General features: G+C 38.8%; 2 protein-coding genes across 4 annotated transcripts; one reads left to right on the top strand and one right to left on the bottom strand.

The window, feature by feature from the left end:
* The first annotated feature begins 987 nt into the window (after nt 1-987).
* Nucleotides 988-79,745, top strand: LOC131439227 (E3 ubiquitin-protein ligase SMURF2). 2 transcript variants are annotated; one of them, XM_058609992.1, is made up of 13 exons: nt 988-1,222; nt 1,920-2,755; nt 13,671-13,709; nt 55,942-56,184; nt 62,290-62,998; nt 63,057-63,763; nt 63,828-64,300; nt 64,364-64,569; nt 64,635-64,831; nt 64,896-65,085; nt 65,146-65,345; nt 65,408-65,571; nt 77,868-79,745. In XM_058609992.1, exons 2-13 carry the CDS (start codon nt 2,701-2,703, stop codon nt 78,150-78,152), a joined length of 3,468 nt encoding a protein of 1,155 aa, XP_058465975.1. In that variant the 5' UTR covers nt 988-1,222; nt 1,920-2,700; the 3' UTR covers nt 78,153-79,745. The 2 variants fall into 2 exon arrangements, with proteins under 2 accessions (XP_058465975.1, XP_058465974.1); XM_058609991.1 differs by having other exon boundaries at nt 988-1,387.
* A 14,826-nt stretch (nt 79,746-94,571) lies between these two features.
* Nucleotides 94,572-109,661, bottom strand: LOC131435288 (microtubule-associated protein futsch-like). Of its 2 annotated transcripts, XM_058602987.1 has the most exons (6): nt 109,394-109,661; nt 109,038-109,175; nt 108,584-108,977; nt 95,937-100,080; nt 95,682-95,868; nt 94,572-95,604 (listed from the first exon to the last, which is right to left on the bottom strand). In XM_058602987.1, the coding sequence occupies exons 3-6, from the start codon at nt 108,960-108,962 to the stop codon at nt 94,990-94,992; spliced, it is 5,325 nt and encodes a 1,774-aa protein (XP_058458970.1). In that variant the 5' UTR covers nt 108,963-108,977; nt 109,038-109,175; nt 109,394-109,661; the 3' UTR covers nt 94,572-94,989. The 2 variants fall into 2 exon arrangements, with proteins under 2 accessions (XP_058458970.1, XP_058458969.1); XM_058602986.1 differs by having other exon boundaries at nt 108,584-109,175.
* Between the last annotated feature and the right edge of the window lie 12,235 nt (nt 109,662-121,896).

The following is a 121,896-nucleotide window of genomic DNA, read 5'->3' as shown; positions in this document are numbered from 1 at the left end:
GATTAAATGAGATTAGAGAAGATTATTTTGAAATGAAATGAGTTTGTTAGTATGAGATTGTCTAGAGTTTAAAGTGATTTGCCCCTTGTATAGATGTATATATATATATATATATATATATATATATATATATATATATATATATATATATATATATATATATATATATATATATATATATATATATATATATATATATATATATATATATATATATATATATATATATATATATATATATATATATATATATATATATATATATATATATATATATATATATATGTATATATATATATTAGCGAATGAAATTAACTGTAAATACATATATAAGTATGTTGTTTTTATTTTGAAGGATAAACCTCTTATTTAAAATATTTCTGCTATTTCCAGATGTCCCGGGTTGGCGGTTCAATGCATAGGACGCTGGTCTTACAAGCCAGTTGTCGTATGTTCGAGCCCCGATCTGGAAGGATTCTTAGTGTCAGTAGGATTCATAGTACTAGCCATGCAATGATTCCGTACACTAAGAATGGGCTGCGAAGTCTGTTGAAACAGAAAGGCCAAATTCCACAAAAGGAATGTAATGCCAAGCATTTGACTTAGACTTGATTTCCAGATAGCTGTTGTATTATTATGAGCATAGTATCAAATACAAATACAAATTTGTATTTGATTATATTATCTTTCTACAGAGAAAGGTAAAAATACAACAGACCCCACAGATTGTGAATTATTTGTTCCATTTGTAAAACCAATGGTTTGTTTTTTTTGGGAACGCTTAAATGGATTATAATCAAACAATCTTATATCGTTTTCTCGAAATTTTGTTCGACAAACAAATGACAGTTGTCCGGCTTTAAGGAAAATGTTAGCACCGATATATATGTTACATTATGTATCAGCTGTCAGTCGACGAACGGAATCCAATTCTGATTTCAACGCCACCTTGCGGATCACGTTTATTTTTCGTATGTTCGGATAGTGCAACTTCATTCACTGTCCCGTTTATACGTAGGCAGCTTGAGGAGCTGTATGGTGTCGCGGTAGTTTCGTTTTAAATGTGAAGTGTTCATCATTCTTTGCAGTCGAGAAATATTTTTACTCCCCGAATTCGTTCGGTCAGTCATTGCGTTTTATCGGATTTGCAGTGCGTGGTAGTGCCGAAAACAGTGTTCAATTCTTTCGTTGTAATTAGTACCGATATAATCATGTGCTCGATGTAAGAAAAAGTGCCCTTTTGAGCAGAACGCAGAAAGAATCTGAAAATGTTAATTGATCTGTAGCAGATCTAGCAAATGAGTGTGAGAAGGGTGTTCGAATGAGAAAGCAACGAGACTTACACGCACACAATTGTACCCTAAATATCAGAGCAACGGTAGCTAGAGTGAGTAGGATGCAATCATTAATTTTATTCCTCGGTTGACTCTGTTGCGATCGACTACACGTCCTGTTGGACTTCGATTCAGATCCCCTTCATTTACTTCCAAAACTAGTGTCATTCCATTCAATATTTACCAGGTTACATTAAAGTAGGGTTTTTCGAATGACCTTCAGGAATCAAGCACCTAGAAAATCATTGATATTTTCGAAATTTTTTATCATTTCAATCTCTTGATTTATATAGTAGTACCTTGAATGCATATAACAAGAATATTAGCATTTTGTATATTCATAAAAATATTTTCTAACGACCATAAAATACTTGTAAGTTACTGATAATTAAAAACAAGTGAAACTTTTTCAATGTAGTTTTTGAACTCATTAGTACATATTCGAATTGACATTACAGTTTTATCAAATTCTATGAGTATCTAGCTATATTTTGAAATATTTGCGATTTGCAATCTTAGGAATACCGTACAAACTACCGATTCAAACAAACTTAATCTTTATTTTCTAATAATTACTTTTTGCAGTGAACGAAGATAGTTAGTGTCATCGTGGTAATAATTCGGACTAGCATCTTATTAATTACCTACGGTGGTTGTCAACAGTGGACAGCAGTGCAATTACCCAACATCAACAAATCACGCTGTGTTGTGTCACACGAAACTGATGTTACGAATCAGAGTTGCCATCAGTAGCCTCGCGTAGCACAACCACCCTCAAGAGTGCAGTTTAATTCCATATACGAATCGAAGAGTGTTTGTTCCCTTGCGCTTGACTGTGTTACTTTTTTATTTTAATTGTGCGAGTGTGTGGTTTAAGTCATAAATTGAGAAGAAAAATATAAGTCAGAAAGTAGTGAAGAAGTGAAAAGTGTATGGTATCGCACTTCTGGCCTCAGTTCCTAGATTCAATAGGTTAAATCTATTCCCATTAGTGCAAACGCCAATAGTATCGAAAATAACAAAGGCATCGATTATTGTGAGGTGTTAACCTTCAGTGCAGTTAACAAGCAATAGCAGCATCACCGCTAGTGGAATTAAAAAGTCGGAAAAATACATTGATGCGTACTGGTATGTGTTGTTATTGTAATACCACGACGGCATGAAATAATCGGCTGCTTGACGCATTCCGTTCTGAAGTTTTTTGGTGTACTACAAGAAAACGAAAGAACCAAGATCGGTGATAGATGAACGTGAGAGCAAACATACGGGAAATCACATAGTTGCGATAGCGGTTTCCATAAATGCAAAGTGTGATTGGGAGCTGGAGGCACCGATTTGCCACCCATTCGTTGGAACAGGAGAAAAAATGAATAAATTAGAACATACGCGCAGGAGTGGAACTCAAAAAATTCGAATCACAAGTAAGTACAGGTTAATCGATGACCGAATAGCGGCCCTTACACGATCATTAAAAGTGTCATTACTAAAAAGGAATGGCACTTTTAATGATCGTGTAAGGTCTACGAGTTCAGTAATGAAGGAATTGTGGATTTTCCATCATTACCAACATTATTTCTTCTTCTTATTTTTTTTGTGGAAGTGATGAATATCTTTAGAACTATACGCGAAAAAATGACAAAGTGTAGATTTAAATTGTTAATATTTCATTAACCTTAACGTTTCAATGGCAAATCAAATTTATTTTCAGCTAAACGAAAATAAAAATATTGCTATTGCTGGAGTAGTTACAAATACTCATCATTAATAATGAACGTGTAATGCTAAAAAGTAATGATGTACAGTAATGCAGTAATGACGAGCGTTTGAGCAGAAGTGTCATTACTTAGTAATGACACTTTTAATGATCGTGTAAGGGCCACTAATGGTACCTGAAGTTGGGTTGTTTGTTTTGAAATACATCTGCAAATCGTTTCGATGTGCCTCTCGAATCAGTTTTCAAAACTAGACTAAGAAGTTTTTTGCAAAAACTTAACTTGACGAAAAACAATGTCCCTATGTGTATCAGAATATTTTTCGGATCACGAAAATATTGGTTATCACCGCTCCATCTTAATCAATTATCAGGTATACTGGGTAGGTCTGCAGTGAGCGGACATGTTGCCAGAAAACTATTCTTAAATATTATGTCATTGTGTTGTCACATTATGAACTAATAAGAGTTGTAAAAGAAGTGTTTTTTTTCTGTATTTAATATGATTCCAACCCAGACTGAATATCGCAACAGCATTGCGACAACTCTAAACTCTAATATCAACAGGGTCCTTCCCTGGTTGCAGAGAAGAGGAAATTTCGGATCTTGGACTTTGAAGGACTTGGAAGAATGGCGACTCGTGTGATTATTCTACCAGAGTATTTATAATGTTTAGTTGATATTTGTTATTAACTAAACCGCGATTCGGGCAACATAAAAATGAGCTGCAGCATTTGATTTTTTGCAGTATGTGTTAAACAAATGTTTATAAGAGTTACGACGTTCGAGCGATGATTGTTGAATGATCGCTCAAACGTCGTAACTCCTGCTTTTTGAAACAAGTCGAAATGGTCCCGAACTGGAAGGATTCTTAGAATGAGTAGGATAATAGTACCAAGCATGCAATGATTCATGTACGCTAATAATCGTTTGCAAAATCTGTTGAAACAGAATGGTTAAATTCCACCAATGGAATGTTATACCACAATACTTTACGTTTGCTTTGAAGTGAAGCAGGTTAAAGTCAAACCCAGATGAAATACGATTAACCGTTCTCTATAGAAAGGTGATAGAATTGCTAATAAAACCGACTTTCTAACGAAGCTTCGGAAACCCACGGTGTTATATACCATTCGACTCAGCTCGACGAGATCGGAAAATGTCTGTATAGGTATGTGCACTTTTCAAAGATTTTTTTATCGCTCAATTTTCTCGAAGATGGCTTAATCGATTTCAAAAAACTTAGGTTCATTTGAAAGCTACTATTGGACCCTTGATCAAGTTCGAAGATCAAATTGCTATTGGGAGTACAAATTAGTGCGGTCCGTTTTCAAAAGATGGCTCTGGCTGCTAAGAATATAGAACAGTAACAGCTGATGTCGATAGTTCCAAGAGGTCAGACATTTGTCAATAATATTCAGTTTAATTTGATTCGAGTTGTTTTTTTTAAAGAAAAACTTATTTTTCAATGTGTGAATTATCAGCAATTTTGTGTTTACTAAGCAGCATTTGTGGGAAGTTTTAGTGTACTGTTTTAAAGAAAATAAAAGAAAAGATAGAAGTAAGACAGTGCAGCTGAAACAAATCAAATACTTGGGGATTTTAATACTGGTAATGCTCCGACTGATGATTTCTGTAGGGAATGGGTCAACGTTTCAAGCAAAAAAAACGAATGCAAACATTTGGAGACATTACTCGATGAAGATCCGAGTCAAACGCAAGAGAAGTTTGCAGAACCATTTGAAGTGACTCAACAAGCATTTTGTTGTACGGTTTAAATCCATTTGAATGATTCAAAAGCAAGGCAGTTGGGTGACTTGACATGAACTGAAACCGAGAGACATTAAAACGCGATTTTTCACTTGCGAGCAGCTGATTTAAAGGCAGCAAAGAAACACTTCATATATTTTGGCCCAACTAACAAATTTTATAGATTTAATCGATCTTAAGTAACCCATGTTGCTCAATTTGAAGCTAATCACATTAAATTATCTATTGCGGAAGGGGTTTTCAAAGATATTACAACTTTTAGTGGATATTTTTACAAAGTGGGCCAAAAAAAAATCAATCCTAAAGCGGGCTAAAATACCTCTGTAACCCTACGCTATGCCCTGTCAATTGTTGCCATCGACCACAACATGAACATCAAAGTCGAATATTCATGGTTCGAAGGTCATGTTGAGCATCTGGTGGGACCGAAAAGGTGTTGTGTACTACTGCTACAACCAGGCCTACTACTACTATAACGGGCGATCGGTATAAATAGCAATTGATGTGTTTGAGCCATCCAATATGACAAGAACGGCCGGAATACAAGCAAATACGTGATGAAGTTATTCTCCTACATGGCAACGCTCGGCCTCATGTCGCAAAAGTCGTGAAAAAATATTTGGAAACGTTCAAGTGGGACATTTTGCCACACTCGCCGTATTCTCCTGACATTGCTCCTTCTGATAACTGATTCCAACGTATGCAGCACGATCTGGCAGGTCATCGGTTTATTTCTTTCGCATTAATCGCTTCAAACTTAGAACACATCAAAAGGTAAGACATTTTCTCGATAGCGAATTCGAGAATTGCCTGAGAGGTAGGAAAAAGTCGTAATTAGCGATGGACTTCGATTAGTGTTTAAATGCTGACAATGTCTATAAAATTTGTAGGGTTAAGGCGAATACTTCCGGTTCGAGAGATGCAGTATTATATATGACGTAACTGACAAATCCCAGTGTTTTTCAATGTATCAAAATCTCAGAGGTGGAAGAGTCGATTTCGAAAGATTCGATTTAAATAGCAAGAGAAAGGCATTATCGCACCACTAGGTGGATTAGGAAGGATTTTTATTGAACCAGTAACAACACCTGTCGTACTTGCAACTTTTCGGGACCAATCAGTGACTTTAATAACTCGATAGAACGGAACAAATGAATCCTGGTAAATAACGAAAATAATAAATCTTTGTTGTATCGACTCATTTTTATGAAGGATTTCAAATAGTAAGCATGCTTGTCACGAGTCCGAGGCAGCGAAAAGCTTTCGAAACAACGTAGTTGATGTGTTGTTCAAGTATTTACTGTTCGTCGAGTGAAAACATCGGGATCTTCTAATCATGAATCCTTCAAGATCAAGATTCAAACTGAAAGGGCTCTTTTTTCGTAAACGTAACGGTCGAGTATTCCTCTGGATTTGTGGTTGTGGGATTCCTATATGTTGCGAATAACGTGGTAGATCTTGAGATCTTCTTAAAAAGATATCCGTACACGGTAAACTTGAAAACTTTGGAGTAGGTAATACCAGAGACATAACCGCGAGATTGGCGAAGGACTGCATTAGAGATGTGTATAAATAACAATTGATTTGATACCGTTTCACCGTTTAAGATTTGTAGTATTGAAAAGGACCATTCGCTTTCAAAAGATTGCGTTTGTATTTTATTCTCTCTGTGACGCTTAATGCGCTCCGTAACGGACATGGCAGACCTCGACGAATTATGCGAACTTTCGTTATCGCGCTTCTCCTTGGACTTTGCTGCAAAATACGGCCTGCTTTCACCAATCTTTTACAAAGATAAAACTATACGATTGGCTACATTTATTTTATATCTTCAAAATAACTGCTTTAAGTTCCGCCCATATTAGGTTTTTTTCAAAATTGAAGCATTGGGAAAATTTCTTCGATATGAAATTGTCATAATGTTATTTGGGGTTCATTTCTAGTCCCTAAAGGTGCCACACTGTGGAGTTTTCTTCCGCTCGGTTCATTTTTCTTGAACTCAAAGCAACTGAATGTTAGTCTTAATTGCATTCGCAGTCCGCACTGCGAACGGTTCACTATACTGTTATTTCATTAGTTTTTTTTTTTTTTCAAACGGATTATGTTTACTTCCGATTTGCATATTTTAAAGAAAAATAATTCTAATAGTCCTCTAGGAAACCCTTAGAATGGCAGACTAATTGATTTTCTGCGTCGCTAACATTTCGATGTACTTTGCTCGAATGCGAACGACCAGCAGCTGGATGATGACGCAATTGCTAATATTTTTCAATATATCATTTATCTCAATATTTCAGTGAAATAAACTATCAAATGGGAACCTCAGTTTCATCCCCGTTTACGAATAAATCAGGAGTTCCGCAGGGCAGTAATATGGGTCCCCTTTTGTTTGCACTATTTTTCAACGATGCCGCTTTGCTGCTTGGTTATGGATGCAAGCTGATCTACGCTGACGATTTGAAGCTGTACTTAGTAATTCGTAATTATGAGGACTGCGTCCATCTTCAAGAACTGCTAGATGAATTTGTCGCATGGTGTCGACGAAACCATCTTGTGATCAGCATTGCCAAATGTCAAGTAATTACATTTCACCGAATACTTCGTCCATTAATCTTCGACTACAAAATTGATGGACAAACACTTACAAGAGTTGACCGTGTTAATGACCTTGGTGTTGTATTGGATGCAAAACTCACATTTAATCAGCATCGCTCTGCTTTAATATCTAAGGCAACGAAACAACTCGGATTCGTAGCTAAAATCAGCAGAGATTTTAAGGACCCACATTGTTTGAAGGCGTTATACTGTTCCTTAGTGCGACCATTGCTGGAAAATGCCAGTTTGGTATGGAGTCCATATCAACTCGTTTGGAACTTGCGGATTGAGCGTGTTCAGAAAAGATTTATTCGGCTTGCGCTAAGAGACCTTCCCTGGCGAAATCCCTTGGATCTGCCACCGTACCCTGATCGATGTCGCCTGTTAGGTCTTGACACACTGGAACGACGAAGGAAGATTCAACAAGCTGCGTTTGTGGCGAAGATTATCAACGGCGAAATCGACTCTCCAAAAATCCTGTCTCTCATCGACTTCCGGGTTTCACAACGAACTCTACGATCAACAGGTTTGCTACAACGAAGATTCCATCGGACATCGTTTGGAGCCAACGAACCTATTGCAGCGTGTGTTCGAACTTTCTCCCTAGTTGAAAATTTATTCGATTTTGGTGAATCATCGCATAAGTTTGTTCAGAAAGTGTCGCAATCCTCGATTTTATAACTTAACTTTATATTCATTAAGACTTTTATTGTCAGATGGAACAAGCAAACAAATAAACAAATAAACAAATAAACAAAATGCTGTACGGGATTCATTTTTGGCATTCAGAGAACCAATTTGTAGAATTCTCTACAATATTAAACACTGTTCGAAACATTTTTCTCGAATGATAGTTCCGCATAGCACAAAGGTAACCAAATTATTCAAGATTTGCACTAAACTGATTATTTTTACCTTCGATTTGCAAAGAAGCAAGCTTAACAGTTCTTTAGATAACATTTAGAGCCATTAGAACGGCTAATTTTGTATAATGTTACCTATCGTTGTCCACTTTTTGTTTTCTTTTTCTCCAATGCAAACGACTACCAGCAAGAATTAGAGAAAATACTCAATTAGGGGAAAAGTTATTGAGAAATCAAATCATGAGTAATTTCGTTATACTTTTGTGTCGTGAAATTTTGAAAATGCATCCAGTTGAATATAGTAAAGAAAGACGTAGTCCTACGTCGAAATTATCTAGAATTTAGTGAAGTTTACAAGAAAATAAGAGCAAATAACCTTCTTGTTAATCTCTTCTACCCATATCTGGTTGAAAAGAATCTCAATATTTTACCCACACTCTGAGTCTGTGCATTTTCGTTGGATTCTTAGGCTGTGAACCATTTCGCGGTTAATTTTAACTTCTGGTTAAAATCTGACACTTGAGTGGTTATTTTGTGTCGAGTAGTTAAATTTAACTAAAACTCCGGCCCATTTCAAAGTTTGACGGATGGAAAGTTATTTGGGTATATTTTGCACTGGAAATAATTTTGACTAAAGAATTAATATTAGAATTTTCTTTGCAAGATTTTTTTCAGTGTCGGAAAATAACCATCGATCTGTCAAAAATAACCATGCTTTCAAGCAGGAATTACCTAAATTTTGTGCTAGGGCATATAACCGTTTTCAATATGTTTAAGTTTCGTCTTTGACTCATCAGTGACTCAGTTGATTAACGAGTGTGCTTTGTGATCCAATGATTCTCGGTTCAAGTCGCAGCGGTCGCCTTCAGTTTTTTTAAGATAATTGAAATTCGAAGACAAGATAAAACACGTCCACGCACAACAGCTGTCAAAAACTGATAAAATATCATAAATCGATCATATGAAGCCTGCGAGAATACATCAAACAAATCGAAACCCAGTGAAAAGTATATTGCTAAAAAGTTGCTAATTAGTTGGGATAATTTGTAATTTACTGCTAATTTTTTTTTTAATTTTTAGATTCATATGATGTTAACAATGCACCCCTTCTAAACAAGCTTGAAAATAAATCTAAACCTAGTGGATATGTATGATCATGATTGCTTTATAACTGCGCTGCTATATCAGCTGCGACCACCTGGATTTTCATATGTCTACAGGATGTAAGCAAGTAGTAGCAAAAGCATGTAAATACGTTGCATAGTTGTGAACCATAATACTTTGTCAAGTACGCGCTTGAACAGGCGCGTATACAAGAAGGAGAGAGGGGAGGTTAATGGTTTCAATCCCTCTCCTCAAGAAACTCAAGATGAAATTATTTGGGGATTGTCCTATATCGAGTTCGGTTTATCCCAGCGGTTACAGAAATATTGGATTATGGTTTGATGTCACTTCTGCGCGACTTGGTACGAAAACTAATGCATATTTTCCAAATCACAAATTGGGAACTGTAACTAAAGGTTGAAGCTATATAACGGTAGAGATAACTTGGGTAGAAACCTAGTTATAATGGAATTTTGATGTGAAGCACATCCTTGTTTTCTATATAGGGGCGCAAATTAGAAGCTCAAGGAAAAATACACGTGGAAATGCGATCAGGTTTTGAACACTTACAGCTCGGTCAATTTTGTATCAATAATGAATATTATTTCACCATTTGATTGGAAATATTTCTAATTTTCGATTGGAATGTATCAATGTATCACGTATTTTTAATTATATATGCGAGCAGTGTCATATTTTGTCAGCTAAAAACCCAAGACGCCATGCTGGCTTACTGGAATTCCCTTACGGAGACGATGGTTTTGAAGGAGTAAGCGATATATCAGCTGGGAAGCATCGCTCTGATTGGTCAATTGATACAAAAGCTAATCTGTAGAAAAGCACGCGAATCTATAAATATAAGCGAAATTACAACCAACGTTTCAGTATCACGTGTAACATGTCACAGGAAGGTAGCTGCTAGACAACACGATACAAAGCGTTATACAACGACTTGAAGCTTTAATTGGTTTGCTTTGATCTTGTTTCATGTGAGTTTGGATTAAATGCTTTCTTATGTCATTTTCACCTGAGAAATTTGCAAGTACCCTAGGGTAAAGACTAATTTCTACTTCAAATAAGATGAAATCGATAATTTATCGAAATCGCAGAATGGTAGTAATAGTAGAGGACTTAACGCTATAAAAATAACTGCATGCGCTATAAAAATATGTATATTTGCATATACCTATTTGCAGGTATAATCGCAGATATTTGGGCTATTGATGTAATTTCCTCAAGGCAAACATAGTGTGGGTTCGCGTGTTCGTTGTTGGTTTTCAATACCATGAGGTCTTTTTTTACGCGGGAGATACGTACCGCGTAATATCGGAAATTCGCCTAAAAAACGCGTAGCTTTGGCAATCCTCGTAAAAAAGCCGCGTAACCAACGCATATAAACATAAAAAACTGCGTGTAATAGATCAATCGAAGGAGACTCTCGTGCAATCGCGCATTCAAAAGCATGACGATTGCTTCAACTGTTTGATCGAAAATATTGGTCATTAGAAATGCCTTGTTCCACATCAATAACTTGAACAACCCCATGAGGTTGATGCTTGTAGATTTTTTTTAAATTTTCAAAAAGTGACAGGTTTAGCCCCGGTTTCCCCTATAATGATAAAAATTCTTTCTTTTCTAACTTGGGTAAAAACCTTGCCCAGGTTGGCGGTTCAATGCATAGGGTGCTGGTATTACAAGCCAGTGGTCGTATGTTCGAGTCCTGACCTGGAACGATTCTTAGTGTCAGTAGGATCGTAGTACTAGTCATGCAATGATCCTGTACGCTAAAAATCGGCTGCGAAGTCTGTTGAAACAGAAAGGCCAAATTCCACAAAAAGAATGTAACGCCAAGACTTTGATTTGGGTAAAAACCTAGTTGTAATGGATGTTTTTTTTTTTTTCAATTTTCAAAAAGTGTAGGCTCAGTCCCGGTCTCCCTATATTATCTTTCCTTTCGATAATTACCATACCTATGTACATAGTGAAGCACTCAAAAATATTAAAAAAATATTGAGCAACCAATTCAAAATTACCATAACTAATTAACAACTAATAAGCAACAAATTTTCCACTGGGATTCGATTTTTTTTTCATAAATACGTTCATTTTCTAGGCAATATACATAAGTTTTTCTTCGGCCTGGCATTCACAATACATAGTACTTTGAACCTAATACATTTCGAATATCATATTAGTATGTTGGTATTCATTAGTTAATCTAAACACTGTTTTTATCAAGCGAGTTGATATTATAAATCACATTAATTGAAATACATTTATTTTGTACATAATCTTATAACTATTTCAGGTTTGTTTGTATCAGTTCATCACTTTTATTTAATATAAGATAGCTGGCTATTGGTTGAACTCATGGAAGAGAAAACAGTCTAACATAAAATGAAATTTAAATTGGAACTCCAATGGACTTATTGAAATAATAAAGAAGTTTCATGTAAGGAACGTCACGACAAGCAAGAATGTCGCGACCCAGATCATTTTTATCCCAAGAAGCTTGCCAGCTGGCAATATTCTATAGCTCGAATTCGTTGAAAGCAATCGGTCTCTCATAAATTTCACCCTCAATAGCACCACGTTTGGCTAAAATATCGGCTCTTTCATTGCCTGGAATGGAACAATGAGCCGGGATCCAAACTACTGTGATTCGATAATTATTGTTCAATATGTCGTTCAGGCACTGTTTTAAGAAAAACGGTTCATTTTTGCCAGCAGCGTTTGAACGAATGGCTTCAATTGCACTCAGACTATCTGTGAAGAGAAAATAATGGTTTGGAGATAATGTGATGATTACACTCAAACTATAATGAACTGCTGCTAACTCTGCTATATAAACAGATGCAGGTTCTTGAAGCCTAAACGAGACCGAAACATTATTGTTGAATATACCAAACCCAGTAGCCTCTTCAATTCGTGATCCGTCCGTGTAAAATATTTTCTCAGAGTCAATATGCCTGAACTTACTTGTAAATATTTTTGAGATTTCTAACGAGCGTAGGTGTTCCGGGATTCCACGCACTTCGCGCTGCATGGATGTGTCGAAAAATAAAGTTGAGTCAGGGACATTTATGAGGATGTCACGGATAGGAATATATCTTGAAAGGTTGATATTCTGTGACATATGGTTAAAATATACTGTCATGAATCTTGTTTGAGATTTGATCTAATATGAGAGTTTTCTAATTTGATAATATGAGAGTTTGCAGCGGAACGCTGGGATTCGATTTGCTTTCAAGCTTATTTAGGAAGGGTGCTTCGTTATCTTCATATAGACTTAGCAAAGCACTCAAAAATATTCAAAATAAAATTGAGCAACAAGTTCAAAACTATCGTAACTAATTAGCAACTAAGAAGCAACCTATTTGCGTTATCATCGGCGAGAGGTGCCTCGCAAAGTTCATATTCATGGAAACCGGATCCGGACAAAATTCAACACCTGCGTATGGGAACATAATACTTTTCATTTGAACCTAAATTTGAGAAAATCGGTCCAGCCGTATCTAAGTAAAAGGAATGATTTTCAGATCACTTTTTCAGTTATTTCCGGAACGGGGAACGAAGATTCGGTATGTCCAAAATCAATGTGTTCGGTTATCAACTAACCAAATTTATTCAATTAAAGAATCATACGGCTAGGTGAAAGTATTTTGTTCAATTTTTCCTTTGCCATGTATGAAAACACACGCCCCTAAAAATAAAATTTTTATACCTATTAGCCTGTAATTCCGGAACCGGAAGTCGTATCCGGATGAAATTTTAACAGGGTTCTATGGGATTGTAATATCCTTAATTTGATCCTAAGCTTGTGAGAATTGGTTGAGCGGTCACCGAGAAAACCGAGTGCACTTTTTCTCATTTTTTCAACATTTTACCCCGTTACTCTCGAACTGAAAGTTTGATCCGGATAAAATTCAATGGCAGACTGTGGAATCGAAAGTCCTTTCATTGGAATCTAAGTTTGTAAAATGGGTGCTGCCATCTTTGAGAAAATCGAGTGTACTTCTTAGTTACATACACACATACACGCTAAGACACACACACACACACACACACACACACACACACACATACACACACACATACACACACACACACACACACACATTTTGCGTTTTCGCCGAACTGAGTCTGATAGTATTTGACATCCGGCCTAGGTTTAAAAGTCGGTTTTCACAGTGATTGCATAGTCAAGAGAAAAGTAAAAATAATTAAAACATACTGAACTCTGTACATATTACAATAAATAACTAATGATTGTTTTTTTTTATCTTTTTTCAGTTCTATGCGCCCGTCACTTGGCTCGGAAGGATTATTTTCGTAAGTGAAACATTTTTTATTTCTCAAATGCGGTAAAATAGTGTCAAAGCCACTGCTGGTTTGGTTATTTTTAACATTTCCCAATCGTAAACAAGTAGTTGTGATTATATATTAAGAACGTACTCAACATCACCCAATATTTCACAGCTCATACCCGCCTACCTGATGCGAATCAGTAGCATTTCCATTAATCAAAGTCTTGTTAAATCGTAGGATAGGATACCATTATCTGGTGCGGTTCGCCCTGATATCGTTGAAAATGGAATACATTCCAATTGGTGTCGCAACTTTCTGCCACCTTCACCAGTATTTTCTTTTGTTTTATGAACGAAACCTCAATCAACGCATCGTACCAACGTTGTCTGTTTTTGTCTGCATCTGTCCAATAAACGTGCTGATGCCTTTAAAGATCATCGAATGGAAGCTCTCGAATCCTTTGTTAGTCTAGGCGGCGGAACGTGAGTCCTCAGTGAATTGATTGAACCGAACCTGCTTAGAGATAAAAAAAAACAGTAACTGTATTTAATGCAGTGGATATGCAGAACCAGAAAAATGCAATTTTCACTCCGGCTACGTTTGCAAAATAGCTACTTTCGCACAGTTTGCAACTTCAAGAGACCAATACCAGGCCACAAGTGCAAAAGACGGGAGCAATGATTGGGTACTAAGTAATGTGCTGTGCATTGGAATGGAGAAAAACATGGAACAATGAAAAACGAGAACCGACTATGCTTGCAAAGACACGGGTGTCTCTCAGACAAGTCATCCAGGGAGCGGTACGAGCCAGCATCTGTGCCATTTTCCATAAATGCTCAACAATTGCCTTTTCTTCGTTTTGGTGGAACAGTTTTTTTTCTAGTGATCCAACTCGATGCACGGCTCTGTTGTCTTGCGATCAAACGTGCATAGGCTTGCGAGTAGAAAGTCAAAAATTTTATTATGAATCAGACGATGAATTGTATTGAGAATTCGATAAAAAGTTACAATTTGATAAATAAAAACATTCCCTAATTCATAAACGTTTGATACGTTCATTGCCGATATGAGTCAAGGCTATTTCCGGACGACATGTTGCCTGTTCTCCTCTCCGATCCCGCTAGGCCCGACTGCAAACCTTAATCTTGTTTGTGAATGCTTTTTGCACAGCTTCGGCGTCGGTCTGGCGGTACACTTAGCGCCATCAAATTTTTATCTATCAATCGAAGTGATGAGTGATCCGCCACGGAATGCAATTACATGCCACCGAAGACAGAAATAGTACGCGGCGCCACCAAACGGTTCCGTACAATCGACAACACCCGCCACACCAATGACCGAGGTCTTCTTCTGTTGTGCCTTCGATTCTCAATAATGTCTCCAACGAATCATTGCCCCATTGCCTACCCAACAATTAAGTTGATATCAGCCAATGGGTTCTGTCTTCCCCCCGAAAAAAAGAAAACATTTCCACCGCCGAATAGGATTTTTGTTTTGCAACTGGCGACCACGATGGCATCAGTCGTTGCTGGGGACGCCACTTTGTTTTATTTCGTCTCGCCAGCAGACTTCTCGTCTGTCGCAGTCGGTCTGCCGGTCGGTCGGCATATTGGCAAGTGTCGCGTCTAACCGGAATGAAGAAAAACAACCCTCTAGAGAAAAACGGTGTCTCAGAGACAGCACATTTCTGTATAGCGTTACTCAAATATATTACTACTAATTATTACGCTTATCTATTTTGTTTCCGCTAAGAAATGGACTGTTTTCGGATACATCATTACGTTTTCGAATTACGAAGTATCGTTGTTTTGTGTGTAGTTCCAACTTTTCTAACTTCAATTGCAGGAAATACCACTAGTTCAGAGGAACACGAATGCTTTGTACAGGGTCCGCCATGTAACTTTTTTTTAAACATTCTATAAAACACAAACGGTTCATCCGATTTCAAAATTTATTTTTTCATATTAAAGTACAATTCTTCCGGTTAATTGTGGAATATAATTTCATTCAAATGGCTGCCTCGGCTGGCCTTGCAGTACGCCATACGGTCGGTCCAGTTTTTTAGTACATTTTCGATTGTATGCAGCTTTATTTCAGCTATGGCTGCACGGCTTGAATTGTCTCTGGCTTGTCCACATAATACTTATCTTTGACAGCCCCTCAAAGATAATAGTCTAACGGCGTCAAATTACAGCTCCGAGGCGGCCAAACGACATCCGAATTTCGACAGATAATTCGATCTTCGAAGACTGTGCGCAGAAGATCGATCGTAGCGTTGGCTTCGTGGCACGGAGCGCCGTCTTGCTGGAACCAAATGGTGTCAAAGTCTTCCTCTTCAAGTAACCGGAAGAACCAATCGCTAATCATGGCGCGGTAGCGCTCGCCATTGACCGTGGCGGCGGCTCCTGCCTCATATTCGAAGAAAAATGGCCCAATGATGCCGCCAGACCAAAATCCGCACCAAACCGTCACTCTCTGAGGATGCATCGGCTTCTCCATGATAACGTGCGGGTTTTCCGTCCTCCTGATGCAACAATTCTGCTTATTAACATACCCGCCGAGATGAAAATGTGTCTCATCCGAGAAGATTATTTTTTTGGCACACATTCCGCAACATTAGCATGATTTTCAAAGTAAAACTGCACTATTTTCACGCGTTCCTCAAGATTATACACAACCATTTTCGATCAGCGGAAGGATAAAACTAAGTTTCTGTCAAATCAGAAGTGACATTAAGGTTACCAATGTCGACATAACCACTAGTTCAAAAAAAAAGTTAAACGGCGGACCCTGTACATTTAATCGGCTTCAATCGAAAAAGTTTGAAGATGACGAATTGCCAATAAATGGTGGCGAAGCAGTTGAATGTCCCTCGGCAAGCTGTTTCCAATCACCTGAAAGCTATGGGAAAAAGGGTTGGTAAATGGGATCCACACAAACTGAACGAACGACAGATGGAAACGCGAAAAACTCAGAAAGAGTTGTTCGCATCAAACTATAACGGACGACAAAAAATGGGTATATTCCGCTACCGGCAATATAAATAAATAATCAATTTGAACAACGTCCATATCGAAAAACGGCCAGAATGGACTCGAAGACACGGCAAAGTCATTCTGCAGCAAACCAACGCTCCACCACATTCATCCAAAGTGGTCTCGTGTAACAATTTCTTAACTTGTTTAGGAAATTTCTATTGCACCCGCTAGATTCACCAGATGTGGCACCTCCTAATTATCATCTCTTTTCATCGATGGAATGAGACAAGCACAGGCTGAGTAAAATTTCCAAACTCTCGAGGATGTACGGAAATGGCTCGATTAATGGGTGTCAAAGATTTCGAGATGGTATCAGACGCGTATCCAGAAAATTTTTTCGGTGGGTGTTTCAGACCATGTTATTCATTTTCCGTACAAATTGACATTTTTCTTCGTCCTGAAATACTCCTCTACACCGTTCCGTTGTATGGTAGTATAAAAAGATATTCCGGGAAGCTGCTGAAAGTCTTCCTGTACATAAGTTTTATCGTTCATTATCACGCAGAAGAACTTCGTCAAATACTCGTGATACTACTTGGGAGCCCGGATTTTGGCCGTTACTTTCTGTTTATCATTACGATTCGGTATAGTTATCAAGTTGGAGACTTGCTGTTGTCAATCGTGTGTCGAAAGATTTAGGAATGTTATGGACAGTGTTTGCAGGAAAACCAAGCTTTTTTGCAAGTTTTCTTACTGACAAAACGGGTTGTTTTTTTACCGCTCAATTGTATCAGATTTGGATGAACCTTTTTTGACAGGACTAGGCTTGTTTGTAAGTTATTATTGAATTGTGGATCTAGTTCAAAAATCAATTGGCTGTGATTTATGTTTCCGACAAAACGTGTTTTTTCTACTGCTCAATTTCTCGGAGATAAAAGAATCGATTTCGTAAGACTTAAACTCGTTTGAAAGCTCAAAGTTACCAAACTCACTTCAGTTATACCGATCCTTGGTTTCAGATTCTCGGAGTTTTTTAGTCGATATGGTTAAATGATTGAGCTAATTCGAGTCACAATTTAACATAACACTTTGAGGAATAATTTAACCCGAAAACCCAACTATTCATTACCTAAAATGAAAGAATCACAGAAGGTTCACACAAATCTGGTAATGAAATCAGGAAAATAATTTCATCTGTGGGAACTCCTACCTACAAAATCTCCAAATGCAAGTTGAAGAATTCAAATCGATGCCAAAAAGAAAATTGTTAGAACAGTTTGCAATACACAAAGGCTCGCTAATGACTTCAGAACTCTGGTGAAATCGAAGCAGACGAAATAATGGTGTCTTTGACGTAACCGCTTTAATTCCAAATGTTCCCATTAAGACTCAATCAAAACCCTCTAGTAGATTGGTTATTACAACCAAATAACAATACCTAGTTCGGCATCGAAACGATAAATTTGATCAGTATCTAACGAGGAAAACAGATTGACAACCGAATGCAACTATTTAATGAAAACCTCGAAAATGTTACCGCAGAGATACAGGAAATTGTTTTGCCAATTAAACTACCCTGTATATGAAAACACATGAGGAGATAGCCTAATTGACTAGAAGACCCAAGCATGCTTCGTTTCAGTTGGTCGCCACAGCATTCAATTATAGTCCCTATCTCAATCGAAACCCATCCAGCAGAAAACAAACGCACTCCGCATCACAAGTCTATCTTCACTTTGGGCGTTTTTTTCGTCAGGTTCTGATTTGAGATTTGTTTTTGTCTCTTTTGCTGCCTTTGGGAACATCATCATTTTCGAATGGATGTTAATTATATTTTGTTTAAGGGAGAATTTTACAAACAGTTGAAGAGTTGGAAAAATTTTATTGAAACAGGGTTTGTTACCAAATTGCTAATAGAGATACGTCGTTGATATTTTCTGCATCACTATTAACATCAAAATATAAAATTCACGTAGGAAAAAGATAGATTACCTTTCCAAGATGTTATTGTCATTAGAAAATCTAAAATTTTGATTTTTGAAATATACAGAAAGTCAACCAATACAAAGACCGTTTTTCTTGGGCAAAATAATACAGTACCTGAATGATATATTGTATAACAATTATCAAATCACTATAGTCTGGGCAATGCAAGAGCCGATAATTTAGCCAGATGTGGTGCTCTTAAGGGTGAAATTTATGAGCGATCGATTGCTTTCAACGAATACTATAGCGCGTATTGCCAAAGAATACTTGCCAGCTGGCAAGCTTCTTGGGATAAAGATGATCTGGGTTGGTGGATGCACTCAATTGTTCCTAAAATAGCACAATTTTGATCTTCACAATTTTATTTGTATGAGGAGCAGGGAAAAGCTCGATGGAGATGAAATATAGCCATCTCTCTCTCCAGCAGGCATCAAACCTCGTCATCTTTTGAATCAACAGATTACAATGATCCAACAGATACATTTTCGTTTAAAACTATTAAAGCTAAACCACCTATACTCATTCAGTAATAGCCGTTCAACCGAGAAGGTTGTGTATAGAAGCGTACAGTTTAATAACGCTGGTTGGTTTACACGCGTTAAATACAACAACGGTTGAACTACAGGTAGAGACCTGTTGGCAGCAGCCGTTAAAACGTATAGTCGTGCTGCATAAGAGAGCCCTAGTGCTGGGCCAAGCTGGTGAAGGAAACAACAAAGGGCGTTTCCCAAACTCTACCCAGGCCGCAATATACAGCCACAAGTGCTGAGCAGGAGAGTGCAAAGGCACATCGAAGAGGAAGAGTGCAAAGGCACATAGAAGCAGGAGAGTGCAAAGGCACACCGGTGCGAAGGCACTTCGGTGCAGAAGCATATCGGTGCGGAGCACTAGGAAGAAGGAGACAAGACAACTCGGTCTTTCCACTGCCATACAACACGCAGGTATACACCGGTGACCTGCGCTGGTTACAGCTGGCGAAGACGAAAGTAAATCGGAATTCGAGTGGTGCTGGATGTCAGGTAGCAGTAGCATCACATCATATTCTATCGCTACAGTGAGCTTCAGCATTGTATCAACGCCCAGATACATCCAACAAGAACATCTAGAGCAACGAGGATCTACACGGCAGTGCAACGGAGATAGACAACAATTTCAAGGTAGAAGTTTTTTCTTTTCCTTTTGATTGAGTACTGTGTAGTGTTGGTTTCAAATTTTATTTTAAAGTTTGGTTGAAAATTTTAATGTAATGGATGAATCCATGGACGTAAATCCTAGCATGAATCCGATACCCCCACGAACGAAAAAATATCAGGAGAGCTCTTCTGGGCCTTGGATAGTCTTTTTAGACGTATATCAAAGCCATTAAACATTTTACAAATTAATAAAAGTTTGACATCACGATACTCTTCAATCAAAGAGATCATAAAAGTAAATAACGATAAAATTCGTGTTGTGGTAAATAATTTGAAACACGCGAATGATATTGTCTCTTCGGAACATTTCAATAAAGAGTATAAAGTTTACATACCCTCCAAAGATGTCGAAATTGACGGTGTTGTTACCGAAGCGAGTCTTTCGGTAGATGATTTACTCAAGCATGGTGTTGGTCGTTTCAAGAACTCTATGCTTGAGGGTGTGAAAATACTGGAGTGCAAACAACTGTACTCAGTAGTTCATGAAGAGGAAAAAAAAGTTTATCGCCCATCAGACTCGTTTCGAGTGACATTTGCCGGGTCTGCGTTGCCGTCCCATGTCTATGTCGATAAAATTCGCCTCCCTGTTCGGCTTTTTGTTCCAAATGTAATGAATTGTACGAACTGCAAAAAATTCGGCCACACAGCTACTTACTGTAGTAATAAACCAAAATGTATTAAGTGTTAAGGGCCTCATAAAGATAATGATTGCAACAAGGAAATTGAAAAATGTATTTATTGTGGGAATAGTCCTCATGATGATATTTCAGTATGCACTGCATTTAAAGTGCACAAAGACAAAATTAAGCTTTCTTTAAAAGCACGGTCTAAGCGCACATATGCAGAAATGCTTAAAACGGTCATTGATGTCCCCCCTTTGGAAACCGAAAACGGGTTTTCAAATCTAGAGGAACCAGAGGACTCTGACTCTGACGAAAATAGTGAAGGTAATTCGTTTATCACTACCCAAGGGTCAGTTAAGAGAAAGAAGTCTTCCTCCAAATTACCAAAAAAGACACCTAAAATTTCATCTTCAAAAAAAGATCCCCGTGTTAAACAAAAAAAGTTAAAACCAAAGACTGTGCCTCCTGGTTTGTCAAATTCACAAACCAATCCAGGATCTAGTACAGAAAAAGATAATAATCCAGTGGGCTCCATTTCACAGCCACCAACAGGATTACTGAAGTTTTCGGAAATTGTTGAATGGATTTTCTCAGCATTCAATATATCTGAACCCTTAAAGACCCTCATAATGGCATTCCTTCCAATAGCTAGAAATTTTTTGAAGCAGTTATCAGCTCAATGGCCAATTGTCTCAGGTTTTGTATCTTTTGATGGATAATTTATCACCCGCCGCAAATGATACAATCACTGTCCTGCAGTGGAATTGTCGAAGCATCATGCCAAAACTTGATTCATTTAAAATTTTATTGCATAGTCAAAAATGTGATGTATTTGCTTTATGCGAAACATGGCTTACTTCAAACATAGCTTTAAATTTTAATGATTTTAACATTATACGTCTCGATAGAGACTCTCCGTATGGTGGAGTGCTTTTGGGAATTAAGAAATGCTGTTCCTTTTATAGATTAAACATCCCTTCAACTTCTAGTATAGAAGTTGTTGCTTGCCAAATAAACATTAAAGGCAAAGATATTTGCATAGCTTCGGTTTATATTCCTCCAAAAGCACAAGTTGGACAGCGACAGCTTAATGAAATGGTTGAAGCCCTTCCTGCTCCACGATTGATTCTGGGGGATTTAAATTCGCACGGAATGATGTGGGGTTCCGTTTACAATGATAGCAGATCATCTTTAATACAAAACATTTGTGACAATTTTAGCATGACGGTATTAAATATGGGTAGCATGACACGGATCCCAAGACCTCCGGCACGCCCAAGTGCATTAGATCTATCTCTTTGCTCAACATCAATTCGACTAGATTGCACCTGGAAAATACTGCCTGATTTACACGGTAGCGATCATTTACCAATCATCATCTCAATTAGCAGTAGCAATTGCATTGCTACTTCAGCTAGTATTCCATATGATTTGACAAAAAATATCGACTGGATTAAATACCAAAGTAGGATCTCTAGTATTTTGAATTCAATGGAAGAGCTCCCTCCACTTGAAGAATATGACTTCCTCATTTGTTCGATTCTGGAGGCAGCAGAACAATCCCAAACTAAACGCTTTCCTGGGCCAACGACTAACAGAAGGCCTCCCAACCCCTGGTGGGACAAAGAGTGCTCAGAGGCTAAACTCGCAAAACAAAATGCTTGCAAGACGTTTCTAAAACGGGGAGGAGGAACTCCTCAGAATTTTGAAAAACTTATGGTTTTAGAAACCAAGTACAAGAGCATACTTCGAGCCAAAAAATGTAGCTATTGGAGACATTTTGTCGAAGGTTTGTCAAGAGATACCTCAATGAGCACTCTTTGGAACACGGCCAGACGAATGAGGAATCGTAACGTGAGCAATGAGAGTGATGAATACTCGAACCGATGGATATTTGACTTTGCTAGGAAAGTTTGCCCAGATTCTGTTCCTACGCAGAGCATTATACGGGAATCTCCTCCAAACAATGGTTTTATTAATAACCCATTTTCAATGATGGAATTTTCTATAGCACTCTTGTCTTGTAACAATAACGCTCCAGGGTTGGACAGAATTAAATTCAACTTGGTGAAGAATCTGCCCAACCTCGCAAAAAGACGTTTGTTGGAATTGTTCAACAAGTTTCTTGAGCAAAATATTGTTCCACCTGACTGGAGACAAGTGAAAGTTATCGCCATTCAAAAACCGGGGAAACCAGCTTCCAATCACAACTCATATAGACCCATTGCGATGTTGTCCTGCATCAGAAAATTGTTCGAAAAAATTATTCTACGACGTCTCGACACTTGGGTCGAGACGAACGGTTTGTTGTCAGATACTCAGTTTGGCTTCCGTAGAAATAAAGGGACGAATGATTGCCTTGCATTACTTTCGTCTGACATCCAAATTGCCTTCGCTCAAAAGCAACAAATGGCATCTGTATTTTTAGACATTAAAGGAGCATTTGATTCAGTTTCCATTGATGTTCTTTCAGACAAGCTTCACCAAAATGGACTCCCAGCGGTTATAAATAATTATTTGCACAACCTTTTGTCAGAGAAACGCATGCATTTTTCACATGGCGATTTGGCAACACTCAGAAATAGTTACATGGGTCTCCCGCAAGGCTCATGCCTCAGTCCGCTCCTCTATAATTTTTACGTGAATGACATTGACAGCTGTCTAGTAACCCCATGTACACTAAGACAATTGGCAGATGATGGCGTGGTTTCAGTTACTGGACCCAAAGCTATTGATCTGCATAAACCATTGCAAGATACCTTAGATAACTTGTCCGATTGGGCTGTATCGAATTCTCTGCGGAGAAAACAGAGTTAGTCGTCTTTTCAAGAAAGCATGATCCCGCGCAGCTTCAGCTCCATATGATGGGAAGAATGATCCAACAGGTTTTAACTTTTAAATACCTCGGGGTGTGGTTCGATTCCAAATGCACGTGGGGAGGACACATTAGGTTTCTGATAACAAAATGCCAACAAAGAGTAAATTTTCTTCGAACAATAACAGGATCTTGGTGGGGTGCTCATCCGGAAGATCTAATAAAATTGTATCAGACAACGATACTTTCAGTGATGGAATATGGATGCGTTTGCTTTCGTTCCGCTGCAAACTCTCATATTATCAAACTGGAGCGAATTCAATATCGTTGTTTGCGAATTGCTTTAGGGTGCATGCATTCGGCACATACAATGAGTCTCGAAGTTCTGGCGGGAGTTCTTCCATTAAAAGATCGATTTTGGGAGCTTTCATCACGCCTGCTAATAAGATGTGAGGTTCTGAATCCCATGGTAATTAATAATTTCGAACGACTAGTCGAGCTTCGATCTCAAACAAAATTCATGACAGTATATTTTAACCATATGTCACAGGAAATCAACCCTTCAAGATATATTCCTATCCGTGTCAGCCTCCTAAATGTCCCTGACTCAACTTTATTTTTCGATACATCCATGCAGCGCGGAGTGCGTGGAATCCCGGATCATCTACGTTCGACGGAAATCCCAAAAATATTTTCAAGTAAGTTCAGGCATATTGACTCTGAGAAAATGTTTTATACGGACGGATCGCGAATTGAAGAAGCGACAGGGTTTGGTATGTTCAACAATAATGTTTCGGCCTCATTTAGGCTTCAAGAACCTGCATCTGTTTATATAGCAGAGCTAGCAGCAGTTCATTATAGTTTGAGTGTAATCGTCACATTAATTCCAAACCATTATTTCCTCTTCACAGATAGTCTGAGTGCAATTGAAGCCATTCGCTCAAACATGACTGGCAAGACTGAACCGTTTTTCCTGGGCAAAATAAAACAGTGCCTGAACGACATATTGAACAATAATTATCTAATCACTATAGTCTGGGTCCCGGCTCATTGCTCCATTCCTGGCAATGAAAGAGCCGATATTTTAGCCAAACGTGGTGCTATTGAGGGTGAAATTTATGAGCGACCGATTGCTTTCAACGAATTCTATAGCTCGTCTCGCCAAAGAACACTTGCCAGCTGGCAAGCATCTTGGGATAGAGATGATCTGGGTCGGTGGATGCACTCAATTATTCCGAAAATATCGACAAAGGCATGGTTCAGGGGACTGGATGTGAGTAGAGATTTCATTCGTGTGATGTCCAGACTCATGTCCAATCACTACACGTTAGATGCACATCTCCTTCGAATTGGGCTCTCCGAGACTAATCATTGTGCTTGTGGCGAAGGTTATCGAGATATTGATCATGTCGTTTGGACATGCGTGGAGTATCGTGATGTCAGATCTCAACTAATAAATTCTTTGCGTACCCAAGGTAGACTATCCAATATCCCAGTTCGAGACATTCTTGCTTGTCGTGACCTTTCATACATGAAACTTATTTATCATTTCATAAAGAAAACTGGAGTTTCAATTTAATAAAGGCCCCTTTCAAGACTTAGTTCTGATCCCAGCTGCGTCCATGAGTTCAACCAATAGCTAAATTAGAATAAAAATAATGTAATGATACAAACAAACTCGAAACAGTTTATGAAATTATTAACAAAATGTCTGAAAATAACAGCTTATTTTATAATTTATAGAAGTTAATCGTTTGGTTCAAATAATATTTCCGAGTAGATTTCATAATTAATGACGAGTTACCTAAGATGATATTTAAGTAATAAGAGAATATGTTTTAATAAATGCAAAACGTTGTGACTATGTTAGAATTAAATTAGGATAAGAATATTATGTAAAAGTGATGCTACGGCGAAGAAAAACTTATGTAAACTGCCTTAAGAAATAAATGTATTTAGGAAAAAAAACCACCTATACTATAACTAGTTGATGACACAGTATTACAGCATTACGGAGCAGCTTCCTTGAAAGGTGAGATAAAAGAGAAAAGTTCAGGGGATAAAAGAGAAAAAGGTTCAGGGGATCTCATTTGTGTGATTTCCAGGCTCATGTCCAACCATTAGACGCACATCTCCTCCGTATCGGACTTCCCGAGGCTAATTATGGTTGTGGCGAAGGTTATCGCGATATTGGTCATGTTTGGTCAAGAGTTGCACGTGTACTTTAAGAATAAAGATCCGTTTTATCGGAAAAAGTAAGGAATTGCGAATGTCTGTTAAAACGGTTGGAAAAATGCTTGGTTGAAATGGGAACTGAACACGTCAGTTCGCGATGTGGCTAAAAAGCTGCATGTTAGCGAGACTTTTGTGCAGAATTCCTACGTACGTTTAAGATTCAGAAGTCCTCGAAGTGTGACGAGAAACAGAACACGGCCACAAAAAGCCGTAATCGGAAGTTGTACGACCAGAAGTTAACGAAACCGCACTGCTGCGTAATGGATGACGAGACATATGCGAAGACGGACTTCTACCAAATTTCAGGGAAGCTGTGTGTTTACGCGAACCTGCTTACACAGAAGATAACCTTCACCAAGAAATTCTGGATTTGACAAGCGAAGTGTACTAGAGGAGAGCGGAGCACATCTTTCGTTGCACTATGACTGAACAGACGTATTTGGAGGAGTATCTCCAAAAGCGGCTTCTTCCTCTCCTAAAGGTTCACGACGATTGGACGTTTTTATAGTCGGATTTGGCATCGTGTCACTACACGAAGGATGTCCCGAGTGGTAAACGGCGAATGATATCGATTTGGTACCGAAAGATCTGAACCCCCAAAACACTCTGAAACTGCGCCCAATAAAAAAATACTGGATCATTATGAAGGAGCACCTAACCTAAATAAGTAAAGAATGTAGAAAAAATTGAGAGACTGTCGATTCAGAAGTCGTGCAGAATCTTATGGATGGGAATAAAACCAAGATTCACTAAGTTCCATGAACAATAGGGTACTTTTTATATAAAAGTGCACCTTCAAACCCTCCCCAACCCTAATCCTCGATCCCCCTCAATCCCTAGAATGGTTCCTGCGCACGGGCCTGGTTCCAAAACATCGCACAGTGGTTCGAATCAATAAAAACGGGGACATAAATCAGTAGCTGCAAAACCGTTCTTTTATGGCATATAGTTGCTTTTAAGAAATTATTTACAAATATATAACACGTAATTTGATTCTATCCCTACTTGTTCATGGCCTACTTTGATAAAAAATATAACCATAAGTTTTTTTTCTGAAAAGAAAGAAATTTTTTTTCTTCTACAAAGTCTTAGAACTGTTGAAAATAATTTACTTTGTCAAATATACCAAAAGTCTAGGTCGCACCGTTTCGGATATACAAAGCGTTTTCGTGGCAACCCCCTTAAAATCAGTTTTTTATTCATAACTTGTTCCGAATTATTTTGTTATGCATACTTTGTTTGGAATAATTGTAGAAAATTAAAAATCCCATATTTTTGTTTAGGGTAGTGCATAGGTTTGTTGTTTCCTGGAAAAGTTGTATAACATTTTTCCTTTTTTTTACCTATGATAAAACCTTACACCGAAGCGAAATATGCAACTTTATACAGCTGATTTTTACAAAATTTATAGGAAAAGATATGCTCAATACTATAAAAAAAATCTAAGTGGAACTCGATGGAACTTTTTTTAGGCCTTTTCAAAGTTAGTTTTAGTTATTGAATTATGACAACCCCCTTAAAACTAGTTTTCGAATCATAACTTGTTTCAAGTTAGTTTTTTATACATACTTTGTTTGGAATAATTGTAGAAAATATAAAATCCCATAATTTTGTAGAAGGTAATGCATAGGTTAATTTTTTTTTCTGGAAAAGTGATACATTATTCTACCTATTTTTACCTAGGAAACCTTGTACTGGAGCGAAATATGCAACTTAATGCAGCAAACTTTTACAATACTTATAGGAAAATATATTCCGAATCCAATTTATTTTCCAATGAGAATATCCTGAGTAATATTCGTGTGCCTCATTTTCACTATGGCCATGCTGAAACCATGCATGATTAAGAAACGGAAGGCTTCACGCGTATACTACTTCTGTAACTCACTTTTGCAGTGAGCGTAGAGATGAACAATTCGCTCCTGAGCTATTCCAGTGAATCGAATCTTTAAAGTGAGCTGATAGCTCACAGCTCTTTTTACAAGAACCGCAGCTCACCAGTTCACAGCAACTGGTAAGCAGGGATGTCAGGTTCACATATTATTCTGTGTTTCACAGATTTTCAACCTTTTGCACAGATTTAAAAAATGGTACAGATTTCCGAAAATGGTCACAGATTTACACATAACAGTTTGGCTGAAAAGTTCGTATCGTTTAAAAGAAACACACATTTTTTTGCCAAAATTCGTTTTTATTATTCAACATAATTGCCATCAGAGGCGATACAGCGATTATAGCGATCTTCCAACTTTTCGATACCATTTTTGTAGTACGATTTGTCCTTTGCCTCAAAATAGACCTCAGTTTCAGCGATTACCTCTTCATTGCTTCTAAATTTTTTACCAGCGAGCATTCTCTTGAGGTCTGAGAACAGGAAAAAGTTACATGGAGCCAAATCTGGAGAATACGGTGGATGAGGGAGCAATTCGAAGCCCAATTAGTTCAATTTCAGCATGGTTTTTCGTTGTTGTTTTTGATCGATGTGAGCTCACGCGGCACCCATTTTGCACAAAGCTTTCTCATATCCAACTATTCGCGAATAATATGTCCAACACGTTCCTTTGATATCTTTAGGGTGTCAGCTATCTCGATCAACTTCACTTTACGGTCATTGAAAATCATTTTGTGGATATTTTTCACGTTTTCATCGGTAACAGCCTCTTTTGGACGTCCACTGCGTTCATCGTCTTCGGTGCTCATATGACCAGTACGAAATTTTGCAAACCACTTACGAATTGTTGCTTCGCCCGGTGCAGAGTCTGGATAACACTCATCAAGCCATTTTTTGGTATCGGCGGCACTTTTTTTCATCAAAAAGTAGTGTTTCATCAACACACGAAATTCCTTTTTTTCCATTTTTTTCACAATAACGAAAGTAGCTTCACTTAAAAAGGGGATATCTCACAAACTAGTAATCAGACAGCTGTCAAATTTATACACGTATCTTTTGAAGGTTGGTACTAACTGAAAATGGTATGGATTTAATTCTAGTGGCGCCCTCTCATAGAAACGATACGAACTTTTCGGCCGATCTGTTATTCTGAAATCGATCACAGATTTTTAAAATTGATCACAGTTTAGCACCAAAAATTACAGAGCAGTAGGAAATAGTGAGACTTTTTTTTGCTTACCAAAATGATTCCGATCAGCTATTATGGAAACGGGGAAACGTGCACAGATTTGGCACAGACAGGTTTTTGGCTTGATCACAGATTTTTGAAAAAATGACCTGGCATCCCTGCTGGTAGAGTGGAAACAAGCTACACGCTGAACGGATCTTCGGCTCTTGACGAGCGAGTTATAAATGAGAAGAAATGTGTGCTTGAACTTTTGTTCGTTCTTCCTAATGTGTATCTATCCTTCTTTAACAGATTGAATGAGCCATTGTCAATAAGAAATCTTACCTCTCACTCAGTAGGCTAAGGTACATTCAGGGATGCCACTTTTGCAGATATTTTCAAATATGACATAATAATAATTCGCAGATAAGTTAGTTCGCATAGCATTGTTCTTTGTGCATCAATGATTTCGATCATGCATATGAAAGAAAAACGAAGTAAGAAAACGGTGCAAAAAAACGGCGCTCAAAACAAACCTTTAGTTCAATCTAAATGAGCTGATACATTGAATCGATTCCCTTTAGTGAGCTGATCGGTTCGGAGCTGCTCACCGGTATGAGCTGCTTCGCACATATCTAAGTGAGCGTCGCATCGTCTTAAAAAACGTGCTTCGCGATAACTCAATTTATTTACACGTTTAAAAATAAAATCTCTTCGTAAAGGTTTGTACTTTTACAATACTTTTTACATATTTTGTTTGGAAAACATTTTTTAATTTTTTTAATATGAGTTGAACTTTTGATAATTTTTCGGATTTTCAATATTTAAAACTAACTTTGAATAGGACTAAAAAAATTTCATCCAGTGCCACTTAGATTTTTTCTAATATTGTTAATTGTCAAAAAGTAAACAAAATAAAAATCACAACAATTTGCTTAAGTTACGCGTGCAAGCATGAGCTTGTTTATGCGTATTTACGCGCATTTTGTAGTAGATACTTAAGTAGATTCTACGTACATAAAACCAAAAAAAAAACTGTTTTTAAAATAATGTGAATATATCTAAAAAATTAACATATTTTCCATTATCTTCGCGTTTCGCCTTCGGCTCGTCAGTGCTTAAAGCAGTTCAAATTAAACTGCCATCTCGTGCCTAGCAGTTCAACTTAAACCGCTAAGCAGACGCAAAGTTTGCACTACTTATGCAACCCTCAAATAATATTACACAAGTGCTATATTATTTCTGACGTCTCAGGCGTAAACGAGTGACGGGTTATTACTGGCCGTCGCAGAATGTGAACATTTAAGGGTTTTGTTGGTTTATGCAAAAAGCACATATTTTATTTCACATATTTTTAAATATGTGCTTTTTGCACAAACCAACAAAACCCTTAAATGTTCACATTCTGCGACGGCCAGTAATAACCCGTCACTCGTTTACGCCTGAGACGTCAGAAATAATATAGCACTTGTGCAATATTATTTGAGGGTTGCATAAGTAGTGCAAACTTTGCGTCTGCTTAGCGGTTTAAGTTGAACTGCTAGGCAAGAGATGGCAGTTCAATTTTAACTGCTTTAAGCACTGACGAGCCGAAGGCGAAACGCGAGAAATAGAAATAAAATATGTGCTTTTTGCACAAACCAACAAAACCCCTAAATGTTTATATTATTATTTATATCTTCAGCAAAAATACTTCAAATGTTTTTTTCTTCAAAATGAGATAGAAAAAAAAATTTGTGACAAAAATTATTTCTATTCGAAATGGGTACTACCCCCTTAACAAAAATTAGGGTGCCACTTTCAAAAGAAGCGTAATATAATCTTGTAAAACTTCTTCGTAGACACATTAGTTTTTTAAAAATCAGTGAAAGTCAGTACAGACTTTTGACCGGCTTTTTCCCGTTTTGGACCACTGTGCATCGGTTTAAACAATATTGCAGTCAAGCAGCAAAGAGTAACGCCCTTAAATAACAGCGAGAATAGCCCAGAACCCACATGGCTACCTTGAGGTACACGTGATATACCACATCCACAACAGCACAGTCAGTCAATAAACGTTTGTGTTACATCCAGTCGGAACTTCTCGCATAATAGCGTTCGGAGGTCAATTCGGTCGAATGTCGCTTTCGGATCAATGTATTTTGCATCTATTTAGAAACTTTCTTCTTAAAACGGTTAGCAGTGAACCGAACGTCCAGACAGAAAATCGTTTTATTCTATAGAGATGTAATTTTTTGTATGAGAGAATATCCCATTGTTCACAATTGTTTGGAATAGATTGACATGTAGCAGATAAATTTTCCATACCACGGTAGATGAAGATAATGTTGTTGATATTGTTTTTCAACGTTAAACTTTAGAAGCATTAAATGAACGTGGCATTGTTGTAGCAATTGATATTGGTTTCATGTTTTTGCCACAAATATCGAATTGATTTGATTGTTTACAAAGTTCGTCTTGTGTACTGACTGAGTTCGTCCTTCAGTTTCAGCATCCCTATATTCGAACTGAATGAACTAACGTAAATGACAACTTGTATTCTCATCACACATTGTGTAAAATCACACCAGATTAATTTTTCATCCTAATATGTAAATCTAATTCTGCTTCTTCGACCTGAGTTGGACTGATTTTTTTCATCACATTGCTATGGTTTTCGTAATCTGGCAAACTTTTTTGCCTGGCTGCCAAAAGCCAATAATAAACAAGCAATCATTTCGGCGGACCAACGGGTAGACCTTCGAACTCGTACTATACTGCGGCTGTTCGGCGCTGAACGGGAGAGATTCTCAGAACGGACACGCTCGAGCAGCCAGTGGGGTGAACGGCAAATCAACATCATCAAAAGCAAATCTACATCCAACGGTGATGCGGAGCGCAGTGCACTGTGCAGAGGGCGCAGACAGCGCGAGCAAGACAGAAAAGGTGCGCCAAGTGGCGCTAAGCAGCAGATTTATTTAACGACTACAAATGCCCCGCGAACAGGATGGTGCGGCAATCGAGACTGGCAGAGAGAAAAAATAGCTCTCGTTTCTAGAAGAAACATGTGGGATGCGTGACACGAGGAGAAAAAAAAGTCACGACAACGATGGGTTGACTTTGCCGTACTGTGCTACTCTGTTGACGAACTTTTCTACCATTAGAAACTTTGCGACTTTGAGTGACAAAAGTCTAGCGACGTTTTGGGAAGGGCGTAGTGACAAGGATGACAACAATTCTAAGGAAAATGCAAGTATATGATATGCACGAGCAAGTATGGCTGAAACTTTTTCGTCTCATGTTTGCGCGAGTGATTATCCTTCGAGTTTGAAGCTTGATTTTTTGCTTTGTGTTTGTTGATAATCTAGCATCTATATTTGTGTAATCTTCGCATGTTATGATAGTGGGGCTGAGTTGAATGATGTCATGATGAATCGAGGCACGTTTACAAACAATCCGCCGCTCGTTTACAAATAATGTGAGCACGTATATTTAAAATGAAGCTGCTGCAGCTTAGGAGAAAGAATTTTGTTTGAACCGTGTTGATTGAATCAATTTTAGTCAATTAGTTGCTTTCGATATGAGATCTGTATCCTAATCGATTAGTTCTAAGGTGGTAGAATATTTAATTAGTTGAACTAATCATTGCTTAATTTGGAACTTTTTGAAATTAAATGTTTTTGATTCAAAGTCAATTCACTGCAAATGTTTCATTGATCTGCTAGAATCAGATCAATTGTAGAAGGATTTCTCATAGAAGATAAATTAGTTGGGCTATTGGAAATAAAACTTACTAAAAACCAGCGGAGAGTTCACGATGAAAAACTCGTACTTTCTGATTACTCCACGAGAGATGCTTAGCATTCAGAACACTATTAGGAAAAAATAGATCGATATCTTGTGCGTTTTTGCAGCTATCATTTGATTTATTTGCTCATCAACGCATCGAAATCGTAAACATGTTTCATTTAAAAAATGTAACCTGGATGTACCTATTGTTTATTGACTAACAGATCAATCCGCATGTGTTTTTGCATGAATATTCTTCGTTGTTTCAGTCTGTCGTTTTAACTGGCAATTTGAGATATTATTCACTCATTACTCTGTAATGTCGAAACTGAAAATCGGATCGAATTTGAATCTAAAAGTGTAACAATCGATTAAACATTCCATGGTATGTCGAAGTAAGTACCACTTTAGAGTTTACGGTTATTTAAGGTACTTCCAGAGCCGGTATTCAGGAACCAGCATAACCCAAACCGAACGAATAAATATAAATACGAATTGCAATATTTGTAAGTCCAACTTTAGATCTTTTCGGGATTGTCATCTTCAATATCGCTTAAAATTCTAAAAATTCTTCATCCTATAATTTCAGAATCGGAAGTCAGAATTGGATAAAATTAGATTTATTTTAATTTGTTTTGTTTCTGAAATTCGATTTGGCTTTTTTTTTGAGAAAACGATTGAGCTTTGAGAAACGATTCGATACTGGAACCGGAATTCGAAATTCGGTGTAGCCGAAGTCAGACAAATTCACCTGAGTAGCTGTATAGTTTACATTTATTTCAAAATGTTTGAAAATCAGACATCTTTGAGAAATCCTAGTGCGAATTAAATTTTTGGGTGTCTTCCGAGACGAAAACTGAATACAACCAAACATGAAATAAGTTTATTTGGTTATCGACTATCCAAATCTGCAAACCCGATAAACCTGATTAATTTATGTGAAATAGACATTTTTATACTAATCACCCTGTATCTCCGAAACCGGAAGTTGGATCTGACTGAAAAACAAGATGCTTTATAGAATCTTAGAACTTTTCATTTGAATCTTAGATGATTCTTAGATTTCATTTGAATCTTAGATCGGTTTAGCCATCAACGAGAAAAATGAGTTACACAGTTTTGATTTCGTTTCACATATCATCCTGTAGTCCCGGAACAAGAGGCTGGAACCAAACATAATTCAGGAACCTTGTTTGGGAGCATACGACTCTTCATATGAATCTGAGTTTGTAGAAAACGGTAGAGTCATCTCCGAAAAAAATGAGTAAAATTATTTGTCACACACGCATTTGCTGATCTCGACGAACTGACTCGAATGGTATATGGCTGTTATGTTCTTCCAGCATTTATTGCTGTAGATAGTTTAAATCAAAATAATAATGGAATTGCTTTCAACTCGAAAAGTCTGCCATCATCTGGTTTACATATGGCATATTCGAACGATTATGTTGTCAAAAACGAACCGTGCTAAAATCGGTCCGAGGCAAAATATCATGCTTTACACAGTCTTTTTGATACTTAGAAACAAATGTATGTAACAGTATAAAAAATTGTGTTTTATGTTGCTCCCAAGCATTTGTTTGCCAGACAGCGCTCAAAACTTCTACTGCTGGAATAGGGGAAAAGTCGTTTATACAAAAATTTCTATATCCGTTCAAAATGGACGGATTCTATGGCTTGTTGAATAGGTATTACCGTGCGGAATCTAAGTCTGAAAATATATTCTGTTTTCAAGGTCAATTGTGACAGATACTGTAAAAAAACTATTTTTTTGACATAAAACTTCGTATAACTCAAAAAGTAAACATACGATCTCAAAACCATTCAATAGCGTTCAGGATGACGGGGAGACCTTTCATTTGCGACTAGTTTGATCAAAATCGGTCCAGCCATCTCTGAGATCTCGACCTCTTAGTTGACAACACACATACAGACCCCCCCCCCTCCACACACACACACACACACACACACACACACACACACACACACACACACACGGACATTTGCTCAGTTCGTCGAGCTGAATCGATTGGTATATGACATTCGGCCCTCTAAATTATTAAATTTTTCTAAAGTTTAAGCGAATTCTATACCTATTTTTTATATTTATAAAAAAAAGGTAAAAGATAAAAATTGGTGTAGTAAAAGAGCAAATCGTGGAAGTCGAACGGTTTTGCGAAATCTTAGGTATATGTACATCTAATTGATTATTATTACATGAAAATTCAAAAATTCAATGACATTCGTTCATTCTTTCGGTCGCACTTATCATAGAAGAGCTAAAATTTTTATCAACCGCTGTCTTTTACCAATATCACACACCAGTAGCAGACATCCGTAACCGTTTCGATTCCTTCATAGCGTGTACGAAATAGTACAAAGTACGCGTCGTTCGTTTTGTGTTTTCTTCTATTTTCGGTGTTAAACATATTGTCAATCTATATGGCGATTTGAAAACTTTGACACTCATCGCCCTGTAACTGCGGAACCGGAAGTCGGATGGGGATGAAATTTCACAGTAGCTTTAAAGATAATATGAGCTTTAATTCAAATCAAGATATGTGAAAATCGGTTTAATCATCGCTGAGAATTCGAAGTGAGTTCTATTTTTGAAGTTTTTCTTCACCACTTTCGGTGCTTCCGGAACAGGAAAAGGGGGGCCAGTAGTGTCGAATTAAGTTTTTAAGCTCACAAACTAACAAGCTCTGCAAACAAGAAGAATTTATCAGACAGTTTTATGGAATTTGTACCTGTTTTCGACCATCATTCGTGAAAAATACTAATGAAATTAGTAATTTTCCACTTATCACGCTTTAGTTCCGGAACCGGAAGTCGGATCTGGTTAAAATGTTTTTTTAGAACCTTTTAGATTTAGAATTTTTAGAACCTTTCATTTAAATATTAGTTTGTGAGAATTGGTTGAGCCGTTTCAAAGAAAATTGAATGCACACTTTATCTTTAATTTTCACGTATTACCATGTAACTCCGGAACCGGAAGTCGGATCAATAGCAGGCTATGGGACCATAAGACCTTTTATTTGAACCTTAGTTTGTGAAAATCGGCTCAGTCATCTCCGCCAAAAATGAGTGTATATTTTTGTTACATACATACACACAAACACACAGACATTTGCCCAGTTCGTCGAGCTGAGTCGACATTTGGCTTTTCTTATGTGCACATGTTACAATGAATATTTCCTATTTATACATCGAGATGCCTGAAATGAACTTCATTCCTCAATTAGCGGGCCTATTATAACGATCTTTTTTTGGACATGGGACATCTGTTTGAAGTTTGAATTGAAGAATATTAAAAAAAACTAAACAGGGGCGATTTGAGCATATTCCAAAACGGGAAATTTTTATCTCGAAAAACCGGGAAATTGAAATCGGCATTTATATTTTTACCTTTCTCCATAGAAAGGTAATAGAATTGCTGGAAGAACCGACTTTAGAACGGAGCCTAGGAGTCCCTTAGTGTTGTATACCATTCGTCTCAGCTCGACGAAATCGGAAAATGTCTGTGTATTTATGTGCTGAGTTGTTACGGTCGCGCGGTTTTCGCTGATTTCGCGATTTTAGCGCCGATTTCGCGATTTTCGCGGATTTAGCGCGGTTTCTGCTAAGATTTTGATGCTGTGACGCGGATTTCGCGCGAATTTCAAAAAACATTGTTCCACATTTGTGAATCATTTGTTCGAATAAAAAAAGTTCTTAGCAAATTTTTGAAGCTTGTGAGTTTTATCAAATCCTAAAAAATTGAAGATGGGCGAACGTTCCAGCAATTGTTCGAGCTGGTGAATTTGGTGAATTTTCACCTTGATTAAAATCAAGGATATTGGTGTCTGATGGAAGATATCTTCACAGTGAAAACACATTAAATAATGCAAAGAACGTAATAATTGGAATGCTATTCTTCAATCATATGGTCACAAATTTTGTGTATGATAAAAATCGCATTCCTAAATCAAAATTTGCACGACACGCTTATGAAGCGAAGTTGGACAATAGAAGAAACGAATAAGTTCTAGGATTCCATTCGTGGTGATAAGAAATTGTTCTAATAGTTTGTTAGTTCCACTATCCAACATTTTCAATTGTTCTTTGCGTCGTGCCTTTTTTCCTGAAATTTGGAAGAAATCCTATGTGAACAACAAGGGTATAGTATTCAACTATCGTGGAATTTGCTGCTTTGTGCACTGTATCGAAGCTGTTTGAAATTATAGTTCTGGATTTTATTATACATAGTTTCTCTGACTACATATCTGAAACTCAGCATGGATCCATGCCAAAGTCTTCAACTTCCCCAAATTTAGTAACCTACACTTCCTTCTTCATACGTTCTTTACAAGCACAACTACCGGTAGCTTCTATATATACCGAATTTGCTGTTGCGTTCGGCAAAATCAATCATCACATAACGATCTTCAAGTAGACTGGGATTAAACGGATCTTTTTCGAATTCGCTTCGATCATATCTAACTGGCAATGAAATGATAGTGAAAATAGGAGCCTGTACAACCTCACCATTTGCTGCTACCTCTGGAGTTTCTCAAGGAAGTCACCTTGGACCGTTTATAATTTTATTGTATTTCAACGATCTAATTTTTCGATCAACTGTATGAAACTATCGTGACTTTCATATTTCAAAATGGTTTCGAATACCACTAAATGCTCCGTCATCTCTTTTAGTAGCAACATGTGTGTATTCAAGTTCAACTATAATATTCCACAAACTGTTCTCGAACGCGCATCGTCTGTTAAGGGCCTGGGAGTTCTTCTGGAATCCAAGTAAAATTTGAAAGAGCACATAGAGCTTACTATCTCCAAAGCCTCTATGCTATTAGGCTTTATTTTCAGCGTAACAAAAAAAATCTCTGATGTACATTGCTTGTAAGCTTTGTATTGCGCTTTAGTTCACTCAACTTTCGAATACCTTATCACCAAAACGATATCCAACGCATTGAAGCCATTCAACGCAAATTTATCCGAATCGCTCTCCGACGTCTTCCATGGAGACAGCCTTTCAATTTACCGAATTATCATAATCGCTGCGAACTGATTATTATTTGTCCGTCGCGATGTTTGTAAAGCTAGTTTTGTGGCAAACCTACTTCAGTCGCGAATCGATTGCTCCGGGCTATTGCAATTGTTACAATTCGACGTCGTAATCTTCTTCCTATTTTTTTCTTCGGATTCCCTATGTTAGAACTAATTATGAATATATCGCTCCTCATGTTTTTGTTTCATTAGATTTAGTTACTATAGAAGCACTAAATTTAAAGAATTGTACAATTTGAATGATTGTAATCTGTTGATGCAAAAGATGAGGAGGTTTTATGCCTGCAAGTTTGACAGAAACAAACTCCCGTGGGCTTTTCCCTGCTCCATATAAAAGAATAAAAGGTGAGGAGGAAAATAAAGACATTCAGAGTAAAATCCAACATCAGGAGAAGGCGCTATCTCAGAAAACAAAAGCTAATCAGGAGGCGATAAATAGTTGAAATTGAAATTAAAAAGACTAAATCTTACCGAGAAGGAAAAGCTTGCCGAGAAAGAAGGTGTTGAAGCAAAAAAAATTGTCTTCGTTGAAATCTGTTTATTGTGTTCATATGACAAACTTTTGCAGATTTTTAAAATATATATTCAAGTGAATTAGTTGTGTAACGCTTCGCTGGAATATCCCGCGATTTATTTTTCAATTACGCGCAGATTTCGCGCGTTTTAGTTTTCGACTTCGCGCGGATTTCGCGTGTTTTGATTTTGAAATTTTTCGCGACAACCCTGTATTCAACGAGCTCAATTTTCTCAGAGATGGTTGAACCGGTTTCTACAAACTTAAGCTCGTTTGGATGCTACTGTTGGGCCATTCATCAAGTTCGATCAAATGACTGTGATTTCTAGTTCTGTAGATATGATAGATAAGTGACGTAATCGAAAAAACATCTTTTTACCGCTCTTATATATATATATATATATATATATATATATATATATATATATATATATATATATATATATATATATATATATATATATATATATATATATTTAAATATATATATATATAATTAAATATATATATATATATATATATATATATATATATATATATATATATATATATATATATATATATATATATATATATATATATATATATATATATATATATTGAACCGAGGCCCGGAGGGTGTTTACGTGTGTGTATGTGTGTATATGTATGTATGTATGTATGTATGTGTGTATGTGACAAATAATATCACTCACTTTTCTCAGAGATGGCGTGACGATTTTCACATACTTAGATTCATACGAATGGTCTTATGGTTCCATAACTTGCTTTTGAATTTTATCTTTATTCGACTTCCGGTTCCGGAATTACAAGGGAACATTTGCAAATCTATGAGAAAATGCGCATTCAATTTTCTCGGAAATTTCTTAACCTATTTTTACAATCCAAGATGCAAATAAAAGGTCTTGAAATTCTTTAAAAAGTTCCCGAAAAGTTAATCCAGATCCGACTTTCGGTTCCGGTATTACTGCGCGATAAGTGAAAAATTTCCAATTTCTTGAGAATTTTTCAAATGTGATGACGAAACAAGGTGCAAATTTTTATAAAATTTACTGGTAAATTCATCTAGACTGTAGTCGGTAGACCTTGTAAGTTAGTGGATATATAAATATATTTTGAGACTACTAGTTCCCGGTTTCCGCTTCCGAACGCACCGGTAATAGTGAAGAAAAGCGGAAATCACTTCCATTTCTCAGCAACGGTTTAACTGATTTTTACAAATCGTGATGCAAGTTAAAGCTCTTAGTGTCTTAAAAGACACTGTGCAATTTCATCTAGATCCGGCTTCCGGTTCCGAAATTATAGGGCAATGAGCATAAAAAGTTTCAAACTGTCATACAAAATTATGCAAAATCGGTACGCATCGGTACAAGCTGGTACGGAAGAAGAAAACGTCACCGCCTAGCACACATCGTGTTTTGTTTAATTTTGTAATATCGTATAGTATGAATTAATATGAATTAAATAAGCTTTGTTTTAGTTTCAATCTCAGTCCAACGGATAATATAACTAATTAAAAATCCCTCTAGCGTTCAATAGAGATCAATTTAGATGATGTCATAAAACGGTCCAGAATGAAGAAGACAAAATCATCCGGTTAACGCACCGTGTGTGTATTTCCAAAGTTGAGGGTTTTTAAGCGACTTTCCGAACAGTAAGTACAAGACTTAATACGAAAAGTTTGTGCTCGTTTCCCACTTTTGCGACAATATTAACCAATCAGTTCGAGCTACTGCGCAGAAAACGGAAAGGATTGCATCCTTGCGCAGGGGTTGGATCAACTCTAATCGATGCGCAATACTGTAGCATGCGTACCCTACCCTATTGAACTGCTGCGCGATCTTGGACCGCGATAACCCGCTCGGCCGTTATAACGACGAAAGCGACATACGTTTGACCGAGTTGCGTTATATGGCGTACGGTGTGTTGTTGCTCATCATTCCAATTGAGAGCCGCTTAGGAGCCCGGTACTTTAGCCAACAGTATATACACATATACAGTAAGTGGATAAATAGACTTTGCGAGCCGGGCCCACATTGTATCACTACAAATAATGGCAACAATGAGCGAGATAGGAAATGAATAGTTATTTATTTTGAACCACTGCACAGAAATTCGCATATGAAATTCTACCCCCACAAGCTTTGCGAAGCGAAAGCGTGTCTATTTGTGCCAAATTCGCACCGATTGGCCGACACGGACGGTCTCGGTTTGACTGGACAGTTGATGATGGTGATGATGATGTTGGTGATGATAACAATGGAACGGTGCAGCTAACGGAGTAGCGAATAGCAAAGCTCGGGTGTGACTGTCAGACCATGCCAATGAATCTGTTAGAAATTCTCAGTCTTTGATGATAACGAAATTAACTCAAAATGACGAGTTCTTTCTTAAACATTTTTTTTCAATGATTCTTGGGTGGTCGCACTGATCCACAGAGTAACCAATAGTACACGATAGTTATTCAATGTTCAAGTGCGTTCCATAAATATAAGTTGGCTCCATAAAGGCCGTTCGATTTTTGTTAACTTTCAATTTTGGATTATCACGTCTGGTGAAACAAGACCCATAACCCAATGGTGGTTAGCATAATACAATTACGATGCACACAAAATTGGTAGCAGTTAGCGGCCTGTTTCATACCGGTACATGAATCGTACATAACCGGCAACGATAGTACACACGTTTTACTGCACGTTTAATGTGTACGTGCCGCGTTTGGCCCGTCCACCCTCGGGGGAGCGAACAATATGGGAAGCGTGCGAATGCAACTCTACTCCACCGAAATGGCTCAGCTTGGCTTGGCTAGCGCCGGAAGTGCAACAAAGCGTATCGCGAAAAGCGGTAACCAGTCGACCGCTGAAAAAGCATTAGATGACGAGAAATAAGAAAAAAGCTACCTTGTGTATACACTTGCAAATGAGCGTTGTTAGCAAATGATTAAATACTTTTTTTTAACAAATCTTGAAACTGCTGTTGGCGAGATGGTTGTATTATGGCAAGATGGGCACAGCTTACTAGTACTGTTTACAAGCTCAAGCCGACGGTGATGTAACAGTAGAATGTATTCATTCTACTCGCAAATAATAGTACTTTCACTGTACTTAAAATCTACTCAGAGCTATTTATAGCACCGAGTAGCACCCTGTGAAGGAACGGTGATTATATTCGACTTAGCCTGGAAACATCGAGACGAAATTCTAATTGAATAATAATCGCATAGGTAGAGAAAACAAATTGTAACCGTTGGTTCCATCTGCTACTTGTGCCTCTACCACAAGCTAAATATCTGCTATACTTGTTCTTAGTTACCCATATTTTGGCCTATAGCATACATGTATTGGTTTGACAGGGGTTCACGATGGCCTGTCTCGTGGGATATTTCAGGAGAGAGTCATCTCTCTCTGATCACAGTAATGAACCAATTCATCAAAAGGTATCCTATAATAGATCGAAATGCCTCTACACCGTTTGTGTTCTGGAACACGATCCGGCAGGGATGAAACGCAAATTAGGAACATGTCATTTAATCATTGATTCGGCAATATTCGGCCGGACAGTTCCGCTCACGAATAATTATTGCTTTATTAAGGCTCGGCATTAGGATAATCTTTCTTTCTGTCCGTGACTTGCAACTCGGTTAGTAGTGCGCGCGTAAACTAAGCTCATTAAAAAGGTGATACATGTGCTTTGTAAGGTGATTGTAAGATAATCAATTTAGTATTTTAATAGTTTTTCCTATAGCTAAATTAAACACAAAAGTTTTCTTAAAACTGAATATTGGATTCTTAAGACTATTAGTACGGTTAGTGGTAACGTAGATCATTGTTGCGATTAAATATAATAGATATTGAATTTATAGCATTACGAGAATGAAAATGTATGAAAAAGTGCTAAACGCTGTATGTATTTTTCGATAAAATAAGGAGAAGAAGGTAAATTTTATGTTTTACAAATTATATATTAAAATGGTTTCAATTTGTGACGGCACCTATGCTAATACATGGTAAAGGTCCATGACAGGGCCTTTTTCTTTTGCTTTCTAAAAATAAAATCCGTTGATAGTGGAGGAATTTGATATACACGAGCTGCTGGTGTTACACACGGACAGAACCGAATTCGCCATCGCGAATTTAAGAAGCCTGACGCCCGGTACAGAGCTTCGTCGAACACTTTTAGTTGGCTGTAAATGGGGCAAGTGAATCGCGGCGGAATTTGACGAGGAAGTCCTGTTTCGTTTGACCGTGCCAGTGAACCGTCCTTGGCCGCGGTACAAGCTGTTGTCAGATCTGAGCTGGTTCCAGATTCCACATTCACACGGAGTGGATGTAGCATGCAAGTAAAAACACACCCAGGTATACCTGTGACGTCACAAAGATTCTGTCTAGCTATAAGTAAACCATGTTAAAATTATGTGAAATTCAGTTTAGCGTAGGGATAGGAGGAACCTTTCACCAGAATATAGAATTGTTTATCTTACATTCATCATTTTATTGTTAATACGTTAACCGAGCCATAACGGTGCTACCAATCCTCGCTGAATTGTGAGTCCGCCCTTTAAAGATTGATTTCTTCCGCCTTTGAGCCACCCTGTACCGTGAGGATTTGTGGTGCATTTTCAACCCGGTGAAAGAGAAAGTTCATGAATAGGTGAGTGAGTGGAAGTTGCTAATTTCACTCTCTCCTGAGTGTCAGGATGGCGGGTAGGTTTTCGTGAATCGTTGTTAAGCATAACGACCCGGTAATTACTTACACAAAGCAAAGTAAGGTAGAGTTACAAAATGAGAGGTTACTTTTGAAGGTCGATTAGAGCATTCAACTAATTTGAAATGGAATTAAATCACAAGAGTAAAAAGTTTGATTTATAGAGGCTGTTTTGACTAAGATATACAATAAACATTTTATATAAACTTTACCATTAGTAATTTTTTAGTTTCGAAAATCAGTTTCACTATAGTAGATAGTAGAATAGAACGAATAAAAAAAGGTGTTAGCTTGTTTTTTTGCTCATAAATACGTTTATTTCATAGGCAATATACATAAGTTTTTCTTCGCCGTGGCATCCACAATACATAGTACTTTAAACTTAATACATTTCGAATATCATAAAAGTTCATCACTTTTATTCAATATCATATAGTTGGCTATTGGTTAAACTAATGGAAGAGAAACCAGTCTAACATAAAATAAAATTTAAATTGGGACTCTAATGGATTTAATGAAATGATAAAGAAATTTTATGTATGTAACGTCACGACAAGCAAGAATGTCGCTAACTGGGACATTGGATAGTCTACCTTGAGTACGCAAGGATACTAATAAATAGTTGACATCTGACATCACGATACTCCATGCATGTCCAAACGACATGATCAATATCGCGGTAACCTTCGCCACAAGCACAATGATTAGTTTCGGAAAGTCCAATTCGAAGAAGATGTGCATCTAACGTGTAGTGATTGGACATGAGTCTGGACATCACACGAATGAAGTTCCCACTCACATCCAGTCCCCTGAACCATGCCTTAGATATTTTAGGAATAATTGAGTTCATCCACCGACCCAGATCATTTTATCCCAAGAAGCTTTGGTTCTTTGGCGAGACGAGCTATAGAATTCGTTAAAAGCAATCGGTCTCTCATAAATTTCACCCTCAATAGCATCACATTTGGCTAAAATATCGGCTATTGTTCTATTGCCTGGAATGGAGCAATGAGCCGGGATCCAAACTATTGTGATTTTATAATTATTGTTCAATATGTCGTTCAGGCACTGTTTTATTTTGTCCAAGAAAAACGAAAATTTTTCCAGCAGCGTTCGAACGAATGGCTTCAATTGCACTCAGACTATCTGTGAAGAGAAATTAATGGTTTGGAGATAATGTGATGATTACACTCAAACTATAATGAACTGCTGCTAACTTTGCTATATGAACAGATGCAGGTTCTTTAAGCCTAAATGAAGCCGAAACATTATTGTTGAATATACCAAACCCAGAAGCCTCTTCAATTCGTGATCCGTCCGTGAAAAACATTTTCTCAGAGTCAATATGCCTGAACTTACTTGAAATTTTTTTTGGGATTTCCATCGAGCGAAGGCGTTCCGGGATTCCACGTACTTCGCGCTGCATGGATGTGTCGAAAAATAGAGTTGAGTCAGGGACATTTAGGAGGATGTCACGGATAGGAATATATCTTGAAGGGTTGATATTCTGTGACATATGGTTAAAATATACTGTCATGAATCTTGTTTGAGATTGAAGCTCAACTAGCCTTTCGAAGTTATTAATAACTAGGGAATTCAGAACCTCACATCTTATTAGTAGTCGCGACGAAAGCTCCCAAAAACGATCCTTCAATGGAAGAACTCCCGCCAGAACTTCGAGACTCATTGTATGTGTCGAGTGCATGCAGCCTAAAGCAATTTGCAAACAATGAAACTGAATTCGCACCAGTTTGATAATATGAGAGTTTGCAGCGGAATGAAAGCAAACGCATCCCTATTCCATCACTGAAAGTATCGTTGTCTGGTACAATTTTATTAGATCTTGCGGATGAGAACCCCACCAAGATCCTGTTATTGTTCGAAGAAAATTTACTCTTTGTTGGCATTTCGTTATCAGATACCTAATGTGTCCTTCCCACGTGCATTTGGAATCACACCACACCCCGAGGTATTTGAAAGTCAAAACCTGTTGGATCATTCTTCCCATCATATGAAGCTGAAGCTGCGTGGGATCATGCTTTCTTGAAAAGACAACCAGCTCTGTTTTTTCCGCAGAGAATTCGATACCCACATAAACAGCCCAAACGGACAAGTTATCTAAGGTATCTTGCAATGGTTTTTGCAGATCAATAGCTTTGGGTCCAGTAACTGAGACCACGCCATCATCTGCCAATTGTCTTAGTGTGCAGGGGGTTACTAGACAGCTGTCAATGTCATTCACATAAAAATTATAGAGAAGTGGACTGAGGTATGAGCCTTGCGGGAGACCCAGGTAGCTAATTCTGATTGTTGTCAAATCGGCATGTGAAAAATACATGCCTTTCTCTGACAAAAGGTTTTGCAAATAATTATTTATAACTGGTGGAAGTCCAGATTCGTCACCAAGTTGAATTTAATTCTGTCCAACCCAGGAGCGTTATTGTTACAAGACATGAGTGCTATAGAAAATTTCATTATTGAAAAGGGGCTATCAATGGAACCATCATTTGGAAAAGACTCCCTAATAATGCTATGCGTAGGAACAGAATCTGGACAAACTTTCCTCGCAAAATCAAATATCCATCGATTCGAGTATTCCTCACTCTCATTTCCTACGTTACGATTCCTCATTCGTCCGTATTCCAAGGAGTGCTCATTCTCTTGACAAACCTTCGACAAAATGTCTCCAATAGCTTGGCCCGAAGTATGCTCTTATACTTGGTTTCTAAAGTCAAGAATTTTTCAAAATTCTGAGGAGTTCCTCCTCCTCGTTTTAAAAACGTCTTGAAAGCATTTTGTTTCGCGTGTTTAGCATCTGAGCAATTTTTGTCCCACCAAGGCCTTCTGTTAGACGATGGGCCAAGAAATCGTTTGGTTTGGGCTTGTTTTGCGGCCTCCAGAATCGAACAAACGAGGACATATTCTTCAAGTGGAGGGAGCTCTTCCATTGAGTTCAAGGTATTTGAGATACTACTTTGGTATTTAATCCAGTCAATATTTTTTGGCAAATCATATGGAATATTAACTGAATTAGCAATGCCTTTGTTACTGCTAATTGAGATGATGATTGGTAAATGATCGCTACCGTGTAAATCAGGAAAAACTTTTCAGGTGCAATCTAGTCGAATTGAAGTCGAGCAAGGAGATAAATCTAATGCACTTGGACGTGCAGGAGGTCTTGGAATCCGTGTCATGCTACCCATATTTAATACCGTCATGCTAAAATTGTCGCAAATATTATATATTAAAGACGATCTGCTATCATTGTAAACGGAACCCCACATCATTCGGTGCGGATTGAAATCTCCCAGAATCAATCGTGGAGCAGTAAGAGCTTCGGCCATTTCATTAAGCTGTCGCTGTCCAACTTGAGCTCTTGAAGGAATATATACCGAAGCAATGCAAATGTCCTTTCCTTTAATGTTTATTTGACAAGTATTGATGCAGAGAATTTCTCGGTCTTCCTTCCTTCCTTTTCCAAAGTGACCTACATTGGTGTGATCATCTAAGTTATTGATCATTTCGTGCTGTAATTCAGTTTAGGTTGCACGTTGAGCATGATCTACTACTTCCAAGTATTATGCATTTGGTTCAATATGCCATTTCAACTGGCATTAATTTCGCAATTTGAAATGAATTGAAATGAGTTATGAGTTATACAAACTAATTCGCACCCTCTCATTCTGCTACTAAGGCGGAAGGTGATAGCAATCAGTCGGTGTTGGTCGGTCATCATTTGAGAATAGACAGTGTTTCATTCCAGCTGTACGAAAGAAAAGTTGAGCAAACATTGTGTATGTTTAGCGACTCAACTGTTGAACTGTTAGGTAGCAATAGCGGTTTAATTTGACAAGCCATGCACTGATGAATCGACGACGAACCGTGAAATATAATTATGTTCATTTATTCATTATTTTTCACATAGGGGAAACCGCGGTTGGTAGGTCGAGTTTCGTTTCAGGAATTTCTGTACTCATTCTGGTTAGACTTTCCGATAAACGGTGTTCGTTGTCATGAAGGTACAAAGCATATATGTGAATTTTTTCATTCATGAAAAAATCAAAGTAAATTTCAATCTGAAAACCAAATATTTATAAGTGTAGCAAAAAACGATCAATTATGTTTTGCCTTTCTCATATGGAAAGGATCTGCTAACATTGCAATGTGACTTTTGAACCGCGGCCCGGAGGAACGAGTTTTATATATAATTCGATATCTCAAAATGTGTGTGTGCATGTGACAAATGATGTTACTAAAATTTGTCGAATGTGGTTGAATCGATTTTTTACTAACTAAGATTCATATGAATTCAGGGTGGCAAGTGACCGGGAAAATCGGGAAAACCGGGAAAAAGTCGGGAATTTAGTTTTACCGGGAATAATCGGGAAAAAGTCGGGAATTTTATTGAAAATCCAGGAAAAATTTACTAGTCCTAATCTTAGTAACGATTTTCAGCATCATGATTTTCCTGAAGAAACAAAATAAAATGAAGGCCATTTTGTGTTTGAACTAGAAGTTCAGTACAAGTTTTGATTTCGGGAAGGGCCACGGCACCTTGGGTCCCCCCTCTGGGTACATGCCTGTCTTTGGGTATAAACGAACATTAACCATTTCAATTTTTAAACAATTATGTCAAGTTAATAAGAATTTTTTGCTTTATTTGGCATCGTCGAACTAAATGATTAAACACACTTTACCATATAGTACTGGAACCGGAAGTCGAATCCGAATGAAATTAAACAGCAGCCTATGAGACTATAAGAACTGTTATTTGAGCCTGTTTGTGGAAATTGATCAAATTATCGCTGAGAAAATTGAGCTTCTCTCGATTTAACCTTTTGACCTCTATTTCCGGTACTTCTGGAACCGGGAACTTGAAACCAGTATGGCCGTAGTCGGGTCGTTTAGTAAGTAACTAATATAGCCTCACTTTTAAGCCAAATCTAGAAGAATTTTACCCTATTTTGCATCGTCGCTCTAAATGACGGTGTGAAATTCAATAGCAACTTGTGGGACTACGAGATTTTTTTTTTTATGAGTAACATTATTTGACACATACTCACACACATACACACATAAACCCGATGAACTATGTCGATTGATGTAGAACACTTAGCCCTCTGGGCCAATTTTCGCTTTTAAATTTTTCAAGTGATTGCATAAACTTTCTATATAAGAAAGGCATTAAGTGTACTTTTATAAAAAAGAGCATCGTTTTCATGATCTTGTAATAACACTAACAAGTAGGTACAAATTGAATAAAAGAATTACAAATTACCATATTTTTCACCTAAAAATTATTAATTTTAATGTGCAACCCTGCACGCTATACGAAATTGAACAAAGCACGCTGCGAACGGAGCAAAGCCGCACGTACCGTCGCGTACTAGTTTTGCATCGTCATTTTGAATAACGATTTGAATGTTTTGACACTCATCGCCCTATAATTTCGGAACCGGAAGTCAGATCAGGATGAAATTGCACAGTATATTTAATTTTAATGAGAGCTTTAAATTGAATCATGATTGCTGAAAATCGGCTTAACCGTTGCTGAAAAATCGAAGTGAGTTCCGTTTTTGGAGATTTTCTTCACTATTATCGGTGCTTTCGGAAGCGGAAACCGGGGACTAGTAGCCTCAAAGTAGTTTTATATATTCATTAACTAACAAGATCTGCAAACTAGAAGAATTTAGCAGTAAGTTTTATAAAAATTTGCACCTCGTTTCGCCATCGCTTGTGAAAAAATACTCATGAAATTGAAAATTTTCACTAATCGCACTGTCGTAATAGCGGAACTGGAAGTCGGATCAGGATCAATTTTTCGGGGACTTTTAAGACAATTTTAAGACCATTTATTTGCTTCTTAGTTTGTCAAATCGATTAAGAAATTTCCAAGAAAATCGAGTGTGTTTTTTTTAAATAAATTTGCACATATTTCCTTGTAATTCCTGAACCGGAAGTTGGATCCAAATGAAATTCAAAAAAATTGTATGAGGCTATAAGGCATTTCATTTGAATCTAAGTTTGGAAAAAATCGGTAAAGCCATCTCTGAGAAACGTGTGTGACTATTTTTTCCTTTTTTTGTGCATATCACCCTGTAATTCCGGAACCGGAAGTCGGATCCAAATGAAACTCGGGAACTTTGTATGAGACTTCAAGACCTTTCATTTGAACCTAAGTTTGTGTAAATCGGTTCAGCCATCTCTGAGAAAATTGAGTGACATTGTTTGTCACATACACACATACATACATACACACTGACATTTTGTGATCTTAACGAACTGAGTCGAATGGTATATGCCACTCGGTCCTCTGGGCCTCGGTTCAAAAGTCGGTTTTCACAGTGATTGTATAGCCTTTTTATATGAGAAAGGCAAAAACTCCAAGTTCATTTGATCAGAGGTGCCTGAGCCGATTTTTCCAAACTTAGGCTCAAATGAAAGATCTTACAGTTCAATAAGTTGTTATTAAATTTCATTCGAATCCGACTTCCGGTTCCGAAATTGCAGAGTGAAGTGAGTTTAAAATTTCAACTTCCTAATTTTTGGCTCAAAACTTTTTCAAATTGTAGTTTATTTAAGTTGCTGGTCAAATGAACCTTTTTTCTGATATATCGGGCCAACTACGAATACGGTTTGGCGCGAAATTCGTCATAGATGTCACCACTGCCCCTGTTCATAAAAGCAACTCGGCCAACCAACCCCGTTCTCCCCTAGTAGATTATGGTAATAAAAAATCATCAAATAAATTGTAATATATGATATTTAATCTCCATTAAAATGATAAATGAATTTACGAAAGTAATTTTATGTTTGCAGTCAAGCGTTATTTTCCACCTACCGTTACCTGCAACACAAGTTGAAGTGGTTCGAAACCAAAAATTGACTAACATTATTTCCAATAATGAACATACCTCGGAGATGAGTAAAACCGCCTCACAAAACAATCGAACAATTTTATTTACGATAGAATATGTTTAACATTAAATTGCTTGACCGCACGATACGGTTTACGCCCGTTTTGACAGCCTTGAAAATATTACGTACGCTCTGTTTTGAGCGCCCTAAATCTCGCAGTTGCACCACCATTTCTAACGTGGTGGTGCTGCATTCTACGGCGATCAACCTGCCGCTGCAGTCTGACGTAGTGCGGTGCGTCTGCTATGCACGGTTGCCGCCGATGCTGACATTTGTCTATTTTTTGCATTTCATGTATCACGTGTGGGCGGGCATGGATGGTATGCATGCGGTCGGTGTAGATTATTAATCTGCGGTAGGTAGCGAGGTTTGCTAGCCACAACAGTTCTGCCTTCGGTATCGAGTTGATTTTTGCTGCACATAACATTTTCTATTTTATTAGGTGACACTGCTGTCACAATTCGTTAAACGCCGTCACGCATCCATCGAAATCGCCATGGTTGGCAATTTTTGTCATCGACGTTCAGTTATTAGTGGTTTTGTTATTATGTACGTACATTTATACTGTCAAAGTACACACATGTGAATTATTCAACATACACCACACAGGTTGTGTGACAATTTTACGCAATGTGCACGTAGCTTCTTTAACTTCTTACCAAATTGAGTGTATCGGTAGCTGGCGATTTTTTTTCTACACTTGGCAGCCGTGACTTGATACGGTTTGTAGCATTCGGGAAAGAAAACTACCATGTTGATAGTAGATTTTTACTTTTAGCCAATAGACACGTATTTCAAACCAGTATATGCCTCGTCCGGATGTGAGATTGCGAAGAACTTATCAGTGTGCTATTTATTTTACGTTTAGAGTTTTGTTAGTTCTTGAAAACTTTTCTTAACGTTTTAGGATTCTTCGTTGCAAAGTATGTTACTTGCTCTTTAATACGAGCGTCCAAAATGACATATTTATAAGATTGATTCTATAAGTGTTTTAAGCATTCTGATATGATTTTAAGTGGCACGACATTACAACACCTGAAAAATTTATGTTTTACTGTGAACGAGTTTGTGAAGTCTGTGTCAATATCAAGGATGATAATCATACTCGCAAGACTAAAAGTGGTAATGAGCAATTCCAGAAATGCTTAGCAGATCATCAGACTCGACCTTCTCCGATTTGGATGAAACTTTGCACATGGCTTCAGTATGGCAAACCATAAGTTTTGAACCAATCCGACTCACGACTGATTTTTAAAAAGGGCGTATGTATTGTTGCATATCACGAAAATTGCCTTTTTCAAATCGTTGTAACTCGGAAACCGTTAATTGTACAAAAATGTCGTTCAGGAAGAAGTTGTAGGGAATCGATTTGGCACTCTAAAAAAATATACACTGAAAAATTGTTTGATTTTTTTCTCAATAATTACAAAATAATCCGAAAAAGTTAAATAAAAAAAAGCATGGTTTAAATTTTTTTTTTGATTATTTTTATTTTGAAGCTGTTATTAAAACCTATAATGGCTATCCCATCCGTGCCTTTTGAAAAATGAAGAAGTTACAGCTAAAACAGTTTACGGGTCTTGTTGTAATTCGGAAACCGTTCCTCGTACTAAAATGGCGTCCAGAAAGAAGTTGAAGTGAATCAATAGGACACTCTAAAAAAAATATACACTGAAAAATAAAATTTGATTGATTTTCAATAATTTCAAAATGAACCAAAAATTAAATAAAAAAAATCGAATTTCGATTTATTTTGATAATTTTTATTTTACAGTTCTTATTAAAACCTACAGATTAATGGCTATCCCATCGGTGCCTTTTGAAAAATGAAGAAATTACAACTAATACAATTTACAGATATATTCGAAATTTCAAGTTCTCGTTAAAAGATAATCATTTAAACAGAATATTATTTTACAGGTTAAAGGCAATAATTTGTTCTTTTGATATCCTTTCTTCTAAAAGTAGCTGTTCTCGAGATACTTGGATATTTAATTATAACACCATTTTTTATATTTCCATGAATTGTTTATTTGCTTGCTATATCTACAATTATTACATGTACATGAATAATTCTTAATCATATTTAAGGTTTTATTTATGGAGCTGCCTCGCAGTACAAAAACAGAACAAAGTCGCTGTAAATTTAAATCAATATATAGCATTTTTTGCAACTTCTCATGGTAAAGGACCAGTCGGGGGTAGTTTAATGCGAATGGCACGACGTGAAAGCTTGGCTAAACTACATGAACACCCAATCACAACTGCAAAACAATTATATGAATGGGCAGAGCAGAGACGTCGAGATGCATTCACGGCCATGTCTTTTTGTTACGTGTCACAAGAAGAATATGAACGGGGTGTGACCGAGTGGAGTAGTGTTTATAAAGATACCAAAATGATTCCAGGCACACAGAAATACCATTCTTTCGTTCCGATTTCAGAAACCACAATCGTCACAAGACTGTATTCGAACGACGATTCTCGTAGTACTCATACAATTTTCAAAAACTTAAAACCAATACTCCATGTTGTGTTTAAGTGAGAACTTCAGTAAAAGTTTTGAAACATCGTATTGTCCCACACAGGTTTTATGGTACACAATCCATTGGAGATTAATCCCTTGTTTCGTTCAACAATTGTAATGGTTTGGTAGCAATTTTCAATACATCAGAAAACATTTCTTAGTTGTTATCAACAACAGCACATCGAACGGATGGTAGTCTTAAACAGACTAAATAGTTCGGATAATAACAATTTCAATTTTAATTATAAGGCTTTCAATTTAATTCTTAATTATTTGGCTTTCAAATGACTTATGGTATTTCTGGCTACCTAGAAAACACTAACAATAATCGAATTTGGGGTTACAGCTGCACTTAAGAGAATTATTGAAGAAAGCATGAAGTCTGAATAAAATGTGTTGGTTTTTAGACAAAATTGCAAGAATGTTAATGCTGTATTCCTTCGTGAAATGCAGGACTTATCACTTTTATCATAACCGTTGGCCAGCTATGTTTCTTGTTTTTATCCTACTGTTACCTCGAATTAATTTGAAATTGTCAAAAAGATTGAGTTTTTATCTTGAAGTGACTACATACTAATAACATTAGTAGCAAAGTAACAGACGAAATAGAGATGAAATACATTGAGCTGGGTGGTATTGTTGGTCCTAAAGATGAATATTTGGACGAATTGTGGATGAGGTTTTTAATCGTCGTTCCAAGGATTATTCAAATCTTAAATCTTCTATTAAGCAAATCCTCATGCTTAAACAAAAACGTTTTGAAAGTCTTGTGGCTCAGCGTTTCGTTGATAATGCTATATTGAATGCTGGGAGCGTAATTAACAAAACAGCACTCAAAATCATATAATCGATACAAGGAGGCTGTCGAACCGAAGAAACAGTTTCTAATCAAGATAAGAGCTTATATTTTTACTCTGCAGATCTCCACCTGTTCACCCTTTTCACAACCGGAAGTCGGATCCGGATAAAATTCCTATGACCCCACAAGAAAATCGGTTCCGCCATCTCTGAGAAAATTGATCGCTCAAAAACGTTACATTCATACATACCTACATATACAATTTCTGACCTTTACAAACTGATTCGAATGGTATATGACACTCAGCCCTCCGGGCCTTGGTTCCAAAATCGGTTTTCGCAGTAATTGCATAACTTATCTATAAGAGAAAACCAAGAACGACTTCTTCCCATTGTTATGTGCACTTGGCATAATGAATATTTCCTATTAATCCTAAATCTTGGCATAATGAATATTTCCTATTAATTCCTAAATCGAGATACTCAAAAACGTGCTTAATCCACCTAGCAGTGAGATGATACCTTTTTTTTACCAATCCGCATGTGTTTTTTGCATGAATATTCTTCGGTGTTTCATTTTTCATGACATTATTCTAATGTCCGTTGTTTTAAGTGGAAATTTGGATTTAATCACTCATTACTCTGTAATGTCGAAACTGCAAATCGGATCGAATTTGAATCTAAAAGTGTAACAATCGATTAAACATTCCATGATATGTCGAAGTAAGTTCCACTTTAGAGTTTACGGTAATTTAAGGTACTTCCAGAGCCGGTATTCAGGAACCAGCATAACCCAAACCGATTCGTATGGCCATATGACGAATAAATTGCAATATTTTGATTCCAACTTTGAAGTTTTTCGGGATTGTCATCTTCTTTGAATTTTAAAAATTCATCATTCTACAATTCCAGAATCGGAAGTCAGAATTGGATAAAATTGGATTTATTTTAATTTGAACTTTTGTTTCTGAAATTCGATTTGGCTTTTTTTGCGAAAACGATTGAGCTTTGAGAAACGGTTCGATACTGGAACCGGAATTCGAAATTCGGTGTAGCCGAAGTCAGACAAATTCACCTGAGTAGCTGTATAGTTTACATTTGTTTCAACATGTTTGAAAATCAATGTAGACATCTTTGAGAAATCCTAGTGCGAATTAAATTTTTGGGTGTCTTCCGAGACGAAAACTGAATACAACCAAAAATGAAATAAGTTAATTTGGTTATCGACTATCCAAATCTGCTAACCCGATAACCCTGATTAATTTATGTGAAATAGACATTTTTATACTAATCACCCTGTATCTCCGAAACCGGAAGTTGGATCTGACCGAAAAACAAGATGTTTTATAGAATCTTAAAACTTTTCATTTGAATCTTAGATGATTCTTAGATTTCATTTGCATCTTAGTTCGGTTCAGCCATCTACGATAAAAATGAGTTACACAGTTTTAATTTCGTTTCACATATCATCCTGTAGTTCCGGAGTTAGATGTCGGAACCAAACATAATTTAGGAACCTTGTTTGGAAGTATACGACTTTTCATATGAATCTGAGTTTGTAGAAAACGGTTGAGTCATCTCCGAAAAAAATTGAGTGAAATTATTTGTCACACACGCATTTGCTGATCTCGACGAACTGATGCGAATGGTGTATGAGTGTTATGTTCTTCTGGCATTTATTGCTGTAAGTAGTTTAAATCAACATAATTATGGAATTACTTTCAAATCAAAAATTCTTTCATCTGGTTTGCATATGGCATATTCGAACGATTATGTTGCCAAAAACGAACCGTGCTAAAATCGATCCGAGGCAAAATATTATGCTGTACACAGTCTTTTGGGTACAAATGTATTTAACAGTATGAAAATCGTGTTTTATGTTGCTTCCAAGCATTTCTTTGCCAGACAGCGCTCAAAACTTCTACTGCTGGAGTAGAGGAAAAAGTCGCTTACACAAAAATTTCGATATCTCCGTTAAAAATGGACGGATTTTAACAATCTATGGCTTGTTGGATAGGTATTACCGTGCGGAATCTAAGTCTGAAGATATATTATGTTTTCAAGGTCAATTGTGACAGATACTGTCAAAAAACTTAAAATTTCGACATAAAACTTCGAATAACTCAAAAAGTAAACATCCGATCTCAAAACCATTCAACAGCGTTGAGGGTGACGGGGAGACCTTTCATTTGCGACTAGCTTGATCGAAATCGGTCCGGCCATCTCTAAGATCTCGACCTCTTAGTTGACAACACACATACTGACACACACACACACACACACACACACACACACACACACACACACACACACACACACACACACACACACACACACACACACACACACACACACACACACACACACACACACACACACACACACACACACACACGGACATTTGCTCAGTTCGTCGAGCTGAATCGATTGAAAGTCATAATTCGTTCATATGACTTTCGAAGATCATTTTGTCTGAGTGTACGTCCTCAGTACTCAGACAACGCCTGCTCTGATCAGAACTGGTTGTGTTGTCGAAATCGAATTTTATTGAGTTCCAACCAATTTCCCAGTTCGTTGATTCTTTTCATAAATTCAGTTAAACTACTTCATAAGATCCATTTGAGCATGCAGAATTAGTTAGGTTAGCTGACCACAAAACGCCAACAATACGCCCCACTGGTTTTACTTGTCGCATGAAAGTTCCGAACGCACTGAGGAATAGTAATGAAAATGTGTATAAACGACGGTCCCCAACGCTAGTGCGGAAACATTGTACATATTCAGACTGGTGAGCTTCCTTTCATTGATGAATTTTACCGGTTTCTATTTCAGCCGGCGTTCGCACCATATTCTTTTGTGTGATGGTTTTGTTTCGCTGTATGACTTTTGTTTTGTTTTCACTTGACTTAAATTGGGAATTTCGGTATATGCTAACTGTTTGTAGACAGTGACCGAAGCACTAATGGCACTGAACTTGTTAATGGTGGCTTTGAATTTAATTCATCGAGATCATTGGCTGTACTGGAAATGGATTATTCATTGTTTTGCTTTTCTCTCTCTTGTTTTTTTTTTGACAGGACTGCCCGATCCGTTTGCTAAAATTCGAGTCGATGGAACACCGCAGGAGTATAAAACGGAGATTTGCAAGGCGTCGCTGGAACCACGATGGAACACTCACTACGATCTGTTTCTGGGGAAGAACGACAACATCACGATATCGATCTGGAACCAGCGCAAGGTTCAGAAACGCCAGGGTTCCGGTTTTCTGGGATGCGTACGCATTATGGCTGGCACGATACAGAGACTGAAGGATACGGGATGTAAGTATAGGTTTATTTTGTATGGTTATATCACTACTGAATTTAGGGGTACAGAATAAGTAATCAAAAAAATCAAAAAATAAACACGGGTGCAAGGGGGCTAATTCTAGTCAGTGCAATGACACGGTATCGAAGTCAATGATTTGAAAACTCACACGCAAATGACCTTGAGTGGTTGTGTATCGTGTTTGTTTTTTTTTTGCTATGGCTAGTTTGCTATACTGTAATAAGCAGTTGGTTCGGGGGTGCTGTTCGGATGTACATGCGTGAAGATACTGCATACAGCGATGTGTCTACTATAGCTATAACATAGAATAAGTTTCTCACAAAGTCTGAAGTCTCTTCCACACCATACCCATTTTGAAGCTATTGTTGACTTGAAACCATTTATTTTACGCCAACAGATAGAGAGAGAGAGCTGTGCCTCTTTATTTTTGTTTTTTCCGCCAATATGAGCAAGTGGCGTCTGCATAGGAAACCCAATTCAATAATTTATTCGTTTCTGCTGTGCGTAGTGAATGGCGACGCCGATCTCGATTTTACTACTGAAAACCGTTTGTTTTCGTTTTTTATTATCTTTTCACGGAAGAAATCAATCACATATAAAGATTTCAATCGGTTCAAATATATTTTCGTTCATCTCGGTAAAAAAAAGTTGGCGTATAATTAGGTTCATTGACAATTCTTTATTATTCTATATTTTGAAGCTAAATTTTTCACATTCAGTAGTGATAAGTAATTGAAAGCTTGCATACAACATACGACCATTTCGGTCACTTCTCTTTCCATTCCATTTTTATTATCGAAGAAAAAAAAATTTTTGCATCAATAATATTTCTTTGGGTGTGTCAAAGGACGACTAAATTTGACTTAATTGACAGAGCAGTTAACATTTCTGTCCGATTCAGGTCTCGAACTGTTGGACGACTAGTAAATCAAAATAGTAGAAATAATCAAATTTAAATTGCTTTCAGCTTAGTTTCAGTGGGTGGTCAATTTAAAAAAAGTGTATCGTTCACAACTTCGGAGATTTACATTGTAGTTTAAGTCATATATTCGGTCTGAATTCGTTCAGAAGTAAAACTTGAACCTGCATTCTTGTGCACTCCTAGCATTCGCATTTTCCATTTTCACTGTTGTGGTTCAGGTGGACTCAGTCTCAGAACAGGGGTAAAGGTTAAATATAGACATTTTTAACAGTGGTTAGGTTTTGAAAATCTACAGCACAACCAATTTTGAACAGATTTTCGAATGCATTGCACCTAAAGCAAAGCAATGTCCTGGCATTACATTTTTTTTGTGGAATTTGACCCCTCTGTTTCAACAGACTTCGCATACGATTCTTAGCCTACAGAATCATTTCATGGCTAGTGCTACGATTCTACTGACACTAAGAATCCTTCCAGGTCGAGATTCGAACATACGACAACCGGCGGCATGTAAGAGAAGTGCCTTATTTTTTGAACCGGGTACCCCCACACCTACTATTTGGAAATATTTCTGCGCATCTATTCGAGTAGATATCACTTTATATATTATTGGAACTGGAAATTTGAATTAATAACGAGCAATGTCTAATTTTCCCTGTTTTTCAAGCCATTGTGATTTTCTCAAACAGAGACGATAGTTTTGTATCCGCAAGCTTACAGTTTTCATTCGAATTCCGCTCTTCAATGTGTAACCGGCTTGCACTGTGTTTAGTTCGATAATGCTGTGCACACCAGCAAGTGAACTTTCTGTGGATTTATTTCATGCGCCGATTGCTTCGCACAATAGACAACGCTTTTCATAGGAATTACACTGTTCAATGTGTGTGTGTGTTCGTGTTTGAAAGGGGTTCCCTCACGAAACAAGAATCATCAGTATCGAATCAATTTGCACTTTGTGCGGCTCGAAATTGCCGTTGAGAAGGTAGATATGCTCATCAGCAACTGAACCGTTTGTGGATGTTATTTGTGCGCCGTTCGCTTCGCACTATAGACAACAAAAAACATTTACCTAAACATTAAAAAGTAATGTTAGGAGTGTTTTTGACTATAGATGTTTATTCCTACGACACCAGTTTGAACAAACCCGTAGGGCTCTCCCTTGTAGTGTTTTTTTCTGGAGAGTGAGGTAATTCTTTTGTTGTGAATACGACTTACTTTACTATGGGGTGCCTTTTCAAAATTTACCCTCTGAGAGAGTGATAAGTTTTTGATCGTGAATATCTCGTGTTGTATCTAACGAATCAACATAATTTTTGCTACATGCCATCGGAAATATGATCACAATTTTATGATAAAATTTTCAGTTGTGTGACATAATCTCATAGAATTCAAAATTAAACTTTACTGAAATGATTGGTATCAACGAGTATCAAAGAGGATAATTCATAAGGCGCGTTTGCCTTTCTCGTATTTTTAAAGCTCATAGCTCAGTGATCTGTGAAAGGATTTATATAATCTAACTACCAATAGAATCGAAACGTGTATAGCAACAGCATTGAAGTATTTCAATAGTACACTATTGTAAAACCTGTCTCATTTGACCCATGTCAACACCAGCCAATCAGAACGCGTTCTGAGGAAGAGAACAAAATATCTGCTGCTGTACAACAAATCGTTCGAGAAAAATGTTCCGAACAGTGTTTAATATCGTAGTCAGTTCCACAATTTGGTCTTTCTGAAAGGCAGAAATGAATCCCGTACAGCATCCTGATAGTTTCTTTCAATGAAATGCAAATCCAAAATGAAATAAACGACATTTTTATAGCTGTTAGGACCGCCCATTAGTGAAAAAGCTACAGACGAAATAACGTAAAAAGAAACCTCTTATTGGATCAGTTTGAATTCTATAGCCACTGCGAGCAGATATATTTTGTGTCGTTTGCAAAGTTAGTTTCGCTTCCGACAAGAGCGATTACGTCACAGCTGCCAGTCTTTTGCATTGGTGAAAAAACAACGGTGGAGAGCATTACACCAAATCAGCCGTTCTCATGGCTCTAAACGTTTTCTAAAGAACTATTACGATTTGTTGTTCGCAAATCGAAGGTAAATATCCTCAGTTTAGTGCGCCGCTTCCGACGGCGGATCAGTGGCCAACTCAGCTGGTGTCGCCGAGCCTTCTTGGCTTTGGTTATGTTACTGTACCACATCAATTATTCAATTATTTCTAATTATTGTTGTGGTGTATAAAAAATTACCCTTTCGACGAGATGTCGCTTTCGCAAAATGACTCTTTCGACGTACTGACCCAATCGGCGAAATGGTCCAATTTTTTATTCAATAATATAATCTTTAAGGCACACTGCTGTTATACCAGTTATACTATTATATTACATTATTATTTTCAACGCAGTGGGCTTAGGTAACATATTTCCCACCGGATTTTTATATATCGCTTCGTGTTTGACCAAGAGCTGTATGTGTATTACACTATACGATTGGTTCAACTGCAGCAATTGTGCCTTTTTTCTTTCAATAAGGGTTTAAATCCGGTTACTGCTCTTTTTGAAGTTAATAATAATTACCTTGGTTGTGTAACCGGCGTTTTTTGCGTTTTAGGTTTACTCGTCTTGATGTCGTGTTATTTTTCACTGAACTTGTTTCACGCGACTGTAGCTTTGATTAAGGCACGTATGCGAACTGGAGCGCCGGAGTATAACACATTACTCAATAAATCGTGTGACTAATACACAGATGACGTTATCATTGTCAAATCCATATGACGTTTGTGAAATACCAATTTTCAAGAGAATTTGTGTGAAATTTCATGACATTTCGATTAGTTAGAAAAAAATGACAGCCATTTGAGTGACGCTACTTTTGTCATTTTCAAAACAATTTCGTGTGTTAATTTATTATTGCTTCTTGACGAAAAAAAATACTGTACATGTTTGTCAAAGGCTTCAAAAGTGTTACCCGTACTCTGTTCCATCGAAAAGAACCATTTGTTATTGGTTAGCTGAATTAAAACGTAGTCTACAGTATCGATGATGGTGAACGTTTTGGTCGTTCAATTGAGGGGGTTACTAAAAAAAACATTAAAAATCCACATCTACAAATTAATTATATCTAACTGAAATTGCGTGAGATAATTGAGATCATAAAGATGTCAGAAGGCATTGTGTTTACAATTACGCATGAACATTTGACCATGAGATAGTTTCTCTCAAAGTGGGTTCACTGTCGATCAAACACAATGACGTATTGATGATTCAGACCAGTGTTTGGCCATGTATACTAGTAATAAATCAGATTTTGCATCGATATGTCACAATGGATGAAACATGGTTCCATCACTTCATTCCGTAAGCAAAACGATTATCATCTGAATGGACTACAACCGATTAATCATGTCCGAAGCGTCCAAAAGCAGAACAATCATCTGAGAAGATTGAACGTTGGGGTTTCAGTATTTTGGGATGAACATGGTATAATTTTCATCGACTATCTTGAGAAAGGAAAAACCATCAATAGCGAATACCACATAGCGTAGTTAGATCGTTTAAATGTAAGAATCATGTAAAAACGCCCTCATATGCCGAAGAAAAAAAAAACTGTTTCACCAATATAAAGAAACCGATTCACAAGTCGATGACAACGATGGTTAAATTGAACGAATCACACTTCGCTTTCTCATCCACTGTACAGCCCTGAACTGATCCCCAGTGACTACTAGCTATTCATTGACCTGAAAAAAAATGCTCGCTGGTAAGAAAATGAGCTCAAATGAAGAAACAATTACTGACTGTGAAACCTATTTTGAGGCAAAATACAATTATTGGAATGATTGTTTTGCTTTTGGAGGAGATTACATTGATGAATGATTTCGAATTGGAAGTGCCTATTGGAGTTTTCAAAGCTTTTTTCCAACACTTGTGACGCTGTCAATTATTTTATTTTCGATATTCTGGAAATTACAAATTTTGGAGCAATGAAAGTTAAAGTTCCAGAATGAATCAAATTAAAATCTAATTTCCTCGACTAAAGTGATGCATAAGAACGTTCTGCATTGATCGAAACAAGTGGTAGTCGAATGGTGTCTTGGTTTAATATGCAAGTCGTTTGTTCTTTTAAATGTGCCTGATTGTATCCAATATTTAGCTAGGACGGTAGGCTTAGTGAAGACTATGTTTTGCGATTCGAATCATATAATTAATCAATTTTTCGACAGAATTAATCACCATTCCAAATCCCTACGGTTCAACTCGTACACCTCCTAATTTTCTACCTTTTGGAAGTGTTTTTTTTGTTTTTCTTTTCCTCCTTGTTTTCGAACAAAAAACGCAAAAAAATAGAAAGGAAGTACCCTGACCCTGTTGGGCATAATGTCAAATAAATCCCCGGTCTGACAGACAGATGGCGTCATAAATTAAAAATCCGCTTAGCGTTCAACAGACATCTTTCCGTAGTCTTTTGTCGAAATTTAATCATATTCGGTTCATTAGTGTGTTATTTATTGTGCTTTCAGAAACACTTCATTTGGAAAATTAGACGCAATGATGAAAACAAAATTCGTGTGTTGATGAATCATTATTTTTCAAAATAAAAAAAAACTGCTAGCGAAGAAATGATTTGATAATAATTATCCTTGCTTTGTTTCAAACCAATCAATCATTATTGACTGGTAGGCGGAATTTAAACGTGGTCAAATATCTTTGATGCACCACGCTGTTGTTCCGAAAATCGTCTCAAAAGTTCATTGAAGCGTTTTTGAGACTTACGAGAAGTCGTGGTATGAAAGTTGTGTTGAAATGCTGGAACACGGTTGGAATAATTGTATTGCTTTTCAAGTAGAATACATTGATGAATTAAATCGAAATTTGAAAACTAAGCGTTGTTTTCTTTTATCAGACCGGAAACTTTTCGACCGGCGTGTTAGTCACTTGGAAAAAGTTGTAAAAAAGGAATACTAGTCGAATTAATCATTCGGTGCATAGCCCACTCCAGTGTATCATGTTTATTTGATATTAAATGTCAGCGGGTTGTTGAATGTTTGAATTATAGAGATATTAAACTTTTTCATAACAATTTTAATTTTTATTCATCTATTGTGTATGTTATTACGGTACAAGTGTTAAGAAAAATTATTGAATATGTTTTGCTTTTTATTTCGTTACAGACCAACGACTGGAGCTGTGCAAAGCCTCACAAGACGACCCAGATCCCGTTAAAGGTCAAATCATCGTTTCGCTCATGTCCCGAGATGGAACCACCGGTGGTACTCCGTTGGCAATAGTGGGTCCAACCGGTGACGTTCGTGGTCCGGATGATGACGATAAAATCGTTAAAGACGAACTGCCCACCGGATGGGAGGAACGTTTGACGCAAGATGGACGTGTGTACTATGTGAATCATGTCACCAAGACGACTCAGTGGTCTCGTCCAACGGAACCGGCCAGTACGGTACAGCCAGCATTGAGTAATGGAAGCAGTAACAACAGTAGTGCCGATTCAATTCCACCGGGACCGTCGAAATCGGCTACCAACAATAGTATCAATAGTATACAATCGAATGATTCCAGTAGTAGACGGCACTCGGCGGAAATAATGCTCAATAACTCCAACAACAAGGAAAACTGCAATTCAAACAAAGAACGAACAAAAGATTTAGACTGCACCAGTACGGGGCTTCTGAATAGTGCATTGTTGAATCCAGGTGGTACCGGAGGGTTGGGTCGTAACGATGCAAAAAGTCCTGTGCGAATACGAGACGAAAATATTCTGATTACACCAAGCTCAAGCACTAGCCCACTTAGTGAAATCAATAGTCCAGTGACAACGAAAACAAACGCAGAACATTCAACGCCTAGAAACTCGGGTTCGGCAAGGTATCATTCAATAGTAAACATTATTTTCTGTTTTTATTAATACGTTTCCTTTTCCTAGGGACCTTCTACCGTTATCAGGACTGCCAAATGCAATAGGTTCCTTGTCAATCGATCCGTCCAACATGCGAACACCGCAACCAAATGGAAATATTCCGAATTTGAGCTGCAATTCAGCTTCCAGTAGCACGAATAGTACCAATAATCACAACAGCAACTGCACAAATACACACAACACGAGCGCCAATATTTCATCCCTGAACAATTCCATTTCTAGCAACACCAGCAACGGAATGCTGATGAATGGTACAACCATTTCAAGTTGCAATAACAATAGTTCGAATAGCAATGGCAATAGCCACTCACCGACGCATGGTGCCACGGGTTCTCCCAGGGACACAGGCAACGCGAATAGTTTGACTGTACAACAACAAGTGCCTTCTTATTTACCCGCTTCAAGCGTTAATCTACCTAACGGCAATAATCGGGTGCAGGACATTAACTCGATTGAAGCGCACTCCATTTCCGGTCGATCACAACCTCAACCCCAACAACCGGCGCCTTCTACAGGTGGAAACAGCGGAAGTGATGGGTCCCGAGAGTCATCAGCTCAGCGAACACGTCGTTCCACTCGAAGTACTACGGAGGAACCATCTTCGCGCAGACGATCATCCAGAACAGCACGGCCACCACTTGTAATGCCACCGCCACAAACAAGAGGCAGTGCGCCACTGGTACGGCCTGCTGTAGACTTACCGCCAGGATATGGTAGGAATATTAACTATAAGATGTTCATCAGTTAAACTAAATTTTGAACTCTATTTCTTTATAGAAATGAGAACCACTCAGCAGGGGCAGGTTTACTTTTATCATATACCAACCAAAATGTCAACGTGGCACGATCCCCGAATACCTCGCGACTTTGATACGCAAAACATTGCACCGGAAACATTGGGACAGCTTCCGCACGGTTGGGAACAGCGTAAAACAGCCTCCGGACGTGTTTACTTTGTCGATCACAACAATCGAACGACTCAGTTTACGGATCCTCGCTTAAATGGGCACATTCTGCATATGATTCGAAAACAGGCACAACAAACACCATTGGCGGTTGCTGCTGGACCCAGTACCAGTGCCGCAGGTGCTAGCGGGTGTTCTTCTCCAGCGGCTTCTGCAACCGCCCTTGGCCCTATTTCCAGTGCAGGACCACAAGTTTCGAATGGAGTGGCTTCCTCAAGCTCCGGCAGTTCTCGTTTGATGCCGAGTACTGAAGTGGCCACCTCTAGTAGCAATGGTTTATTAATGGTAGTAAATGAACAACTCGATTATGAGGAAAAACTAATAAAGTTGCTATGTTTTTTTTTTCAGGACACGACACCACATCGGACTACAACCTGTAACATTGCAGATCTTCCACAGGGTTTACTGGACGGTGCCGAGTTGTTACCCAAATATAGACGAGATTTGGTTGGTAAAATCCGATCGTTGAGGGCTGAGCTGCAATCGCTGCAACCACATTCGGGCCACTGTCGCTTGGAAGTATCTCGACATGAAATCTTCGAGGAGAGCTACAGGTATTTTTGCTATACAGCTCAGAAATATATAACGTTTTCTGAAATTATATTATTGATTTTTAAAGACTGATCATGAAAATGCGACCACGAGATATGCGCAAGCGACTGATGGTTAAATTCAAGGGCGAAGAAGGATTGGATTACGGTGGTGTTGCACGAGAGTGGCTTCATCTGTTGTCTCGAGAAATGCTCAATCCACAGTATGGACTGTTCCAGTATAGTGGTGACGATCGATACTCATTACAGATTAACCAAGATTCTGGTAAGTTCATTTGTACTCATGTTTTATGCAAACCTCAAAACACAAAAATCTCGTATGCCGGTAGGAATAAATCCCGATCACCTGTCGTATTTCCACTTTGTTGGACGAATACTGGGCGTTGCGGTGTTTCATAACCACGTGCTGGATGGAGGCTTTACACTGCCCTTCTATAAGCAGCTGCTCAACAAACCCATTACACTGAACGACATCGAAGATGTCGATCCGGATTTGCACAGGAGTTTGACATGGATGCTGTAAGTGCCTAAAGTTGATTGATCAGTTCTGTTGAGTATTTTTTCTCTTTCTTTCAAAAGTGAAAACAATATTACCGGAGTGATAGAATCGACGTTTAGTGTTGAAAACAATAGTTTCGGGGCCCTTAAGGTACACGAGCTGAAGCCGAACGGTGCATCACTGCCAGTTACCGAAGACAACAAACGCGAATACGTTAAGCTTTACGTGAATTATCGATTTATGCGTGGAATCGAACAGCAATTCTTAGCTTTATCTAAAGGTAGGTGGATAACTGCCGTTAGCGCATTGATCGATCTTTTGACACTTCTGTTTCTATGATAGGTTTTGGCGAGCTAATACCAAGTCAGTATCTGCGACCGTTTGACGAACGCGAACTGGAGCTGGTGATTGGAGGAATCAGCAAAATTGATGTCAACGACTGGAAAGCCCACACACGGCTGAAGCAGTGCACACCGGAGACACCACAAATCTTATGGTTTTGGCAGGTTAGTTTATAAAGTACTGACTTCGAGCATCGAAAAACACATTGTGACAAGGGTTACTGAGAAATTGGTTGCAATGTTGGTCGGAAAGTAGAGCCAAAACTTCTTTTTCTCATCGTTGAAACATCAACGGGGAGCTCTGTTCTTAAAATTGACTGCTCGGATATATTGTTCTTCTTCAACAAATTTTGAATGTTGCTCGGGAAAGCGGGGAATAGATACTCACAGACGATTTCGGTGAAATGTCCCAATTGGTGGAACGACCCTCGGTGAAATGAGGGATGCCAACAGAGAAGCGATTTTATTGATAAAGAGAATTATATCTTCGATGAAATCATATCCAACACTTTTTGTTTGTGTTGTGCCCCTGAATTATTTGTGTGATGAAGCTCTTTTTCAATAAAAAATCTCCACACCAATCGACCATCCATGGAAATTGCCCTTCAATGTCACCCTCCTTTCCCGAGCAGCCTAGATAGTCATGTAGTATCGATAGCGGTTTCTATCTGACTAAGAATAATACTACAATAAATCTGGTCCAGGTGGTATAATTCCAATAAAATATTTCATGTCGTAAAAGGTTACAAGAACAAAGGCTTCCAAGGCGAGGATGAATTTCGTCTCGATGTCTGTCTTGGGATTTGTCCTTGTTGTGTTGAGTGAAGCTCTAACAAAGTTAATGTATCGATTCTTCGCAATCTGTGATATCTGAATGCTTGTGATGTCCCAAAAACATTGCATGGTTTAATGTATCTGTACTAAGCCAATGTATTTGGCGTAGTAATCTTCTAGTTACTACGAAACTATACTGTCTACTGCAGGAAAGTTTTCTATAGTTTTGATTCAAGAAGCATATTTTTTATTAAACCCAGTATTTGTTGCTGTCAACAAGAGTGGTACGTAGTTCGTGTTGAACACTCAAAGCGATCGGTTCATATATCGTTTTTCTGTCTCATCGTATTCTATAGTGCGTAAACGACAACTCGACATTCGGAGGAAAATCTTTCAATAATTAGTTTTTTGGAGTAATTGGTTATTGTCCCGTTGTTGCCGTTACTTGCCGAACCACGCACAAAGATAGGCCTCCTCGGAGTGCCGATTAGCACGTGCCCCGCTCGATATTGAGGTTGTGTTCTAACCTTTCATTTACCGCGGAAATCTACGATATACATCAAGGCTCCTGTTCTGCCTCGCCGCTCATGGCGAAGGCACTTGATCTTTTTCCCCCCATTGGGGAACAAACGGAAAGTTGCTCGAATTTCTTCGATAATGGCTTTGCCGGCCCCCTTCTACCGGACTACATGGACAAAACCGGCCTTTCCGGTCCGATTCACGTGCTTCGCATGGAAGCAATATCGGGTGTTTTACCTAAAAACCCATTCTTGATAAGGAAATCAGTAGAAAATTGCGTTGGATCGAAAATCGACGGTGCTTTTCCAGAAAATAAAGGTACAACGTATGCCCTCAAGATACGGAGTAAAGCTCAAATAAAAAAACTATTAGACCTAACCTCACTCATCGATAAAACTGAAATCAAAATCACAGAACACCCTACTCTTAATATGACCCGATGCGTAGTGAGATGCAGAGACGTCGTAGATATGCCCGATGAAGAGTTGAAGCAATGGTTATCCGGACAAGGTATTCGCGACATTCGCCGTATAACTAAACGCGTCGCCGATAAAAAGGAAAACACACCAACCATAATACTCACGATAGCCGGTACGGTGCTCCCCTCACACATTAATTTCGGATGGATCCGATGCAAAACAAGTCCATATTACCCAGCCCCATTGCAATGCTTCAAGTGCTGGTCCTTTGGACACACCCGTCCACGTTGTCAGCAAAGCTCACCAACATGCGGACACTGCTCAAAAGACCACCCGATAGAAGATAACACCCAATGCGAAGCCGAAAGCTACTGCAAACGATGCGATCAATATAACCATCCCATATCTAGCCGAAAATGCCCCGAGTATTGCAAAGAACAAGACATTCAGAGACTAAAAGTAGACAAAGGTATTTCCTACCCATTGGCCAGAAAACCATACGAACAAGCTCACCCCCATGTATCCTTTGCATCCATCACCGTCGCCAGTAAAAATCAACAAATTAAGGAGCTTTCTGCTAAAGTGGATAAACTCCAAAACGAGCTACTTAAAAGAGACTGTCCTACCGCACTCATCGAACCGCTCGATAAGTATAGAAATCTTATTTCCGAACTCATGATCAAAATGGATTCTCTGACCAGAGAGATGAAGAAGAAAGATGAACGCATCAAAGCTCTAGAAAAATGTTTGCAAAAGGATTCTCGATTAAACCTCGTAAGGAAAAATGGAACTATCGAAGATCTTCGAAGGTTACAGACCTCGAAGCTAAACTAAACAACAAGAACAAGGAAATATCGATTCTCCGAAACATCTTCGACCACCAACGTGAACAAACAGACAAAGTATCACCAACAACGTCTCAGAACCATTCTCTAGTTCGCTCCGGCAGTAAAAAACCAAACAAGAAGCCTAGTCAGCCTAAAACTCAAACAAACCATATGTACGACAGTGATACCAGTCCAACACCTCAACCTCAAACTCCGTCTGAAAAAAACTCCAAAAGAAACCATTCTCCGATGGACTCCGATGGATCATCGGACAGACCCAAAAGTAAACAACCTACCGGAAACGACATAAGCATCAATCTCCCTGCCTCAAGCTGGGATGAAAGTATGTCAGAATAAACCAGCGCTAATTTCAACTCATGCAATCAGTCACACTCCGAAAAACTAGTCATACCAGCAATTTCAAACTCCCCAAACAACAACAACGAACACAAAATCAATCAATAACGCACCGTCCACATACATCGTGGAGTTGACTGAATCGTCAACCGCATCAAACATTTTAAATGCAAGCAACCTCACACAGGAAACATCTCTCCGTCCAAAACCGAAAGGAAACCTCTACCAACTTAATATTGTGACTTCACACGGAACACAAAAGAGTAAACCCGCTCAGACTTTAGTTTTCCCGACTTCTCCTCGGGACAGTAGAGGCACCGTCGGTGCGGAAGTTACACCACCACCGGAACCGGCGGACACCCCTCTACATCCCGGGCGCGTCGGAAGAGGGACGGACAAGGGCAGTGCTGCCTATTCCCCTTCGGACAACGTGGGAATGAAAAAAATCGGAAACACAGTTTCATTACCTCTGCCGCCGGCGGGCCCCTCACCGAAGCCTTCCTGCGGTGGGGCAATGACGAACCCCGTGGTCACCCATCCGCTCGCTGCACCATCGGATACACGCAACGCTGAAACATACGACCGTTTTTTACTTCTTAACTACGGATCCGGTGCAATCACCCCGGCCAGCGCATCTTCAATAACAGCAGTGACCAGTACTCACCATGCCAGTTCGTCATCCCCAGCAACGCCCACCTCTTCCAGTAGAACATCGCCGGATCTCTCTTGTTCACGATCATCATACGCTAAACTACATCAGCCAAATGAACAAACCAATAACCAACAACCAAACCGAACTAAATTAGCACTACAATGGAACATAAATGGGATACACAACAATTTAGGTGACCTACAACTACTCATTCAGGACAACCCTCCAATGATTCTCGCAATACAAGAAGCACACCGTACTACCGTGGAACAATTGAATCGTTTGCTATCCGGAAAATATCGATGGACATACAAATGCGGAACAAACATCTACCATTCCGTAGCTATAGGAGTATTTCAGGACATTCCTTTCTCCGTGGTTCAACCAAATACAGATCTTCCTATCGTCGTCGTTCGGATCGAATACCCCTTTCCTCTATCGGTGGCATCAATATATCTACCGTGTGAAAAGATACCAAACCTCCAAAATCGTCTTCTACAAACTATAGAAGCCATACAAGATCCAAAGCTAATACTAGGCGACGTCAACGGTCACCACCCAAAATGGGGAAGTGTCACTCCTAACAACAGAGGCATTATTTTGTCTGATATCTCTGAGGCATTAGACTTGATAATACTTAATGATGGATCCACGACATTCACCAGTGGACAACGTACATCCGCCGTAGACATCTCCATGGTTAGCCCTAGCATTACACACAAGCTACTATGGCAAGCAAGCTCCGATCCACGAGGAAGTGACCACCATCCAATCACGATTCGCGTAGCAGACACACCACCAAAGACCACACGTCGCCCACGATGGGTTTACGAGAAAGCAGACTGGGAGAGCTTTGTCCTCTCATTACAACAAGAAATGGTTTCGCAACCCCCACAAGATGTGTCTCAACTGGTGCAGTTGATTCACCAATCAACCAGTACCACGATACCTAAAACCAGTTCTAAAGTCGGACGCAAATCATTGCAGTGGTGGTCAACCGAAACCAAACTAGCAGTTAAAGCAAGAAGAAAGGCACTCAGAAACGCTCGCCGAATCACAGATGGACACCCGGCAAAAGCGGCAGCCGCCGAACACTACCGTAAGACACGAAACGAATGTCGGCAACTAATTCGAGACGCTAAGAAAAAATCATTCGAAGAATTCCTCGACGGCATAAACTCCAATCAATCCCCCGCTGACCTATGGAACAGGGTTAACGCCTTGAGTGGCAAACGAAAAACTCTCGGTATGTCTCTCAATCTCAATCTCAATCTCAATCTCTCTTCATTACACACTGGATAAGTCCGTTCGACTATTGTGGTGTGATTACAATATCAGTTGATATGCATACAGCATCTGTGTGGCTTATCTCGTCACCAGGATTTGCTGTTTTTTATATACAATTATATCTTCTGCGTTGATGGTACATCACAGAGCAAAAGTTTTGGGACATATGTGCGCAAGTTCGGTACCATTTGTCTGCTGGTTGTTCTTCTGTAGTACCATTCTTCCTCACACAATACTATCAATACTAGTATCATCTAGCGTTAACTGCTAGCATACAGGTTTGGAATAAAGCCTTAGCCTATTGATGAGAAATCTTCCCATTTCTCTCATTACACGATTTTACTAGCAAAACTAGTTGCTTCCAAATTGATTCGTCTGTTACATAGTGTACCAATACACTGATTCTACATTAGGGTAGTTTTTCACTACAACCGTAAAGAACAATAGTAGTGAAATTTAATACTATTAAAGATTATATCAGCGACTTATCCCAAATCGCTGTATATCCCTCTTTTACTTTGAACCGCCATAGCGAGTAGTTGGTAATCCAAGCTATTTTTTCTAAAAATTACCATTCCGTACCATCTGAAGATTTCTTTTTAATTCAAGATGGAAACGAAATCAGTCCTGGCCTTTGGAAATTCCGGCGCTACATCGCCTACAAGTCGAAAACCCGAAAACTGCGAGTCTGACTCTCGGAGTGATCGGATCACGGCACCTGGCGATGCTAGTTCTGGAAATCCTTCAGGAAAACGTATGCCTAAGTCTCCAGCCATTCCGGATGGAAATCCTAATGCGAAGAAGACAAAAGGCAAAAGTTTCGAACGGAATCAAAACAAAAGACTCCGTAAGAAACCATCTGGGCGTACAAAACCTCATTCCGAGGAAAATAAACCCAGTTCAACAGAGCGTTTTCAGGTTCGTATGTTTAATGGATTGTTTACAACGGATCTGAAGGACAATCTGATGAGGATTTTAAATAATTTCCTCTTTACTACGCCTCCTACGTCTTTCATTCCGAGCTTCAATGGGTGCGGACTCAGGTTCGGGGTTGTCTGGTTTCATCCGGACAACGAGGACAGCTCGACCTGGCTCAGACAGAGGCTCGAAATGATAAACGAAGAGGCGGGCGAAAATAGGTTCGTGATAGAACCTTACTGTCTGCATCAGAACAGGATTTCATTCGTTATTCCATGGGATCCCGAGGAAAAATTGACGGAGAATGATGTTCTGAAGCGGATATATCTGCAAAACCCAGTAGTTCAGACGGTGAGATGGAAGGTTTTGAGAGCGGCTCCGGCAGTTGCAGGAAAACGACTGTTTTTCTGCAGTATTGACGATGGCTCTCTAAATCTTCTTAACAAACAGAAATTAAAACTGAACTACGGTTTTCAGAAAATTTCTGTTCGAACTATTCGGCAGGAATAATCAAGACCATTGAGTCTACACCTGTAAAGGTTAAAACAGATTGTTCAGCATCCTATGGGTGCAGAATTTACTTCTGGTTATATGTTTTTCTTTGTGCAGTCCAACAGAATGTTCAGCACCCCTAGGGGTGCAGAATTAACTTCTGTTTACATGTATTGTGTCGTCATTTTCTCCTAAATTACCCAGCTTCTAAACTACCCTGCTCCTTCCTTTCAGTCTTTCCTCTCCCTTCAGGAAAATGATGATAATACAGATCTTGCGGCAAGGCACAAATCTCCATACAACAAGGGGAACGTGCCATTCGAGCCAATCTGTTCTGATTCCTGATGTCTCTCAATCTCAACGGCTCAGTAATCAGAAACCCCGCAACTATAGCCGACGTAATTGGAGATTATTTTGCTTCGTTGTCGGCCTTGAACAAGTATGACAGCCCTTTCACTCGCAAGAACGAATGCTCTACCGATTCATTGGCAAATCTTATAATACCAGAAGACACCGAATACCGCCTCGATATCAACAAACCGTTTAGTATGTCAGAACTCGAATACGCATTAGCCCGTAGCAAGGGCAAATCAGCCGGCGCTGATGAAGTGGGTTATCCTCTGTTAAAACAATTACCTCTTGAAGGAAAAACCACCCTACTACGTATTCTAAATAAGGAATGGGCAAACAACACGCTTCCAATCGACTGGACGCACAGTTTAGTTGTACCAATTCCAAAAAATAATGCCGCTTCAACCCCAAACGATTTCCGCCCAATATCCCTAACTTGCTGCTCTAGTAAGATACTAGAAAGAATGGTCAACCGCCGGTTAGTCCACTACCTTGAAAACGGAAACTACCTTGACCATCGTCAGCACGCCTTTCGACCAGGTCACGGCACCGGAACTTACTTTGCAACTTTAGCACAGGTCCTACAAGACGCCAAAACAGCTAATCTGCATACGGAAATCGCCACGCTCGACTTAGCTAAGGCCTACAATCGCACTTGGACACCAGGAGTAATCAAACAACTCGCTATGTGGGGTCTATCAGGACACATACTGTATTTCCTACGAAATTTTCTCCGCCGACGAACTTTCCAAGTCGTCATAGGCAACCACAGATCAAAGGTCTTTCCAGAAGAAACCGGCGTACCACAAGGCTCAATTATATCCGTTACTTTATTTTTAATAGCAATGAACGGAATTTTTAACGAGCTTCCGAAGGAAATCTACATATTCGTATACGCAGATGACGTAGTGTTAGTTGCCATTGGCAAAACAACGATAGCTTTAAGAAGAAAAATACAAGCAGCCGTAACAGCTGTTGTTAAATGGACAGTTCGAACCGGTTTTCAACTTTCCCCGGAAAAAAGCACCGTAACACACATATGCTCCTTACGACATCGTCCAAGCCGAACTCCCGTTATAGCCAACAAAATTGCAATCCCGAACAAATCTTCAACACGCGTCCTCGGTATAAGAATTGATCGTAGATTAACCTTTAACGACCACTTTAAAGAGGTAAAACAGGCGTGTAAGACAAGGTTGAATCTGCTACGAGCACTGTGCAACCGACACCAATCGAACAATCGCGATGTCAGATTCCGCATCGCAGATGCAATCGTAGATAGTAAACTGATGTACGGTATCGAGCTGACGGCTATATCGACGGACTCTCTCATATCAATTCTATCACCGGTGTACAACAAAGCAATCAACATAACATCCGAACTACTACCTTCCACTCCTTGTACGGCAGCCTGCATCGAAAGTGGCAGACTTCCCTTCTCTCTCCGAGTAACAGAAACCATCAGCAAAAGAGCCGTGTGCTTCCTAGAAAGAACTACCTCAAACTGCGACAGAGTCTTTCTCCTCGACGAGGCGAATCGACTTCTATCAAGAGACACCAATCAAGAGCTCCCCCCGGTGGCTGAATTCCACTGGAATGGAGCCAGAGACTGGAACGCACCCCGCATAAAGATCGACCTCACCATTAAGAACAATTTTAAAGCAGGCGCTAACCCCTCTGCGGTCAATAAAGCAGTCACGGAACTACAACAAACTAGCTACAAAAATTACCACGTTCGTTTCTCGGACGGCTCAAAAGCTAATGATCGAGTTGGAATCGGTATCACAGACCTTGTTACCGGTTCATCTTTCCGTCTTCCAGATCAATGTTCCGTTTTCTCCTCAGAAGCAGCCGCGGCCCTTATCGCTGCAACCACGCCCGCGCCAGATTCAAAACCGATCGCTATTTTCACAGACTCGGCAAGCGTTGTCAGTGCTCTCTCCTCATACACTTGCAATCATCCATGGATACAGGATATCCAGTCTCTGACTCCAGCCAACACAGTATTCATATGGGTCCCAGGACACTGCAAAATCCGCGGAAATGAAGAGGCCGACCGTCTAGCTGCCTCAGGAAGAAAGGCCCCCTTTTATACTAACGAAGTCCCAGGTAAAGACCTAAAACGTTGGATATCATCTGAGCTCAGATCAACATGGGCCACCGACTGGTGGAAAAACAGAACCCTTTTCATACGGAAAATTAAAAACGATGTCGAGCGTTGGGAAGACGTCGGAGACAAAAAGCAACAAAAAATCTTATCCCGCTTACGAACAGGACACTGTAGAGCATCACACAACATGGGGACCGAGGGTCCCTTCCGGAAATCATGCATCGTGTGTAATCAGCATAACTCAGTAGAACACTTTATATGTCACTGCCCACAATATCAAGGCGCCCGAACGCAATGGAACATTTCAGAAAACATCCGAGAAGCTCTGAGTAACGATCCTACTTCCTTAGCCGCACTTATAAACTTCCTCAAGGATACACATTTATTTGAACAGATTTGATTTAAGCAGTGACATACTACATGTACTATACACACCTAATTGTTTATACCACCTAGCTTCTAAGCAGAGACGAACCAGCCACCGGCTGAAAGTCTCTTTAATAAAGAAAACTAACTAACTAAGAGTGGTACGACTAATCTACGTGAAATGCCTCAAGCATGCAAAAGTACTGTTAATGCATCTCTTATATCTGACGTTTTGAGATATTTGTGCTGTCACAGTTAGACTGATTATCAATGACATAGACCGGTAATACGTCTATTGTTCAGCATATCCGCCGTATAACTAACCAGCGCCTAGTGAGGATAACAAAAAGGTTATATCATACCTATGCGAAAGTGGTGTGGTGTTTACTTTTAGTTCGTTTAACTAATAAGGCTGAAGAGACTTCGTGAATACTACTACCATTTTAATTACAAAATTTTATCTTATCTACATATTTAATTTCACTCTCGCGTTAGCGTATAAACCAGATTATCTTATTTCCTTTCCTGGCTTGTTAGCTGCGCAGTAACATAGAAATAAAGAAAACAGGCTTCTATTCACTTGCACCTATTTTCCTTCCCTTCTTGTCCTCATCGAGCGACTCCTAACTGCGACGAGTTAGATCACGAGTAGAAATTTCCTCCTTCCATCGAAATTAAGAAAATTCCTTTGCTTTTCTTTCTTTCTTCAAAGGGGTCAATAGCGTGAGACACGTGCTTATTCTATTTTACGTTCGCCCTATACGCAGGGTCGCTAAATAAACCTTGTATGAATCCATTTGCGGTAGTTTAATGCCTTTGCCGCGGGAGACTTCATTTCTTGTTGTCTTAATTTAAGAATCGATGTAGGAGATTTAGAATGAGCCTTACAATAACCGTCAGCCACAAGTGGTAAGTTTCTATTCTTGTAAGTAAGTGCTCACTCAGTGCTGTTCTTTGTGATGTCGATAGTCGAGTTCTGACATGCTTTACAATGTTGGTAATAGTTTTTCTATTGACCGGGGAACTTCCCAAGTTACACAAGGGACTGAGGTCCACTAAGAGATCTTATCTTTCTTCGGACAGTACCAGCCTAGATACCGTGTGGAATCCTGTGGAAAAAACTTCACTTCTCAGGCAATTTTCGAATTCCATCTTCAGTAAAATATGTCGTATTTTGAGATGATGCAAGTTTGAAGCACTTTCTGCGAAAGAAGTAAACCCATGACCTGCCAGATCGTGCTGAATCAGTCGGAAAGACTAGTAATCAGAAGGAGCAATGTCAGGAAAATACGGCGGGTGCAGAAAAATTTCCCACTGTCCCATATGAGCGTTTTCGAATTTTTTTTCACGACTTGCGACTTGAGGTCGAGCGTTGTCATGCAGGAGAATATCTTATCAGTTGGAGATTTATCACTATACACGAGCACGATTTATGTTTATACACGAGCATTTGATGCGCTTCAGCTGCACTTTGCTTCCAATTAAAACAGAAAACTAAAACTTCCCGCTAATGATGCTTAGTTTACACAAAATTGCTTATAATTAACACAGTGAAAAACAAGTTTTTCTTAGAAAACTCCAAGCAATATGAACTGGATATTAATGACAGATTTCTAACCAGTTGAAACTATCGAGACCAGCTGTTACTGTTCAATATTCATAACAGCCAGAACCATCTGAAAACGGACCGAACTAATTCGTACATCCAATAGATACCTCATCATTTTGATTCCTCAAATCATCCGCTAGATCACTATGTTGGGAGGGAGGATGTTCAGACGAGTGAAGCCGCTGATGATATTTCTTCTAAATCATATTCCGATGAAGCCAGCGGTATTTCTTTTAAATTATTTCCCGATGTTGTTGGCAGAACTGTTGTGTAATCTGGCGTCTCGTTGTCGCTGGGAACTAGTCTCTGTGCACCTACAGCAGAATATATATGAATATAATCGACATAAGTCGGTAGTATGCATTGTAGTATTCACAGTGATTGCACACTGCTTGGAAGCAAAGTGTTCAAACATATTATCTGTTACTTTACGACGCTTAGACGAACAAGGTTTCCCCTTATCACAAAAAGCTCTACTACAATGATATCTTCTTGTAATTAAATCACACTCACTGAATACTATGTTTTTGTGGTAGTTTGCTCACTGACGCTTTGTATTTCAAATATGCACTTTTATAGTTGGGTGTAGTTAATCTTTCATACCATAGGTAAACTTTTATACCAGAGGAAAACAAGAAGACCACGATAACCTATTTTTTTATACGTGGACTGATTACCTAAAAGCAGGTATTTTTTTTCAATATGGCGGTTACTGTCTTGTTAAACCTGTGATTTTTCATTGATTTAGTTCTTTTCAAATATCTCGAAAATAACTTTTTGCATAGTCTTGATGCCAAAGACTAATTTATTCGAAATTCATGAGAATTGAAAAAAAAAATGAATTTGGCGATGGAGAACCCGGACTAGTTCATAAAAAAGGAGTATTTCTAAGGAAATATCCATCTTCTCAATTTTGTTTCTCATATATCTCGAAGATTCGAAATTTCGAAAAGCTCTCTATAAATTTTATTGCTCTAACGCATTTATTCTTATAAAAACATCGTTTTTCAAAAATCGTCAAAAAGTTTTTTTTCAGGAAATTTTTTTATCGTTCACCTCCAACTTTCTTAAACATTAATTAGTTTCTTAGTATTTTTTCACAAGTGATGGCGAAACGAGGTGCGAATTTTTATACTGGTAAATTCATCTAGTTGACAGACCTTGCTAGTTTGTCGATATATAAATCTACTTTGGGACTATTAGTCCCCGGTTTCCCTTTCTGAAAGCACCGGTAATAATGTAGAAAAGCTACAAAAACGGAACTCACTTCGATTTCTCAGCAACGGTTAAACCGATTTTCACAAATCATGATTCAAAGTTAAACTCTTAGTGTCTTAAAAGATACTGTGCAATTTCATCCAGATCCGACATCTGGTTCCAAAATTATAGGACGTAGAGCATCAAAACTTTCAAACTGTCATGCAAAATGAGGCAAAACCGGTACGCTTCGTACGTGCTAGCGTACACCACCACCTAGCAGGGTGCGTGTAGGGTTGTTATATCTAAATCTATATTAACTTGACATAACCGTTTACAAATTGAAAATGTTATGGTAGTTTATACCCAAAGAGAGGTTTTGATTTTATTCAAGTTTGAATAAAAAATCTTGAGAGAACCTTCTAGTGATGTTTTCGAACATATATGTAATATGATAGGTGGACTAAAAACAGTTCTTTTTTATTTTACTTCCATATCAAGTTTTTTTAAATAACGAATCTAACAATTTATTACAAATAATGTATCGTCATTCTTCGTTCTTCTCTTAATCCCTTTTTTCCAGATTGTGGAATCCTACTCACCAGAGATGCGTGCTCAGCTGCTCCAGTTCGTGACCGGATCCTGTCGGGTGCCGCTCCAGGGTTTCCGTGCTTTGCAAGGCTCGACCGGAGCCGTTGGTCCGCGGTTATTCACTATTCATCTGACGGCAGATGCTCCTCTTCAAAACCTTCCGAAAGCACATACTTGCTTCAACCGGATTGACCTACCGATGTACGACTCGTATCAGTTGATGTACGACAAACTAACGCAGGCCGTTGAAGAGACGTGCGGATTCGCTGTCGAGTAGGGAACATATGACCTTTGGGGGTCTATCGCTGCGCGTGGATTTTCGGTCGTTTTGTTTTCTGTAGAATAAATCACTCGACATGCGCCTAATAAGATGGCGATAAATAATGAATTTTAATTTTTCAGTATATTAAACTAACAGGAAGCGAAATGTTTGGCTGATTTTTCCTCTTTCGACATAGCACAAGAGGAAGTAATCAGTCTTGGGAATGAATTCAACAACCTTGAATTTCTTTTTTTGGAAACGATCGGAACAAAGCTCATTCGAAATGCCTTCGAAGGAGAACTGACTTTGATCCAATTTTAGATAACAAGCCAATTGAAAAAAAATCTAGTGTTCTAACAACCGTACAATTTTCTTGCTAGTGAACAGTAAATTACTAATCAAATGTTTTTAAATCAAACCAAGTGAAGTAGAGAATCAACAACAGTTTTTCATTAGCAATTGTTACATAGTTGAACACGGTAGCTCAACAAATTTTTAAAGTATCCATACATCAAGTAAAATCGAACATAGTTAACTATTTCATCAACTTTTTATAGACCGTTTTTTGAGATCGATTCCAATGCGAAATTTTCGGAACACGTTTGGAATTTTTGGCGAGACTTTTCTGTAGCGAATGAAACATAATCGGTTAATCCAAGTAAGTGATATTTAGCGGTTTTGAAATTTTAAATTGCAACAGAAAACTACGAAAATATAATGAGATTATAATCTAGTAGATAAACAATATTGTCTTATTGTTCAGCAAGCGATGTTTTGTCAATGCGAAGGGTATAACACTTTAGTAGATCAAAATACCGAGCTGGAAGCCAATCCAGAAGGAGAAATTTATCGATCAGATAAAAAAATGAACATATTTATTGTAGGAAAAGGTTATACAATTTTCAAGAACACTATCGCATGTTCTAACCTATGGAAAGGTAGAGTGATTCATCGATATTTTGTTAAAGATTTGTTAAGTAGCGTTACATGTATACATAGAGAACCGATTGGTATGTATATTGGGAATCGAGTTAGCGTTTTCAGTAACCTTTAACCATCATCCTTTCTAGATAAAGTTAAGAGAAAAAACAGTCCCCGTTTTGTACATAGAATCATAGTCACCTATTGATAACCTACTGATAAAGGATAACTTGCAAGCTGTGCTGAATATGTAATGAAGAGTTGTATTCGAATATGAAACATGAATCACCTTCCATAATTTGCTAGAAATGTATTTAATTCGAACTGCGAATAAAAGTGGGCTAGTAATATGAGTACCCTTACGTGCTGTTGAGTTGAATTCATTTAGTTCCAGCCTAATAATATGGACGAATAGGATCGAAATAGTTAGACTTTTTTTATATCAACTTCGCTGGTATGCGAGACTTCGTGTTCCCTGTCACTAGGTTTAGTGCGATCAGAATTCAGTTGAGATCGTTTCCTCGAAATAAATAGGTAGGATTTATCAAACTGTATGTGATTGTGGAATGTGGAATGCAGCAAAGCAGAAGTTTACGTTGGTCCGCATATAATCGATAGAAACGTAAGAAAAAACCACAACGTATATAAATATTATTGTAAATTATATTGAATCATTTTATACAGTTAGCCAATAGTTTGCTTTTGAATTCATATCACATTACCCGCAACTTTCAAATGAATCGAAATAAAAAGTGTGCGGAATCAAATTACTTTACTTTCTATCCATTGGGTAGTTTCAATTAAAGTTTCCGCAGATCAAATAAACGATTCACTCGGTGACCACAGGTTGGGAAAGTCCGCCCAAAAATAGTGAAATGAAATTCCTCCAGGAGCACGAAAAAGTAGTTATCAGCAGGGATATACAAAGCAAAATGGTTTCAGAATGCAGATGTCGAAGTTTATTTAAAAAATACATGATTTGGCAAATAATTTATTTATGTGGAAAGCCAAGCACTCCATTTGTGACAATCGGGGCGCTCAATTGGCAGCGATCCACAAGCATATACTTCCACTTCTAAGTTCACACAATGGTCCTATGCTTTTCGGGCCGAATAACCATTACTCACAAGAGTGGCACAAGGCTTCGTGCCGAAAGACGGACGTTATCTACACAGATCTTTCCTCCGCTTTCGATATAATCAACCACGACATCACGGTTGCTAAGTTGAACAGACTTGGATTCAGTTCGAACATTCTTCGTTGGTTGCAGTCGTATCTTAGGAATCGTCGTTTAGCAGCTAAAATTGACGATCATACTTCCGGAGAGTTCCTCGCATCATCCGGAATACCACAGGGAAGTCATCTAGGACAGTTAATATTTTTACTGTACTTCAATGATGTCAATTTTGCCTTGGAAGGTCCTCGCTTATCGTTTGCTGATGATGTCAAGGTCTATCACATCATCCGCAACTTAGAAGACGCAGCCTTTCTCCAGCGGCAATTGTTAATCTTCGCAGATTGGTGTAATGTTAACCGTATGATTGTAAATCCAGACAAGTGCTCGGCCATTACGTTCACGAGGAGAAAAATGCCATTGCATGTCGAATACTTTCTGGATGAATCCTTGATTGGAAGATCGACTAGCGTTAAGGATCTTGGCGTCCATCTCGATGAACAACTTACATTCAAACATCACATCTGTTACATTGTAGCTAAAGCTTCCCGTAGCTTAGGATTCTTAATGAGAATGACTAAGCACTTTACAGACATACACTGTCTAAAATCGCTGCTCGCTTGTTCGTTCAACTCTCGAATATTGCTCGGCAGTTTGGAACCCATGCTACCTGAACGGTGCTCATAGAATTGAGGGAATACAGCGCAGATTTGTTCGCTTCGCTCTTCGCCGATTGCCGTGGACCGATCCTCATCAACTACCAAGTTATGAAAGTCGTGGGTTATTAATGGGTCTCGACACATTACAAGTGCGACGAGAATTATCACGCGCTTTGATAATAGCAGATTTATTTATTTATTTATTTAGGTATAATCAACAGACACAATATGGTCCTAATGATAATTTCTAGTAATATATAAAAAATTTCCAAGTATCCTACTGCGTGATAGATTGAAGTCAAATCCTGATGAAACGCGGTTGAATGATCTCTGCAAGCCAATAATAGCATTGTTAGCACCGTAGTTAGTTCGTCGTAAAGGAAGTCGAAGAAATGCACTGTTGCGAAGAGCCCGGGGTCGGACGTTGATATTAATTTCGCGGAGCAAAGCAGGGCAGTCAATCCTATCGGTCAAAACATCCGCTATCAGTGAAGCACGTGCCACATCTCGACGAACTTGTAGTGTATCGAGACCGATTAATAACCCGCGACTTTCGTAGCTTGGTAGTTGGTGAGGATTGTTCCACGGTAAGCGCCGTAGGGCGAAGCGAATGAATCTGCGTTGTATCGATTCGATTCTATGAGCTCCGTTTATGTAGTGAGGGTTCCAAACGACAGAACAGTACTCCAAGGATGAACGAACAAGCGAGCAAAACAGAGATTTTAAACAGTGCACGTCTGTAAAGTGTTTAGCCATCCTCATAACAAATCCTACGTTGCGAGAAGCTTTAGAAACGATATAGCTGATGTGTTGCTTGAATGTCAGTTGCTCATCGAGAAAGACACCAAGGTCTTTAACACACGTCGTTCTGACTATCGGGGATCCTTCCAGAAAGTAATCAAAATGAAATGGCTCTTTCTTCTTCGAGAATGTGATGGTCGAGCATTTGTCAGGATTCAATTTCATACGGTTTACTTTACACCACTCGGCGAAGCTCAACAACTGTCGTTGAAGAAAACCTGCATCTTCTGGGCTTCGAATGTAATAGTAGATCTTAACGTCATCGGCAAACGATAGACGAGGGCCCTCTAGAGTAAAGTTGACGTCGTTGAAATACAGTAAAAATATTAAAGGCCCGAGATGGCTACCCTGCGGAATTCCGGACGAAGCGATAAACTCATTGGAAACGTGATCGCCGATTTTCACTGCTAAACGACGATCTACAAGATATGACTGCAGCCACCGAAGGATGCTAGAGCCGAATCCAAGTCTTTCCAATTTAGCAATTGTTATATTGTGATTTATTATATCAAAGGCAGCAGAGAGATCGGTGTAAATAGCGTCTGTTTGTAAGCCTTTTGACATACCATCAGTCACGTAGCACATAAATGACAATAGGTTGGTGGTTGTGGAGCGCTTGGGCATAAAACCATGTTGAGTGTCAACAATATATTGCTTGCAGTGGTTGAAAATCGGTGCCAGAATAACCTTTTCAAACAGTTTAGGAACTGCACTAAGCGATGTGATGCCACGGTAATTGTTCACGTCTTTTTTGTCACCTTTCTTATACACTGGGAACATAAAAGAAGATTTCCATAAGTTGGGAAAAACTTCTTTAGAGAGTGACATCCGAAATAGTCGACAAAGGGGAGCAATTACACCAGTCGAGCAATTTTTCAATATAACTGCCGGTAAACCGTCAGGGCCAGAGGAGGTAGACGACTTCATGCAAGCGATTGCCGTCCGAATCGAATCCTCGTCAATATGAATGAGATTTAAAGAATTATTAGATTCTGGAACGTTGAGCGCGGCGAGTGTAATTTGTTGCGGGCTTAAAGTTTCGTTTGTAAAGACACGAGAAAATTTTTCCGAAAAAAGCTGGCAGATTTCCCGCTTACACGAAACAGTAAACTCTCCAAACTTCATTATAGAAGGTAACTCAGACTCCTTCCTTTGCTCGTTCACGTGTTTCCAAAAAGACTTCGGATTGGATTTCAATTTCCGTTGTACATTTTTCAAGTAGCTGACATGACAACGCTTGACAGTTTTCTTATATAATTGATTGATCTGGACATATTGATTACGCAGTGTGTATCCGCCATGTTTTGAATACCGTTTTAGGACGGCTCTTTTAGTCGTTTTCAGTTGTCTCACTACGGTGGTCTGCCATGGTGGATGCAGGGACAGCCGTTTGGATCGTTTTGGTACAAAGAAGTCAATCGCGTAGCTCATGACGTTAGAGAACGTTTGTACAGCAGCGTTGACATCATCATTGTCGAGAATTTCCTCCCAGTCAATATGTATTAGAAAGTCGGTCATTTTAGCGTAGTCAGCTTTATTAAAATTATAGCTGATGATGTCGGTCGTGTTGTAGCCATCTGGTGGAAGATTAGAGTTGAGCACAATATGAAGTAGCGGGTGATGTCGAACAGATTTGACCAAAGGAAACGGTGAGGCACTAATTATAGGTGCAACATCTGCTCTGCTCGAGAAGCATAGATCCAGCATTCGGTCGTTTTCGTTGGCAACAGGATTCGATTGGCGAAGTAAGTTCACACTATAACCGTCGAGCAAGGTCGTAATGCCAACATGGAATGTTGAAAGCGTCGGATCAGCGAAAAAGAATCCACCGGAAGTTCCTTGCCATTTGATTCCGGGAAAATTGAAGTCTCCAACAATTAAAATTTCGTCGATTGGACGCGCGTGAGTTGAAAAAATTTCATGAAGGGACTCTAAGTGAGCATTGATTAGAGCAAGATCGCGACATCGATCAGGTGGAAGATAGACCACGCAGAGGAAGAGTGTGAACTCGGCTAGCTTGACACTGATCCACAATTGCTCGACACGACTACCAGGCGTTGATTCGATCAACTGCGCTTCGAAACGTCTATGTACCGCAACGAGCACCCTGCCTCCGGTAGATTTGGGACTGTTAAGAGTACTGCGATCGGTTCGAAAAACTTCGTAACTGGCACCAAACCCCTGGACAGACAGCGTGTTTTCTCGGAGCCAAGTTTCGGTAAGAGCGATAATGTCAAAACAATCGTCTGAACTTGCTAACAAATACTCGTCGACACATGAGTTCATACCACCGACGTTTTGGTAGTAATTCTGCAGATTGGAGTTACTGGTTCGGACTTGCGATGGAAGGCTGGAAACTGGGATCGGATCAGTGCTAGAACCGTTCAATGCAGATGAGTACTTGCCATTTGTGGTGGTTTGGAAGACCCCCTTTTCGTTTCCGCACACAGGACCGGGACGGCTGACGATCGCTGGCGGCAGTGGCTCGACTGTGGGGAACGTATCGGGGGCTTCCATGATGCTAACTATGTTGCGTCCCAGTCCAACCTCAAACGATAAATCACGCGCATCAATGGTGCTGGGCAGCAAGAGGTTTCCAACGAGGGGTAGACATCTACAAGCGCGAGCAAGATCAGGACTTGGATGCAAATAAAAAAGACAATACTTGCCGTGGAGAAATGTTTGGAAGACTCCTTCATCACACCCACACACAGGACCAGGACGGCTGGAGGACGCTGGCTGCAATGGCTCGACTGTGGTGAGGGGTTCAGGAGCTTCCAAAATGCCTATAACAGTGCGTCCCGGTATATTTCCATGCAATCTCATAACGTCATTGGTGTTGTCAAGAGGGAAAAAGGCGATCCAGGTGTACCTTGCTGTTCCATACTCACAGGCGTACTACGGTCATTCTTATCTGGAGTAGGCGGAGAAACATCGATAGGCGGACACCAGACATCCTGCTTCCGGTTGTCCTCAAACTCGCGAAAGAGGACACCTTGAGGCCATGTGTCAGGATTAAGTGCAACATCACGATACTTAAGTTCAGGGTGTTGACGTCCATTCCTTTTTTCACCAGCGGGATGACCGAAATTTCGTCATTGCAATTCAGTCCATCTTTCGTTAGTTTTTCGACCATCTCTTTACTAACGCTGGGATGAAAGCGAGAGAGGTAGATCCATGCAAGAGGGGAAGCTAGCGGAACCGTTGCAATATTGCAGTTTTCGGCTGGTTTCCGCCCACCCATCAATGAACTGCTTGTCTCAAATACCTCTTCGCGACGACGTTTAGCAGCCGGACGAGAAACTGGATTCGCTGGCACCGATGACGAAGTAGAAACGATGCGAGACAGGCGAGATATTTGCTGGCTATTTTTTGTTATTTCGGCTTTCAGCTCAGCACATATTGACTCAGTTTTTTCAGCAATAGCTGAGACAGCTATATTCAACGATAGGATCGACTGTCCCGTTTTGCTCAACGAAATTAATATTAATGTGCGACTCAGAGCTCTCCGCAACAGTGCTTTTCTTCGACTTTCTATACGACGTACCAACTATGGCGCAAACGGTTCTATTATTGGTGTACAGAGATAGTTCAACCGCGTTTCATCTGGGTATTATTTTAATGTGTCACGAAGCAGAATACGTAAAAATTTTCTGAATATTATTAGGAATTATCATTAGGACCAAATTGTGTCTGTTGATTGTAAATAAATAAATAAATAAATAAATAAAAGACCCAATTCACCGAACGCACTGAAACTACTACCAATTGACATGTATTGTACCATCATGAATTCGAAAATATCCTAAGGAAGTAAAATCGGGGGAAGAAATCCAAATCCACGCAAATAGTAGGTCCAAACGGTCCTTAAAGTTTGGAGATGGTCGGTTGAATGGGGGAATTGGACCGAATATTTTCTTGTGATGTACATTTTGATTCCGTGCAACCTTTATCCTTTCAAAATTTTAATTTCTATAGAATGTGGAGTTAACACAAATTTCGGTCACTAGTTTGTAGTAAACATTCTGATATTTTTTTGAGTCTATTGGGGTATTATCCAAGAAGATCTGCAAATCAGAATAGTCTTCAGAGCAGTAAATTTTTAGAGTCGTCACTTTTGTAGTGATTTGAAATTTTTCACTCTCACCTTGTAAAACCAGAATACGGTTTTCCAGATAAACTAACGCGATTGGTCAAAGCAACAATCGCCCTTATTCTGAATAACGGCGTATTGGTTTTTCGATCAAAAATGGTTCGGTCGAATCCTAGCTTTGATTTTGCTAGCGTTATTAGGAATGCGAATGAAATACGATTAAAAAAAGGCGGGTGAGTAATGTCAGAGACATAACTGGATGTCGTGAATACGAAAACAACTGACATGTTCCTTAACACTTCCGAATATCAATTAGTTGATCAATTGTATGTATTATGGAAGCATTCGCCTTTTTCACTACTAGAATTTGAAACGATGCACCTAATTCCAGGCTGAACTGTTGTCCGTGGGTGCGATACTGATATGGTTTGTGTAGGTGTAGCGTTTACAACCGATTATAATCTTCCAATGAAGAAAACATCAATTCGCTGGGTTGATCAATGATACAATAGGCCTAATATATTGAAAGAAACTATCAATAATAAACTATGTACTATGTAGGGATTCGTTTCTAGCATTCAGAAAGGCCAAATTGCGTAATTCTCTACGACATTAAACTCTTTAACATTTTTCGCAAAAACTTGATCTCGATTACTGTGAATTTAACACAGCGAAAAGTGCACAAATCTAACCAAACTGTTATAGATTTGCACTAAACTGAGGATATTTACCTTTGATTTGCGAACAACAAATCCTAATAGTTCTTTAGAAAACTTTTAGAGCCATTAGAACGGCTGATTTTGTGTGTTGTTTTGTCGTGAATACGACTTACTTTACTATGGGGTGCCTTTTCAAAGTTAGCCATATGGAAGAATGGGCAGAACTTAATCGTGAATATCTCGACTTGTATTAATGGTAGCAACATAATTCTTTCACCATTTCATCAAAAATATGATCAGGAATTTAGGATAATATTTTGATCAGTGTGAGATAACCACAAACAACTCAAAAATTAAGTTTTCTCAATATTTCAAAATAATGCGGAAAACTCTTTACTTTCGCTTGGGTTTTTCGCGCAAGGACGACGATTTTGAGGTAGTCAGGCACATATCTTCAACTGAATGCGTATAAAAGGGGAACCGTGGTGAAAATCGATCATTTCTTTTCGTGCGTTCGATGGGAGCAGACGTCGTGGGAGTTAAACCTTCAACCAGCAGCGACGGAGAGAGCGCCTTTTGCGTGGTTAAAACCTCAAACGCTCAGGTAGCAACTTTCATTCGCTTGCTGGCCTTCAAGGCGAGCAGACTGCCATCACGAGAGTTAAACCATCAACCAGCAGCGACGGAGAAAGCGCCTTCTGCGTGGTTAAAAGCTCAAACGCTCAGGTAGCAACTCTCATTCGCTTGCTGGGCTTCAAGGCGAGCTGACTGCCATCGCGAGAGTTAAACCATCAACCAGCAGCGACGGAGAAAGCGCCTTCTGCGTGGTTAAAAGCTCAAACGCTCAGGTAGCAACTTTCATTCGCTTGCTGGGTTTCAAGGCGAGCAGACTGCCATCACCAGCAGCGACGGAGAAAGCACCTGCCATCATTTGGTTTTCGGTAGTCATAACGAGAAGTTCAATTTTCAGATTGTAGTTCCGCAATATAGGTTTAGAATTCAGAGCCTGCGTGCTGAAACTGGATTCTGGAACTGTATTCCGGAACTAATTTGAGTTTCGAAATTGCAATTCTAGAATTGAAACTGGATTCTGAGTCTGTTTTTGATTCTAAATTTAGTTCTTGAACTCTGGATCCAGTTCTTTATTCCAGACTTCTTCTATTCGGTTCTTTTTAGAACCATAATAATACTCCTAAAGAATTATGCGGAAATTTACTTTACTGTACTCTATAAAACCCATTCTGGTAGTCATGGCGAAAAATCGTCTTCATGTTTTAGAGCTTAGTTCTGGAATATGGGTTTAGAATTCAGAGTCTGCGTGCTGAACTAACTCAAATCGTCACCATTTTTTTTATTATAAAGAACTATACTGCTTATTTCATAGTATTTAAGTGCGTTTCAGAATGTTTAATGTAACTAATCTGTAATTTAGTCTAGGCGCATCGTTTAAATTTCTAGTAATGAAAGAGGGGAAAGTTGCACAATTCAAACAATCGATGAACTACCAATTCGAATTCGGAAGCATAAATAAAGCGTGTCATATTCGTATTCACGACATCCAGTTATGTCTCTGACATTACACACCCGTACTTTTTTTCACCAATGCAAATGACAGGCAGCTGTGATGTAATCGCTCTTGTCGGAAGCGAAACTAGCTTTGCAAACGACACAAAATACATCTGCTCGCAGTGGCGATAGAATCCAAACTGATCCAATTTTTGTTAAGAAGTTTCTTATTACGTGATTTCGTTTGTAGCTTTTTCACTAATGGGCGGTCCAGGGCTATAAAAATAGCAGCATATAGAATTTTAATTTCGATTATTTCATTTCGGATTTGCATTTCATTGAAAGAAACTATCTGGATGTTTTACGGGATTCATTCCTGCCTTGCAGAAGGGCCAAATTATGGAACTCACTACGATATTAAGCACTGTTCGGAACATTTTTCTCGAACGATTTGTTGTACAGCAGCAGATATTTTGTTCTCTTCCTCAGAACGCGTTCTGATTGGCTGGTGTTGACATGGGTCAAACGAGACAGGTTTTTCAATAGTGTACTATTGAAATACTTCAATGCTGTTGCTATACACGTTTAAGTTGAAAAATTTCAAATCAATGGTAGTTAGATTATATAAATCCTTCCACAGATCACTGAGCTATGAGCTTTCAAAATACGAGAAAGCAAACGAGGGTTATGAATTATCCCCTTTCATACTCGTTTATACCAAACATTTCAAGTAAGTTGAATTATTTGAGATTATGTCACACAACTGAAAATTTTATCATAAAATTGTGATCATATTTCCGATGGCATGTAGCAAAAATTATGTTGATTTGTTAGATACAACAAGAGATATTCACGATCAAAAACTTATCACTCTCTCAGAAGGTAAATTTTGAAAAGGCACCCCATAGTAAAGTAAGTCGTATTCACGACAAAACGATACGTCGTTATTCAGAATAAGGGTGAATGTATACAGTGGTGTGTTACGTCAAAGTATCTGGGAGGCTTTCGAATCTCAGAAATGACTACGGCAAGATGATGGACTCTCTTGTCTCTTATTTAATACTACTTTGGAAGGTGTGATTCGAAGAGCGAGGATCGACACGAGCGGTACGATCTTCCGAAAGTACCTCTGTGACACATAACCTTGAAAAGGTGATGAAAACATGTATCGGACAGAAAGCTCAAGTAGGCGAATAAACGGTGACGATATTAAGGTGGTTGACGAGTTTATGTAATTGGGTTAATTGGTGACCGCCGATAATGAAACCGAAAGAGAAATTCAGAGGCGTATTTTAGTCAATTTTCAACAGTGAAAAATAAATCAAAAACAAAGTTTTCTGAAACTTTTGGAAACAATTGGGAAAATTCATCACGCTTGGTTACCTTTATCGCACCTGGACGACTGGAGGTGTATAAAACATAAACTGGTCTAAAAACGTTCATTTCCTCTAGTGCGCTAGACGGAACTGGACGTCATGGTGAGGACCTTCCGATTCTGTAACAACAAACCTTGTATAAAGCGTCAAGCGCTCAGGTCTTTCTCTCATTTGGATTTCGGTCGTCGGGCGGAGCAGTCGCCAGCAATGAAAGCAGACCATTTGCGTTGTACAAAACCTCAAACGCTCAGGTCGTGCTCTAATTTGGACGCGTATCTGCTAAATACTGGATCTGGATTTGGGAACTGAATTTTGGATTGATTTCTGTGAATGAGTACTAAAACTGAATTCCGAATCTATTCTAGTCAACCTGATTCAAATTCAGGATATGAATTTTAGATCGGGAATCTGGAACTAAATGTTAGATCTGAACTCCGGACCTGAAATGCGGTACTGATGCGAAAATTCGGTACTTGGATTCTGAGCTGAGCTGAAGTAGATCGCCCGTAGTTGCACTTCGTGATTGACCGAATGAGTGGAAATGTACAATGAACCAAGAAAATGAAGCTTACTTACCTTACCTAACAGCTATAGGCCTGGGGTGTCCTTTGCTGTATCAAGCATACGTCTCCACATAACTCGGTCCATGGCTGCTCGTCGCCAGCCACTCAAGGCACGGATGCTTCAGAGATCACCCTCAACTTGATCGATACACCTTGCTCGCTGGGCTCCTCTTCTTCTTGTACCAGTCGGATTAGATTCAAGAACCATTTTCACTGGGTTGTCGTCCGACATCCTTATGACATGCTCAGCCCATCGAAGACGTCCGATTTTAGCTGTCCGTACGATAGGTGGTTCTCATAGCAGCTGTTGCAATTCGTGATTCATACGCCGTCTCCACGTTCCGTCTTCCATCTGCACTCCGCCATAGATGGTCCTCAGTACCTTTCTTTCGAAAACACTGAGGGCGCGTTGGTCCTCTGCCAACATAGTCCAGGTCTCGTGGCCATAGAGAACAACCGATTTAATGAGCGTTTTGTAGATGGTCAATTTAGTGCGGTGGCGTACTTTTCTCGATCGGAGGGTTTTTCTGAGTCCAAAGTACGCACGATTCCCTGCCAAAATACGTCTATGAATTTCTCTGCTGGTGTCATTATCGGCGGTCACCAGTGAGCCCAAATACACGAACTCGTCAACCACCTCGATATCGTAACCGTCTATCAATATTCGTGGTGGGAGGCATAGTGTTTCTTCTCTAGAGCCTCTTCCTCTCATGCAGTGTTGGTGATTACCGAGAATTCGACAAAAGCTGCTATATTGCTATTTATATTGTATACAACATTTTCAATCCGGTAGAAGATGCTACAAGAACTCGAGTCTCTTAATGCATGAACCTTGAGAGAATTTTGCTACATTTCTTCGCTCCACATCATACTCTGAGTATTTCACACCCTTAAAAAAATTTACAGTCTGGTAATCATCGTTGCTGTGTGGAATTTCCAAAGAGAGAATCGCAAGTTGACAATTATCGCAGAAAATCGAATCGATGATTCAACTTGATGATTCTCAAACTAGATTGCAATATTCCAAAACCCTTGTGTGGAGCATTCACAGACATTCTCATAGACACAACTTATACAAAGGTTATATGCACATAGTTAGAATAAGCGGCAATAGTAAAATGATTCTATCGCAATTATAAACTGCCAGCATAGAATCGAATCGCGAAACGAGAATAGGCGACCGTTTGTTGCTTCAGAGAGGATCCAGACAGCAGCGTGCTAACCTTTGATTCTCAGAAATGTCATCGAGAGAAACTCTCTCTCGCATTGGTGTCGATTCTATGTTAAATGAGCCATGCCAGGTTTTTTTTGTTGCGATGATTTCCGTTTCTCTTTGATGGCACTGATTCAATCGTTGAAGAGTTGCCAGTGAACGTTCTTTGATGCGATAAAAGCCATCCTTGCTCTCATGTATTTTGTTTTCGATGCATTTATGGCCAGTCCGATACGCCTAGCTTCAGCTTTCAGTCCGATGTAGGTTTCCGTCATCTTCTCAAGGTTACGTGTCACAATATCAATATCGTCAGCGAAGCCAAAAAGTTGTACGGACTTTCGGAAGATCGTGCCACTCGTGTCGATCCTCGCTCTTCGAATCACACCTTCCAGGGCAATATTGAACAAGATACAAGAAAATACATCACCTTGACGTATCCATCGTTGCTTTGACCAATCGCGTCAGTTTATCCGGGAAACCGTATTCGTGCATTATCTGCCATAGCTGTTCTCGATCGATTGTGTCGTATGCCGCTTTGAAGTCAATGAATAGGTGATGCGTGGGTACGTTGTATTCACGACACTTCTGGAGTACTTGTCTTATCGCGAATGTGATTGCGCGGTAATTACAACAGTCGAGCTTATCGCCCTGTTTGTAGACGGGACATACCACTCCATCCATCCATTCCTGCGGTATAATCTCCTCCTCCCAAATCCTAGAAATCATCCAGTGCAGCGCTCTAGCCAGTGCCTCTCCTCCATGTTTGAGCAGCTCGCCTGACAACTGGTCATTGCCCGCGGCTTTATTGTTCCTCAGCTTGCCGATCTCCTCAATTATCTCCGACAGATCAGGGGCTGGGAATCTGTCGTCGGCTGAGCGTGCACCCATATTGATTCCTGTACCGTTCTCTGTATCTTGTGCTGCGCCATTCAGATGCTCGTCATAGTACTGCTTCCACCTGTCGATCACCTCACGTTCGTTCGTGAGAAGGTTACCACTGGTATCTCTGCACATTTCGGCCTGTGGTGTAAAGCCTCTACGTGAGCGGTTCACCTTCTCATAGAATTTCCGTGTATCATTTGCGCGGTACAGCTGTTCCATCGCTTCGCAATCTTGGTTTTCCTGGTGGTGCTTTTTCCTCCGGAAAAAGCGTGTTCTGTCTGTTCCGCGCCTGTCTGTATCGTTCCTCGTTCGCTCTAGTGCGGTGTTGCAGCATCATCGCCCTTGCTGCATTCTTCTCTTCGACCAAATGGTGGCATTCGCCGTCAAACCAGTCATTTCCTCGATTCGATAACCTCGTACCTAGAACGGTTGCAGCAGTGCTACTCACGGCGGACCTTATGTTCCTGTTTTTCTACTTATACCGGTTGAATTATTATCGAGGATCATTTTAACCGGGTTGTTCTCGGACATTCTAGCATGCCCGGCCCACCGTAACCGCCTGACCTTGGCCGTTTGGACGCAACACCTTCCGTTCAAAAACACCCTGTGCACGTTGATCCTTCACAAGCATTGCCTAGGACTCGTGCATGTATAGGATAACCGGTCTAATCATGTAGATAGTTAACTTCGTACGACGGTGAATTTGGCTCGATCGAACCGTCCTACGCAGTCCAAAGTAAGCAGTAGTTTTCATACTATTTGACTCACAAAACTTTCATGTTGAAACCACAAGCTTTCGATTTATATTGGAAACTTTCAAGGAATTTCGGTAACGGCTCCGTAATAATCAAATGATAAAGTAAACAAAGAGAACTCTCATTTGCAGTTAGGTCGTGTAGGTTAGGTAGATTTATTCTCATAAAGCATTGAAAAATATTGTATTATTTTAATGCACTTTAAATTTAAGTGGCAAAAATAGAACTATAAGATATCTATAAACCTTTTGTTTCTTTAAACTTACATTTTATTATTATGAACAATAACAGTTATGTTGAGCATGTCAGTTTAGCCCAAAATTTTACGAGCTCAGAAAATGTAGGTAGCGAATATGCCGGGCTTTTCTTCAGGATTGTCGCAGCGTCTGTCGTTTGAATTACCCTGCGAAATAAAGAAAATAACCGCAATTCTGTTTGCACTATTTTTTTTACCAAAGACCATAATTGACTTACCTCGATTTTCGGTTTCGGATCACTGTTCCTGAGATGAACACGCTTTCATTTAATGCTGCACATGCAATCAATGTGAAAACTAATTTTCGAATTGAGGGCCGGAGGGCTGTACCATCCGACACAGTTCGACGTATATGCGAAACGTCTGTATGTATTTTTATGTATGTATGTTGCTGGTCATACAAGCCAGCTTCGATTATATCGGTCCTCGGAATCCGGTTTCGAAAGTACTGAAAAAAGTTGCGTTGCGTTGTGACGATGGTCTTGGCAGGATTGAACACTGATGTCATCATTCCTGTCAAATCGGATCTTCAATCTGCATGATTATTAGTTGGTAATGCTGAAAAGACTTCATGAGCCAGTCTATATGAATACAACACAGGTTTCGTAATTCGAATCATACGTCTCCACACGAGAAATAAACTTAAATTCACTTTTACTTATCACAATCGCAGACTTCATTTATTACATCTTCTATGAAAATGAGAAAAAGTTAATTTTCGAAAAAATTTGACGGGAGCGAAAATTTTTCATGTCCTACGCGTACGCCTACTGCGATCGATTGGTTTCGGAAGTATCGGAAATTTTGGTCAAAAACTACAAAAAGGATCTCACTCACTTTACTCCAAGATAGCTAATCCGATTTTCATAAATGGTCTTTTGGTTTCATACTGAATTCTTGAATTTGTTCCGGATCCTACTTTCGGTTTCAGATCTACTGGGTGTTTTGATTTGTAAATTTTGCTAGTTTACGTTTGAACAAACTCATCTGTTTCTTTTCCATAGAGAGTTGTATCTATCGTCAGTACTCAGTATTCAGAATGGAATATTTTTCTGTGGGTATTGAAAAAAGGAACAATTTTTTTTTGAAATAGCCAGTAAATTCTACTAGCACGCAGGTTTTATCATGTGGTTGAATTTTATCCAGATCCGACTTTCAGATTCGCAAATACAGGAGGATTAAAACTATAAACATGAAATTTATACGCTTGTACGATTTATACCTTATTTTTCGATTATGGAAATCACACAAGAATACTGAAATGTAAATGTTTTGACCAGTACAAACTCTCGACGAAACAACAATCATTAAATCGTCCCATATATATTCGTGAAACTATTTCAAAGGGTTTACTTAGAAACCTGATACACTGAAGAAGAATGTAAGTTGCTTTCGAAATACGTATCTGGAAGGTGACGTCTTTTATACATGTTTTTTAAAAGTGTTGTTGTGATACTTACTGAATGTGTATAGTGACGTGATATACTTATAGTAGAATTCAATGGTGGTAAAAAATTTTTATCCTATCATATTTCAGAGGGGTTTCTTTCATTTTTGATCGTGTTTATGTTTTCTACAGAAGATAACATTTTTATTACCTCATATACGAATTATATTACTATCCTGTAAGCATACTCAACACAATCGGATAATGCCTAAAATATAGTAAAATTCTCGATCAAATCATATCTACGAACTTATCATAAAACGCTACGCTGTTTTTCTATGTTTCAAATTATAATAGAATTGCAGGCTTCTACGTCATTTTATGTTCAAGGTTCACTGAAACTTGGCGCTGTAATTAATCCCGCAGGTAAAATACAGCATAGAATTATTCTTAGATTTAATTATTCTAAATTAACGCTGTTCTGAACTCATCAATTTTTTTTCCTGAAACGAGACTTCGTGCGATTCGTTTTTCGACAAACAGGAAAAAAAACTCCTCAGAGGGAAATGATACACGCTCCGTACTTACAATTACCAAGATTTGCTCATCAATGAGAACTTGAATCGTACGATGACGAGTGTCGCATTGAAGTGCCGATTGCTTCGATTGCATGAGGCGGTTCCGGCGGATGTTGGCTGCTTCGATAGCCGTCCCGGCGGGACTTTTTAGGTCCTTGCCCAGACTGCTGTGATTGAGGTGGCGGTGTGTGGTGCTGACTGTGCGAGTGATGATAGTGATGACTATGATGATGGGATCGAACGTGCGATGACACATTCGATGATCCCGATGGGCCTCGATTCCAACCCGGAACGGTACCACTCGCCGACGATGGGGGAGCCGTACTGTGCCCCACGTTTATATTGTGATTTGAATTAGTAGCAGAATTATTGCCCGCATTCGGTGGTGGTGTTGCCGGAACAAACGGAGAAGCTGACATACTAGAACCGTTAGAAGCAGGCGTATTCGAAGGTGTAGAACTGCTTCCGGCACCACGAAAGGGCAGCATCGGAGGTGCATCGCTGAAATCTATCATTTGCACCGGCGGCGGATTGATGCAGCGTGGTTGCATCAGTTCCGGAGGTGGAGAGCCCGGTGGAGGCGGCGGGGCTGGCATGTTTTCCAACTCTGGATCGACACGTTCATTCTCCTCGAGGTTGAGATCCTGTAGATATTGGAAAAACGGAAACAGACAGAAATGTATGATGATTCTAGAAAAGCAAACTACCCCGATTTACTTACCGCTAGTTTAAGCCTATCGATTAGGCGTTTTCTTCCAGTCGCTTTAAGCGTCCGTTTTCGTCGTAATTTTTTACGCGTTTTGGAAGCAGTAATTTTGGCAGGTGAACGGAGGACTTCCGCTCCCGACGAAGACGATTCATCGCCAGGTGCAACTCCATCCGCGAACAGAACTTTTTTCCTGGCAACACTGTGGATCGAAAAACAGAAAATTTTGTTTTATTACAAACTAGAATCAGTGAGAAAGGCTAAACTAACCATGATCCAGTTTTCGTTCGCAGTATGCTCCGATCGTAGCCCTTACTAAGCGAAGCAAGCAACTCCTGATGTTTGTTGGCATCGAATTCCTCTTCCTCCGAAGAACTGTTTGCCGCCGTTGCACATGTTTCGGCCAACAGACGTTTGACTTCAAGTTTGAGCTTTTCCTTGCGCATTTTTTTCTCCATGCGTTTCTTCTCGCGCTCGATGCGGATTTTCTTCTTCAGCTCTAACCGACGCTCGTGCCGAAGTTTCAGCTCTTCCGCGGTGAGAATCTTCGGCGTCAGAAGGTTGGGAGTCTCCGACGGTGAGGTCTGTTGCATAAACGGCGTTGTTGGTTCAACCATGATCACAGGGGAAGTGGTTTTTAGCTGTTGATTGACACTGCTTGGCGTTGGTGGCGGAACGGCCGTTGGGACAATTTCCAGCACGTTGCCTACCTGCACGACATGGGTTTTCGTGGGATCAACTGGTAGTGGAGGAGGAGGAACCTGAATGTTGGGACTTTGGTGGTACATGTTGTTCGGGAATATTTGCGGATGGAGAACGCCAGGCTGGATAACTTGTCCGTGAGGAGGTCGTAGCCAGCCTGGTTGAGGAATGCGTGGACTAGAGAAGAACTGAGGACGGGGACTTGCTCCGTACGCATATGCGTTGGGAGGTGCCTGTGGTGGAGGTTGTCCTGGTGGTGCAGCATGAAAGTCTGGTGGATAATTATGCGGAAATTGATGCGGCTGTGGTGGAGGCTGCTGAGTAGATGGGTGCATGATCGGTCGCGGGCCATTGATTGGACCGGGAAACTGCTGATGTGGTGAAAAATGTTGTTGTGGTGGTGGTGGTTGTTGCATGTCATGGTGCAGGGGTTGGATCGGCTGATATTCGCCGTAGTGACTTGCACCAGGTGCCGGCACAATGTCTGGCGGCCTTTTCGGTGCTTCGATTCCGTTGATACCCAAAACAATGTTTATTCGATCGTCCAGTGGTATTCGCTTCGGCGAATCGCCACCTTCAGGTCCCTCTAGCACCATGTCCTCAGGACCGTAGAAACCATAGGTTTTTGAGTAAACATTGTTGTAAGCGGAACTTTCGCTGAAGGGTTGCGGTTTGCGCTTCTGAATTTCCAGATCGGCATCGCTGATTGTGGAATCGGCAAGACTTTTCTTGTACCCGGTAACGGGAGACTGGTCGTTGGCTGTAGCGAACACACCACTGCTACCACCACCGGTGCTGGTAACAACATCGATTTGGTTCTCACTGGGAGGTTTCTCCTTTGGCGAAGGAGGGCGCTGATAGTAGGGTGATCTTGATCGACGCCATTCACGGTCTGCCGAATATCGACGACTTCTGGGGCTGCGATCGCCCGGTGGACTTGGAGGCCTTCGCAAAAGTGTAGGGCTCAGGCTTCTCGATCGAGAACGCGACCGCCTACGGCGCATTGGAGCAGGACTTCTTAGCCGTCGCATCGGTGGACTTCGCAACCGATCTTTCCTGCTACGATCACGTTCTCGGTCCGATGAGTGGCGTTTTCTGCTAGGGCTACTACCATCTCTTGATTTGCTGTGACTACGACGCTCTTTGGATCGACGCTTGCTCTGGTCACGGGCTCTCCTAGGACTTCGCTCATTTGATTTTCGTTCTTTGTGGCGCTTTGTTTCACGTGCGTCTTCACTGGTTTTCTCTGTGGGTGGTTCAGCGGGTTCTGGAATGTCAACTTTTGTTGGTGTTTCTTTACTTTCGACATTCTGATTTTCGCTTTCCTCATCGTCTTCTGGACCTAGCAGAGCAGACGTAGTCACCGCTGGTACGATCTTATTCTTCGGTAAAAGCCTTAGCTTAATCGGTGATTCCCGCTCGAGACTGAGTGGCTTACTGGCAGCGATCAACGATTCGTGGCTGGTGTTGGTTTCACTTAACGAGTCATCTTTGATACTGTATATTTTGGATGATGCACTCGCAACGCTTCTCGGTTTCGGTAGTAAATGCTCGGGAATGACCAGCTGAGGTAGAATGAGCGGCGCTTCAGGCAACACAGCTGGTTCAATTTTGTTCAGCTCTTCTTCCTCCAGCATATCATCCGGTTCAACTAACTCACTGGCAAGCTGTTCGATGTCTTCCACGGAGATGATCGGTTTTAGGAGTGATTTCTTCCGTTTGACGAGTGTTTTCTTTTTCTTTTGCTTCTCGTCGTCTGAACTGTCAGTTGAATCCGAATCCGATGAGCTAGAGCTTGAACTGGATGATGAACTAGAAGAACTGGAATCGGAGCTCGAACTAGAACTATCGGAAGTGGAACTTGTGCTGGTGGTTGTGCTAGACGAACTTCTTCGTTTTTTCGTTAGTTTTGGATTCAACGGAATGCCAACAACATCCGTAGCATCTTTTGCAACACAATTCGGGAACTCGTCGAGTAATGGTTTACTGGAATCGTCAAGCATAACTGGAGGAAGTTCTATTTTTTTCACTAACGGAGTAATTCCTTCCAACTGACCAACACTTTCCAGTTTGTTTTTCATCGATTGTAACTGACTTTGAATGTTCAGCAGATCGTCCAGTGGGATAATTTGTTCATGAGTACTTTTCGGAATAAGTCTGTTTCGTTTATGGATTTCTTCACTGCTTTTTTCCATCGGTTTCGGTGTCTCAACAGGTGCTTTCGCGGCTGTCACCAGAGGACTCAACTCATCATTTTCCCAATTGGAAGCATAGTCATCGGTATCCGGGGAATCTGTTTCTTTTCGGTTCCGATCCTCTAGCTCTGCTTTTTGCAAAGCATTTAACGAACCGGGCGGCAATTTCTTCCCACTATTTAGGTCGTCCAAAAAGGAACAATTGAATTTCGGTTTCATAGGTGTAGCTTCCTTCGAATCTACCGAAGGTAGTTCCAGCTCTGGAAGCACTGGCTTCGGCACGGCTTCAGGAGGTGGCACGGGTTCAGGTACGGGGAGATCCTCGGTGACTTTCTCCTTCTCCTCATCGGTTAGTGGTTCTTGCTTTACGATACTGTAGTCTATTTGAATTTGACCAAACTGCAGTTGATCAGTTTCGTCCACTTTTTCAAGTTTTATTCGTTTTACAAGCATTTCTGGTGCTTCCTCGTCCTCGTCATGCAACGATGTTCCCAGATCAGTATCCGAATCTCCGGAGGACATGAGAGGATCCACGACAAACTTCGGTTCAGAAACTACATGCTTATTTGTGACGACATTTTTTTCTTTCTTTTTGTCCTTTGGCGATCGCTTTCGTTTAGTTTGTTCCTTGCGTTTATCTTTGGATTTCTTCTTTAGAGATCCACTTTTCTTGGCTTTTTTCGCCACACTTTTACTTCTGATTTTTTTCTTTCGCTTCGAATCGGTTTCGTTTTTCTTGTCAACGATTTTATCACCAGTTGCATCTCGCTTCGTTTTGGAGCTTCGCTCGTCGATGCTCTGCAAAGAATTTTCATCGTCATCATCGTACGCTTGTAACGCGGCAATAGCGGGAGTTACCGGGATTTGCCGAGCTGGTTGTGTTGTGGTTTGAATTTTATTCACAATTCGTTCTCGCCAACTAATAACTGGTGTACTAGAGGTGTATTTCACGGGAGCGAGTAATACCGGCGATCTCTCCGGGCGTTTCTTCATAGCAATAAAACTCTGCTTAGCGGAACCTTCACCGGACCGCTCCTTACTGCTGCCAAAGCGTCTATCTTTCACCATGACCGACTTTCCTCTTTCCCGGGATCGTGATTTCCTTTTCATTTTGTCCTCTTTTTTTCTACCACTGGCAATGCTTTTAGATCTGGCAAATTCCGATTTACTCCGACTCGCGTTTCGCTTTTTCCGATCTGGACGGGGCGAGCTACTCTTTCGGCTACGGCTGCGCTTGTCGACGCTCTTGGACCGTCGTTTTTTCTCTTTGTCACGGGATTTTGCACGCTCTCTCGACCTTCCTCTACTTTTGGAACGGTCTTTCTCGCGATTCTTGTTTTTGCGTTTTCTACTTTTCTCCTTTTCCTTGTCCTTGGACTTTTCTGGTTCGGTGGATTTGTCTTTATCCTTTTTCTTGCTGCTTTTAGATTTTCCACCATCTTTGGCGTCCGTTTTTCTTTTCTTCATGGGCGGTGACGACGGTGTTCTAGATTTGTCATGCTTCCCTGCGGATGGATCTGTGGAAAGAGTACTGGCTACAGTAAATCGATTACACTTTAGCATTCAATATCAAATTCTTTAATTATTGGTTTTAAATATGCAATCGATTTGTGAATCGACCAAAGCTCGACGAGATCGAAAATCAAAACCACTATTAACTAGTTACAAAATTTAAAATAGTTTAGGAATCTCTAATTTCAAATATACCTACAATTTATCATCAATTTAATTTTTCTTGGATCTGACCTGTTCTCGCAGCATCTTCTACATTTTCTTCAAGAGGTTTTAGACAATCGATTGCGTCGACAGTTTTGATTGTGTTCATTCAGTCTTTTTTATTTTTCTTGAAGAAAGGATATACAGTTATTGTGAAAACCGAGATACCAATCAAACCAGTTTGTCGAGATCGCAAAATAATGTCACTCAATTTACTCGAAAATGACTAAGCCGATTTTCACAAACTGGCGAATGGCACCACTAGAGAAGCTAACAAGCGATTATAAATACACTCTCCTACTCAGTGCTTGAGCGGAAAATAGGTATAGAGCTAGAAGACTGTTTCTGTTAAGTTTTTCATTCATTTGGCTTCTCCAATATATATTTCCACTCAGTCATTGCACAAACTGAACTTAGTTATATGGCGATTTTACGTCAAACCAACTAAAATTAAAAAAAATCGTTTATTCTTTTTTTTTACATGTCAACCAAAGTTGATTTGATGTTATCGGTAATATCTATATTGATTTAATCCTGCTATTCGGTTCAATTTATCTAAAATCATATTCGTGTAAAGATACAACCAAGTTTACTGTTTAACGGAACTATATTAGTTTTATTTCTTATAAACCAGAGCAATTTTCTTCTCCCGCGGATAAAATTTGTGCACGTTTTATAAGTAAAATTTTATCTGTTTCCATTTCGTAGGAAGTTTTCAACAATTCAAACGTATGTATTGAAAAATAATAACATTTGTGAAAATTGCATAACATCATAGCAATTTTTTTCACAAAAAATATTTGATGCAGCGATGAAGCACTAAATCATTGGATACTAATTAAAATACCAGGACTTGATTGTGCTATGTGAATAATTCGATCGTCTCGTGACAATAGGGCTGCATATCTTGAATAGCAAATGAAAATTGGCGTTATCAATCAAAAGCTTGATTCCTGAGAATTTAAAAATGAATATCTTAATAAAAGTAGTATCAAAAACTATCTTGCAAATTAGTTTGAAAGGAATCATTTTATTCTGTAAAAAAACTAAAATATATGATTATAACAAACAAATGCGTTAGTTGAAATAGCTAAATTTAAGTTCAAATTGAATTAACTGTGAAAGTGTTGGTCAAGAAAATTACAGAAATGCACAAGTAAAATAATTGTTCTTCTAATCGAAATATTGATTGAAACAAACCAATCCATTGAAAAAAAAATTATTACCATGTTTTGTAGTTACAAGCAGCAATATTTGCTATATCAATTTAGATTTTTTGTCACCATATCAAAAAAAGTACGGGTGTGTAATGTCAGAGACGTAACTGGATGTCGTGAATACGAATAAAACTGACACGATTTCTTTATACTTTCGAATTCGAATTGATAGTTGATCGATTGTGTGAATTGTGAAACTCACACGTAGTAATCTTAATAGTTCTTTAGATAACATTTAGAGCCATTCGAACGGCTGATTTTATATAATGTTGTCCACTTTGCGTTTCTCGTTTTCTTTCTCTTCAAAGCAAACGACCAGCAGCTCTGTTGTATGATGCAATCGCTCTTATTTGAGTTGAAACTAGCTTTGCGTACAAACCGCAACACATCCGCTCGCAGTGCCAAATGATGCCAAACTGGTTTAATGCGTCTTCTCGCCTTGACAACCGGAAGGGAAATGAGCAAGGATGGCTTTTATCGTATCAAAGAACGTTCGCTGGCAACTCTTCAACGATTGAATCAGTGCCATCAAAGAGAGTTGAAAATCATCGCAACGACAAAAACCCGGCATGGCTCATTTAACATAGAATCGACACCAGTGCGAGAGCGAATTTCTCTCGATGATATTTCTGAGAATCAAAGGTTGGCACGCCGCTGTGGGGATCTTCTCTGAAGCAACAAACGGTCGCTTATTCTCGTTTCGCGATCCGATTCTATACAGGCAGTTGACAATTGCGATAGAATCATTTTACTATTGCCGCTTATTCTAACTATGTGCATATAATCTTTGTATAAGTTGTGTCTATGAAAATGTATGTGAATGCTCCACACAAGGGTTTTGAAATATTGCAACCTAGTATGAGAATCATCAAGTCGAATCATCGATTCGATTTTCTGCGATAATTGTCAACTTGCGATTCTCTCTTGTTATTTTCCACACAGCGGCGATCATTATCAGACTGCAATTTTTTTTTAAGGGCCGAGAAATACTCAGAGTATGAAGTGGAGCGAAGGAATGTAGAAAAATTCTCTCGCGGTTCATGAGAGATTGAGAGACTCGAGTTCTTGTAGCATCTTCTACCGGATTGAAAATGTTGTATACAATATAGATAGCAATATAGCAGCTTCTGTGAAATTTTCGGCAATCACCAACACTGGAAATGAGAACTACGACCTGAGCGTTTGAGGTTTTTAACCACGCAGAAGGTGCGTTCTCCGGTGCCGCTGTTTGAATGCGTCTTCTCGCCCCGACGTCTGCTTCCATCGAATGCACAAGAAAAGATCCATCCAGGTGAAAAATAGGGGAGAAAAGATCGATTTTCGACCACGGTTCCCTTTTTATAACATTAAGTCGAAGATATATGCCTGACTACCTCAAAATCGTCGTCCTTGCGCGAAAAACCCAAGCGAAAGTAAAGAGTTTTCCGCGTTGTTTTCAAATTTTGAGAAAACTTAATTTTTGAGTTGTTTGTGGTTATCTCACACTGTTCAAAATATTATCTCAAATTCCTGATCATATTTTCGATGAAATAGTGAAAGAATATTCACGATTAAGTTCTGCCTATTCTTCCATATGGCTAATTTTGAAAAGGTGCCCCATAGTAAAGTAAGTCGTATTCACGACAAAATTCGTTGTGTGAAACTCAAATTCTGTTATTTTTACAATTTTTTTCTCTGCGTGTACAAACAAAAACCTGTTTCAATCCATCTAGTGGTGCCTTTCTCGTATTACTCAGATTATCATAAATATTACTAAAGGATTCTTTAAAAAAGTTTCCATTGAATTTTCAATGGACGCAAGTTTATTTGGGCATAAAACAGCATAATCATTTCAATTTAAAAACAGTGTTTTTTGAAAGAATTTTGAAGACATCGTCGTTCAACAGGACAATTTGAAAGTTTAATTCCTCATCACCTTGTACATCCGAAACCGTATTGTATATGAGCCTGAAACCTTTCATTTGAATTCAATTTTAGGAGAATTGGTTCAGCCATCGCTGAGAAATCGGAGTGAGTTCCATTTGAGAATATTGGACCACTATCTCCGGTACTTGTGGAGTCGGAAACAGAAGACTGGTATAACTAAAGGGAAATTATTTAATCATTCGTCAAGAGAATGTACAAACTAGAGAAATTTATGAATAATGTTTACGGGAATTGCAGCTATTTACGATCATTTATGAAAAAACACATTCAAAATCAAAATTATTATACTAATTACTCTACCATTCCGGAATCGAAAGACGTATAAAAAACCTGTAATCCAAGTGTTTTCGATCGTTATGTACTTCAGCATTTTGATGTACTCCCAGAACAAATCGAATCTAAAGAAAATACGCACAATTGAAATTATGCCAAATGAAACAGCATGTCTTTTTTTATGCCAAATGACATTATGCAAAACAAATTCAGTTATGCCAAACAAAGTTATGCCAAACAAAATTCGACCAAACAAATTTCGGCCAAATAACGTACTCCCCCCCGTGCTATCGATGCTGTTAAATGATACGTAAAAAAAACAAGCATAGGTAAGCCAAGCAGATGCGGGTCAAAGTTTTAGGGTCGTGACCAACAAAGTGATGCAGAAGAATCAGTAACGAACTGACTCCGCATGTTTATACAAGTATAGAGCATCGATTTTTGGAGAGCTCCTCCCAACTGGTTTATGAGAAAATGCAAAAAGTACCAAGCATCTCATCACATGCAGACTCGCTACACTTTTGTAGAAGAGAAGCCGTGTTGGACTCATGAGTGCTCTAAGATCAGTAATAAATAATCCTTATTCAGAATTCGATTTTTAAGGTTATGTTCAATCTAGATGATCCAGACGGATTACGATATTAGTGGCGTTAACTTCGACAAGAGTCCCGTTTTTTTTTTTATTACACGAAACTTTGGTGGCGGAAACTTAACAGAAAAGATGATTTTTTTTTGGAAAAAGATACGCTCAGAGACAGGACTCGAACCTGCGTTCATATGCATTCCGTGCATATGCGCTACCATTTCGTCACCCTAAACTTTGTGATAGACACAGCTCTAAAACACGGTCAGGCATGCTAGAGCGTACATCGAACATGGTCTACATCATGGCCGTCTCCCGACCGGTACCATACATCCAAACATTTTCTCTGTTCATCAAACACTAGTCTTCTCGCCCTATACCTCTTTTCCGCTCAAGCACTGAGTAGGAGAGTGTATTTATAATCGATGTAGTTTGGTTAGCATTTGTTATCACTAAAATGAGCAGTGAAGACTATCAGACAGTCCTGGAAGTAAATCTCAAGCTCTCACTCCAACGTTTTCAATCTGGTAAGTAGATTATGCAACAAGACAACACGACGATATATTCCCGCAAGTCAACTAGGGAGCTGTTGGCAAAGGTGAGAACTCCGGTACCTGAATCCCTGAACCCCGGACTTCATTAAAAACGTTTGATAACGCTAAGCGATGATCATTAGCAATGAGCCCAAAATAGTAATAAATCAGTTCAAAACACAAAAAAAAATCTTAAAATTTGTTAGATGATTCAAGACAATTCTTTTGATATCTCCTGACAATAGTTGTACGGTAAGCTATCGACATAACTCCACATCCAACCCGTCAAAGCCATCCAGCATAAACTTCTTCGGTTTGCTCTTCGTAGTTTCCCTTGGAGAGTTCCCTACTAGGAGAACAGGAGCGTTAAAAAATTATCGATTTTCACTTTTTATCCATTCGCCGAAATGTCTCTTACGTCATTTGTGTAGCAGACTTTGTTACAGTCTCGAACTGGTTATATTGACTTGAGCTGAGCTGAAGTAGATCGCCCGTAGTTGCACTTCGTGATTGACCAAACGAGTGGAAATATACAATGAACCAAGAAGATGAAGCTTGGGAGAAGCAAATCATTTTCACTGTACAAACCCACTCACTCCTAACTTTTTATTAAATGATGTATAACGACGCTGGCTACGACCAAAGGCTGTGCTACTGTGGGAAAGAAAGAAATGTTAGTCCGATACTCGTTGTTTCTGGAGACCGCGGGTGCCACTGTATCTCCACGAGCATCACGGGATAGGAGATGTGTTAAAAGGGAGAGAAAGATATCCGGATATGTTTTGGTAAACAATATGATCTCAACACAACCTGATTTTCTAAACTCAGGAGAAATATAATAAGAAAAATATAAAATATCTCCAAGGAACGATCTCACCAGTATCCCTTTTCTTCCACTCGCTCTGCTGTCAACAACGCGAGATGAAACACAGTCACTGAAAGAATACAATTGCCACACCTGCACTATCTCTCAAAATAACTGTTTCAACCAAATTTTTAACTATTCGTATCAAACAACACGTTGAAATGATCTCGAACTGGTTATCTTGACTTGTTGTTGTCGTTTATTAGCGGCTTTAACCACGTTTGGGTCGTTCACCGCACGATTTATCTTGACTTGTTACGAAAACTGAATTTAGACTTTCACTCTTGTTAACCTCGATCTCATTCATTCCTGAGAAATCAATCAGTGTTATCTGATTACGGCTTTTTCTAGAATTAATCGTCTATTTATACATTGTTCAAATTTTTAACTTCACTTCATTCTTAAGTGCTAGGCACAGTTATAGGATTAGTTTTAAATAAGTATTAAGTTTATAACTACCCTTATGTTTCGGTTCATTGACATGAAACATGAAGAGATTTATTGCCTGATGAAGAACGAGACTGTGAAATTATTGCTTCATTGGACTTTTCCCTGGTCAAAAAAAAAAGTTTAAAAATAAAAAATAAAATAAGCAATACAAGTTACGTTTCATGTACTTAAAACATCATATCTAAAAACATAAATAATCAAAACTTTTAATATTTTTACGCTTCGTCTTTGACACAACAGTGCAGAGCAGTTCTAATTGAGCTGCTGAATGCTAAATATGGAAAACGGTTATGTGCCCTAGTACAAAACTTAACTAGCCCCTAAATGATCAAACCTGCATCGACTAGACAAAAGCCGAAAACACGTTTTCGTTCGGCACGTCAGTAAAGAAATTGCACTCTGTTGCCAAATATAAGTGTTCTGCAAATATCAGAAACTGCGTCTGCTCAGCGGTTCAAATTGAACTGCCGAGTTTTCAATCCTATCTATCCCCCACCAACTTATTGAAAAACTGATCGATAACATCAGTCTCGAATAAATGAAATAACCAAGTAAGATTGTAGTAAGTTTTTTTTTCAATGCATAATTTCTAAATACTTCTGCAAAAGTAGTTTTTGGTATCATTGTTTAAAAAAGGATAGTCGATTTTCTTACCTACATCTATAACGAATTGTTCGTGTTGATTTAGAAGAAATCTCTTAATTCAACCCATGATTAAGGAGCTCTGTTTGTTTGTCAGTAATGTTCTGTGATGAACAATTGTTTTTCGGGTTGGTGTGTGAAAGCAGTGAAGCTCTTGGGTATTATAAATTTATTTGACAAGTTTCATTGCAGTGCCCATGAAGTTTCTTTTGCCTCAAAAGCAATATATTAAGGAAATTATGGATACTAATGCTTTCGTAAAATTTCAAGTATTTCTCGTACAACAGTGTTAATTAGAATTATTTATATTTTCTATACAGCATTAGAAAAAAAAATAATCTCGTGAAATTCATATTCATATTCAGGAGATTTAATTTCAACATTATACCATAGATTCCTCACTGTACGGAGACAATGGGCCGTATGAATAAAACGTAGCATGCTTGAATTTCGGTAGTAAATGCTACGTTTGGATCACGTTACTGTCAAAACGTGCTACAAACTGTAGTATTTCCTTCAAGTTTTCGGTAGGTAGCTCTAGAGGTTGCTACTCGTGTGTTTGCTGATAAAGTGAAGCACAGAAATTAAAAAAGTGGCATTTTTACAGATGTAAGTACGTTTCTTGCTTTATGCATGCTTATGCCATCTCTTCCGGTTCTGTGTCGATACGGTATGCAGTAAATGCTTAAATTCGGAAGTAGCATTAACTACATGTTCGAACTTGTTTTTTATTCATACCAAACTGCGTTATACTCTGTGGATTTTGTTTTTGAGAAGATACTACAAACAACAGACTATACTACATTTTATTCATACGGCCCAATGAATCAGCGAAATAATGAAAAAATGTGTAGTTTTTCTAATACCTACTGTGATTGTGTGAAATGCGCAGCCAACTGTATGAATACATTTTGGGAGCATTTATACAGGCGCTTCTGGTGTCACTGACAGCTTTATTATATCACAATTAAATAGGGCCTCTAGATTTATACACACATCATTATTATGCCGACATTCTAACATTCAAGTGCAGAGCCTACTGCGTTTCGGACAATTATGGGTGTAATTTGACGAGTGACATTTTTCAATTGAGCGAAATTTACGCGAGTTCGAGGTGTTGAAACATATTTCAATGGAGTAATTATGTTTTTTTTGTCGTCATTACAAACCTAATTTTTTTTACAACATATTTCACATGTTGGCTCTAAATTAGATGAATCTCCATGTAATGTCAGGATTTTAGAATCGACCGAATGTTGAAATTTTATTTGGGAAAGGGGACACTTATGGAAACATCAATTCAGAAATGGTCAACCAAAATGTTAAGGTAGCCATCATCGTTACCGTAGATTTTTGGTTGTAGTCATTTACTTGTCGGGCCAGAAAAGCTTGAACAATCAGAGGTAGGTTGAACTGCAAGTTTTAGGCGAATTTTTGTGTACGGAATTTAAAAAAAATTATTTATACTTTTAAAATTCAGTTAGGTATATTATCGCCTTGAAACAGAATTATATAAAATGCAACATCAAAATGCATTTGCATCTACAAAATAATTTAATTGTTGTCATCTGTTCATTGGATAAACTTTCTGTCAACAAATGCATAGCATGTAACCCTGGCGACGAGAATGTAAAACACTCCTGATACGTAACAAGAATTTGTAATATTTTTAGATATGTTGAAAATTCAATCGGCTAGACTAGTCCCTTATCGATGACGTTTGTTCCAATATTGTAGTCACATTACATTGCACATAATCTCATAAAAAAAACATAACTTCCATAAAGAGCTGTAGCTCATCAGTGCAATACTTACTTGGGCCATTTGCGTTTTCCTCTTTCTTGGACGGAAGCCGTGATGAAGATGTTTCTTCTGCTACTTTCGCTGACAGCTTCGCCCCCTTCGAATCGTTTTTCTCCACAGCACTTGGATCGCCATTTTTGTCTGTCTCTGCAGTTTTTTCCCTCGTTGCGGACACGTATTTCTCGTCGGTTAGTTCGCTAGCCATATCCTGATCCTGCTGGAGCGTGCCGTCAGGTACGGTTCCGACAACAGCGGGAATCCTTTCCGGTGTGGCCAAGTCTGTGCCGCTGGTAGCAAATTTCATAATTTCGATAGGCGTCAAGTCCGTCGTTGGCAGCGGTGGGGTACACGACGGTTCCCTCGATTTAGAGGAATCGTCTTCGAAATCCATATTGACTTTGGGGCACTGTATTGTATCGATTTTTTATTAATGAGATTTCAAACTAGGCTCGTACACGGGATTTACACAAAGTTATCCACCAGGGATTAAAGTTGCTTCACCACGACGTCCATTGTTGTTTTCCGTCTGTCACTTTTGGGTTGTGAAAAAATGAAGTTTTCTTGCCTCGCGTGCCGTTCGGGAGTTTTATGGTGGCAGTGTTGCCTGTTTCGCCAAGAAAATATGTATCGAAAATGAATAAATTTGGCGTCGATTGATATTGAATTAGTTGTGCTAGACGATTAGGTTACAAGCAACCAACAGAAAATACTCAAAATCTATACTATAATTTTCAAACATGCAACAAACAAATGTACAGTCTGTGAATCAATACTACAAATAAACACAGATTTTATTCTCAGTCTTCCTTCAACAAAACTTACCTTGTTTGGAAGGGTGCTGCGAACACACGCACACTATTCACCTGATTCTCAAAACCTCGCCACCGGAGTCGATAGGTCTACAAGTGCACTTTTATAAAACACGTTTTTCTCATTTTGCTTTAATTCACACGCCAATTTTTTTATGAATTGTTGAAAATTGGCCACTAAATTGGTTTTGGAAACATGGAAAATTCGATAAATGTTCGAATTTCCAACACAAAATACACAATTTTACTAGCTTTGCATTAATCACACGGCACGATGACAATACTTTTGCAAAATGATTGAGAACACATACACTACTACACATTCAAAACAGTACCAAATTTCAAATTGACAGCTACGACAGCAGTGGTACCAGTAACGAATATTACATAATCGAAATAGTCGATAATATAGATTCACAGTTTGTGTCGTTCATACAAAGGTGGCATTGCTTCGAAACTTGGTTTCACTAAGAAAAAAATGTTGTAACCGAAATCATGATTTTCGTAGTTATTTCACGAGATTTTTTAAGAAGATACCCTATTAATATACTCTTTTTCAATGTATTTATTAGTATTTGAATTAGATTTCAATTGTCATGTTTTAGGTGGGGTGACTTTTCAGCCCTGTTATATCCATGATGTGGTTATTAGTTCAGACCAGCCGGTGACAAGGATAGGGCGCTCCAGCAAGTGATATCGTAGCCAACATTTGGGGCATTTGGTGGGCAATCAGAGCGCTCAGAGTCTGGTAAACAAACATTCGAGCATTTCAAATCGAGTAAAATCTTAATTTCCTTATCGTAGTGATGATATTCTGATCGATAATTTGCGGGGAAGTGCGGTAAATGCTACCGAATAAACAAGTAGTTCGTAATATCTAAATATGTTAGCCATTCTTCTTCATTGTTTTGGTCTTTGCAGAATGATGCTGGCCACAGTTCCATGACGTCATAGCAGGTGGCTGGTTCAGACTCTCATAGTAACACACTGGCGAATACTTCTTAATGTCGCTCATTGCATTAAAACCTTTGTCCGAGGACCAGAAGTACAAATGAGGGTCATGAGTTTTACTCTTCGATACTTGTTGCTACCAAACAAAATGTAAAACAAATGAAAACTATAATTTTTAGCTATCTGTGGTTTCATACTACTAAAAATTTTATCGTAAATTGCTGATGATATTCTCGATAGCAGGGAGAAAAAGTTATGTTGTTGGGTTAAGTACGACAATATGTATTCATGATTAAATTCTACTCATTCTTGTACAGTAAATGTTTTGAAAAGGCGTGCCATAGTAAAGTAAGTCGTATTCACGACAATAAATGTGGTGCTATATTTGAAAACGTTTACTATATTGGTGTTACAGAAAGTAAACAATGCATAAAAATTAGTACTCCGTACTGAAATACAAAAATTAATGAGGTTGCAAATAACAGAATGTGCTCTGTAAAATTTGGAATCCTAAAATTACATGCGTTGAAAATTCAGGTCATTAGGTTTCTTACAAAAATGAACAAAACGAACTAATTTTGACTACTGTCAGTGGTTTGTTTATGTGTTCATTCTAATTTGAATACGTGTTAACAGATATGTGAACAAACCACTGATAGTTGGCAAAAGATGAACTTGATTCATCGACAGTTCATTCGTGTCGTCATCGTACAAAACCTACTTGATTGTAGAATGTTTTCTAACAGAGACACAATAGTTACATGCGAAGTCAAAACTACAATAAAGGAACAGGATATGGTATTTGGGTGGTTTTATTGTACTTCTCTTCTATGCTCTCTGAAACCGCCCACTTCAAGCATTCCGATCTGATTCATACTCATTTTGTCCAGCACTTCGATCCATTTGTAGATCGGACCGTGCGAGCCTTTTTTGGAATTTGGCCTTTCTTTTCAACCGACTTCACAGCCGATTCGTAACACACATAATCATTGCATAGTCCAATTCACGTGCGAATGTGTTGGTGTGGCTATTCTCAGCAGTTGAAAGGTTAATGCTAGTGTGAGTATGTCGAAATAACCCAGTGTATTTTGTCGAGCCGCATCGTGCCAATTATTGAAGACAAATATGCAATAAAAAACACTGCAATGCCAAGATAACAGTTGAGAAAGACATAAAATCGTTCATGAAACTCTATATCACGTAATGGAACTGTCTGCTACTTGGTTCATTAGTTCATAGCTTACGAAATTCTATATGCATTTTTCGCAGTGTATGATTATGAGTCAAAAATGTTTTACCTCAGTGTAAAGTTGAACCCACAACAAACTTTGACTTCGGCTCGCACTCATTGCGAATATGACATAACCACACAAAAATAAACTAGACGAACTAATTTCGACAGCTATCAGTGGTTTGTTTGTGTTCATTCTAATTTGAATACGTGTTAATAGATATGTAAACAAACCACTGATACCTGTCAAATGATGTTACTTATCTTACCTAACAGCTATAGGCCTGGGGTGTCCTTTGCTGTATCAAGCATACGTCTCCACATAACTCGGTCCATGGCTGCTCGTCGCCAGCCACTCAAGGCACGGATGCTTCTGAGATCACCCTTTACTTGATCGATCCACCTTGCTCGCTGCGCTCCTCTTCTTCTTGTACCAGTCGGATTAGATTCAAGAACCATTTTCACTGGGCTGTCGCCCGACATCCTAGCAGCTGTTGCAATTCGTGATTCATACGACGTCTACACGTTTCGTCTTCCATCTGCACTCCGCCATAGATGGTCCTCAGTACCTTTCTTTCGAAAACACTGAGGGCGCGTTGGTCCTCTGCCAATATAGTCCTGGTCTCGTGGCCATAGAGAACTAATGAGCGTTTTGTAGATGGTCAATTTCGTGTGTTGGCGTACTTTTCTCGATCGAACGATTTTTCTGAGTCCAAAGTACGCACGATTCCCTGCCAAAATACGTCTCTGAATTTCTCTGCTGGTGTAATTATCGGCGGTCACCAGTGAGTCCAAATACACTAACTCGTCAATCACCCCGATATCGTCACCGTCTATCAATATTCGTGGAGCGAGGCGTATTGTTTCTTCTCCAGAGTCTCTTCCTCTCATGTATTTTGTTTTTTGACGCATTTATGGCCAGTCCGATACACCTAGCTTCAGCTTTCAGTCCGATGTAGGTTTCCGTCATCTTTTCAAGGTTACGTGTCATAATATCAATATCTTCAGCGAAAACAAAAAGTTGTACGGACTTTCGGAAGATCGTGTCACACGCTCTTCGAATCACACCTTCCAAGGAACAAGATACAAGAGAGTCCATCGCCTTGCTGATTCGAAGAGTACGAGATTCGAAGGGACTTGAGAGCGTCCCAGATACTCGGACGTAGCACATCACTCTATCCATCGTTGCTTTGACCAATCGCGTCAGTTTATCCGGGAAACCGTATTCGTGCATGATCTGCCATAGCTGTTCTCGATCGATTGTGCCGTATGCCGCTTTGAAGTCAATGAATAGGTGATGCGTGGGTACGTTGTATTCACGACACCTCTGGTGTACTTGTCTTATCGCGAATATGTGATCCGTAGTGGCGCGGGCTCCAGTAGATTCCGCTTGGTACGGCCCTACGAATTCCATAGCTTTTGGTGATAGACGACGGCAAAGGATTTGGAAGAGTACCTTGTAGGCGGCGTTCACAAATCTTAGAAATCTAGCCAGTGCCTCTCCTCCATATTTGATCAGCTCGCCTGGCAACTGGTCATTGCCCGCGGCTTTGTTGTCCCTCAGCTTGCCGATCTCCTCACTTATCTCCGACAGATCAGGTGCTGGGAATCTGTCGCCGGCTGAGCGTGCACCCAGATTGATTCCTGTGTCGTATTGCGTATTCAACCAAATGCATGATGCTTGAGAGCAGAATTGCAATCTGTCACGTCGAATTACCTTAACAGACTGACTAAAACCATCGTCTACTGTAATCTGTACTGTGAAGGTGATTATCAAATGAGACACTCCGTAGTTCTATGACCAAGTAGAGGTATACTCAAAGACAGGCGACTCTAATGTTTTTTTGTCGTGAATACTTACTTACTTACTTACTTTACTATGGGGTGCCTTTTCAAAATTTACCCTCTGAGAGAGTGATAAGTTTTCGATCGTGAATATATCTTGTTGTATCCAACGAATCAACATAATTTTTACTACATGCCATCGGAAATATGATCACAATTTTATGATACAATTTTCAGTTGTGTGACATAATCTCAAATAATTCAAAATTAAACTTTTCTGAAATGTTTGGTGTAAACGAGTATCAAAGAGGATAATTCATAGGGCGCGTTTACCTTTCTCGTATTTTTAAAGCTCATAACTCAGTGATCTGTGAATGGATTTATATAATCTAACTGCCAATTGAATCGACAATTTTCAACTTAAACGTGTATAGCAAAAGCATTGAAGTATTTCAATAGTACACTATTGAAAAACCTGTCTCATTTGACCCATGTCAACACCAGCCAATCAGAACGCGTTCTGAGGAAGAGAACAAAATATCTGCTGCTGTACAACAAATCGTTCGAGAAAAATGTACCGAACAGTGCTTAATATCGTAGTGAGTTCCACAATTTGGTCCTTCTGAAAGGCAGGAATGAATCTCGTACAGCATCCTGATAGTTTCTTTCAATGAAATGCAAATCCGAAATGGAGTAATCAAAATTAAAATTCTATATGCTGCTATTTTTATAGCCATTAGTGAAAAAGCTACAGACGAAATCACGTAAAAAGAAACCTCTCAACAAAATTTGGATCAGTTTGGATTTTATCGCCACTGCTTTCAGATGTATTGTGTGTTGTTTGCAAAGCTAATTTCGCTTCCGACAAAAGCGATTACGTCACAGCTGCCAGTCGTTTGCATTGGTGAAAAAACAACGAAAAGAGGATAACGGTGGAGAGCATCACACAAAATCAGCCGTTCTAATGGTTTTAAAAGTTTTTTGAAGAACTATTAGGATTTGTTGTTCGCAAATCGAAGGTAAATATCCTCAGTTTAGTGCAAATCTAGAACTGTTTGATTTGATTTGTGCACTTTTCGCTGTGTGAAATTCACAGTAATCGAGATCAACTGAAGCCTTCTTTGTTTTTGCGAAAAATGTGAAAAAGGGGAATGCTTGCATAATTCATACAATTGATCAACTAATTGATATTCGGGAGTGTTAAGGAACATGTCATTTGTTTTCGTATTGACGACATCCAGTTATGTCTCTGACATTACCCACCCGCCTTTTTCTTTCATTCTACTATTCCCTATCGAAGTGAAAAAATAAAAGAAAGTACTAACATAAACATGAATTTAAAAAGCTCATTATTCTTTGCAGTCATCGGACTATAACTTTATTGGAATAAATGAATAAATTTAAATTTTTATGCTTTCCGATTATTATTTAGTCACATCGTAATCAAGCAGTGAAAGGAGAAACGAAGATAATGTCAATTGTTCTGACGAATGAAATGTCCAGAGAATTTTAGAAATCGACAAAGGACCGATGTTAGTAGGGTGACAAAATGATCAAAATTTGTCACTCATCACGAATTATGAAAAGACCAAATCGCGAGGAAGTCTAAAAAGTTATTCATATCATTTGTTCTGACGTGAAGTTTTTCAACCAAAAACGAGTTTCAAAAATCAAAATGATTGGAATTGTGAAAGTAAACATTTGCCTAAAAATACATCCCAGAAGTTGAAATCGAACCAACCAACTATTTCCACCCATAAAATTGTTGATTTTAATTTGCAATAATTATGGTTTCGGCTTTTCCGGTCTGTTAAATAAGATCGGATGTTATATACTGCTCGTCTTTTTCAAGATAAACTGTAAGTTTATTGGTTATGAAAGATATAACAAAAACATTAAAACTCACTCAATCTTATCGTTCCTCGTCTAAAAATCGTATGCCCACGAACGGTTGTTTACATAATATGTGATTTTAATCACATTTGCTTTCTAATCGTTCATCCAGAGAAGCTGTTTGAGATTTATTGTATATCTTTACCTCTTGAATATCTTGAATAACTAAGACTTTATGAAAACGGTACTGGATCAGATTTGATTTAATCTTATTACAGAATGTAAACTATAAAAATCTATCAGTGATTGAAGACTTAGTAACCTTTCACTAAAAATGATTAAAAAAAATGTTTTGTGATAAAGAAAATTGGAAAGTCTACGAAAGTCTATGAGGGAGGATGGGGGTTTAAAAATATCAGATTTTGGTCTACGTGGTTTATGAACGGCTGAATAGCTGAAGCCCGCTTGTGAGGAATTCTGGCAACCTTCAGAAGGCTGGCTGCATTCTGGCTGCTGTCAAAATTGTCCAGGCAAAATCTTGTCATTATCTCGCCGTACGTGTCTTGTTTATTTCTCTTCCCCTTCTTTTTTTTCTTTTTTTTATTCGACTTCATTTGATATTCGTCAATCCCGCATGTCCCGGGTTGTCGGTTCAATGCATAGGACGCTGGTCTTACAAGCCAGTTGTCGCATGTTCGAGCCCCGACCTGGAAGGATTCTTAGTGTCAGTAGGATCCATAGTACTAGCCATGCAATGATTCTGTACACTAAGAATCGGCTGCGAAGTCTGTTGAAACAGAAAGGCCAAATTCCACAATAGGAATGTAATGCCAGGACTTTGCTTTGCAATCCCGCATGTACATACAAAAAACGAATCTTGAGACGAGAAAATGAGATTGAAATATGGGTTTGTTTGATAGTGAGAAAGCAATGTTATTGGCAATAACATTTTCCATGATTAGTATATATGAAGGGCAATACCTTATTGCCTTTCATATGTACTTTTTATTGAAAAAATAAGACCAAAACGCTTAAAATGTAGAACCGATTCAAAACGGTTCTGTCAATCTTGTATGGCATGAATCCGACAGAAAAAGAACCGTTAATAACCGCTAGGCGAAATTCTCTACCGGAAACGGTTGTTGCATTGTTGCCAGACTTTTGCCGGAATTCTGGCAGAATTCTAGCAAAAATGGCTGGCAGACATAGCCAGCCGTCTGGGGGGAAATCTGCTCGCTGCGTACAAGTAGGAGTGTAATGAAACTTTTACACTAACACATTCATAAAATGAGCGAAATATCACTGTCAATCAGGTAGCTCGAGCACCCAATAACGAGCAGTCGATTAAGAATTCATAGCTCATTCCGTCATTTCGATAATGTAACATAGGTACCAGAGATCAGTGGAGACATTGGGCCAGCCATCTGATACCGGTATGTGAGCACCAGCCATTTGAAAGTATACCGATTACGTTGAGCCCCTCGCGTTTCAAGCCCCAAACACTGCGATGTTTTGATACTCATCGCGACTCTCAAATTGTGAAAATTATGTCCACTTAATGTCCCAAAACACTGTCTTCTGTATTTTAGGCAAACCGACAAGTTATTGTGAGAGAGTCGACACAAAATTCACTAATACTCGTGCACTAAACAAGGTAAACGCGTTTAACAAATGCATTACTGTTTGTTTGTTTACGTTGCAATCAGCTGATTTTGAAGTTCCGATTTTGATCTCATCAAGATGGCGTCGTGACACGGGGGCCGCATTGGGCCGTATGAATAAAACGTAGCATGCTTGAATTTCGGTAGTGAATGCTACATGTGGATCACGTCCCTGTCAAAAGCAGAGACTTTACTACACAACAACTTTCGAACATGTAGTATTTACTACAATTTTTCGGTGGGTAGCTTCAGAGGTTGCTACTCGTGTGTTTGCTGGTAAAATGAAGTAGAAAAATTAAATAAAGTGGCATTGCAATAAATGTTCAAATTCGAAGGTAGCATTAACTACACGTTCGGACTTGTTTTTTTATTCATGCTAAACGCGTTTTACTCTGTGGACTTTGTTTTTGAGAAGATACTACAAACAACAGACTTTACTACATTTTATGCATACGGCCCATTATCACAGAGATGTCATTAGCGGCCCTTACACGATCATTAAAAGTGTCATTACTAAGTAATGACACTTCTGCTCAAACGCTCGTCATTACTGCATTACTGTTCATCATTACTTTTTAGCATTACACGTTCATTATTAATGATGAGTATTTGTAACTATTCCAGCAATAGCAATAGCAATATTTTTATTTTCGTTTAGCTGAAAATAAATTTGATTCGCCATTGAAACGTTAAGGTTAATGAAATATTAACAATTTGAATCTACACTTTTTCATTTTTTCGCGCATAGTTCTAAAGATATGCAGCACTTCCACAAAAAAATAAGAAGAAGAAATAATGTTGGTAATGATGGAAAATCCGGAATTCCATCATTACTCGTGTCATTACTGAACTCGCAGACCTTATACGATCATTAAAAGTGTCATTACTTTTTAGTAATGACACTTTTAATGATCGTGTAAGGGCCGCTATTTAAACAGATTGTTGCTAATTGTGGCTAATTCTCATCATATGAGCTAAAGACAACGAGGCAATCGTGCATGCAGCGAATAGATTCGTGCAGACTTACCCGTAGTGGTGTCCTTCTCGTCATGTACTCTACGTTACAAGATTTATCTGTATTATACAGATTTTTACATGCTCATACAGATTTAATACAGAGTACAGATTTTATACAGATTTCCTCAATTTAATACAGATCTCACAAAAAGTAAGAACGAGAAAATTCAACTTTTCTGTCTGAGCTATGTTTTAGTATTTGATTCCAGTGATGAGATAAAAGTCTTTCAATCAACGGACAAATCACAAATTAATATGGAAATCAGTTGTGAAATCCATTTGTATTATAATTTAAACCCAAGGATGGCTTTTATCGTATCAAAGAGCGCTCACTAGCAACTCTTCACACGATTCAATCAGTGCCATCAAAGAGAGACGAATATCTTCGCAGCAACAAAAATCCGACATGGTTCATTTAACATAGAATAGACACAAGTGCGAGAGCGAATTTCTCTCGATGACCTGTCTGAGAATCAAAGGTTAGCTCGCTGCTGTGAGAATTCTCTCTGAAGCAACAAACGGTCGCTTATTCTCGTCTCCCGATCAGATTCTACATGGGCAGTGGATAATTGCGATATAATCATTTCGACCGTCCCACGACAAAACGGCCTAACTGCATATGACACTTTTTCTTTCACGATTTACCGAACTGATTTTATGTTTGACCCTTTACTCTTTGAACTTTGAAGGTAAAACTACAAGCTTTCAATTTATATTGGAAATTTTAGAGAATTTGCAATAATGGCTCCGTAATGATCAAAAGTGAAAGTAAACAAAGAGAGGCTCTCATTTGCGGTTTAGGTCCTTTTGTCGTGGGACTATCGATTTTACTATTGCCGCTTATTCTAACTATGTACATATTACCTTTGTATAAGTTGTGTCTATGAATATGTTTTTTTAAAGGTTCTACACAAAGGTTTTTAAATATTGCAACATAGTATGAGAATCATCAAGTCGAATCATCGATTCGATTTTCTGCTATAATTGTCAACTTGCGTTTCTTGGTAAATTCCAGCCAGCAACGATAATTATCAGACTATAATTTTTTTTAAGGGCCGTGGAATACTCAAAGTATGAAGTGGAGCAAAGAAATGTTGAAAAATTCTCTCACGGTTCATGCATTGAGAGTTCTTGTAGCATCTTCTATCGGATTGAAAATGTTGTATACAATATAGAAAAATATCGAGCAGTTTCTGTCAAATTTTAGGCAATCACCAACACTGTTTGAAACCAATTTGAACTGATATTCAAGGAAGTAATAACATCATGAAATTTTACTGTCAAACTGAGAGTTGTATGACCCGACTTGACGTTGCATATTGGGCGTTGAAATTCCATGTGAAATTATGAAGTCAACAATTTCAAACTAGATAAATATATGGAATTACAATTCAATTGTTGTGAAAAAAAAGGCGGGTGGGTAATGTCAGAGACATAACTGGATGTCGTGAATACGAAAACAACTGACATGTTCCTTAACACTTCCGAATATCAATTAGTTGATCAATTGTATGAATTATGCAAGCATTCCCCTTTGCACATTTTCCGCAAAAACAAAGAAGGCTTCACTTTTTATTGAGAGGCTTGTTTCTACCTGATTTCGTTTGTAGCTTTTTCACTAATGGGCGGTCCTAACGGCTATAAAAATATCCGCATTCAGAATTTTAATGTTGATTATTTCATTTCGGATTTGCATAATTTATTGAAAGAAACTATCAATATGCTGAAGGGACTCGTTTCTAGCATTCAGAAAGGTCAAATTGCGTAATTCTCTACGACATTAAACTCTGGAACATTTTTCGCAAAAACAAAGAAGGCTTCACTTGATCTCGTTTACTGTGAATTTCACACAGCGAAAAGTGCACAAATCTAAGCAAACTGTTCTTGATTTGCAGTAAACTGAGGATATTTCCCTACGATTTGCGAACAACAAATCCTAATAGTTCTTTAGAAAACTTTTAGAGCCATTAGAACGGCTGATTTTGTGCAATGCTCTCCACCGTTGTTTTTTTTTTCCAATGCTAATGACTGGCAGCTGTGACGTAATCGCTCTTGTCGAAAGCGAAACTAGCTGTGCAGACGACACAAAACACATCTGCTCGCAGTGGCGATAGAATCCAAACTGATTGAATTTTTGTTAAGAGATTTCCTTTTATGTGATTTCGTTTGTAGCTTTTTCACTAATGTGCGGTCCTAACGGCTATAAAAATAGCCGCATATAGAATTTTAATGTCGATTATTTCATTTCGGATTTGCATAATTTATTGAAAGAAACTATCAATATGTTGTAGGGATTCGTTTCTAGCATTCACAAGGACCAAATTGAGGAACTCACTGCGATATTCACCACTTCTCGGAACATTTTTCCCGGACGATTTGTTGTACATCAGCAGATATTTCGTTCTCTTCCTTAGAACGCGTTCTGATTGGCTGGTGTTGACATGGATCAAATGAGACAAGTTTTTCAATAGTGTACTATTGAAATACTTCAATGCTTTTGCTATACACGTTTAAATTGAAAAATTTCGATTCTATTGGTAGTTAGATTATATAAATCCTTTCACAGATCACTGAGCTATGAGCTTTAAAAATACGAGAAAGGCAAACGCGCCATATGAATTATCCTCTTCGATACTCGTTTATACCAAACATTTCAGAAAAGTTTAATTTTGAATTATTTGAGACTATGTCACAAATCTGAAAATTTTATCATAAAATTGTGATCATATTTCCGATGGCATGTCGCAAGAATTATGTTGATTCATTAGATACAACAATAGATATTCACGATCAAAAACTTATCACTCTCTCAGAGGGTAAATTTTGAAAAGGCACCCCATAGTAAAGTAAGTCGTATTCACGACAAAATAAAAAAAAACTATGAAATTTCGTCGTTGAATATTCTTGTTAGCGCAGTAATGACTGATTGAATCTACCATCCTACAACCCCAATCTATTGGAATAACATCTTTTGGCATCATTACTTTTTTGCTACAAGTGTTATATTTCACAACCAAACAAACACGAACATTCAAAAAGTCACTCGCACACAAATCCAAATGCAAGCGTTACCAGATTTTTCGTTGTGTTGATATCTACGATCTAAGCTCACTAGTGTTACTCTGCTGATCTCTGGTTGTAAGGTCACTAGTGTTGAGCAGTAATGATTCAATATTGATTCTTAGCGGACAATTATCCAACAAATTATAAAACACTGAGGGCATGTTCAGTAGTGTTCTAGTTCTAATTGCATAATTTATGTCAGTTACAAAATTTAAATCTGGATTTTAAAACAAGAAAAACTGGCAGTGTTTCACTCGTGTTTCAAATATACAAAAAATAGAACGGCATCGTAGACCAGTTTTAAATTTGACAGAAAAACTGGTCGAATAAATAAAACTAGAACGGCTTGCTGGGGATACGTTCGTTCCAGTTTCTGCTCTATTATAGATCTTCCATATAGAACTTCTAGCTGCTGAATTTGCTCTGAGTCTCTAATGAATCGAAATTGTCGAAAAAATCAACTGTCGCGATATTTTATTGCTGTCAACATTCACTTTAGACAGTGGCGGATATGAGGCTACGATCCTCAAGCCAAAAACAAGAAAATACAACAACAACACTTTGAAGAGGAATTTAATAATTCGGAGCTTACTGAAATGTCATCATAACAGTAAACAACAAAGAAAAAATTTCTCTGATGTTAAAATTAATACTCTATTTGCAGAAACTTAGAAAATTTTGAACCAATTTTTATATAGCGTTGTAACGTTGAAGAATAAAAAAAAAACATTGCAATTAGCACCAATTTTCTTCACTAGATCGAATAGCAAAAGATCGATAATTGATAAAGCTAAATAATGTGGTTCAGTCTCATTTATTCTTTCGACCCATTAGTTCCGGTGAAGCTTCGGTCACTTTCAGCGAGTATGTGTGTGTGTTAATATTCCAACAGAACAGAACATTCGAAGAAGGACCTTTTCATGTCTCATGGGGCTGACCATTCCAATTTATATCAATTTCGGTTGTCACCCGGTC

This window comes from Malaya genurostris, chromosome 3, assembly GCF_030247185.1.
Source record: "Malaya genurostris strain Urasoe2022 chromosome 3, Malgen_1.1, whole genome shotgun sequence".
Taxonomy (NCBI): domain Eukaryota; kingdom Metazoa; phylum Arthropoda; class Insecta; order Diptera; family Culicidae; genus Malaya; species Malaya genurostris.
Note: the sequence above shows the minus strand (reverse complement) of the source record. Positions and strands in the feature narration are given on the sequence as shown.

Bases quoted from the DNA above. Each gene is read 5' to 3' on its own strand.
- LOC131439227 (XM_058609992.1), top strand. From the start codon at position 2,701: ATGAATAAATTAGAACATACGCGCAGGAGTGGAACTCAAAAAATTCGA. The intron at 62,999-63,056 runs GTATCATTCAAT...TCCTTTTCCTAG, and splicing joins AGAAACTCGGGTTCGGCAAG to GGACCTTCTACCGTTATCAG. The intron at 65,572-77,867 runs GTTAGTTTATAA...CCTTTTTTCCAG, and splicing joins AAATCTTATGGTTTTGGCAG to ATTGTGGAATCCTACTCACC.
- LOC131435288 (XM_058602986.1), bottom strand. From the start codon at position 108,962: ATGGATTTCGAAGACGATTCCTCTAAATCGAGGGAACCGTCGTGTACC. The intron at 100,081-108,583 runs GTAAGTATTGCA...CTCTTTCCACAG, and splicing joins GGAAAACGCAAATGGCCCAA to ATCCATCCGCAGGGAAGCAT. The intron at 95,605-95,681 runs GTAAGTAAATCG...CAATATCTACAG, and splicing joins TCGATAGGCTTAAACTAGCG to GATCTCAACCTCGAGGAGAA.